The sequence below is a fragment of the Agelaius tricolor genome, unplaced genomic scaffold (assembly GCF_023055355.1).
Source record: "Agelaius tricolor isolate 1412-34295 unplaced genomic scaffold, bAgeTri1.0.p SCAF_3, whole genome shotgun sequence".
Classification (NCBI taxonomy): domain Eukaryota; kingdom Metazoa; phylum Chordata; class Aves; order Passeriformes; family Icteridae; genus Agelaius; species Agelaius tricolor.
The window spans coordinates 14,218,503-14,339,916 of record NW_027269263.1 but is presented as its reverse complement, the minus strand read 5'-3'; the positions used below and the strand labels follow the sequence as shown (position 1 = coordinate 14,339,916).

At 45.2% G+C, this 121,414-nt stretch overlaps 2 protein-coding genes across 16 annotated transcripts; both read left to right on the top strand.

The window, feature by feature from the left end:
- Positions 1-15,666: 15,666 nt before the first annotated feature.
- Positions 15,667-117,723, top strand: PPFIBP1 (PPFIA binding protein 1). Of its 15 annotated transcripts, none has more exons than XM_071422573.1 (31): positions 15,667-15,796; positions 44,686-44,761; positions 70,251-70,411; positions 72,294-72,499; positions 83,264-83,350; positions 84,521-84,634; positions 85,182-85,313; positions 89,813-89,905; positions 90,414-90,506; positions 92,283-92,397; positions 93,603-93,635; positions 94,951-95,012; positions 95,736-95,820; positions 96,940-97,094; positions 98,030-98,160; positions 99,461-99,514; positions 100,137-100,197; positions 101,265-101,294; positions 103,039-103,213; positions 104,648-104,680; positions 106,879-107,020; positions 107,298-107,426; positions 107,991-108,141; positions 109,383-109,494; positions 109,637-109,725; positions 111,498-111,620; positions 112,413-112,538; positions 113,330-113,518; positions 114,048-114,227; positions 114,851-114,916; positions 115,384-117,723. In XM_071422573.1, exons 3-31 carry the CDS (start codon positions 70,348-70,350, stop codon positions 115,468-115,470), a joined length of 3,117 nt encoding a protein of 1,038 aa, XP_071278674.1. In that variant the 5' UTR covers positions 15,667-15,796; positions 44,686-44,761; positions 70,251-70,347; the 3' UTR covers positions 115,471-117,723. The 15 variants fall into 15 exon arrangements, with proteins under 15 accessions (XP_071278674.1, XP_071278676.1, XP_071278673.1 ...); XM_071422572.1 differs by lacking the exons at positions 15,667-15,796; positions 44,686-44,761 and adding exons at positions 66,050-66,158; positions 66,342-66,431; XM_071422575.1 differs by lacking the exons at positions 15,667-15,796; positions 44,686-44,761 and adding an exon at positions 66,013-66,158.
- A 143-nt stretch (positions 117,724-117,866) lies between these two features.
- On the top strand, positions 117,867-120,601 carry REP15 (RAB15 effector protein). The gene has a single exon (XM_071422587.1). The coding sequence runs from the start codon at positions 118,494-118,496 to the stop codon at positions 119,232-119,234; it is 741 nt and encodes a 246-aa protein (XP_071278688.1). The 5' UTR covers positions 117,867-118,493; the 3' UTR covers positions 119,235-120,601.
- The last annotated feature ends 813 nt before the right edge of the window (positions 120,602-121,414 follow it).

Here is a 121,414-nt window from a genome sequence, read left to right as displayed (position 1 = left end):
CTTTTGTTTCTTCTGGAAGTTGAGTTTCACTGAGAATGAAGACCAGAATTTACAAGAGTTTCAGTATGTCCCAGGTGAACTTTCACGTTGTAATTGATTTATACTAACAAAAACTGAGTGTAAACTTGACCCCACTGCACTCAGGGAGAGTCTTTGCCTTCAGCATGGCCAAGATCAGTACTACGAATAATTGCAAGGTAGCTGTTGAAACTGAAGTTCAAGATAGAAAAATGGGCTGGGTGTAAATCCTCTCTGAAGACAGGCTGTATTTTTTTCCCTTGTTCTTCCACTGCAGTTATCATTGCACAGATTTTTGAGCATTTAGACATATAAATCAATATATGTTTATAATATATATTTAATTCACACAGGCTGCAGATGAGATTATTGTAACTTGCTTTGTCACTTATAGGCACAGTAATGCATCTCTTAATAATCCAAACTTTCTAAATGTTGAGCTTCTTAGGAACTGAGAGGTTAAAGTAATGTACAGCTGTTAATAATGAAGAAGCAAAAAAAAAATTGCAGCAATGCTCACATACTGCACTCAAGGTCAGTGCCACAGGTAATGGCTCAGAGAACAAGTCAGACTCAAAAACAGCATTTGGACAAGAAGTTTGTGTCAAAGCAATGAAATTGGTTCACATTTCACGTGGTTTATTTCGTAGAGCTGGAAATGCTATAACCAATATTTTTTATAAACAAGCACCTTAAAAATTACCTACTGTGAATGGAAGGATGTTGTTTATTTTTTAAATGATGGAGCATTTTCTTGCAGAAAAGATCCCTGCTTTCCTGATGCCACTAATGATGTGATAATGCCTTGCAGCACTGTCTTGAGAAAGGCCAGGACTGGTTCAAACCAGGCTCTTTGTGTCTGGCACAGTACAGGACCATCAGCACACCAGGAATAATCCAGTTACAGGAGCAAAGCCCACCAGACCAGCCTAACTGGCTTCTCTCCCACCATCTACCTCCAGATCCAGCTTGGGATTCTCCACACAGCACTCTCAGGATGGTGTAAACATTGCCTAGAAGCTTAATCTGGCAGATATTTCAACGTAAGTAGCTTTTATTCTGGACTAGCTCTGTTAGAGTTATCCCCACGTTTAAATAAATATTTATACTTGGAGTGTACATGGTAAAATTAAACTCCACAATTAAATTGCTGCATTAGTTGGTGGTTAAGTGGAGACTCGTGGCAGCACAGTAATTCTGCACTGAAAGTTAAAAAAAGAGACGAAATAAGAAAAACAGGTGGAGCCACAGGCAAAAAAAAAATATTTAGCAAATGTTTACAGTGTCTTAACTATATTGAGATATTTGTAAAATTATAGAAAAATTAACTGTCAGTGATCAACTTCAAACTTACTTTGATTTTTAACACAACAATTTTAGTTGAAATATTTCTCCAAGAAGCACACAGGATCATTAACATTAGGAAAATATTAGTAACATTTTCTTAAGAATGTGTAAACACTAATGAATTGCTGAGTTCTTTCTGCATCAGAGACAGCACTTAGGAGTTCAAGGGCCTTTTGCTGAAATTCCAGGACAAATATTAATGGTGAACTGAGCAGAGCCTCTCCTATGGAAATAGGAAACTTGGCTGCAGAGCAAAGCCAGGATAAACATGTGGATTCAGCCATCGTTTAGCTTAAGTAAAGCCACACAAAAATAGCTGCAAACTTTACTGAGCAAATGTGCCTCCCCTTATGTCAACTTGGGATACCGCTTCCAGATTTTTAACTTTGCCTGTTGGTTCTCATTGTTACAGCCATTCTTATCCTTGCTGGGCATTTTTAGTGATGAATTTACTTTCCCAAAGCCCACAAACTGAAAAAAAATGTCTTCTAGTCTTGCCTGTTGAAAGTATCACGGTGTGTAGGAATGAAGGAAAGATTCCTGGGGCTAGAAGGAGACTGAGGAAGGCAGCACACTCCTGCTCACAAAGAGGAATGAGGTTCTCCACAGAATGGAAACTGATCACTGGCTGCTGAAGTTGGTGGATTTTCCAAATTGGTGACATCTCTATGTACATGTGAATTGTGAGGAAAATTCTGACTAATATATCTGCTCTCCAACCACTTGCACATACCTGTGTTATTCCACATGCAGCAAGTCTTGGTGTAACGATGAGTCCAAATGAAAACAGACACAAACTCAACAAGACTGACACTTTAGTGTTGAGTATTGTCCTGCCCCCAGCCTCACTGAGTGGTGTAGCAGTGGTAACTCAGTGTCTCACCTCATCTGCCTTCTGGAACAAGGAGGATTCCAATGGGTTTCTGCTTAGTCTTTATAATGAGAAACCTGGACTTAATCTGTAAAATCTCATTATCTGGCTTTTCTTTTGGGGTGATTTGACAGTGCTGTGGCAGAATTACATCACTTAAATGGATGTAATGCTGAGAACAGGAATTAGGCAATCAAATCTGAAACCCTGCTAAGATAGCATGGGTGTCACTGCTATTTGGAGCTCACTGAATCCCAGTGATGTGGGGTTCACCTAGAGTTTGGGAAAGGGAGGTCTTTGCTTCTTAATCTGTTACTAATGCTGAAATAATATATTAAATAATAGATAATGTATTAAAGATATAGGTATTCATATATATAAAATATGTATTCATATATAACATAATATATGAAATAGTAATAAATATTAATTCTGGTTTGGATCCTCACTTATGTAGCAGGTTGGTAGTCAATGGGTGCTGTGCAGAGGAGTAATTTGTAATTCTTGGTTCTGAGACTCTCCAGGTGAAGGGTAATCCTTTCCACTGGTGCTTCTGAGAGCAGGCAGGAAAGAAAAATGCTGAGCTGAGACAAAACAAGGTAGGAAAACTCAAATTTTTGTTTGAAAACCAGGACCCTGAAGCTAACATCAAGAACCTATTTGCTATTTTCATTGGCACGATAAGGCTGAAACCACCAACCATGCAAAGCTCTGTTTCTTATAAAGTCCCATGATTTTGGGTATGGGGCGTGAGTGAACTGTTCTGACTGCAGTAGCTTTGCTTCTTGGCAGTGGCTGGGGAGATGGATGAACTTCAGTGCTTTAACATCTGTGTCTACATCATCATTTGTCTCACAGTGGCTGCTGAGAGCTGTTCCTCGGCCTCACGAGGAGCTGGAGCAGGCTCCATGGGCACACTTTGCATTCAAGGATGGGTGTTGGTGCAGATGCTGTTGTAAACCCATGAAAGAAAAGGAAAATAGGAGGGAGCTTTTTCCACTGCTATTTTTATTCTGCCTTGCATCACATATACAGGGATACTGAGTTCAGCCATTGTGCATTTTAAACAATGAGCCTGGTGTTGGGATCTCTGTGTTTAGTCCTTCAGCTTTGCATCCTGGGTGACCTTTGGACTTCATACATTGTCTCTGTTTCCCACCTGTGAAAACACAACTTAAAGCACTCCACACTTCAAAGGCCTTTCCTTGAGAAGAATTGATTCACTGTTACAGTAAGAGCAATCATAAAATGCTCAAAGCTGAGGGAAGGCTTCTCCTACCTGGGAAGGCTGCACAGATGGAGAGTTAATAATTGCCAGATGTAATTAGTGTCAAGCTGAGGCTGCCTTTCTGAGCAATGTACAGGGAGGGCAGACAGCTAGTTAATGCCATAAGGAAATCAGCATCACAGCTTGTACTGTAGCTCAGGTATGGGATGGAAAGTTCTTGCCACTTTGTTAATGAATTGGTGTACCATTAGGATAAAACAATAACGAGGAGCATCACAGAACAGTGGAGTGGCTGGACTTCAAGGCCTGTAGAAGTCAGTTGTTTCCTGCTGCTGGCTCTCCTTGCCTGACAAGGAATGCTGCTGCAGCCTCATAGTGATGATTTTGTTGGTGGCTCTTCCTGAAAAGCAAAATAAGCACAATGAACCAAACTTGAGTCTGAGAAGCTGGACTTGCAAGCAGCACACCCTTTTTCAGCTTGATTAATTAAAATTTAATCACTAGCTGGGACACAGCTGCTGACTAGAAAACCAGCATATGGAACTGATCTGTGATCATCTGAAGAAAATAAGAAGTTGTGCACACATTGGCCCTGCGCTGCTGGTACATCAATCGCTGTTTATATTTAAAACTCATCAGATTGACAGAGAGTCTGAATTCTTACTGTGACTTGACTTTTGAAGGTTTTTGGAGAAAATGGCATGTGGAGATGAGCTTTGTGCTATCTATAGGATTTCCTGTCTCACAATAGCTCACCCAGCTGTCTTCTCTATAGCTGAATATTCATCCCCGAGTAATGATGCACAGAAGATGTAATTCTGCAATGCAGCAGAGTGCCAATGGCAGCTGTAGATTTGCTGTCCCTCCATGTCAGTACAGAACACAGAGGCTTCAGTGTCCCACTACAAAGAATTGTGTGGTCAAAGCACCCTTCTTGCAAGTGTACCTGGGTCATTGCTGAGCTTGTACTTGTAATTGTTCCCTCAAGTGATTTTAGCATATTCCCTGTGGTGTGCAAAGTGCAAATTGATGTAACAATCAATTCAAGCCTCTCTCAGGCTGAGAGAGGCTTGAAATCTCTTGGAGAAGGTCGTATATAGAAATACCTGATTCTGCACATTTCTCTCAGGGGGATGGAGCAAACCTCTGTTTTGCTCCTGGCCTTGATCACAGAACAGATGGAGCTGGAAGGGACCTCTGGAGATCACCCAGTCCAAGCCCCCTGCTCGAGCAGGTTCACTTGGAGCAGGTTGCACAGGATCACATCCAGATGAGTTTTGAATGTCTCTAGAGAAAGAGATTCCTCCACTCTCTGGGCAGCCTTTTCCAGTGCTCTGTCAACTGCAGAGTAAAAAATTTTTCCTCGCGTTCAAATGGAACTTTCTGTGTTCCAGTTTGTACCCATTGCCCTTTGTCTTACCACTGGGCACCACTGAAAAGAGCCTGCTCCCCTCTTTTTAGACACACACCCTCAAAATATGTGGACATATTGGTAATATCCCGTCTCGGTTGTCTCTTCTCCATTCTTCGTCATCAGCTATTACTGTCCAGACAGCTACTGTGAGATATATCTCAGATCAGGGATTCTTTTAAAAATCCCAGCCTTTACTAAAGGAGATTCCTGAACTGGAACTGGAACTGGACTGGCTGTAAACAAGGACTTCCAGTGCCTTGTTTACAGCCAGTCACTGGGCTGAGCAGTGCTGCCCTTGAAAGAGCCTTCCAGAATATATCCACCAGGCAGAGCTCAGATTACACCAGATGGTGGTCCTGATTACCAGAAAGTAAATGGGAACAGAAGATGTGTGTAGCATCTATGGTGTGTGTAGCAGAAACTGGGAATATGCAAGGAACCCAAATGTCTCAGAGGGAGATCCTCCCTGGTGCTGCACCTGCTCCCCAGGTCACAGAGCCAGAGAAATCACAGCAGTGGCATTGTCTTCCTCAGCATCTGGGCTGGCATTATCACCCAGGGAAACCTCTTGTTTAACTGACAGGCAGGGATGGCCACAGAGACAGGTGAATCCCCAGCGAGGGCACTGGTGCACACACAGGGAAATGTTATTCCAGAGTTTGTCCTAGCTCCAGTTCAGAAACATCCCCTGCAGATCTGCCTGCTCTGCTGGGTAATGCTTCTCTTTAAATATCATTCTGTGCTAGCTTGACATTTCCCCCTCCTGCCAGCTACAGAGCTGGTCTAGAAAGCTGGAGGAGCTTTTTTTTTTTTTTTTGTGAAGTGGGAGCATTCAAGCAGAGAGGCAGATCTGCTGCAGGGCACCAACAAATAAATGATACCAGTCCTCACCAAACAGAGTGCAGATGGAAATTTCAGCTGTCACAGAGATGTTCTTGTTCCTCCTGCACCAGCACAGTGTTTACCTCACCAAGACAGAGGCACTCTGCTGTCCTGCAGCTGTAGGATCTTGCCTTCAGAAGCTGCTTGTGGAGGTTTCAAATCTAAGACAAATACCTACAACAGGTTACAACAAGCGATGGAGGGGAAAGACAAGCATAATATGACTGGAGGTTGCCATTTTGTCTCTTGGCATCTCTTCTTGCTGTGATTTGCTTCTGGGTTTTGTTCAAAGATACATTATCTTTGTGTGCTCAACGCCCTCCTTATCCTGCCCTGCTGAAGGAGCTGCTGCCCAGGCCTTGTGGGGGACATCAGAACATGTAAACCAACTTTTCCCACAGTCTTGGCGTCCCTGGAAAGGGTGTGTGTCCATCTGAGGTGCACGTGAGCACAACCCCTCCCAGCCTGGAAGTGTGTTGTGCTTGTCCCCCCTGCTGGCTTCCTTCCAAGCTCCTTCCTCTCATTCTCATCCTCCCCACAGCAACAGCCCATGGAGTCTCATTCAGCCATTTCACAATAGCACTGTATTGATGCTGGAAGTTCAGATCATAATTTACAGAGATTGCTTCCCCTGTGACACTCCAAAAGTTGCTGGCAGGCCTGCACAGCACTTGTGCCAGCTGCTTTCCCAAGGAAAGCAAATTCCAGGTTGATCAGTCTGGAGACCTGGGGCAGAGAAGGGGATGTGAGCTCTGAGCAGAGCAAGATCTCACTTCTGCCACCCCTTTTTGGCAATGCCATGGCTGCTTTTGGGTTGGATGAGACAAATGTTTTGAAACTGCCTGTAACCCGTGTTCGTTGAAGTCACTTGGGGCCCGTGTCGGTCTCCCAGCTCTCCTTTGATGTGTGTCCCAGCTTGTTAATGCAGGAGCAATCAGCTGCATCATTTTCATGGGAAGCAGGAGGGCAGCTTGCCTTAATGTCTTCCTACATGCCAAATATGACATGTTGAATTTAAAAATGCCCCCACACATTTAATGCAGCTTTGGTAGCTCACTGTGGAGGCCCACACTGATTGCTGCAGCCCATGGGGATTCTGTGGGCTGAGTGACAATGGGGGACAGGAAAGACCTATGATTTTGAAGTCCTTTTCCCATCATACTTTATCATAAGAAATGCAACATAGTTTGTCCTGTGTTACTGGAACATTCCCATGATCTGCTGTGTTTGCAGGACAGGGGGAGTTCAGTTTGTCCCCTGCAGGGACATGCCCCTCTATCAATGTTTATTTATTAATTAACCTGACTAACCTGACAGACCATTAGAGGCCTGCTGTCCACAGAAGAACCCATGCAAAGCTCATCACTGTATCTTTTTCATAAAACATAGCTGGTTTAGACAGATCATTTACAGGTGGTGAATCAAAGTGCTTGCTGCTGGTTAGTACCCCTCAAAAACTAATCCTGAGGAGAGGCGGCACTTCCATTCCCTGCTTTTATTCACCATTCAGCCAGGAACATAAGATTTTCGTGGGTAGTCCCCAGTTAGTTTCTCAGCTTTGAATTTACTACTATTTCTGTTTCAGATTATTCAGCTTGTTCAGCTCCAATATCCTTTCTGCACATGTAGAAAAATCCCTTTTATCAAAAGCTGGTTCACTTCAGCCAATTCTTCTTCCAGATGTTCAGATGGTAATTCCATCAGCTGGGCTGATTTTATGTTCTTTAAAACTTTAGTAGCAAATGTTCATTATTTTCACCTTGAATTTAATTTAATTTTAATATATATATATTAAACTTATCTTTTAATACTCAATGTAAAAATTTCACACTTTATTTTAAATAGGCTTATATGTTAAGTATGCTCTTGAATTATTAGTGAATCCAGCTTAAGTGTTTACCGCTGTATATATTAAAATATAGATACATGCTTTAAAAGAAGGCAAGATTTTAAAAAAATCATCCAGTCTAAACCCCTGATTCCCAAACATTAAAGGGGACTTTTGTGTTTGAAAAACACTTGCCAGAAGATAATGATTGCTTCTGACTTGTTTTATCTTAAAAGGGAAAATATCATTCCTCAGATGCCTGAGATGGACTGAAACATCTTTTAATGTCCCCTGCACGTGATTTGTGTATAAATTAAAGGCCTCATATTGTCAATTCCCGCTTTTTTCTTTCTTTAATTTTCAGGGGTTTGTGTACAAATATAGCAGTGCTGTATGAAAGTACATAACAATTAATCTGAGTAAGGGGAAGTGGAGACTTAATTATTTGGAAATGCTGAAATAGTTCTTTCCAGAACCCAGGATTAGAAAAAATACCCGCAGCACTGACTTTGATCACTTACATTTGAAACTTCTTTAAAGAACTTTTGTAAGAGAAAACTATTCTTTTAGGAACCAAAGTTGCTTTTCTAGAAGATGGACACAGCTGTTCTCTGAAACTGAAGCAGACCTGCTCTCGGAGGCCTTGGTGAAACCTGCTTGGTGCACTCTTACCACTGTCTCTTTAAAGAGTTCTCAGGAGCCTTTGGCACAAAGACAGAACATGACAGGACTGCTCATGCAGGATCCCTCGTGCCCGTGCATTAGCAAATTGGGCATTAATGAGCTGATAGGGCTTGTAAAGTTCAGCAGGAGGCATTTAGCCAAGCAGACCTGACCGCCGCAGGTATTGCCGTGAAGCCGAGCTGCCGGAGGAGGTGTGGCTCCCATCCTCAGCAAGGTCAGGCTTGGGATAGCATTAATCTCATCTGAGATGCATGTTTGCTTATCTGCCCTTACGTTGTGCTCACCTGCTTTCTGTGCCTTCCTTTTCCTGCTGCGCGTGTTTGACCTTTCATCACTCACAACGTGTGTTGCATCCAGGCTGTTCTTCTTGTCCCTGTGCGGGAGCTGCAGTGGCAGCAGGACACATTAAATGGATGCAGAAGGTACAGCTGAATGAGACAGAAGGACCCTGCAGCCTGGCAGAACTCCTGTGCTCTTTGTCCTAGCCTTCACCTCCTCACTTGGTCTCCAACACCTTTTCCAGGCTAATCCATGGATGAACATGGATTCCTATGAAATAGCTTGATGTTTACATTGTGATTTTAATATTATTTTGCTTAGCTGCTGTTCTTGGAATATTTGCTTTCATGAAAATGCTAAATATCCATCTCTTCATTCCAAATGCATTGCTCTTGTTTCTCTCAAAATGTTAAAATCAACTCTTTGTCAGGGGTGGTGTCACGATAGGACATGAAATAAAATGACACTCACGCTTTACCTCCAAGGTAAAAAGAAGGAAAGTTTATTTCTTGACTTCGTTATATATAGAATTTAAAAAGTGGCTTTGGATTGAATGATGAAATTGCCACTTCTCCAATGACACTGGTCAAATCAACAGTTTATCAAATTTCTCCTCCTCCAGAAAAGAATGGAAAACCAATTATTATTTACATAAAAGTGCATGAGAACTCCATTACATTTGTGTAATGGAGAACTACATTACAAAAATGTAAACGTTAGAAGGTTAGAAGAACTTAGAAGAACAGGGCGACAGGGTGGAAGTTAGAACATTTGACCAGCTTTAACAGGGACATTGTTGAATAAGTGCTATCTGAAAAAGCAGAAGAAATTCTTCACTGTGAGGGTGGTGAGGCCCTGACACAGTTTTCCTGGAGAAGTTGTGGATGCTCCATACCTGGAAGTGTGTCAGACTAGGCTGGATGGGGCTCTGAGCAACCTGGGATAGTGGAAGGTGTCCCTGCCCATGGCAGGGGGCTGGAACTGGATGAGCTTTAAGGTCCCTTCCAACCCAAACCATTCTGTGATTTGGTGACATCCAGATTTCAATTGTGTAATGACTTCAGTGAGATATTCAGGCATTTTTTGCAATGGGAAGGGGCAACTATTCCTCCAATTCACAGGCAGACAACTGAAATTCAGTCCATCCTGCACACCTTCTGGCAGGAATGCTGAAGGGGGATTTTAGTTTTTACCCCATTGTTTGTCTCATGGATGGTCCTCAAATAGTTTGTTTTAGGTATATAATGTAAATATTTTGACTTTATAGGCTTAGTGAAGTTCTAGTTATAAACTATTCCTATCAGCCATACTCAATCAGACATTACTTACTCCCCACTTAAACAAAATCCTTTTGTTTCTTCTTCTACTTAGCCTTAACACAAAAAGACAGGGCTCACAAGTGAAGTGGAGAATAAAGATAATTTTGATGTCTTTTCTAACCTAAAAAATAGTATCTTCCAATAATGAAAGCTTTATTCTCCACATCTGTGGAGAGGGAGGGAGAGAGAGAGAAAGACACAGGGAGATCAAAACCAATAGTACCTAAATCAATTGTCACCATTTCTTTGTGCTCCCTTGGAGCTGTATTTTCCATGTTTGTCTTTTCTTTCAGGACAAAATAATCTCTATTTTCTGGCTGTCTGTCACTTTGCTTGGAGCATGCCAAGCACCCTCCTGACTGATACAGTGAGACAGCTCAGTGATTACTCCAGTCAGCCCCTAAGACTTTCCTTATCACTTCTTGTCTCTCCAGAGCAGAAGATTCCAGTAATCTCAAGTGATTAAGTTGCTTGGGTCCTGCCACCTGATTGACTCAGCCAGGGAGCCTGGTTTGGCTTCCCACCTCAGTGAGTCACCAGCAAAAGGCATTTCCAGAGAGGTCAGTCCAGGAACAAACGATGTGAACCCATCTCTTGGAGATGGGAAGCAAACGCAGTTCCTGCTCCCGTCTGGGCAGGATGCTGTCGCCTTCCTCGGCGGCCTCTCAGCCCGAATATTTCAGGAATGTCTGAAGCTCGTTGTTTTCCCCTCCCCAAGGCCACTGAAAGCCTGAGCCCAGGACCCGGCTGGCCGAGCCGGCTCTGACACTGCCTCATTGTGCGAGCTGCGCAGGGTGGCTGCGGCTGTGGCAGTGTGCCGGGCAGCGACATCCGCGCTCAGCACGGCTGCTCCTGCACGGAATGCTCGGGGGGACGAACCCTTCGGCTGCTCTGCAGCATCACAGCCCCGCCGTGGTGTTTGAGATTCTCCTCAGAAAGGTGCTTCATGCTGTCCCGGTGCTGGAGCGATTTGGGGAGTGCCTGTCAGCCTGGCTCTGTCAGGACTGTGGAATGACTGCCTTGAGCAGCACTTCAGGCGGTTCTTCATTACCTGCTCGAAGTTGATGCCAAGAACCAACCAGGAGATGTGCTTGGGTATCTGAGAAACTTCAGGAAGATATTCACACAATTCCCCAGGCAATGGGGATGTAGAAAGACATTTTGAAAGGAATGAAAGCAATATGTGCTCAGAATTAGTGGGAAGTGAAAAGTGAGAGTTATGCTGGTGGCTGGAGAGCAAAGCTTAGGTGTAGGATGTCATCAGCAGCCAGGCATGAAGGGTGGCAGCAAGGTCAGCCGTGATTAACAGTGTGCGTTGTGCAAGGGATGAGTTTGGCTGTGGCTGGAAGGAAGGTCTCCTCCAAATTAGGCAGATGCTACAAAGGGAGTTTCTGTTATGTCCTGCTGCATCCAGCATGCCTGCTTTGCTCTGATAACACTTTGCTGTGCTTCACAGACTCGGGTATGTGCCTTGCTGTGCCAGCCACGTGTGTGCATTTCAGTGGAGAGGTGCTTATCTGGGACATTCCAGTGTGGGGGCTACCAGGAAAAGTTATTGCTGGCACCTCTGTGCCAGTTCCTGACTCCTCTGCTGAACATTTTGTCCTGTGTTTGAAGTTAAACACTTTGAGTACCCAAAGGGCTTCTCTTTAGCTCCATCAAGCACTGACTATACCAGAAATCCTCTCCTGAGTGTAAGCAACAATTATGTGCTGATACTGAAATTGAGAGAATGCTGTAACACGTACAGGTATGTGAACCAATGAGGTTTTCAGCCCAGTTAAAGTGCACTTATACCTAAATTAGTGAGTGGGAGACCTCCAGGGAAAGGAAAATAATGTTTGGTAGGCCTGCAGAAATTTAAGAATTTAAAACTTTCTCAAAGCATAACCTTTCCTGTCCTGCTTTTGAGGACAGCAATGATTCAGAGTAATGGGAAGACAATGGTCTGGAACACCCAGTCTTTTCAAGCAGTTGTGCTATTGCCATGGTATGGATTCCTCCAGCTGAGCCTGATGTGATTCCTACTCATGTCAGGAGGTTTTCTTTTGCTCACATTTTACATTAAATATGCAGCATCTTCTGATTTGTAACACTGCTCTTTGTGATTTCCAGATCCACACTGACACATCTCTGAGGTTCATGCTGGAGAAGTTTCTTCAGCTGATTACATTTTCACCCTCATGGGTATGTGAAATTTTATGGAAAGTTTCCTTGTCCACTGAAAAAAAAACCTGGAGTTTGCTTTTTCTTGATTTTCAGGGGTTAATTACACAAGGTTCCAGATCAAATACACAAAACTGATCCTCTGAAGCTGGGCACCCGAAACGGCCCCAAGCTCTGGGGCAGATTGGTCACTTCTTAAACAACCTTCTGCTTTTTGGGGGGTTGGAACCAGAAACTTCAGGACAGAGAAACTTTAGACCAGAAACTTCAGCAGAGCCAAGGACAGCACCTCTTCCATCAGTTCAGCAGCGGGTTCAGTGTGCAGGGCTTTTCCTCGTGTTTTCAAACACTGTGGGAAGAGCCAGGGATGGGACAGCCGAGGTCAGAAGTTTGACTGTTTTGGGGGTACAGTTTGGGAGCATTTTGTACTTCAGCTGCTCTGGATTATGAATCCTTTGGGCACCGAATCTCTCCTGTCCTTTTTAGGAAGGGATTGGAGGGGAATTTAAACATGAGGAGAAAGGTTCAGTTATGGATTTGACAGCTAGAAATTGTTTGTGCAGTGCTTTGTCCCGGGACTGAACATGGTGTCACACCGAAGCTCAGGGCCAAAACAGTTTGCTCTGCTGGGCATTTAACAATCAGGATACTTCAGGCAGGTGAAAACCAGGACAGCTTTGACAGCCCAGCTACAATAGCTGTTCAGAAGAGCAAATATTTTCAAGGTAATAGCTTCTAACAGTATAACTGTGCTGCTGCTGCTGAGAGAGTGAATTCCAGCTCCCTCATGTGAAAGAAGCTCACAGGACAAAAGCACCATTTTCTCTGCTTATACCTCCATCTGCGCAAGGTGCTTTTGCTGGCACAGCTCTGCCTTCAGAGGATCTTATCACAGCCCTGACTGACACAACTGTGCCAGGAGAGTCAGTGGTGGAGCCCTGACCTGAAAACACCCTGGCTCAGCTGCAGGGTTAATACTTGGCTGGAAATAAAGAGAGGGAGTCACTGAGTTCACTTTCTGAGCTGTCCTGAAGTGAAAGCCATGCACAGCCTGGGTGGGAAACCATTGTTCTTTGGGAAGGAGATCCCTCAGCTCTTTCAGCTATTGTATTTTGGGGAACAGGTTTGATCTTAAGGAAAACCTTTGGGGCCCAACAAAGTGATGAATTTATTTACAAGAAGTTCTTAAGAATTGGCTGTGATGTACATGGCTTGTTATTGTGTTTCAGTGCCTTCCTCATGAGCTAGCACTGATAGAATCACAGAATTATAGCATGGCTTGGATTGGAAGGGACCTCAGGGATCATCCAGTTCCCACCCCCTGCCATGGGCAAGAACACCTTCCACTATCCCAAGTTGCTCAGAGCCCTGTCCAGCCTGGCCTCAGGGATGGGGCAGCCACAGCTTCTCTGGGCACCCTGTGCCAGGGCCTCACCTGGCCCTGAATAGGGAAGAATTTTTTCTTAAAATCACCTGCTTTGTGATAGGGATTTTGGAGCTCATCTGCTCACCCCACTGATCCTGAAAATTAACTGCACTAGGACACTACTCCTGGCTGTACCACGCCGTGAGTGTGTGGGAGGTGGGATGTACTGCCCAAAGAAAATCCTGTTAGAAAGTGCACACTGCTCCTTCAAAATGCCTCTGACAGCTCTTGAAATACTGGGCTTAATGCCATTTATTGATTTGTAACCAGGGAGACAGTGCGTGCTCCCAGTGCAAAGTGATGGAAAAACTCTTTTCCTTCACCTCCTCATGGAATGAACAATGCTGGAAAATGCTCTTACTCCTTGTAACCTCCCCAAGCCTTCACAGGAGGGACCAGCAAGTTGTTTGCCTTCTCAGAGGTTGCTGCATTTTCACAAAGGTGGAGAAAATCAATCATTCCTTGCAAACCAGCCTGGAGCAAAAAGGGCTACGCTATTCTGGGAGATGAGAGATCAGCACACCAGAAAGCCTTATCAGAGATTTGTCTTAACTTGCAAAGGTATTTTCTTTGATGAAAGAATCCAAACAGTTGTTTGAAATGTTCTGTCTGCTGAGATTTGTTTTCAGAGAGATCTCTCTCATGCCATCCTGACAAATGAAGCCCTTCTGCATTAGGTTTTTTAATAAAGATCTTCACTTTCTGAATTAAAAATTCAAAGCGCAAAAAACACAATCAAGAGAAAATTCAGTTCAAAAACAAAGGCTGAAGAATAGCAGATCCATATTTGTTCTGAGTGCTTGTTCTTGGGCAAGTCCAAGCCCAGCCATTTCAGGAAGGATGGAGTGCTGGAGTGGGATCCCCGTGATTCAGCCTGGTGTGACCTGGAGTGTGATCAGCACTCACCCATCAGCTGACTGCAAACTGGTAACATTTGCTGGAGAACTGATGAAAATTTGAGGAAAATGGGTAAAAAGACCAACTGCAGAGCATCAAAACCATAGGTAGGCATCAAAGTTTTGAAACAGAGGTACTAGAAATAGAAGATAGCAAAGAAACCCAGGTATTTTAAAATTGCCTTTCTTTTCTCATAGTCTGAAACTTAGTCCTGCTGTTTAACCTGAAACACACTGGAGCTGTGTGGACAACGTGACGGGCTGGTGACTTGCCAGGAAAAAAAAGTGTTTTGGATCAACTTGTCCTCTTTGCAAACTGTGCTTAAAAAGCAAATGATACCTTCCCACTTTTGCTAGGAATTCAAAATGTTTGCTTTCAACATGTCACCAATACTTTTCCCATTTTGAATGTAAACTTCCACTTTGCATGTTATGGTCCGAAACAGAGCACAATCAAATTGTCTTTTCCATGAACAAAACATGAAAAGCTTTCTCTAACCCAGCTCTTGGAGAAGGGATGGGAAGAGCTTTGAGTCAACTCCAAACAAAACTGAGAGTTAGTTGGCTGAACCCCTTGGTCTGATACTTGTAAGGCTCCCCTGCTGAAAGAGCAGCATCTCAGGCATTTCTACCATGGAGCTGGTAAAGCCAAGGCTGGTTTTTGGCGTGGCTGCGAGGCTGTTGATGGAGTGCACCGAGTTCCTTACACTGTATAAATGAGAGTGTAACGCTCGTGCAAATATAGCAAGGATCGGTGCATTAAAACCTGCACCAATGCTCAGCACTGAGGCAAAGCGCTGGCATGGGTGCACTGCAGATTTAACCAGGGTGTCACTCGGTGCTGCCTCCTGCCAGCTGCAGCACCGGGCTCGCTGCTCCGGGGCCGCGGCCAGACCCCTTCCCTTGCCGAGGAGCGATTCGGGGGATCTCTGGCCGCTTCAGCACAGCAGACACTCGGGGACGTTCGTCGGGATCCCGAGGTGGGCAGGGAAGACCGGGTCCCGGGCAGAACACCCTGGGCTGCTCCCTGGGAGGTGGCGGAGTCGCGGTTCCTGGGGGTGTTCTAAGCCTGGACGTGTCGCTTGGTACCAGGGTGAGGTTCGCGCCGCGCTGTTCGGTCACGGGCTGCGCTCCGTGATCCCTGAGATCCCTTCCAGCCTCAGCGATGCTGGGATTGCCCGTGAGGGGCACTGGGAACTCGGCCGCTCGCACCACCCCACGCCGGCTCCCTCATGGCCGGCCCCAGCAGCGGCGGCGGGCGGTGCCTCGGCCGGGCGGGGCAGAGCGGCGGCTCGGGGCCGGTCCCGGGGCCGCGGGCGGAGCGGGGCGGAGCGGGGCGGGCACCGAGCGGAGCGGCGCGGGCGGGACGGCGGCGGGGGCTGCCCGGAGCCGGCGGAGGCGCGGCCGCCCCGGAGGGCTCTGCGCGGTTCGGCCGCAGGTAAGGGAAGTTCGCGGGACCCGCTCCGAGACCGCTCGGAGCCGACTGAGGCAACTTGGTGTCCCGGCGGGATGAGCCCCGCCGTGCCCTGCCCCGGCGGCTCCTTCTCTGCCGCCGCCAAGGCCCGGGGCCCCGGCAGCGGGGCCGGAGCCGGCCCGGGCCCGGGGACGGGAGCGCCGCGTGTGCCCGGAGCGGGGGGCAGCGGGGGGGCAGCGCCGCCACATCCCGCCAGCCTCTGTCCCCGTGCCGTGTCCCTGTCCCCGCGCCCCGCCACATCCCGCCAGCCTCTGTCCCCGCTTCGTGTCCCTGTCCCCGCTTCGTGTCCCTGTCCCCGTGCCGTGTCCCAGCCCCCTGCTCCCCCTGCGTGTCCGTGGTCCCCCCTGCATGTCCCTGTCCCCCCGCCGCCTCCCAGTGCTCTCAGCGCTCCCGACCTTCTGTGCCTTGTTTCTGTGCCGGACCTGAGGGAACTTTTCGGGAAGTTCTGGGGAGAGGTTGGCGTTCTCTGGTTTAATCTTTCAGGCTCTAGTAGGACGCTTCAGGCACTGGCGCTGTGAAAGTGCAGTTATGAGTTTTATCTAGAGTTAACAAATGTGGTTTGATTTAAGGCCTGGGGTTCTTACATCCTGTAATTATTTTTTCGAGGTCTGTTTCTGTTCGAGCCGTGACTTCTCCCGGCTGAAATCGCTGTGCTCGCTCGCACCGTGGCTGGGTGCAGCTGGAGCTGTAAAAAGCTGCTTTGCACCTCCGTGGCTGTTCCTGGGGGGGAGGGAGGCTTTGCTGTTGGACGCTCGGCTGTGCTGTAACACGTGTGTGCTCCCTCGTGTGAGTGAGGAGCGCAAGGAAGAGTTCCAGGCTGGGCTTGGCTGTGCCGAGCCTTCAGAGGCTCTGCAGGCTCTCCTCTCCTCACTGCGGCCCGGGCACGGCCGCTGCCAGCAGCACCGTGGGTCGGCTCTGTGCGACTGCACCGGCAGCGCGTTGAGCAATACAGGAGTCGCTGCATTCCGAAAAGTAAACAGCAGAAATGGGTCACGGAGTGGGAATATTCTCCATGCTTACACCGTGGAGCTTTGGGGAGGGAGATGTCCCAGAGTGTCAGCTCGGCATTTATTGCCTCTGTTAAAGGGAGCAGCTGTATCTGGAGGATTTACATTTGTGAAGGATGTAAGTAGAGGTTTCAGTAGAACTGGTGCTCTCAGTGAGGCAGCATGGCAGGTTGGTTTGGGAGGTGTTCTGGAAAGTAGGAAAGCAGAAATCTGCTTCAACTCTCTGTTCCAAGTGCAGCAAAGATTTTGGCCTCTGAACTTCTTCAGATCGCTAAGAAATGAAGAGCCAGAGCACTCCCTACTTTAGCTTAGTACCCATCCCAGTGGAGTTTTGGGTTTAGCCCAGCTTCTTGAAAAGCTGTATGAGAGATCAGCTGCTGGCAGTGACAGTGACTGTCAGTGCTGTGCTGTGGTGCTCACATATGAGGATTGATGTTCCCATGGCAGGAGGGCAAAGTTGGTGTTTCTCTGCTCCCTGAAGGCAGCGGGAGCCCCACCTGTTTGCCTGGCTGTGAGGAGCAGGTTCCCTCTTTGGCAGCCCATCTCCTGCCCTGAGCCCTGGGATTCCATCCCTTTGCTGCATCTGGGTGTAAGAGTTGTGCTGAGGAATGTTGAAGTTGCTTTGTCCTGTGCACTTGTGTCTGCAGCAGATCCAGGCTCTGCTTGTCCCTGACACTCAGGGTGGAGCACCTTGAAGCCAGGGCTGTCCCTTGGGGCAGGAACCGTGGTGAATTTCACCTTTTTTCCTCCTTCGATGCGAGTCCCGTTTCCTTTCTGGGTTGTGCTGCCAGGGCAGTGTGACACACACCGCAGGAAGGAGAGGGGAGCCGCTGGAAATGTCTGTGCAGGTGCAGGGGAGGCTTTGCCTGTGACCCGTGGCCACAGGAGGGTAATTGTTAACATTCCTGAAATGACAGCCATTCCCAGGAGACTGAGGTTGCCAGGTGGTGCTGCCGGCCTGGCTGGTCCCGTTGGTCCCTGGATGAGCAGGACAAAGTCTGGTCACTGCTCACTGGCCAGCTCAGGCTGGCCTGAGGACAGGCAGAGCTGTGAGTGAGGAGGTGCTCGTGCAGTGTCCTTTAGGAGGTTTAGTCTCCTGAATCCATCCAGGTGGGGCTTCTCTGATGTTTCTTTCCCCACCTAAAGGAACACTTTCAGGGAAGTGGAAATCCTTCCCCTGAAGAGCTTTGAAACCAGCGAAGGTTTAGTCACTTTCTTCTTGCTGCGATTGCATCAAACCGGGCCTTTGGCTTGCTGAGCACCAGGGAGTTGCTGTGAACTCCTTGGAGGAACTGACTGATTTTCTTTGTTGTGCTTTGTGTGTTTTTTTCTGGGAAGGTGGGGGGAACATGGAGAGGGGCCCGGATCCCAAATCCGGGACAGATGTTCCAAAAACACATCCCTGACTCCTGAGGTGGTTCAAAAGGAGTGCAAAACCCCCAAATGCCTCTGACTGGGGAGTCTGCTGTTTTGCAGTAGTTTTTAACAGAGAAAGTAGGAGCCAAATATTAGGCAGGATTTAGGTGGGTGATAAAACATCCTGTGGTTTTAGGGGTGGTCAGTAAAGCCCCTGTCCCACTGCTGAATTTGCATGCCCTTCCTCAAGGAGGTGCTGGTAACTTTTGCCTCAGCTGCTAGATGGTGATGTGCAAGTTAGGTTGGTGTATCTGAGACAGCTTCTTCTTGCACTTACCTTGGTGATTGTCAGGGTTTCAAAGCAGAACTGAAGTTATGTGGCTGCTTTCAAGTGTGCAATTATGAACTGACCCATTTCTGCCTGGCCAAACCACATCTCTAAACTTACAGAAGCAAGGAACAGGTTTATTGGAAGGTTCAGGCAAGTTTTGTTGTGTTCACTCCTCTTGAGTGGAATGTGTGCATGCAGCTGTGCATTAAGGATACAGAAAAACACTTAATACCTTCAGAAGTAAAATTACTAATACCTTCCTGTACTTAGGCTGAATAGTGAACCCCTTCCCCCATCAGGAATTGTGAGATCCTGTTAGTCATCCCATTAGTGACTTTGCTTTTGAATCCAGCCCAGGAGAGGTGAACTACTGTTTCCTTGCCTCGTGCTTACTGCTGGTGTTTATGCCCAAATGTTTATTTAACATTTACTATAAATTCCCAGCCTGGCTGAGTGAAGACAGGGTGATTATTTAATGACAGCTTCAGAAATCACAGATAGCCCCTTGTAGATGTCTGGCTTGCAAGCATTAACCTTTGCATCACACAGAAAAAGCTCTGTGCTATTCCCCAGAGATTGCACTTCTTTCTCTGTGTTTGGAAAAGTCAACATCTAATCCAGAATGAAAACTTGGTCCTCTTAGAGGTCAGTGTTGCTCTTGCCATGTGTTTGTTATCTGCACTTGTTGTGTGTTTCCATTTTGAAGTGACTTCAGCAGAGATCACGGTAAGTCCTGACATCTCTCAGTAGGTCTCTGGTGGGATCTTTGCTTTGGATCTTTCTCTCCCTAGGGAGGGTGCTTAGCTGGGAACCTACCTTGAGATGTAGGGAATGATGCATTTTTATATTCTCTCCCTTTTATTTCCTCTCCTCTCTCTCACAAATTGACCTGTGTATTGACTCAGCTCATACTGAAGACAGTGGCTGTTTGTTACTTTTCTAGTAGTGCTTGCTGCCAAAACAGTACTTTATTTGTGCTTAAAGGATGGAATTTTCAATTAATAATCCAAGCATCACACTGGATTCACAGTGTGATGGATTCACAATTTGCTCAGGCTGTGTATTGCTCTTGCTATGGGCACATACAATTTCCTGGTGTCCTTTAGCTTCCAGAGCACTTTGTTCCTCTGTGACTCCTGCAGTACATGAGGAAAGTGTGCTGGGTTAAAGCTTTCTCCTTTTTCCATTGGCTGGCCTTCTGTTTCTGTTAAAAGGCTAAGATAAACCAATTGTGTAAAAAGCTGATTTCTTTCCTCAGTGGAACTATATTTAGATACAAGTTTTGCAGCCCATTGTAGCTGAAGCCTTTCTGTCTGCTGCCCCTGCCGGGTCATCTTTATCATTAATCACAGAATCACAGCATTTGTTAGGTTGGAAGAGACCTCCGAGGTCAATGAACCCAGCCTTTGACCAATCCCCACCTTGTTACCCAGCCCAGAGTACTGAGTGCCATGTCCAGTCCTTGCTTGGACACCTCCATGGATGGGGACTCCAAACTTCCCTGGGCAGCCCCTTCCATGCCTGACCACCCTTTCCATGATGAAATTCCTGCTGATGTCCAACCTGACCCTTCCCTGCACATCTTGAGGCCATTCCTCTTGTCCTGTCCCTTGTTCCCTGGGAGCAGAGCCTGACTTCCCCTGGCTGCCCCCTCCTGTCAGGGAGTTGTAGAGAGCCAGAAGATCCCCCCAAGCTTCCTTTTCTCCAGGCTGAGCCCCTTTCCCAAGTCCCTTGGCTTCCCTTCATCAGACTTGTGCTCCAGCCCCTTGCCCAGCTCCGTTCCCCCCTCTGGACACGCTCTGGCCCCTCAGTGTCCATCTTGCAGTGCCAGGCCCAGAACTGGACACAGCCCTTGGGGTGAGGCCTCCCCAGTGCCCACAGCAGGGGGACAGTCACTGGCCTGCTCCTGCTGGCCACACCATTGCTGGCCCAGCCCAGCAGCCATTGGCCTTCTCGCCCACCTGGGCAGGTGCTGGATGAGGTTCAGCTGCTGTTGACCAGCACCTCCAGGTCCTTTCTGCTGGGCACTTTGCAGCCACTGCCCCAGCCTGGAGCAATGCAATGAGGGAGGCAGGTGGAGAACTTGGGAAATGTTGGGCTGTGTAATCCAGCCTTGCCAAACCAATGTATCTGCTGGCTGTGAGTGCTGTGAGCTCCTGCTGTGGAGTGCTTGGTCCCTTCGTGCTGACAGAGCTGATATTTCTGGAGAGAGCTCCTCCCCAGAGCTGCTGGCTGGGGGGAGTTGTTTGTGGTAAGGTGAGGATGCTCCTGTTCCCTTCTGTGCCTCTGCCTCATTAAGCAGGCAAGTTGTGTCAAGGAACAGCACCAGAGGCCACTTCAGCAGTCTCTGGCTTGTGCTGTTTGAGAGGAGATAAAAATAACAAACCCAGTGACTTTAGCAGCCCTTGGCTTACATTTTGATGGTAATCCCTATTCCAGCAGGCACAGGGTTGTAATTCTTGCAGGAATAAAATCCCCTTGCCAAATGGTACCTGTACGCAAAAGTCTCTGAGGTCAGGTGTGCTGATGCAAAAGTTAGTTTGCACTTGCATCTCTCTTTATGGGCTTTTCCCCTAAATATTTATTAGTGGAGAACTGAAGGCTGAGACTGGAGCCGGCTGCTGCAGCATCTGAACTCCCAAGTGGAGAACCCTGTGCTGCCAGCCAGCTGTCAAATTGTGTCACAGATGGGAAAAATCTGATAACCACTAGTATGAATCAGCATCTTTGAAATCCAACAGTTCTCATGGCTCCAAATGTGATGGATTTGGGAGAAGAACTTTGCTTTCTTGCTTTGTTACAGACACATCAAAATAAGAGGAAAGTATAATGGTCTGGTCTTCCCTGCCTTGTCTCAGACTGATCAGTTCTGAAGCAAAAGCATGGGGGAAAACAGGGCATATTTTATATGTCAGTGTAGAACTTACCCCAGATAGTTCATGGGCACTGCTGTGGTTGTGAAGGGAGATACAACACACAGTTTATAGTTGGTAACAGAAAAATAACTGCAAAATAACTGTAAAAGCAAACAAACTGCCAACCAACCGTTCCCCCAACCTCCTCATTCTCAAATCTTTCCCTTGTTGTGCTCTGTTATGGAGGAGAGAAACAAGAACACACATGCATTTACCCAATCAGCACCAGGATCTGTTCTGGGGACAAGGGAGGGCAGTTCCTTTCCTTGGTGCTGTGGCAGCTGTGCACACAGCTGTCCATCTGCTCTGTCAGCAGGCATGGCCATGGGGGTCTAGTTATCTCCCAGCTTTGTGTTTCGTGGGCTGAGTCTGTCCAAAGAGTCAAGAGTAATCCAGAGAGGCTGTTTTGCTGAATCTTGGCTTCACATTTTCTCTCTAGAGTGTGTGTACTCATTAGCTACAGCCAGGTAAGAAGTTCTGACAGAACTACAGCCTTTGTGAAACATGGCAAAGGTGTGAGCACTTTTGAAGGAAATTAGCTATTTAGACTAGCCCGGGTCATGTAGAGTATAAGGGATGGGGAGAAGGACCTGCATCCTGTTTGGAGGCTGGTCTCCATGTTTTTGGGTGTCATGAGGTTGGCATGTGAAGATGTCTGTAGGATCAAATTAAGGTTCTGCACAGTGTAGTGCTGCTAATTAATGTCTGTCTTGAAGAGCAGGTGAGAGTACCTTTTTGTGAGAACACCCTGAGCTGTGGGTGTGTTTCGAAAAATAGTTATGATCTCACCTGGTTGTAGCCCTTGTGATCTCCGGTTCTGTGCAGCTCTGCCATGTCCTTACACAGCTTCCATGGGTTGGTAAAAAACCCTCCGGCCATATGGAGACTGTCAGAGTCTGTTCTCAGGCTTGGTTCAGGTGGGCTGCTCCTATGGTAGAAGTGCTGTGGAGACAGGGGAAGGGAGCAAATGCCTTGGGATCTTCTCAGTGCGAGGGTGAGTGTTGTAGTCGACGCCGCTTCAGGTGAGCAGGTATTCATAGATGTCAGCTGTGTGGTTGTGTTTTGCATGATTTTGGAACATTTCTCAGGTCTTGAAGCATCCATCTCCTCTGTTCTCCTGGTTTAGGTTTTAGACCTGTGCTAAAAGTAGGATCGATTCATCTTTGTCCATCCCCAGCCTCAGGGAGAGTGTGCTGTCTCTGAGAGCTGCTGTGTGCAGGATGCTGGGGCAGGCAGGGGTTGGGGTGTGGGTGAGGCTGTGGCTGTGTGGGAGCAAGGAACATTCCTGGTGCTGGAACCTGCATTCCAAGCTGGAAAACATGTGGGAGGTGGTGGTTTGATGGCCTTGATGCTCAACTTTTTTGCTCTTCCTCGTGCACTGGAAGCATCTCTGGTAGATTTTGTTCAGGGGTGGGGGAGGGATGGTACACAGAGCTTCCTTTGGAAGAACCAGACAGACATTTTATCCTCCCCAGGAAAAGCAAGGTGCTCCATCCCATAGCTGACAAATCCATTGTGTGATCTACACCCTGGGGACCTCTGTGTTGCGAGGGGGAACCCCCACATTGCAGCTGGAGGCTGAGGCAGCCATCCTTAGTGACTTCCCTCAAGAACCAAGTTCAAATGTCTGTTCTCCTGGACCTGGATGTTCATCATAGGCAGTGTCATGGCATTAGTGGCCTACAGTGAGGGAGGGAGGAGGTTGGAGCAGCCAGGGCACACTGAGTGTTCCCCACTGCTGCCCACAGCTGTTGGTACGGTGGAGCAAGGGTCTTGCTGAGGAAGAGGGGGGGTGTGTTGAGCAGCTGATCTCCAGGAAAGGCTTGTGGCAGCTGAGTAGCTCCTGGTGGATTCAGGTGCTGGCTTTGTTGTAGTATCCTCTGTCCTGCTTCCAAACCAGGATTAAGCCAAGGAAAATATTTCTTTACTCTTAATTTAAATCCCTGGGGAGTTGATTTTGCATCAGACTTGAAAAGGCTTGTCAGTTGGATCTTAGAGCCATCAGCATTTTTTTCCCCTCCACTTAACCAAAGCTGGTTTAATTTGTGACAGCACTTTTAATTTGTTATGTTTGTAAAAGGAAACATCACAGAGGAAAGTTCAGAAATGAATATTTATATTTCTTGCCTGAGCTTAAATTGGTTCTAAAAATTTGATTTGTATTTTTATAAAGAAAGGCTGGATTTTTTTTTTATATCACACAATTTTTGTTTGGTTTATTGTTTGTTTTCTTCTCCAGAAGGAGCATATACTGGCTTAACTTGGTGTCCATCTTCTCTTGGATGTGAAACATGTAACCAACAGGTCATAACCAAAAGCATCTTCTCAGAGGTTTCCACACTCATGGTGGAGCTGGTGTTGGACCTCCTAGGCTGTGCAGGGCCACTGCAATCTCTGATGGTGCTGGACAGAACTGGATTTTCTGGACTATCTTTAGGATGTGCAGTGGGACTTTGGATGCTGTGGGGGAGTTGCACCACTCCCTGCCCTCTCCTTGGGAGGACTGGAGCCTGTGCTGGTGGAAGATCCTAGGGAGGTGTGTGCCCTGCCCTGGGTGAGTGGGAGGCCTGTGGCTGGGTTTGGGGTGCAGATGTGCCTCCCTCCCTCCCCAGTGCCCTGGTGGGGGCATGCAGCCATCCAGCAGCAGTGGCTGAGGCTGGGACTGTGCCCCATGGTGTGGGGACACTGCAGTCTCATGGCTTGCTGCTGGTGGCTGGTGTGACCAGATTTGTGGTACTGCTCTAATGCTGGGATGCTGCTGGCAGTGTTGGGATGGTGGAAACATCTGGGAGCAGCTGGCTGTGAGATGGGCTGAGTCCTGGGGCTTCCCCGTGGCATTGCCTGTCCTTAGCCAGCTTCTTGGAGAGTTTAGAGGATGGTTAGTTCTTCCTCCCTTTCAGGCCTTCACAAGAGTCAAAAAAGCAGCATTGAAGATGTGGCTGCATTTCTGGATGGCCATTAGGTGGACAGGGCAGTCATGGGTTTGTTCTGCAGCAGCAGCATCTTGGTCTCTTTCCATTTGCAGAAGAGCTTGAGTGTCTTTTGGTGAGCAGTCATGAGGCTGTAAACAGCGTGGAGATGAGATTTATTTTCAGGGTGGTGCTGGTAAACTTCCTGCAGCTTGTGGTAGAGATAATTCTACAGGTTCTGGCTCCATTGTTGTGGCTGGGTCTAAGGTGAATTTAAGAAAAATGTTTTGGTTGAATAGGCTTTCCTTTCTGCTTCATCCAAAGGGAAGTATCTGTTCAGAGCCAGATCTGTTGTTCTCATTACTGAGGGAGTTTCTGAGCAAGACCTAAATCCATGATTATTTGCATGTCTTTATCTGTGTGACACAGGGTTTTCCAGGTCAAGTATCTCATATTTCAGACTTCTCTGTGTCTCCTCTTCTCATGGGGTGCAGTCTTCAATCTGCATATGCAGGAATGATTTCTCTTAAAGGGTTAGTAAGGTGAAAGGCATTTCTCTTGGCATCATTTTGGGCACAATCAGCTGCTGAGCTCACAGCATTGGGCTGTTGTTGGAAGGAGAGTGAAATGCAGAGCTGTCCATCACAAAGCTGTAATGCCTGCTGGGGGTGGAGAGGGGGCACTGATTACCTGCAAGGGGTGTCAGGGATGAGATTTCCATGTAATCTGCTCAGAGGGAGAGGGAAACATCTTGTAGCCCAGCATCACTATGAGGATGGAGGTCCTCCATGCCTCCAGAGAGATTTGTGGGTGAGCAAAACCACAGCCTGGCCTTGGGGAGGGCCTCCTTTTCTGCAGGGTGATGGCAGTGGTAGCTGGAAATGTTTTTCCTTTTGGAGTTTGTTGGAAGACAATCCCTGTGACATGTGTGTATGTTTACCTCCTTTTTTGCAGAAGTACCAAAGCAGGACCAGATTCGAGGCTATCTTTTGTGAGGAGCCTCTGGGCTGATGTCTCCATCTGAAATCTCTTCTGAAATTTTCTTCAGCTTGTTGCTCTCAGACCTCACAGTGCTTGAAACTCCTCCTCCCTTCCCCACTCTTCCAAGGAATTTTGCAAAGAAATCAATAGCTGTCTAGTTATGACAGCAAAATGAAAAAGGCTGTAACGTCTCCATAGCTACCTAAAAAGTACTTGTAAAATGCTAGTGGAAGAGAGTGCCCTGGAATTATCCCATGCATTCCTTGCACGCAGACTGAAAATCGTTTGCATTAATTAAGTAATCGCTGCAAGCTTGTCCGGTGAGCAATGTTTGGTTATTGCAATAAATTTTTGTTCCTTTAACCCTGTGAAGCTAAAAAAATGAATTTGTTTAACACAGAAAATGAACTGACCTGAACTCTCTGTAGATGAACTGATTGTAAATGGACAAGCTTAATCCAGCTTGGTTTTTTTCCTCGTGTTTCATGTAACATCTGAAAAGAGACAGCTTGTGGCAAATTAGCCAGGGTGAAACTACAAAAAGATTGAATTATTCCTGTTTGAACAGTTCCCAGCATGCGAGCACTTGCTGCTTGGCTTGCACATCATCTGGCTTGCCAGGGCTGCTGTGATGGAGGTGAAAGTAAATAACCTCCAACTGGAAATCTTGCTTTTGCTGTAAATGATGATTTATTCATTCACCAGTGAAAATACCACAGAGATATGATGAACAAAAACTGCAGTTGCTGTGTGTTTGGCTTTCTTGCAACAGATGTCTCTCCCTGTTGTGTTTCTGTGCAGAGAAGCTGTTTGACACTCTTTCCTGTGCTGTCCTAGGTAGTAATTTTGCTCGTGGTGGGACCTGGTGCTGTGTGGAAATGCAGTTGTCAGAACAGAGGTGTTTGCTTGGCATGTGTGTGTGCCTCACTCTGGGCCATGGCAGCAGTAAAACAGGTGGCAGAGTTGTGCCTGCCCTGTTCAGGCAGGGCTGAGCTGACTGTGGAGCACCTGGACGTGCAGAAGGAGTTGGAACAAGGGGATGTTTCTGTAGGGGCTTGCCTTGATATGCTGGTGTTTATCCGTGCCTCTTTTGGAGGGGAAGGACTCTGCAGTTTTGAGAGCCACAATAGAAGAAGGATTTGAAGCTCTCAGACAATGTCCAAATGAAAGTTTTGGAGATGGTGAAGGCCTTGGAAGAGAAGCCCCATGAGAAGCAGCTGAGGGCACTTGGTCTGTTCAGCTGGAGAAGAGCAGGCTGAGGTCAGAGCTCACAGCCGTTCTGCAGCTTCCTCACGAGGGGAAGAGGAGGGGCAGGCCCTGATCTGTGACCAGGGACAGGCCCAGGGGAATGGCTGGAGCTGTGTCAGGGCAGGGTCAGGGTGGGTATCAGGAAAAAGTTCTTCCCCCAGAGGGTGGTGGGACACTGAACAGTCTCTCCAGGGAATGGAGAGCCCCAAGGCTGCCAGAGCTCCAGGAACGTTTGGACAACAACCTCAGGTGTAGGGAGGCATTCTAGGTGCTGTCCTGTGCAGGCCAGGAATTGGACTTTGATGATCCTTGTGAGTCCCTCCCTACTCAGCTCATTCTATAACTAAAAAGGGTAGGGAAGCTACAGCACATGTGGTAGTTTGGGATCAGCCACCCATTTGTTTAGGACAGTGTATCCAGATGGACTGCTGATGCTAAATTGGAATTTGGCTGTGATATTGCAGTTAATTTCTGTTCTTACTAAAAATGTTCTATATAATTTTCCTATGGCTGTGGTAATTAGGCCTGGCTTTGCTGTTGCACATGGTGAGGGAACAACTTTTCCATTCCTCAGATCCAGCTATGTTCATGTAGCTCCTGCAGAGTGTGCATTTAGGAGCAAAACAGGGAGTCTGTCTCTGTTTGTCTGTTAAAAGGGAGGAATGAGGTCCTACCACCTTCCCTCTGAGCCTTACTTTGTGGTCTCTTTGCCCTAGGATGTGGATCCATTTGTTAGTGAGGTTACTTGCTGTAAGCAGAGTGAGAAATAGGAGTGCTTTCCATTAAAAACCTCCTAGAGCCAATGAAAGTACCATTTCTGCTTCTAGTCAGAGTTCCACCTTGCATTGTTTGACTTGCCACGTGTTTTTGGAAGAGAGAAGTGGTTGGGGATGGAGACCCAGTCTGGGCAAGCTGTTAGGGGTATGGCTGGGGAAGGGAGGAGGACACCCTGGTACCAAAGGGATGGTGGGGTTTCTGCTGCTCAGGTCCTTGGGCATGGAAGTGAGGGGCAGGGAAGCAGGGCCCCCAGGGAATGTAGGGGGACTGGACTGGGCTTGTTGGGTGGTGAGAGCCCCACCTGAGCTGCTGCAGAGCAGGACACCCTGCTGGCCTTTGAAGCTGGCAGTGCCGCCTGCCATGGGGTCCATCTTCTCAGCGCATGTCCCTGCCCTCCCACAGGCACACAGGGAAATTCAGAGTGCTGTAATTTGTGGTGTCCTTCCTTCAGTCCTGTCTGTCTTGCCTGTGCTGCAGAGTTTTGAGACAGATGTTTTCCTCTGGTATCAGGCCCTCATGCCTGGATTTTGTTGGTGTTTATACAGAAGTGTGAGGGCAGCCAGAGGTTCTGCCGGGTCTGATAAAAGCCATACGTGAAATTAATCCAAATTAAACTGTTAGTTGTTCCCTGATAAACAGGAGGTTACAGCACAGACTCAACATGTGGCATAGCTTTGAGACTATGAAAAATGAAGCATGAATCCTCCTCTGAAAGTTGGCTGTCCCTGCTTGAGGCCTGATGAGATTTTGAGACAAGCCAGTACGCCAAGCTCGCTGTGTAGGCGTTTGTGGGAAATGAGGCAGATTTTTGGGAGGGGACTATGGGTACAGGGAGGCAGAGGAGTGCTGGAGATGAACTAAAGTAACTAAAAATCTGTGGGGCTGCTCAAGGTGAATCTGTGGACCTGCAAGGTGAATCTGTGGACCTGCAAACTCCTCCCTGTGGAGGAGGGAGAAGTCAGGCTGTGTGTCCTGCTAGTGTGGGCCAAGCTGGAGCTGCTTTGCCTGCATGATGGGATTTTGTGTGCCAGTCTTTATACCAGCATCCTCCTGGTGCTCTGCAGCCATGGAGCATGTGGCAGGGATGTGGAAGGCAGGGGAGAGCAGTCTGGTCAGGGCAGCTTTCCAGTGAGTGGGTGACAGCCCTGTTCTTGTTGCTGAGCCTCTGGTGGGGCTCAGGAAATGCTGGAGATTGATTCATGGCCAGACTCCCAATGGGAAGCTTGGCATTCCCCAGGACAGTGTGAAAAACGTGTTGCTGGGACTGTCTCTGGCCCTAGCCCCCTTTTCCAAGCTCTGGGGTGAGGGTGTTTTGGACATCCCAGGTGTAGTGGCATTAAGGAGCCATTGTAGGCTGGAATGATTTTCCCTGGATGAAGCCAGAGACAGCTCCCAGAGTCATGGGGCTTTGCTGGCTTGTGTCTTTGGAGTGGACAGATTTCTCCCAATGAGGATTTTAGGCCTCTCAAAGAACAGAGTGTACAAAGATGTGCCTGGTCAGGAAGGTGTGCTGGGAGCAGTGGAGGCAAGAGATGGACCAGTGTAATTTTGCAGGTGAGTTTGTTCTGGCCTTGAACTGTGCTTCTCTGGAGGGTTTGCAGTGCCTCCTGGCACTTGGCACCTGCTTGGCACTTGGACCATATTAACTACTTGTGTTTGGAATTCCAGAGAGGAGGCTTCCCCTCTAGACTTCCTCTTGCAATTCACATCTGTGGAGCCAAATGCAGATGCTGCTGGCCAGGCTGTGGGGATTCCTGTCCAGCTGTGTATGTACAGGAGGGGAGAGATGTTGTTTCTGCAAAGGAAGCTTACTAAAAATAGGCTAAAGCCCATGAACCCAGGAGTGAAAGTAGTTGTCCCGTAAGTCTCACTTGATGCATCTTTGTTTTGCTTCTGCCCTGAGGAATATTTGTTTGGAGTATGCTTCATGTTTCAGAGTTTGCTGAAAAGCCACTTGTGCTCATGCTGGAGCTGCTGCTGTGTGGATGGGGCCAGACTGGGCTCTTAACTCCACCACTCATTGCCTTTGAGGCTGGGAGAGGTTGCCTTCCTTATTTTCACTGCTTTCCAGCTATCAGGGCTTTTTTCTGGCTTCTTGAAGCCTTTGTGCTGGATGAGGGCAGACAGAAGTCACGTCTGAGCCGAAGCAACACTTTTTGGGGAGGCACTGCCGGTCAAGTGGCATGTGAAGAGGTCAGTGTGTCACAGCAAGACCTTTCCTGTGGTTTGGGCTGCTGGCCCTGGCCATGTTCTATGGGTTTGGTAGGGGCATTTCCTCACACACTCGTAGCAGCCTTTCCCCCTGAGCTACTTTGTGGTTTCGAGTCCTTTCCGTACCTTGATGCTGTCTTTCCCTGCATCTCTTCCTCTCGTGTGTGCATCCTGTGAGCTGACCTGTGCTGAGGAGTCCCTGCCAAGACCTCGTGCAGGTTTTGGGAGTGGAACCACCAGGCTCCCTCCTACGCAAGGCTGGGGCCTCCGGCAGCGCAGAGCTGGCTTCGTTTTCAGGAAAACAGAATAAAGCAGGTCGGTGTTAACTTGTCTTCACAGAGCTGGTCCTGGCTGCAGCTTAGCTGGGCCATAGCTGGTAGAGAGACAGACTTCCAGATTTTAATGTCGTGAAGAGAGAGCCTGTGCTTGGCTGTGTCTGCATAGCTGTTTTCTGTCACTGCACGCCTGCAATAGTAGGAGGTAGTGTTACATTTCTGGACAAGGCTTTGAACAAGATCTGCTGTCAAAACAGCTTGATAAACTGCTTACTGTGATGCAGAATGCTGGTCTGTCATTTTACAAATTGAATTGCTGGAAAGCTCTTATGATTATTAAAAGATACTTTGTGTTAATTTAATTTTCTGTAAAAGACACAAGTTGCTTGATTTAAAGAAACAAAGCAAATACTTAATCAAGGTAAAAGCAAAATCTTCATATCTGTGCATATGCAGTGCTTAATTATTTCATACTTCTAATGACATCCTGTGCAGGGACAAAGTAAAAAATTACACATAAAACCCCTGTACTTTAAAATTTGTCAGTTTTGAAGAAAGCTGGAAAATGAGTAATGAAACCCAGGCAAAGCAGGAATGAAGAAAACATTGCTTTAATATCTTCTCTGAGTGATGAGAAGCAGGAATTTTTCCCCTCATTGTATTTTAAATGAGTTTAAAACTGTGTTCAAGACAGCTTGTGAACAATCAGAATTCAGGGGTGGTTTTGTGAGCAGAAGGGCTATTATTTGGGCTTTCTGGCTGGGTTCCAGCTCAAGGCGTCTCAGTTGGGGTGAAATGCCTCCTTGCTATAGGCAAGCACAACTGTTGCCTCCCCCTGCTATTCCTTGGGGACTGGCAGCCTCTCCTCCCATTTTTATCATGCTGATGTCCTTCAGAACTGAGTTAAGCTCTAGTGATCTCACCATATATATTGAACTTGACTCCTGCTGGCAGTGAAGGGCTTGTGTGCCCAAAATGCTGAATGATTGTCTGGCCACTCTTCCCATGGTGAGCGGCTGAGGTGTTCTCAGCTGTGTGTTCCAGTGGAGCTGATCCCTCTCAAATGAGTCAAACATGAACCATCTTGGGCATCCTTAGAAGGAAGAATGCTGCTCTGGATAGCAGTAGGTGTGCTTTTAAGGATGCCAAGGGGTCTGAAAGCTCTGTTGTAATTATATACCGCACTAAACTTTTAAAACAAACATATAAAAATATGTATATAAATGTTGCATTGCTTTCTGAGTTTGTCCACAGGTTATGATGGAATTGTGTTGAAAATATTGGGGGAATACTTGGAGAGTTTTGGGGTCCCTGAGTGTTGGTTGCCTGCAGTGATGCTTAGGCACTGCTTAAATGTGCTTAATCAAACATTTGCCTGTGTCTCCTGCCAATTGAAGTTAAGCGTTGTGTTCAAATTCAAGATGTAGATGGGAGGGCAAGTCAGGGAGAGTGCTAGAGTTAGTTCTAAAATGTAGACAAACTCTCTGGTAATCAGTCTGTTTATCTAAGTCCTGCAGCAGTTTAGCATTCCTGTTCTGTCGTTCCCTTTGCCCGTACTCTCCCCTCCTGCTGCACCGCTGTTCAAAGTCTGGCTTGCCTCAGAAGTGGCTCTGCCTGTCCATAATACATCAAGTGATGTTCCTGGGGCTGTGCTTTATGAAGTGTATTGTGTGGATAGCTGCTTGTATCATCTCCAAATGCTTTTTCCTTGCAAGAAGCCTGCTAATGCAGCGTGGTTCATCATGAACTGAATTATCATGTAGTGCTATTTCTCTTACAAATGCCCAACCCTGGGAGCGAGGTTGGTGTTTTATTTACTGGGTGTTGTTAAAGAGCTTTGCTGTCTCTTGCTGCTGCCTACTCTGCTCTAGAGGAATCACAGAATGGCCTGGGTTAGAAGGGATCTTAACACCCAGTTTCAACTCTCCTGCCAAGTGGACACCTTCCACTATCCCAGGTTGCTCAGAGCCCCATCCAACCTGGCCTTGGACACTGCCAGGGATCCAGGACCAGCCACAGCTTCTCTGCGCAACCTGTGCCAGGGCCTCACCACCCTCACAGGGAAGAATTTCTTCCTAATTTCTAATGTCACTCCATATTCTTTCAGTTTAAAGCCATTTCCCCTTGCCCTGTCAGTGCATGTCCTTGTAAAAAGTCGCTCTCTTGTAGCCCCAGAAGGTGCTTTAAGGTCTCCCTGGAGCTGCCTTTTCTAAGGGCTGAGCAGTCCCAGCTGTGAGTCCTGAGGGAATCCTCCTACCACGTGTGACTTGGGCAGGTCCCCTTTGCAGGACAGCTGGGAAGCTGCGTGGTTCCCTGCCCCTGCAGCCCAGGATGTCCCAGTTGGTGTGAGGGGCTCCTGTGCTGAGCTCTCTGTGTGTGCAGCGTGGCTGTACCGAGCTGTCCCCAGGCTGTGACCCTCCCAGTGTTCCCAAATTGAGCGCAGCAGGTCACAGGAAGTACAGCTGCATCGCTTGGAGTCTCCTCAATTCTTTAAAAGGATTTCCTGGGAACAAAGGCTCTTAGTGCTCTTGTTCTTCAATTTGGTTTGGTTTTTTTTTTTTTTCTTCTTCTGCCTGCTAATAATCTTGGCTTCTTGTTCACTGTTCTCTCCCTTTTTAAGGAGGCTGGGGATATAATGATTTCCTTGTTTTTTTAATTCTGAACTAAGTTTGCCGTGGTATCCATAAGGCAAATGAATCTCCTTTTTGCTGCTTCTTGGCTTAAGAATACCCTTAATTTAAGAGAAACTATAGATCTAAAACAAAAAATACAGTTTGACCTTTATTAGTTAGAAAAATAGTGATGTAATGAAATGGCTACTGAGAAGGATCAGTGGCAACAATCACATGGCCCTTTACTTGTCATTTTCCTGACTCCACTTTCCAGAAAGCCCTGTGCTTTGCCAAAATTCGTTCTTAGCCAGTGCAACTATAGTGCCACATGAGGCTTAAAGTCTGCTTTGATATCTGCCCTCACCCAAATGATCAGTTCCATCAAATTTAGATTGAGCAAAGGCAGAGGGGATGACTGGTGAGGGGTTGCAGCAGAGTTCCCTGCTGTCCCATCTATCACAGAGCAATCTCACCCCACTGGAGCTGCCTGCCAGACGTGCTTGCCTGCAGCACAGCCCTTCTCCCCCCCTGGCCAGGCAGTCTGGAGCAGGAGGGCAAAGGGCCATAGGGATAACCTCTCCTTGCAGCCCAGGTTAAGGGCAGCATCCTCAGGGAGGGCTCTCAGGTGGCCATACAGCCACCTTCCTTCCTTTTCCCACCTCACCCTGCCCCTTGACATCATCTTGGGGATAACTGCAGCTGTTCAGGGGAGCAGAGAGCTCCAGCTGATGAATCAGTGGGCACATGCATTTCTGGATCATTCTCCCTCGGGGTTTGGGACTAGACTGCATCTCCACAACACTGACTGTAAGGGATCTGTGACTGACATAAAAGGACTTGGAAAACATTAAAAATTGGTTTAGCCCTGCCCTGGCACCTTCTCCCTCTGCTTTCATGACATGCAAGTGTAAACATCAGAGCTTAGCTTTCTGGGACTAATCCAGCCTTGGCTGAAGGAAATTGATATTTAGGTGGTGCTCCATTAAGTCAGTGCTACGACTTTTTACAAAGTGCCCTTTGAATCAAACCTGGTTCCTTATGCTCGCACAGAGAGTGGCCTGGGTTAGCAGACTCCCCTGCCTATCTTTGTTCAATGCTCTCTTTGACTTTACAGTGCTGTTGGGTCATACCTCACTTGGCTCCTGTGGTTTGCATGGCTGCCATGTGGGAAATCAGCTGCAATCCTCAATCTGCTGCAAATCTGATGGAAAACTCTGTTGTTTGGCTTGAACAAGGAGTTGAGGAGACTTGTAGTGGCTCATTGACCCTTTGAAAACACACTGAGGATGGATTGGGTAAAGCTGAGTTTTCAAAACCATCTCCCATTCTCTGGTGCATTTGTTTGCTTTTGTCTGTACTAACAAACCTTATTTTGAATTCATATCAGCATCCTATGGAGGCTCCGGTATTACCTCTGGATTTATTACAGCCAACTTCACAGTGTTGGATTTGCATAAGCTTAACAAGGTTACAATGTACAAGTTTAATTAAAAGCAGTAGAGCCTTTGGATAGGAAGTCAAAATCTCTATTATTAATACAGTACAATTAAGTTTCTCAGTACCTAGCTAGTAATTACACAAAATTCATTGCAGTATGGAAAGACTGGAAACAGAAGCATAGAGGTGTGTAGAAGGAGGCTTTTGCAAATACCAGCTTCCTGAATTGTTCTACTTTTAAAAAACATTTTCTCCCTTTTGTCTTAAATAGTACTATTTTTGTTGTTTGGAGTTTGTAACTACAGCCTATTCCTTTGCTTGGCGTGGGTGGTTCTAAACAGCTAAAGCTTTGAGGTTTGTGTGTCATGAGGTGCTGCAATCCAGTCATTCATTTTCTCTTCCTTGGTGAGCGTTTAGGGAAATTTTGAGGGCTCAGTGAGGACTTGGACTCATCCAGAAGCAAAATAATCTGTAGTGAACACTCTTGGATTACAGGGAAGGCTGGATACAAATCTGTATTCCCTGTTTTCAGCTAACTTGTAGGGAGTGGTAGTCAGTGCAAGATAGTGCACTATTTCAGAAGTATTTCAGCAGTGACCTTTTCAGCATCCAGCATATTTATTGTCCAAGAACTGCTGGAAAAGCTATAGTGAGATGGGTCTTTAAAGTCTGGATTGCATGCACAGGACTGGAGTCTGACACAGCATAGCAGCTCTGGGTTTAGGATGTCTTTTGTTGCTTTCCCTGAGGGAAGCCTGGAACAATGAGGTGAAGAGATGTGCTGGAGCCCTCGAGTGGGTTGGCAGCAGAGCCCTGAACATGAAGCCAGAAGCCAGAGCGTGCTGTAGTGTGATCACCAGGCAGTAATTCTGCAGCCACAGCTCTGGGCAGACACACAAGTGCTTTGCTCTCCTGTGGCATGTCGTGCTGGTGTGTGTCCTGCTGTCCTGTCCTCTGCTCATTCTGAGCATCAGGTAAACTCCATTTATCCTCCTCTGCCTGGTGAGTTCAATTCTTCAGTGCTGCAGTGCTGTTTTGGTTTTTTTTTTTTAAGATTTCTTTTATGGATTTCTTTTGGCAAGCAACTCAAAGTAAACTCAGAGATGTAAAGCTTCCTAAATTACTCATCTTTTCCACACAAAACTGGGTAAAAACATAGGGCTTGTCTCAGACATTTTCTAATGATCAAATGTGTCTTGCTTCAGACTGAACATCTGAAAGAAACTTCTGGGAAGGAGAGCCATGGAATAAACAGCAAATGAAATCACTTTACAGCCCTCTTTTGTATTACCAGAGGAGGAGGAGAGTGATTACTTCTTAGCAAATTAGGCTACATAAAAGAACTCTATATAAAGATTATAAGTGCCCTAATGAGTAATAATCAGTGATGAAAGCAGAAAAGGGAAATGCATTATCACCAGCTGCACTGCTGCCATGTCTCTGAGGATTACTGGGGTTTAACGAGGACCTGTGGGAAGCTCTTTCCGTAATTCCATCTTGCAGGCGGTGATCTCAGCCTGCAGGTCCTCAGCTTGCATGAAGAGCAGGGGGGGGAAATCCTGAATTAAAAAGCAATGTGGTGTTGCATGTTGGGAGCCCTGTGCTTGAGATGCCTTCTCTGCAGAAGAGAGGCAGCAGGCATCTCCATGAGGCAAGTTGTGCACTGCTGCACACACAGCTCATAGAGATCTTCCCAATTTGTCCTTCCCTTCCCTGCACTTCATTTCTTGTGTTCTCTTGGTTCATCTAGACCTGGTTCATCTGTAGACCACTGCGTTGATGTAGTCCTCTCTTAACGCTCGTCTTGACCTGCAGAGCCCCACATTTAGAAGAGGGTGCCAGTTCAGTGTCTCCTAGACCTTGTCTTTGCTGGGCTAGAGAGATGCTAGGTACCTACGGATGGTAAACAAGGAATGTGTGGGAAGTGAAGGTTGTGTTGCAGCTCAGCAGCTAAGGGGTTTCATAGAAATCAAAGTTGTTGCAGTGTTTTTGAGAGTGATGACTTGCCCTGTAGATAAAGCAGGAGCTGGATTTTACTATTTAGTCAGATATGAAAGGCTGTTTTCTCCCCTCATAAGTTTATAGGATTCTTAGAGGAAATTTCAGGATAAAAGGAACTGAGACAGAAGCCCAATCATTGACTCAGTCTCTCATGTTGTGTGTGAAGGGGTCTCTAATGAGACTAAATGACTGTGTACAGTAATGAGGGTGGGTTTGGATTGCAGGAGGTGAAAGATATGGTGGTGACTTGACCTGAAAAGACCTCTTGGAAAGACCTTGTCCTGTCTCCATTGCTTCCACCATCCCCTCCATGGGACAGCAGCACGTGCTCCTGGGTATGGCTCAAAGGGACAGACCCTGCAGCCTTCCAGTGAGAAGGGTCTGTCCCTTTGAGCCATACCCAGGCTGGTTTCACCCAGCTCTTCTGCACAGGGAATGATCTCCCTGTGCTCCACTGCCTCTCCTGACGATGGTCCCTTCCCCAGTTTCTTTGTTGGAAAATAATCAGTTTAAGTGATACTGAAGTCTTTTCTGCTGTCTCCCAAATTTTACACAGCAGTTAAAAATCTGTTTGGGTGAACTGTTGGATTCCAGGAACATCTGTTTGTAGGATGTTTAATAGAAGCATCCTCATGTGGGATGTATCCTGCTTCTAATATTAGCTCTTCCCTGTGGGAAAGATGGTTATTAGGTGATTTCTAAATGAAGATATAACACAACAAATACTTAATGGTGCAGCATCTTCTAAGTAGTTCTTTCACATCTGACCTTTCATTTTGGAGTCTAAACAAAGTTCACCTCTTTCCTTAAAGAAACAAACAACTGCTGTTCCACAAAACAAACCAAACAGTTAAGTATGAAATACTTATTTATTCACATTTCATGTGAAATATGAAAGTGGCTCTCACTGAGCTGGTTTCTGCTTGGCTGCTATGGTGGCTAGGGCTTGTTCTTCCATGAGAGTGAAAAACTGGGTGGGTGAAGTAGGAGAGTTTATTGGACTAAGCTGAGTGGAAAGCTCTTAGGTGAGGATGCTGCTTTCTGGGGTCAGATATAGTATGATTTGTATGGGTTTGGGTTTGAGGAGGCCTCAAAGATCATCCAGTTCCAGCCCCCTACTGTGGGCAGGGACACCTCTCACTATCCCAGGTTGCTCAGAGCCCCATCTAGCCTGGCCTTGATATCCCCATCTGACTGTTTCAGGTTGTGGTACAGTGAATTTAGTTAGTTGAAATTCATTGTGATTTAAGGCTTATTGTTTTTGTGGGGTAACTTTACTTTTGTGCCCAGACTCTGTCTTGTTCCCAGGCCCAGTGTTTGGAAGCTCTTTTCCATAAGTCTCACCACCTTGCTCCTGACACACTGCAGTGCTTGGCTCAGAGCCCTGGGCTTTGGATGCCAGCACCTGCTATTAATAAGTGGAGCCAGACTATCCCAACTGGAGAGAGATCCTCTCATCACAGGACACATCTGTGCTCCTGGCAGGACCAGCATTTTCTCCATGCTGCTGTCAGGACGTGTGTTGCTGTTGACCTGGGGTGTTTGCAGGAGCAGTGGAGCTGTTGTGGCTGTCTTCCTGTCTGGAGGCTGGCTGAAGTGCTCTCTGACAAGTGGGGGATGTGGTTTTGCATATTATGACCCTGGAAAGCTTGGGGGGAAGCTGCTGCTGGTGACTTTTTAACTTGCTGTGTAATTGGTATGCACTTGGAGTGGTGGTCTAGAAGTGGAAAATGACTTTGCAACTTGTTTAGCCCCTGAGTCTTGTACTCTGCCTGCATCTTTCTTTTCTGTCTCATGAACTGCCTCCTTGCTATTTTTTCGAGCAAAAAGCTGCTTTTTCTGTTGTTGCAAGACACTGACCACTTTAAAAAAGGGCAGACTGAAAGCTAATGAAGTGTTTCCTCTGAGAATAATGCTCTCTAATTGTTAGTGAAATAGTTTTTTACATTGGTGGCAACATCCTTGTTTGTTCCTTAACTAAAGTGCTCTAATAGGTTAGTTATAAAGCAGATTCCTGAATAAAATTAGTAAGTGGGACTAAGTATATTTGCCACTGGTGGCCCTGGGACTTGCCCTGAGGTTGCTGATGGAGCAGCTGCTGGACCAGACAAAAGAGGGAATTGCTGAGTTCCTGCAGCAGAATCTGATCTTGTGAGAGGCTGATTTGGATGTGTCTTCTCTACCTGCACAATAATTTCCCCTGAAGGTGTAGGAATGTGACATCTGTTTGGATCTCTTTGCTTTCTGCCAAATGTGGTCAAAACTGACAAGCAAGTTGAAAATTTAATAGGGTGAGGACTGACAAACAACACTACCACATAAGCTTAATTTCCTTAAGATTCCAGGCCAGAAATATGTGCTGAGAGTTTTATTCTGCAGTCATGTGCTTTAAAACTGTGTGGAACAATGTGATTAGTAGAAATGTTATTTTCAGGATCATTTGCAGTGCATGTGAAAGCACAACAGCTGAATCCTGTTGTGTGCATGCGTATTAGCATGTAACCAACTTAAAAGGGCTGAAACAACCCAAGTGTCTGCATTGAAAGAAAGCAAAATACAGGTATAAAACTTATTTGTGAAGCTGGCAAAACATCTAGTTAAGTTGATCCTAATTTCTAGGGTTTTTAACTCTAATCCTTTGGCTGCCTCCTCTTGACAGCAGCAAAAGGATGTTATTTTGTTCTTTTTCTTGGTAAGTGCTTTTGTGTTTTGCTTCTTGCAACGCTTCCTCCTCATTTCCCAGCTCTGGAAACACAGAGTTGGGCTGTGTGTGCTTCAATAGCAGGATTCTGTAAGCTTGTGGTGATTGGAGCTGTGTAAGTTCCTTTGAGGAATGTCAAAGTATTGCTTCGAATGTGAAGGATGCCCAGAACAATTAGGGGCAATTGAAGGGTGGGCATGTTCCTGGAAAGTGGTATGGAGAACCTTATGTGAGAGCCTGATGCCTTTTTGTCAAGGAATATATTGTGCTTATTTTGAGCAGAGTTGGGAAGGAAGACAGAAAGCAGAGTATGGTAACACCAGTGAGGTTTAGGAGATGAACACCACTGATATGGCAGTGCCTTTTGCATTTGATGGAGTGTGCCAGGGTTGAAGGGATCAGGGACATGGAGGCTTTTCCTGGCTCTTTTGCATATGTAGTAGAATAAAACCAAATTGGTGCCTGAGAGAGAAAACACTTCAATAATCTTTCTGTGTTCATTTAGTGATAGCAGTGCTTCACTGTGGAATCTTGCCCTAAAGAAAAATCAGTCTCCTCTCACAGAGCTCTTGCAGCCTCTGCTGCTTTGGGCTGCTGTCTGATTAACAGTCCTTAGTCACCTCGCTGCCAGCAAACGTGACACAACTATGAGGGGAGAACTCTGACAGCACCAGCACTTGGTGCTCTCAGATCTGTCATTCTCTCATATCTGATTCCACAGACTTAACATCACCCTGCTTCAATAGCATGGGTTTTGGGGCATGAGATCTTCAGTTAAATGAATGAAGTAATCTTCCGTGTTTTTCAGATAGTTCTGCATCTTCCATCAACTAACATCTGCACTTTCACAGCTGACAGAAACTGCATGCAGTGGCACTCCAGTTCATAGATGGACACAGTGATTAATATAAAATTAGTCATAGATTAGTCATATTTTTTCTTTGTGTAAATCATGTCTAGTTTCACTTAATATCTGATAAGTCAGTGATTTGAAAGCTTTTATTTAAACCTTCTGCAGTTTGTTCTTGCTGCTGGTCTTACAAGTACTTCATTGAATGGTCTATCTTGTGTTACTCATCTCTGACTCATGAGATTATTCAGACTATTTTATTATGCTTCCAGAAAGTGTTTCTTTGCTGTGGTGGTTGGCTATGTTGTCTGTATCCCTCCAGTGCTGCTGTGTGGATTCAGTGACTTCTGTGCATGTACATTGTTCAAATGTGCTGTTTTGTGGTAGGAAATGTTGTGTGAGCTATCAGCTGTTGGGTCACTGGAGTTAATGATGTGGTTAGTTTTGTTCAGTTGTGCCAGACCCCCTGGGTTTGGATCAAAACTTGTTTTTTAAGCTCAGGGCTGGCACTTGTAAATGCACAAGTTTTAGGTTTCAGCTGTGGGTGCAGTAAAACCCCAAACCAGACTGCCTTGTTACCGTGGATGCTGTGTGATTTTTGTCTGTGTCAAAATGTCTGCGGCCTTCCAGAAACCAAAAATAAAGATAAGGGCTCAAACATCTGTGTTTCCTGTTCTTGTCTAATTTGTCTGAGTGCAGCTAGCCTGTCCCAGCATAAATAAGGTATCTGCTACATGGTCTGCAGGGACTGAAAAATGCATCCTGGGACAGGGTGACTTAAAGGTGAAGTAGACTGTGTTGGTGGGTGATATTTGGCATGGATGGATGGTGTATACAGATGTGAGGAAATCATTCAAGCTGCAGTCCTGATTGCTTCCATTCAGATTCAAACCAGCCTTTGCCCAAAGGCCTTTTACAAAAAATCGTGCCATTAGTGTAAGACACGCGTCAATGGCTTTTTCCACGGAAAACCATTAACTCTTCAGATCATTCGGACTGTTAGTGTTTTTTGCTTCCTTTGCTTCTTTGGCTTTAAATCCTCTTCCCACCTTTCCAAGGCAAGATAGCTGGACACAAATCAGCTTGCATCAGTGACTTCCTTTGAATTGTATATGTTAATAATTTTTCCTTAGTAATTTTGAATCCTGTTGCTTGTGGAAATTTCTTTTTAAAACGTAGGAAGAATGTCACAGTAGCTTTTTAATTGAAACACAAACAGACAGACATGAGGCAAGTGTGTGGGAGGGGGCAGTAATTGGAATTGTGCTGTGACTAGCCGGGTCCCATGTTAGAGTAATTTTTTAGCTTTTAGTAAAGAGCAGGAGCTCTTTCAGATCTTGTATCTCAAAGCCTTGCTTTTCTTGATCAGAAATGATCAGGCAAAACAGATCTTTATTTTTATCTTGTAAAGAACAGACATGAGTCAGACTATTTGCATGCAGTGCTCTTGCATTCTTCTGGAAATATTTCTGAAACAAAGCTCCTAGGAGTCACAAAGCAAAGAAATAGTGCTGCACCTTTCTTCTTAAGCTGTGCCCCTAAACAGAGTGCAACATGTGATTTTTTTCAGGTCTTTGAGCACAGGGCTGTGTTCTGTTCAAATTCACACAGTGTGTAATTAATTGCATGCAGTTGTGCATCTTGGATTCGAAAAAGAAATGGGTGGCTATTGCAGAAAACATTTGATTGGCAAGGCAAAGTATTACTGCTGAACATGTAAAATTGTGGGATTAGGATTTGCATTTTCTTCCTGGTTAAGAAATTAGAGTCTGGAAAAGAAAAAGAAAACCATATCGTGCACCTTTCTTTCCTGGGGATACTGGTAGGTTCCCCCAGGGTGTTTATACTTTGTGATGTTCTCTCTATGAAAGCAAAAACCCAATTAACTCTCACCTGATTTGCCTAGCCCTGCTCTTGTTAAATGATCATTCCTAACAACTGGCTCTTGGTTATGAGTGTGGTTTTCTGGGAGGTTGTTTTCTTCATGCTGGAAGTGAACTTGGATTGAACTCGGTGGCGGGCTTTGCTCTTGTTGTCAAGGCTGGAGAGCCCCCGGCCACCAGTGTGCCCTCAGGTCAGGCTGTGTGTGACATGGGAACAGCTATTTGCTCAGCTCCTGTTCTTGGATGATAATTGACCCTTCCAGTTAAACCAGAAAAGCCCCACCCTTTCCCAGAAGTCCCAACAAGTCCCAGGTTTCACTCTTTGTTCTGAACTCCAGACTTTCCCTAGGGGCTGTCAGCCTTCCTGGCATCCCAATGCAGGGCACAGGGTGAAGCCCCCTGGATCTCTGTGTCCTGTGCCCTGTTCAGGCTGGAGAAGTGCTGGGATGAACATCACAGCCAGTCCTATAGGAAATACTACTGTAAACACTCTTCAGAGGTGAGGGTATGCAAGAGGGATTTCTTTAGCTTAGGGTTAGAGGGTGTCTGCTAGAGTAGTGTTGGGGTTTAACCAAAACCAGCCACTAAACCCCAAAAAGCCACTTATTCACTCTTTTCCTGGTGAGATCAGGGGGAGAATTGGAAGGGTAGAAGTGACAAAGCTTATGGGTTGGGATAAACAGAGAAAAAGCTGTGCACACAAGCAAAGCAAGGAATTCATTGTCCACTTTCCATGGGCAGGCAGGAGTTCAGCCATCCCCAGAAGAGCAGGGCCCCATCACAGGTAGCAGTAACTTGAAAAGGCAAATGTCAGCACTCTGAACACCATCCCTGAGCTTTATATACTGAGCATGATGCCATAAGGTCTGGAGTGTCCCTTTGGTCCCCAGGGTCAGCTGTCCTGGCTGTGTCCCCTCCCAACTCCCTGTGCACCCCCAGCCCCTCACTGGGATGGGCTGAGAGGCAGAAAAGGCCTTGGCTCTGTTCAAGCCCTTCTCAGCAAGAACTAAGCCATCTCTGTGTTATCCCCACTGTTTGCAGCACAATCCAAAATTTAGCCCATGCTACTTGCCTTGAAGAAAATTAACTCTATCCCAGCCAGAACCAGCCCCGGAAGTTCATTAGTCAAAATTAAATTGAGTTTGAGGAAGGAAGGACATGGGGGAGTGGGAAATGAAGCCCACTTCCCTAGCAGCCTTGGGAACAAACTGAATCCTTGTGTTGCCAGGGTCTGAGGCAGTTTGTTCCCTTTTGAGGAATGCAGGGACACGTTCCCTTCCTCATCAGCCAGCCAGTGGCCGTACAGCTTGCCCAAGGTGTGGGCTGAGTGTGTAGCTCTGACTGTGTCGAGAAGGAAATGACTAAACTTGCTGTCAAGGCACAGTAACAAAGAACATCTTTGATTTACCAAAATAGTGGTGGTGCAGAGGCTTGGGAATAGCTGCGGTGCTGCCACCCGTGCTGGGAGTAGCAAGTCAGTCTGGAGAACAGCCCTCGTGGGGAGCGTGAGTCTCCTGCAGTGTGGTGGGAGACAGACCTGGCTGGGAGCTTGGTTCTGAACAGCTGCTGGGGCTTCCCTGTGCTGCACAGGACTCTGAGGGAGTTGGGGCAGCACTGGTGGCTGCAGCAGGAGGGCCAGGCCAGCTGTGACAGGCAGAGGTGGCCAGTCCCTCGCAGCAAAGGTGCAGCTGCAGAATCCTACAGCAGCTCTGCTCCACGTCTCCTTCCCCCTGCCCAACTGCTGCCTGCGTGTCCTGGCAGCCCAGGCAACAGCAATCCCAAAGGTCCTGTCAATCTGGGAGCCTCAGCTCCAGTCAGATATTTGTAATGAGGGGGAGAAGCTCCATCTAATTATAGGTTTTCCATTTCGGCCCTTCATATTACTTTAGGCAGGCTTAAAATAACACCGTTAACTAACTTCTTTTCCCTGGCTTTGCAGTTTCATACATGACATTCTGCAGTGCCCTTTATAGAAACCTCAAATATTTTTTTTGCCCCGCCTACCACATTTTGTGTCTTTTTCCATCTGGCAGATGTTTTTTCCCTGTGTTGCACAGGGCTCAGTACGTAATTAGTCTGTTGCAATAGCCTGGAGCCCCAGTCCTGTGACGGAGTCTGCTTGCACAGGCTTCTATGTCCTGCTCAGTTCTTTGTCATTTTTTTTCCCCTGGTGGTTTTGTTCAATGTACTCTAAAAACTGTTCTGAGAAGTAACAAGCACCCAATAATTTGTGTGCCTTGAGATCATCTATTATAGCTTTTTACTGTACCTGAAAATATTAGGGGATTTTTCCTCCCAGTCATACAAGGGCTGAATTCTCTCTCTTCCAGTTTATAACCTCTGGATATTTGCAGTTTGTTGCCACAAGTCGACAACTAGTTAGTCAGTGTGCCTTTACTTTATTCCTACATTTTTGAGCTGATTCTTTGCTTTCCAGTCATGTTACTTGCTTGTCTTAAACTCCTGCTCTTGCTCTTGTCATGATTTTTGTTTGGAGAGCAGTGTCTCAGTGTGCCAGTGAAGTGTCTCAGGTGGGGGTACACTGCTTGTTTCTATCCTTCTACTAACCATATTTCACTGAGCATTTGTATTTGAGTCACTTATTCTTATGCCTCTTCTAATGGGAGCTCATGTAACTGCATAGGTTTGGAAGTTTTTAGTTATTAGCCTGAAGTTTTATTCCCCAAACTTCCCTTTTGCATTTCAGATTCAAAGCCTACCCAGAACCTTCTCTTGTAACAGTTCTGTCAGATTTCCCATACCAAATAGCTCCTCTTCTGTGCACAGTCTGTAGATGGGAGTATCCGAGATTAAAACTTCCTGTCAAACCACAGGAACAGAGAACATCTTTGATTTACCAAAATAGTCACAGTAAAGAGACTCAGGAATAGTTGTTGGGAGTGAATTGTGGGGTTGGTTCAGTGCTATGCACTGCTCTGACTTCCATTGGCTTTACTTCACACCCTGATTTTCAGATGTTCATCAACATTGGGTGCTTGTTTGGGTTGCAGTAGTGAGAAGGAAGCCTTGCCAGGTATTATTCACCTTTGTTTTGTGCTATATGCGTGTGATCAGCTGGGGAGGTCAAGGGCAGGCACAGGCCAACTGTGTAATGTAGAGATACTGAGAAATAATGTTACTGGGAATTATCTGGAATTAACAAGCTCATTTCCTTTTTGTACATCAGTTGTCATCCTTTAATCTCTTGGTATTAGCTTTTTTTAAATGCTGTTATGTACATCATCCACAGTGCTTCCTGTATCCTGTGTCACTTGATAATAAACTTTTACAAGATATTGCTGTTAAGTCATCTCAGGCTTTGAGTGATTAATCAAAATCTCTATTTTTCTTTTTCTCAGGGTTGGATGTTTATATGGATCAGTGGTACTTGCTCAAGAGTGACAGTGGAGATCAACTCTAAGTCTGTTCCTCTGAGTGAGTAATCTAAACCCACTGCATTGCTGATGTCTATTAACTACTATCTGCTGCTTTTTTTTTGCTTTTTAATATCTTACACAACAGCTCCTTTGGGCTTTCATTTCAAATATCATTAAAATGATGCTGTATATGATTTCCCGTAAGAGTTGTAGAAGAATGTCAGTCTCCTTCTGCAGATATCCATTGGTTTTGCATCTTTTAAAGGATGGTCCTTACTTAACACAGTCTAAGCTGTTGTTTAATATCAGAGAAATGTGGAAACTGTGTTTAATGACAGTAGATTTAGGGTATTGTGTGGACTGTGGCAGAGTAATGAAGTATGTTTGGATTATCCAAGAAGCAAAACTGAAATGAGCTGTTCTGTGGCATGTGGAGTGTTCAAGCAGTGTCAGTGCACCCCAGTTTGAGGGTTCAGCTCCAGCACAAGATCCCCCTGGACATGCTGTGACTGAGTGATGCAGCTGTGCATGTGCAGTGAGTCTGACTCAGCAGGTCTATGGCAATGTGCAGACAAACTGCCAAGGGCTTTCAGATTACTGGGGCAAGTTTATGAGAAAATGCATTCAGCAAAACAGAGTATGTGTTGTGAGATCCTTTGGAAATGTCCCAGTTCCGTTGGCTTCAAGGAGCAGCATTTTGCATTTGGTCTAGACTGATTTGATCCAAGCAGCCTAGTGCATGTCAGAGTTGGCAATCTTGTTTTGGGAATGGTTTTCCCTCATCTACTTTGTTTGGGATATTATGGTATGATTTAGCTTCCTAAATTCCAGCTGGAGAGCTGGGTCAGATTGCTGAGCGAGCACTTGATCTGTGCACTTCTTGGCTGGGATGTGCTCATCCCATAACTCCACAGCTGGGCTCCCAATCCTACAGGATGTGAGAACTGGTGTCTCATTTAAAATACCATTTCCCTTATTTTACTCCCTTACCCTCTTCCATAGCCTTTGGAGTGCTTCTTTGTGGCTCTCCAACCCTTCCCACACTAAATCACTGTGCATGAGCTCTCTCTGGGATTCACAGCTGCCCAAGGTCTTGCACCAGACTTGGAAAGAAGTGGGTGTTGTTGCTCCTTGTTTGTCAGAAGCCCTGAACTCCACAGCCAAAAGCTTTTATTCCCTAGTTTTTAATCAGAGGTCTGCTGGCACTGGAAGTGGTTGTCACCTATTGTCTCCCATCCTGGTCACATTCGTTCAGTTTTATCACCACTTATCAGGCTCAGGGGGATTACACTCCAGCTGGATTTGCATCCATCATGGCTGTAAAAACATGGTTAAAAGTCTGATGCTGGCTAGCAGCCACCTTCTGCTTGTGTGTTTGGAGACTTTCAATCTGCTGGCATCATCGTGCAAATGTCTTGCCTTTGCTGGAAGTCTCTCCCTCCTTGCTCCCCTTATGCTGTGCTGATTCCCCCTGCCTGGGACATAAATCTGCCTGGTTTTCCCTGTCACTGGTGCTGCTGCTCCCGGGGAGGGAATGTGTGTGTCCATCTCCATCCAGGACTGAAGTAGCAGGTGCTCAGTCCTTCCTTCTCTGTTCCTGTGGCTCCAGGACTGGCAGGTTTCTGGCATTTGGAGGAGTCAGACCTGTTGCCCTCAGCAATCAGTCTGAAAAGCCTGACTTCTCCAGCTGCTGCTTGCTTTCCCCAATAAACAGATAAATAAGAGCCTCTCCTAATGAGGTGGCAGGAAATTCCTGTGCCTGACTCAGCACTGACAGGGCAGGGGACTGTGTTTGGGGCTGCTGGCTGCTTCTCACAGATGGAGAGGAACATGGGCTTCTTTGCTGGGTTACCACAAGTTCAGCACACGTCTGACCTCCAGTCTCACCCCACAGAATACACCAAAGTGTTCAGAGTGGAGTTTCAGTGCCTCTGCCCATGGCCTCTATTTATCCATAAAAGCATGGATTTTCATCTTCCCTCCTTGGCTAGCTTCATGTTAAACATACTGCTGCCAGTTCAGCCTTGCCCCACAGTAAGGCCACATGTATAAATAATCCAGAAAAGCTAAATAAGGCTTTTAAAATAAGCCTTAGCAGAAGCAGCTGCTTCAGTGTGGTGACATGAAGACACAGAAACCTGGCTAAGTCCGTGTAGCCAGAGTCAGTCGTACTCCCTGCAGCTCCTGCTCTTTCCTAGCAAAGCCCTGCAGGTTTGCAGGTGTGTCTTCACCCTCCACCACCAGCTCTGAGTTAGGTCTGTGCTCAGTGGCAGCAGGTTTTTGGTGTGTCTAAAGCTGAGACAGAGCACCACTGCAGCACTGAAATGACATCCAGTCCACCCTCTTACAGTGCCTGTGTGCAAGAGGCAATAATCAGTATTTGCTGGGTTTTCCGCCCTCAATGTCACATTGAATACAGGAGGGAAAGAAGCACAAGGCTACTTCTATGTGTTCCATTTATTGGCACTTGATGGCTTGTCCTGCAGGGCCCAGCCCACACACAGCTTTTCTTGGGCTTTTAATAGTTGTGCTAAACTAAATTGTACTCAAAATAATAATAATTTCAAGCATTTCCCCAGAGCCTGTGGCTGCTCTGCATGTTTATGGGAGGTGGAGCACTGCCTATGGTTGGGGCAGGGGAGGGTCCGCAGGCAGGCTGGGATGGGATTTTTCTGGTGTCTTTTTCCTCCCCTTCTTTTGAGAGGAAATACTACTGCTTGCAGAAAATAAGTATTTTCTTGTGCTTTTGCTCCTCACACTTTATGTGATGTGGTTTGAACTTAAAGTGGTTGAACACTTCTGGTCACCCACAGTTCTGATGGTGGCTCTGTAATACACATGAATCACTGCAGAGAGGGGGGATGTATCTGTCTGTAAACACTGAGCAGCCTGCCCTGTTTGTCCAGCATGTGACCCCTCTGCTGCACACAGCGTTTTCCTGCCTCCCACCCATCCGGTTCTTCTTATTTTATTGACTTTCCCAGTCCTAGAAATTGCTTTGTATTCAAAAAACATAAATTCATCCCTCACAAAGCTTGCAAACCTGATTTCAGTTCTTCCCTTATTCTTTGAAAAACTCTTTTTGCTCTAAGACCGAAAATGTACATTTTCCCTGTTTATTTAGACAAGCTTATTTTGTTCTGCAGAAATCTTGTCAAAAGCTAAGTTTCTTTGCTTGCATTTATAATCCTCTGAGGTTTATGTATTGGGAATAATCTTTGTGAGCTGGAAAAAGATTGTCCAATCTGTTTCAAGATGCCCCACTTTTTGAGTATTGCATCTCATTAGGAATACAGTTGGCTGTTTGCATGGCTTTTTTCTTCCTCTGTATAGCTTGGGGGAGAAAATACATCATTTCTTCATCTAGTAATAATACTTGGCACTTTGCATCTTCAAAGAACTCTGTGGCTACGAATTGAATAATTCCTATAACACTGTGTAGTAGCTTCTCATTATCATTTCCTGTGTTCTACAGATGGGCAAAGTGAACAAGAAGTCAAGTGAGCTTAGGCCATGGAAAGAGAAACGAGGTCAATTTGAGTTCCCACCTTCCTGACTTCTAATAGAGCAAAAGAAAGTTTGATTCAGGTTGACACAAAGGGATCTTTCCTAGCCTTCTTCACTACTTACTTAAGTGTATTTTCTGGTGGTGTTTTTTGATGGTTTATTATTGTATCCCTAAATAAGTTTTCTCACTGACTGATGTGGTTGGAGGAGTGTGAGGAATTGACTGAAGTTTTATAAAGGTGAAGTAGCATGTTAATAGGATTAGATTTGTGGGGTGTCACTCACTGCTGTCTGGGGGGAGCTCTCTGCTTCTTCCCTCCTCTTTCCTCTCAAAGCAGAGGCAGAGGAGACTGTTCCTGTATTATTTGGGAATATTTTTTCCCCATCTTGTTTTCCATCTCAGACTAAGATGGGAAAAGTGAGCCTCAAAATGAGAACTGTGTCAATACATAGAAGCTGATCTTTGTTGTTTCATCCACCACATGCCATGCTAAGATTTTTTTTTCCCTCCTAGGGACTGTAGTGGAAGTTGTTGGCTCAGAGTGGTGTCTGGAATGATGTCATTTGCAGAAAGAATTTCATACAACTGCACTAGGCTATAGACCTTGATTTAAAGCTGCTTAATTCCCAAATGCATTGCATGGCATATAGAATATGTGAGTGCTGTAGGCAGTAAACCGTGGAATTATGCAGTCTTTTACAGAGGAAGTCATGGTAACAATTTTGTTCCCTACTTGGTAGAAGTTAGTTAAACTTTTTTTCAGGAATTCTGTCTTTTTACAAAGTTGCTTTGGAGCACTGGAGAGTGTTCGGGCAGTTTAGTCCTCTTGGGGAGAATGGATAATCTGCTAGGTGCAGAGGAGCATGGAAATCACATGAAGAATTCCTTCATCTTCTTAGGAAAATCTCGTGGCTGCTTCTCTGCAGGCTCTCAGAGGTTCCCTGGCCACCTTCTGACTGGCTTCAGATGCCTTGCTTGATAAACTTCCAGGCAAAAAGCCTTGCTTGGCTTAGCACAGCTTTATTCTGGGCATGCCATGCTAGTGAAGGCGGTGGAGAAAGCAGCTGTCTCTGGCCATGTGCCCTTTTTGGGGATGCAGAACTTTGCAGAGACTTTTTTAGGGGCTCAAGATTTAGTTCCAAGATTATATTTAGTTTTCTGTTTCTGATGGGTGGGACAGATATCCTGATGCCTTAGATGAGACCTTCAGTGATGGGCAGCAGCACCAAGGTATCACAGCCGGTATTTTTATTTTCATTTTTCTTTGACTTTCTTATATAGGGAATGAATACCTCATTTGTGCATGCTCCTTCCCAGTGCTGGGTAGAGCTGTCCTGAACCACTCTGTGCTCCCAGGGCTCTGGTTTCATCCTCTGCTTCTCATGACACCCAAATTGCTGATTACTTGTCTGCTGACTTTTTAAGGATCTGAATGTGGCTTTTCATGAATCTGGATGTTTTTCCTTTATTGGGCTTGGGAAGCTCTCAGGGCTGAGTTGGGACCTGGAATTCGCAGCAGTGCTGCAGACCAACTGGTGAAGGCTTCCATGCCTTGCTTGCAGGATATGAGTACTTGTGGTGAGGTCTTGGTGTCTCTCCTTTGTAATCCGGTAGCTTCTTTCAGTAGATTTTGATTTCAGCTGCTTAGGAAAAATGTCAGCAACTCAGCATGTAAGGAGCTGCATGTGCATCTGGGGTTGTTCTGTTGTGTTTGTTTTAATTTTGTGTTCTGTAATTTTTTTGAGGTATTGCATCCAAAAGTGGTGAGTGCCTCCAAGAATGTGCCCAGGGGAAAATTGTCTGAATCATACTGATACCCGAGGAATTTTGTTGAGATCTTTTAGGACCTCTGGGTGTTCCTTAGGTATTTGAAATTAAGAGGAAGGGACCCACTGGCTGGAAGGTGATTGCACAGGGAGGGTTGGATGGGGCTGCTTTTTTTTTTTTTCCCCTGGGGCATCAAACCACTGTCAGAAAGCACTAAGGTCTTCAGTGGAAAACCAGCTGTTGTCATTTTTCAGCTCTCCTCACTGCAAATTGGCGAGCTCCCCATTTCTCCTGTGTTTGAGAGGCTGAGGTGGTGTGGCCCAAGTCTGACAAGTGATAACCAAGAGCCTGGCCGTGTTCTCTGGGGGGATTCCAGCTGTAAGCTGGCGCTCTAAAATGAGCAAGGAAGGGGCTTCCAGGCTGAGCTATCTGGAAAATATCAAGCGGTAGGTGATAAGGTGTGAAAGGCAAGGGCCACTCCGAGCAGTGAGACGCTCCAGAAACCTGGCACTGACAGCAGTGGGAGAGGTACTAGATGCAGCTGGAGATGGGCTGGAGCAGGAACTCTGTGTCCAGTCTTTCCCCTCTTTCTAAGGGAGGCTCAGACCCACTCTGCATTAAATTGGTGTTTGTCTCAGCCTGCTTATCTGCTGGCCATCCCACACACTCACTCCAGATGTTCTTATCTCAAAACTGGAGATGCACCTGAAATTGTCCTTCCAGGATTTGGAAGCTTTTTTGTTAAAGCTGCCTGTCTGCCAGTGTTTCCAAGGACACATCACATTTTGAAATCGTGGTATTAAAATAATTGCTTTTGAAATGGAGGGAGGGTCATGTGCTCTACATCAGAAATTCCTCTTAGTGCTTATTAATCCGGTATATAAATGTCATGGCTTACATCCACAGGGTGTTTATATTGAATTTTTAGCTGCATCAGTATCTCTTGCTCCTCAGAATAAATGCCATATAATCTGGTAATGAGCAATATTCTTAATTTAGAAACCAAAAATAGGACATAGACAAATCTGAGTAACTGGAAGAAAGTAGGAAATAGCCTTACCTCATGAGGGGAGAGGAAGTTCAGTTGAATCGTCTAGTGTTTAGTGTAATTGTAAGGCCAGAGAATTCTGTCTGTTTCCCTAGGATGGCACAACAATTGCCATATTCCAAAGGCCTGATCCTCCTGTGGTACACCTCTTCTGAGGTGTGTAATGGGGTATTTGGGAAACACCCTTCTTTCCACACCCTCAGGAGGTCAGTGCCCACCAATTGGAGGTACATTAAGCAGTAGGGATTTTGGCTGATGCCCTCTAACACCCTGTTTGAAGGAGATAAAGTTGTTCCTCTGAAACCTACAGTGAGCAGCACTGGCTGGGACAAGATGAGAAGTTGGGAGTGGAATCATCCTTGCTGTGGCAGGTGGGCATCATCCAAGATCTCTAATGTCTGGAGCACCTTCCAAGCTGACAGTCCTACACCTGAAGGAGGTGCAGTGGAACCAATAGTCATATAAGCATCAGTGGCTAATAAAGTCAGTCCCTGATACACTAAGGGTGGTAATACTGCAGGATGTCTCCATGGAGTGATGACTCAGTGGCCAGTGCTTGTTTTCTCTACACCATGAGGCTCTTAATTTTAGCTCAGGTGCTGTCTGAGTGCTGGGCAGATGGGTGAACTTAGTTCAGTGGAGGCTTTCTGTGACTCATTGCTTTTCCCAGACACAGCCTGCTCTCCCACCCTGTGAACTCCCTCAGTGCAACAGAGCAGCACTTGTTTGCCCTGATTCACTGAGTGATTTTTGGTTTGTGTTCTGTATGCAGTAACAGTGGCTCTGTGTAACCCTAAGTAAAATGTGCCGTGAAATATCTTGGTAAAGAAGTTACCTTTCTATGTGATGGTGGTGTCACACTGAACCAAAGTGATGTGGAGCAAGATCCAATAGGAAGTGAACATGTCTTTGTTGCAGACTTGGTGTGAGTTTTGGAACTTCAGTGTTTCCTGTGGTCCCAAACATACACACACCCCCACACCCAGAGCTGTGCTCTGGTGGTGCCTCTAAGTGGAGAAGGAAGGCAGATTGTCGCAACAATGATCAGGATCTTTGTGAAGATTTGCTCATGTTGTATTTGTGGCAGAGGCCATGTCTGGCAGGTGGTCTGAGGTCCGTCAAGGTGAGGAGAGAGCTGCTATTTATTACTGATAGCACCCACAGATTGCACAAAGCTGCCAGGATCTGTATTTTGAGGTCCTCTTTTGGTCACTTGGTCAAACAGGAATCCAGTGTTAAGCATGTTCTCAGCAGCATTGACTTCAGTGGCATTAGAAACATGCTTGACATCAATGTGGGCTTGTGCAACTTGCTGATCTCAGGCTGGGTGGGTCTTGCTGAAAAGCTCCTGTGCCGACAGAGAGACTGTCGCTATTTCAGGCTGTGGTTCTGCTCGGCTGTCAATCCAATTTAAGGGGACCAGATTATAAACACTGTGAAGTGCTGAGCTGGTGCAAAGCTGCTTTGCTGATAAGGAGCTGTTCAAAATATTTGGAAAGTTCAACTCTGCTGCGGGACTGGCCAACCATTCCTGGCTCCACTCCCAGGGCTCAGTGCCGGGGGTGTTTTGGCTGGTTTGCCTGCTTGGCTGGATGCCGAGTGGCCGAGGCTTGACGTGCCCTCAGTGTCACTGTGCCTGAGGGACACTGGGGGATGGCAGCAGTAAAGCAGCCATCCTGGTTCTGCCATCTGGGCAGTGAACAGCTGTCTGTTCCTGTGAGGACAGAAAATAGTGTGGTGCATCCCATCAGGTGCTGCAGCATTGCCAAGAATACCAAAACTGAGCTTATGGCAGCTCGGTGTCCTTGTATCTGTTCCCAGCTCCCAACAGGAGATGAAGCTCTGATAGGTGGGAATGCTGCATCCCTGTCTGAGGAAGAGCTTTGTTGACTGTCAGTGTTTCAGCCCCAGAACAGTCTGGCAACAAAGCAAATTGGCAGCTTGCAAGTGCTTGCAGGAGTCTCTTTGTGCATTTGGTTGTATTTTGCTCCAAGACCTCAGCAGAGATTTCCACAGTTCCTCCCTTGCCCTTGTCCTGACTGTTGCCCTTTCTCACCCTGTCCTTCACAGTGCAACAATGTGCTAGTGTTTTATTGTTTCCCTTTAAGATTTTGGGCACTAATGGAATTTATAGAATCATAGAATGGTTTGGGTTCGAAAGGACATCAAAGCCCATCCAGTTCCAACCCCCTGCCATGGGCAGGGACATCTTCCACTATCCCAGGTTGCTCAGAGCCCCATCCAGCCTGGTCGTGGGCACTTCCAGGGATCCAGGGGCAGTCACAGCTTCTCTGGGCAACTTGTGCCAGGGCCTCACCACCCTCACAGGGAAGAATTTTTTATTAATATCTAATCTAAACCTCTTCTCTCAGTGTGAAGCCATTCCCCCTTTTCTGTCACTTCAGTTCCTAATGAAGACTCCCTCTCCAGCTTCCTTGTAGGCCCCCTTCAAATACTGGAAGGCTGCTATGAGATCTGTATGAAACCTTCTCTTCTCAAATTTTTTTGATCAAGGAGTGTGTTGTGTATAAACTTAACACCTTTGCGTTCTGTGAGTATCTAGAGTAGCTACACTTGAATGTTCCCACTCCTCTGTAGCCTATCTCATAATTTCCCTTAGGAGCCTTCTTTGCAGCTGTGCTGCCATTCACAGAATCTCTGCCAGCTGTGCTGCAGTGCTCTGGGCAGGGAATTGGGAGTGATGTGCACAGTCCAGCACAAATGTGGTATTGTGTCCTCCGGATAGTTCCTGCAAGTGCTCACCTGGATCAGATGCCTGATGCCAAAGGGTTTCCTGGTGCCTGAGTGCAGTGTTAAGGTGTGCTTTCCTGTTAGCAGGACATTGTCAGCCACTGATTATCCCCCTGTCGCTAAAGGTAGGGGCAGCAGTGCTTTGAGCAACTGAAATAGCTGCCTGTTGAGAGGATGGGAAAGGGAAGCCCAACAACATTGCTACATCAGGAGAAACTACGAGTGCAGTCAGTTCTGACAGCAAGAAACTGTGTAGGTACACAACAAACAGCAGTAATGGGCTGCGTCTGTCTCCTCTAATGCTTCCCCTATCTGATCAGTTGTCAACATGTGTTAATCTCTGCTGCCACAGAACATGGAGACAGCTCTGAGGTTTGTGCTGTTAAGGGTGTGTGCTGTGTATAATTCACAGAGTGTTGTGACAGCCTTAGCAAATGCCATGATCCACGTCAGGGAGCCCTGGGATCTGTCTTCGTTATCTCCTGTGTTACCCAGGAGGAGTTTGGAGCCTTGCTGGTGTTACGGCAGGAGAAGGAACGTGTGTGGTCATGTTACCCTCAGTAGACATTTGCGTGTGGCTCTTTGGAGCACCAGGTTGCTGGCCCACAGCCACACCGGCATCTTGGGATCTTGTCAGATCTTGCAAGCAAAGGAGCACCAGGCTGGGTCACAGTTCTTGGACAAGAAGTTTCCAGGGAACAAGCTGCTGATGCAGAGTTACCACTGACGTCCTTGTGGTGCCCTGTGCGTTCTGACATGCATGCTGGGTGTGTTCCTCTTTTTCTGTTGTTACTTGGTATTTTCTGACTTCACAAGAACACTACTACAATTCTAGTGTCAGTGAGAAATCAGTTGACTCTTCTCTCCCCCGTACCATCGCCAGTTGTAAAGGATTTGAAATGAGTGTTTTGAAATCTGCAGAGGGGTATAGCATTGATTGTTTATGAGATAAAAATTGCTCAGTCACAAATTGAATATCTACTTGCACTGAGCTTGGCTTTAGCAGCAGTGTGAAGCCATGCTTCAGATTCCTGGATGCTGTTGCTACATGGAGTGCTGTCTTTTTTTCCTCACTGGTGCAAAGTTCCCAGAAGTGAGAAGTTCCCACTGATAAGAATTTTGCACTGTTGAATGTGTGCTCTACCTGGGTAGGCTCACCCCTTAAAATAGCCATGAAGACCAGAGTAACAGGAGCCTCAGCTCAGGTGAGCAACTTTTAACCTAAGCCCTTCAGGGTGACTGGTTTAGCTAAGCTGTTTGTTTTGATTTAATGCCCAGTTTACTTCACCTTCATGTCTGTCTTCAGTCAGGTTAGCTCTCTTGTGTTTGGCAGCTGGAATTGGGAAAATAATGGCTGTTTTACAGCATATTATTGGTACACTGCTGTGTACAAGTTAAAAATTGTTGACTAAGATGGAAGTTTTCTGCCTTGGCCCACAGTGCTGCAGTACCAGGGGAGCCTCTTGGGCAGGGTTACCACAGGTTAAGGTGCTGTGTCAGTACAGAGCAGGTGGTCTCAGCTGCCAGAGCCACTGCTGAGTACAGCTGAGTTCCCATGCCACAGACACTGAGGAGTGCCTGTGGCATGGGAACTCGCCAGCAACCCTGTGGAATTGTTTCCTCTGGCAGGAAGGAGGATTGCAGCTGTCTGGCCATGGTCTGGCATCTCAGTATTGGTTTCAGGCCTGAAGAAGTCCCCTGTCCCATGATCTGTTGGTTTTCCTCCTTGTCCCTGCAAGCTCCCTGGGCAGCCCAGGAAGCCAGAGCACTGCCCTCTGGTCACAAGTCACTGGTCACTCACTGTCAGGCTGGTGGTAAATGTCTCCTCCTCAAGCCCTCAGGTGCATGGTCAGGTCAGGTTGGCTTCATTACCTGTGTACTCAATGTTTGAAGACATCCCAGGTCCCTTACTCACACCTCTTTCTTCCCTGCCAAGTGCACGCTTGTGCTAAATCTCTTCCTTCCACTCTTCATCAATCGTTACGAGTGTGACTGGACATCAGCTCTTGTTTCATCTACACTGAGACTTAGTTTAGAAACAACAGGATACTATGGAAGTAATTGTCTTGTTCATGTTGCTTTCCTATGTCTTGGTTTTTTTAGACAAAATACTGCAACAGGGAATTAAACCCCTACTTTTTGGAAGGTTTTTAATTAGCTGAAAATATGGATTAAGATCTTGCAATCTGTAAAATACTGCACATCATGCTGCTACATCTTGGGCAACACTCCATTTTCTTTTTAAGGACAATTTAAATAGAATATTAGGGGAGAGGAAAAAAAAATCCACCGCAAACCAGAGCACAGAAATGGCAATTTAGAATTCTTGACATTTCTCAGAAAGCTGCTTACGATTATCTCCTTAAAATGGCAGATTTTGCCTGCAAGTCAAGTAGAGGAGCAAGAACTGATATTCCATAAAATACTAGGAGAGGCCTAAATGCATTTATGATCATTGAGACTTTTGCAGGAAACAGAAACTCATAACTGCCAAAAGTTTTAATAAAGGGCAAAAAGCAAATCCCAAAATCCAACAGCATGACTTAGATACTTCCTCTGCCAGAGATATCTCCTTGTTACCATGCTGAGATACCTGTTCTGACATTTTTTCCCCTTCTTTTTCTGTGTGTACTTGTAAAAGCCCCAGTCTAAACTTCCTAACACAGGTCTGTACTACTCCCTCAGGTCCTGTCCCTGCTCACCAGAGAGAAGAGATCATTGTCTGAAACACACTAAATAACATTTCAGTAGTGCAGGATTTCCAAGGTATTTCAGTACTTCCAAAGCTGTAGTGTACCTGGAGGGAGCACACTGGTGTTAAGGGATGCATCCTGGGCTGCACCCAGGGCAGCAGGGGTGCCCCTCTGCCCTGCTCTGCTGAGCCCCCCCTGCAGGGCTGCATCCAGCCCTGGGCCCAGCACAGGAAGCACAGGGAGCACAAGGAGCCAGGCCAGAGCAGGGACACCAAAGGGATCAGAGGGATGGAGCAGCTCTGCTGGGAGGAAAGGCTGAGGGAATTGGGATTGTTCAGCCTGGAGAAGAGAAGGCTTTGGAGTGACCTCATTGTGGCCTTGCAGTGCCTGAAGGGAGCCCACAGGAAAGATGGAGAGAGACTCTTGGCAAGGGCCTGGAGTGACAGGACAAGGGGCAATGGCTTCACACTGGCAGAGAGAGGTTTAGATTGGATATTATGAAAAAGCTCTTCCCTGAGAGGGTGGTGAGGCCCTGGCACAGGGTGCCCAGAGCAGCTGTGGCTGCCCCAACCCTGGCAGTGTCCAGCGCCACATTGGATGGGGTTCTGCGCAACCTGGGATAATTGAAGGTGTCCCTGCCCATGGCAGGGGGTTGGAACAAGATGATCTTTAACATCCCTTCCAACCCAAACTATTCTCTGATTCTATGATAGGAATTTAATTGCAAAAATAACAGAGTTTATCAACAAGACCTGAACCTCTCTGAGGTAAACCACCATGGTGTGTGGTTTTGCTGTGTCTTATCAGCAAAATCTCGAAGTAGATAAATCCATGTAGCTAAGTGGCAGTTTTGTACTGTAAGGAGGGTGGTAACTGAAGGGGGTTTGTAGCACTGCTGGAGTGGTGGGTGCAGCAATGGATTTTTGTATGAGCAGTTCAATGTGCTTGTGATTTGGAGCTGTCCCCATTTCTGTCCAGTGACTGAAGCGGCAGCCATGCAGAGCTGCCAAAATGCCCCTGCTGCAGGGTGTTTCCATGGAGTGGTAAATCAACATTGAGCTGTCCCTGAGAGGAGCTGTACTGACACAAGCCCTGTGTGAAGATGTGTGACAATTCCACCCTGAAATTCTTTTCCTAAACAGGGATGAAACTGTAGTTCTGTTGTATATGTAAAGCAAACAATTGTGCCAGTTTTGGATTTACTTTTCCCATTTCAAGCAGCAGGACAATCATGGCTGAGGCCTTGGCATCACTAGTGTCTTCTGCAAGCCCAAACTAGACTTGTTTCAGTGCTTTTTTTGTGTTCAGCAGAGTAAGATCCTCCTCTAAGGGAGGATCCCTTCCTAACTTTAGCCAGGGAAAAAAGGGTCTTTAGTCCTTCAGAGCTAAATATAACCTCCCTGAAACTGTCCCTCTAGTGATGGCTCAGTAAACACATGGAAAAATACTCAGCCCCAAAACAGGATGCTCAGGAGGCAATAGTTTTAAATAGTTATTTGTATAGATCTGTTATATATGAAGCAAGACTAACATTTTAAAACTCATTTAGTGCTTGAGAACATGCAGGATTATCTCCAGGTAATTCCAGTGTCTCCTCATATACCACAAAGGATTTGGCCCCAGATGTTGGTGTGGTTGCTGAGGAAGCTGCTATTCATGATGAGAAAATGTAATGATTTGTGTACTTCTGTTCTTTGGGGTGGGGTTTTGCATTCCTCTGGTTGGCTTGTTTCCTGTGGGGTTTTTTGGCATGGTAGTAGAGGACAGTTCTAGGATCATTCTTTAATTCCAATGGTTCCAAAAGGTCTTCGATGGAAGCACAAAACCTGGTGCATCTTGCCAGTCACCCCCTATCAGTTTCCATGGCAACTTTCACTGTGTTTGGGAGTTGAGTTGAGTTTTTCCCTTTGCATTCTTAAGAAAACCATTGAAGATGATCAGCTCACCCCAGTTAAGCTATATAAGGGCTTTGCCAATGCTGGTGTACCTTGGTTTTGTTCCAGCCTCCTCCCTCCTGTTGCCTTCCTGCACTGGGCACTTCTATTAATCACAAATTCCCACTTGATGGCAGCAAGTGAGTTTGAGTCCTACAGGTTAAACTTGTGTTGTTCTTTGGAACCAGGATCTTCAGCCACAGGTGGGGGCTGGAGTGTACCCTGGTTCTGTTAGACCTTTGATACATGAGGAACTCCTCCTTGGCCAGCTGGTGTAGTGAAAATCAGCCTATGGTTAATATAGTCCTTTCTATGAGACTGAGTCTTGCCCCAGCCCCCCCAAAAGTTGGGAAAGTGTGAAACACTTCTAGTGTCTGCTTCTTTTAGCATCAGATGTCTAATTTAATTTGTATGTAAGTAGGAAAACTTTGAAGTGTGGTCAAAATACAAAGGGAAAAGGACTTCAAAGAAATGTAACATTATAAGTGTATCTGATCCCTCAAGGTTTTTGAAGCTTTATCTTGAGATTATGTATTCAGAGGAAGATTTGTATGGAAATACTGAGGGTCATTAATACATCCAGGCCTTTATGAATGTTGGCCTTGAACTATTCTGTGCTAGTTTTGCTTTCACATGGTGGCAGGCAAGTTGTCCTTCACCCATCTGTCTGCACTGCCAGTGTCCCTGACGCAACAAAAGTTAATATGGTTTTTGAGGGGGAAACCAAAGCAAAACTGTTATGAGTGAGACTTGTTCAGCACTGTTATCCCATGATCAGCAGAGATCTCTGGTATGGCTGAACAAAACCACGGTGTGTAAACTCTCCAAACTTCTGATTTGCATTGGTTGCTCTACTGGAGTCCAAGGTGGTCTGTGGTGCTGGATTACAGATTTCTAATACATACTTTGAACTTTGTGAGAGTTCAGATCTTGGAGCTGAGCTTTGTTTTAGGGTTGGGCATCCACTCCTGTACAAACATGCCCAGCTGTGCTGGAGGAGAGTGGTTGTTGTTTTTCCTTTTGGCAGACAAGGATTCTGGCATTGAAGGTTTTAATTGCAGGAATTATATTAGCAGTTCCCAGTGCTCAAGAGGGGGTATCTGTGTATGTGTGCAGGAGGAGCTAATTAAATTTGTATAAATAATGGGCTTGGGAGCTTTTAATCCTAGATGTATTTTTCCATCCTTGCTATCATTTCTTACACTGAAACTGTTGAAAGTTAGAAAAATATGAAGTTGCACAAGAGCCACTTTCTCACAATACAACTTTGAAACAACAGTGAAGTTGCTTTTGGTCTTTCTATGTCGTAAAAACATTTTTTGAATTTATTCAGTGTTTTAATAAAAACATCTTAAAATATTATTAATTTTTTAATATTTTTGAAGGTTTATTTTAATTAAATCTGTAGGTCAAGGGAATGGAAACAGTTAAACAGTCAGGATTTTTTTTCTCTATTACAGACTTTTAAAAAGTCAGGTGATCTTGCTTCCCCATGCCTTCCTTCCCTTCTATGCTTTACTATATTTCATGTCAAATAAGAGCCTTTCCGTGTTCAAACTTTCAGGATATTCATAGATCACAAAGCTTCCTTCAGCAACCATGTGCCTCAATAATGCTGTTCTTTCTTTATGAAAACTAATATCCTGCTGGAATGACTCCTCTGGAAGACCTTGAGTTTTGAGAGAGTTTGAGGGTTTACCCTCAAACTGGCTTTCCAGAAGAGTCTGTAAACCTGACTGGCTTAAACATGTGGCAGATATTTAATAATGGAGAAGGGGCAGTTCAGGTCTTGCATGTGATGGTATTTCTGCATTATTGTTGTCGTGGGATTTAGCCACACCTAAGTTTGCTTCAGACTTGTTGACTTGGATCGTGGCCCCACTTGTGCTGTGTGCTAACCCATCCACTGCTGATCCTGTGCCTACAAGGAAGGTTTTGTAGCCCCTTGCTTCAATTAGACTGCTCTGGATACCAGGTGATTTATAGGTGTATTCACATTGAACTGCTGCAATTGGGCTGTAAATTTTCTTGTAAGCTGCTCTTGCAAGTTATTTTCTTCTCCATTTTAATGTGCTACAGCCCTGTCTGCTAAAGGCAGCCCGCTATTCGTAAGGTCAGTAATAAACCACAGTTCATTGCTGTATCTAAAGAAAAAGGCATTTTTCATAGTTCTATATAATTAAAAACATTGTTTGACGCTTAGAATGCCTGTAGTAAATAACTCTAGTCTCAGTACCTTGTTATCCCAGAGAAGTCTATGTAGGTTTGCAGCAGCTGCAGTTCTGCCCCAGCTGGGTATCACACATCTCTTGATGCAAGCACGACTTAATTTTTTGAGTGCTAGGATTTATCTTCATCCCATGGACTGCATCTTCCTCAGGTGCAAAGCCAGCACTTTCTGCTCATCTTGCTGATGGGGTGAGGGGTGGGATATTCCCCCCTCCTACATATGCCCAGAGGCCTGGCCATGGGATGGAGAGTGGTTGCTCCCTTCCATCCCCAGACCTTTCTCTCTTACAGGGGAAGCAGCAGAAAGAGGACACTTTGTTCTCTTCCAGCCTTCCCCTCCCCCCCAGTTTCTCTCTTCTTCTGCTGCAGGAGAAAGAGGAGAGTGTAGGGCTGGGCCCAGTAGTGTTTAAAGCTCTGCTCCTGCAGAGGCCACAGCTCTGGCTTGCTGCTGATCTGCTGCCTCCCTCTGCCTTGCTGGTGAAGGCCTCCTACCCTTCAGTATCAACCACGAATGTATAATCCTCACCCATGTAGCCCTCCAGCCCACCCCACCATTCCTCTAGCACCGATGTCTTTGTCTTGTGAACTCTGAGCCCCAAGCACAGCTCAGCCCCTGCTTCACTGAGATTTTTTGCCTTGGGTGATGCTGGAAGCTGCAGGGCACCAAGACTGAAACCATCTTTCTGCAAGAGATGGTGAGGAGGTGTCAGTTGTGCAAGAGGAGGATGGAGAGGACAGCATCTCTACCCCTAAGAGCCATCTGTAGGCTTTCAGGAGAAAGGAATGAGCAGCAGAAGAGCTGTTTCCTGTGTCCTGGGTGCTAAATTGCTTCTGTGCTGAGGAGCAAAGCTGGCACAAGGGTAGGCAGGACACAGGGCTCCCCAGCCAAGCAATGGTGTGGGCAGCATATGGTTCCTTAAAGCTGCACTGTAGTGGTCGTGGGGGTTTGGGGATTTGTTTGCTTGCTACTCACCAGTGCAGCATTCAGAAGAGGAAGGCCCCCTCTTGGAGCTGAGAGCACACAGCTTTTGTCCTTCATCTCTTGGCACTGGGGCTTTGGTGTTGAAAAAGCAAGACAAAATCAACAGTGCTCTGCTCCCTGGCTGAAAATAAAAAGGAATAAAAAACTTTGCTTACTCCAGCGTTACTGAAATCCCTGGAGCTGTGCTTTCCCTAGGGATTGGAGAAGGGATGTGGGGAAGAGAAGTAGTTGAGAGAAAGTGTGGGAAGGGCAGCGCTGGGAAAATGCCCTGTCTGTGTGTGCCTCTTCTTCACCCTAACATCTAGTGACTCTGGAGCTGGGCAGTCAGCACAGGCTGTGCCCCAGAGCAAGGAGAGGATGGTCCTGAGGGGATGAGGGAGTGCATCCCCACAGAGCCACACTGCCTGAGCAAGAGGCATCGCATTGTTGTGCAGCCAGGAGTGCCTTGCTCTGCAGGGTCTGTGGCACCTCTGGCTGGCAGTGGGATAGCACACTCTGCAGTTACCAAACATCAGAGGTCACTGTCTGAGGAGAACAAACACACTTTTCTGAGTGTTTTGCTCGTGAACCACTTGTCCCTTTTTGAAGCTGAGAACTTATGCAAAATTTGAAGTCTGTGTTTCGAACCCACTTTGAGTATTTCAGGAATGTCAAAGGTGTAATGTCCATTTTTAATAGTGATTAAAGTCCATGCACTGCCTAAAGCAGCTTGTCTGGATGTGGACTCTCTCAGATTCCAATTGTGCTACCTAAACAAAGGCTGTTGGCAAAGCTCCAGTGTGAGTTATTGGCAAAGGGCTCCAGTTTAGGAGAAGATGAAGAGGTCCACAAGTTTTTGAGGAGAAAAAGAGAAAATCCAAGGGAAAGTTAGCCTGCAATTTATTGTTTTTCACTTCTCCCCCATTTTTTACTCATTAAAATTCAGTCCCATTCTATTACAATTCTATTTTAAAAAAATATGCCTTAACCAAGTTGAATTTTACCCTGCATCATTCTTAAAATGCCAGGAGAGTTGAGATGGTAAATTGTGTGGTGGCAGTGGTGGGACCGGCAGCCTCAAGTTCTCAGAGATCATGAATCTTTGAAAAACAAAAGTATCCTCACACACAAACATGTGCTTCAGATATCACACTCTTGTTTTGCATATCATTCCTGAAAGGTAAATTTTAACACAGCATAATCAGAGGCAGATAGAAGGGGAAAGATGCAATACATACACAGATTTTCCATTTGTAACAGTTGATGCTGCAAAATTAAAAGGCATTGGATTTTTTTTTTTTTGTTTTCTGCAGACACTTTTTAAAACACTGTTCGGGCTAATTGTATTTTATTTATCTATGGACTTTTTATGGGTGGTGCCCTCTACCTCTACTTTGTGGGGTGTCAGCTCTGAAAGTGTGCATCTGGAAACTCTTGGACATGAAGGTCCAAATCTAGAGCCAAATCCTTTCAAATCTGGAGGCTTGTGAATTTTACCTTTGGATGCAGCTCATTGAAAGAAAGTGGCACAAGCAATGAAATGGGATCTAAATGTGGGTCAGTGCTCAGGACTAGGTGGGTTTTAAGGTATTTTTGAGAACTACCTTTTGGCCTGTCACCCAACAGTGCCTCTTTTGTTTAGTAGTAGTTAGTGTGGCCACAGTGTGTCAGTAACATATTGCTGGGGAATGTGAGGCATTTCCTTGCTTGAATTAGCAATCTTGGAGTCAGGGATGAAAATCTCATTTGTTTTTCTAATCAGTGGACCCAAGCAAAACAGGTGAGAAAACAATGTACTGGTTCTCAGGCTTTCTGAGGTGAGAAGTTGAAGACTATTAAACAGTTAACCAGTAAAACAGGAACAGCTTGAAGTGGTCTGTGAGGAGTGGTTTTTGTTTTGTTTCGGTTTGTTTTTTAACCAGGCTTCAGTTGACCTTGGATTGCTTGTGTGAAAAGAGTGAAAGTGAGTCTGAAGGGGGTGTGCAGACAGGTATTAGCATCACACAGCTGCTGTGCAGGTAAGGAGCTGCCTCCCTGTCACAGCGCTCAGAGCCCACAAAACAACATCACCTGCCAGTGTAAAACCCAGGGCTTCTAAATTTCCTTTCAATTGCAACAACAGCAACAAAAGAGCTGCTGGAGTAGGGTAGCAGAGATAAGCAACGGGAGTGATTTCAGTGCTGCAGACCCAAATAAAGGGTTTGTTTTGTAAGTGGATATGAATCTAAGCCATAAACCTTGACTCAGAGACTTTGAGTGTTTACATAAGCTGTTTGCTGTGTATGCATCTCTGTCAAAGGATCTCAAGGATGCTCATCTTGTCGAGGCTGAGCTTCTGATTTACGACCAGAGTGTTTAACAAATGTTAAGGCAAAGTGCAGAATGCAACTCAGCTGGTTTGTAGTAAAAGTTGTGTGATTTGAGGTACATTTTTCCCAGGTATTAACATTTATATTTTGGAAAGACTTCTGTGTTTTGTGCTCTTAAAGTACTTTAAAGTAATTTCTACAGCTTGAAACCTTTTATCTTGACATGTTTCTTGCGTACTTATGGGATGGGCTTTTGTCGCCAGTGTGCTTCCATTCATTTTTATCAGTTAAAGGAAATAAATAGCCTTTGTTGTATAATAAAGAAATAATGAAATTCAAGGAACAAAGAAAGGATCTAGACTTAGGGAACAAAGGGACATTTGTTGCTTTGTTTGTAGTCCTGCGTAATAGGAGAGCAGTATTGCTTTGATGTCATTGACTACAGCTCAGCAAATTCAAAAATAATTTTAGTTACAAAAATAAATAGACATAATCAGTTTAAAGTAAGCCTTTGCCAACATTTGGGTTGTTTTTATCCATAATAATGTTATGGATACACCTGGCTCCACATGATGACCTTGGGTAAGGGGGACAATGTCTGAATTACTTGGCTAAAAGCATATCTGGGACCTTACTAGATTCCTATCCCTGCCTCAAACAAAGATATTTCTCTATATTATTCCCATTGAGGTATTTCTAGCATTTCCTAACTTGACTTTTAAAATTCAGTTTGTTCTTTTCTTTCAAAACACCAGAGCAATGTATTCAGCTAGCATCCATTTTCTTTTTTAGTTTTCTCTACCAGGCCTGGAAGGAATGAAATGGAGTCATCATTTACATTAGAAGAAATGTTAATGACTCGTAGTGTAAATTACCCAAATACATTCATTAGTAAACTGCTACTGACTGGTGGCACTGTAGTTGAGCATCTTCAAAACATCCCATGAGAAACTGTGCCAGGGATTTGGATTGAATTCATTTGAAACTGTTTGCAATTGTGATTGAAATGTATTTTGTAAATAAGTCTCCATGTGTTTGTGCTTCTCTTCTGGCCTGCCAGAAAAAGCAGAAATAGATGTGTCTAAAATGGCATTTGTCTTCATGAAACAGAGCTTTATTTTGTAAAAGTTAATTGCTAAGGATGTGTTGTTTTAGTGTCATGAGGCAAGAGAGATGAATTCAGAAGTTGCTTTAGACCTCTCGTGCAGTCATCTGGTCCATGTAGCACTGAGAAGGCAGGACGTGGATTTTGACAGCATTTAGGGTCTTACTTTTGCTGTGGAACAGGTTCTTTCCCTCCACTCTCGCCAGAAAAGATGACTGCAGCTTCTTAGCTTTTTTATTTTACTTTCGTGGTAGGCTGCTCTGGGGTGACAGCCAGTTCTTGGGGGTCCTCTTTTACTCTCAACAGCCCTCAGAAACAGGCCCTAATCAAGGGTTTTAATTTCTGTGTATCAAAATTTCCTGGCTTAAGGAGTGTTATGTGTGAATGGGAGAGCTGGGGAACTTAAGTCATCCATCTTACTGCATCATGTCTTAAAAATAATCTGTAGCTGATGCTTTATTTCCCAACGCTGAGCATTTGCAGCCCATATGCACAAAGAGGAAGACAAGTGGGACAAAAGGCCAGCCCTCCCTTCCTCAGGGCGGTGACATCCAGGGCACGGTGTGTCCTCTGGGTCTTCCGACCTGCCAGCAGGCAGCTGATTCCCTTTAACTCTGAGAACCTCTGGGCTTTAAAGTGTGGTGTGTTTTGCAGGTGGAGATCCAGGATGAGACCACCCCCAAAATAACAAACAAATGGGCTCCAAGATGTTGGCCCTCGATGCCTCTGTGTGTGCCGTTTGATCTAGGAAAGAGGCAGCCTCTGGGTGGGAAAACTACCATTTCCTACATATGTAAAATGCTGAAGCACTTTTTTTTCCTTCTTTTTGAAGTCTGCCATCTTAATTAAATATCAGATTTTGAAATCCATATCCAGGCAGCTTTCCAGTTTGCATCCAGCAGACTGCAATTCCATGCACAGAGCCTCTTGTTGGTTTTTTTTTCCTTCAGCTTTCCTTGTGTTTATTTGCAGGGCAGCGTTTTGTTTTCTCTGTAAGCCGTTTGGAATACGTCTTCACCAGCGCTGTAGCCAGAGGGTTTGTATGTCATTCAAAAATAAAAATAAAAAAATCTCCACCTACTGAAAAGTGAACAGCACAGCCCTAGCAACCGGCTGGTGCGTTTGAACCAGAGGAAGGGACATTAAACAAGTAAGACCACATTATGTCTTCCCTGTTACAGCCAGGGATGAGGTAGAAATGCCAGCTAGTAATAAGATTAATCATAAATGATAGTGGAGAGAGCTGCATTTGTATTTTATTTTTGGTTTTTTTAATGGTGGCTTGTAAATACAGGCTTGATGAAGCAATGCTTGTTCTTGTCGGCATGAGCAGGGTATTCAGCTGGGAGCTCTAAAAGGGGGATCTGCCTCTGTACAAACAGCCCCCCACACCCCACCTGGCACTGGTTGTGCACACAGGAAGGTAAGTGTTGTCATTTTCTTGGAAAGCAAGAGAAAACTTATTTTAAATTGTCTGTCAGTCAGGGCACTGTCAGTACTTTCCTCTCAGGTGTGTTGTCAGTGACGTTATACCACGGGTGGATCTCATGCATCTGCCTCTCTGTCTCCTGTGTGCACCTTGATATCTCATTTATCTGCCATGCCATAGATCAATCTGTGTTAAAATTATGCTTTTTCCCCTTCCTGCTTTTATGGATAATGGGAAGTTAAACTGCTTGTCATCATTAGCTATGCATTATTTTCCTAAGGAGCTCCACTGCACTCCTCCAGGATGGAATTTTTTTCATGTTACCTGTGTAGTTTTCCTTAATCCCTGCCACAAAAAAAGCCCCAAAGCCTTGAGTTTTCTGTTAGGTTTTATTTGTATTAGACCAAAGCCATAAAGAGGAAAGAGTGGAACATACATATTGGAAAAGCTCTGCTGCCTCAGTGGCCAGCTGGGGCTTTTCTCAAAGTTTGTGAAGTCAGAGGATGCCCTTCAGGAGGCACAGGGATTAATCTGCTGGTGTTTTATTGTTGTTCCCTTTCCTGTAGCCCACAGAGGGCTGTTGATTGCTGATATGTGTATCTTTGGCTCCCTCTGCATCTCCCCTTTCCACCCCTTCCTCCTGGGGTTTGTTGTCTTTTCTGGTTCCATGCAGTTTGGTCCTTTGCTCCCCTGGTGTATGGGGCCCTCTTTGCCCTCTGCCCACCCCCTCCCTGCATGCTGGTGATAGCTGTGCAAAGACCAAAAATAATTCTATGCCTTTGCTAGGGAAGGATACTTCCAATATTATTTTTCTATCACAGTAATTTTCTTCCTGACTGCTAGATGTGCTGCAGTGTGCTGGGAAGATGGCCAGAGCAGGATGTGCTGTTCCAGGCTAGTTTTCAATGGCCACTTTTAGGACCAAATAACCAGGGAAATGGGATTTTGTTGCATCATCCCCAGCTGTTCGGCTTGGGGGCTTTTTGTTCTTTTTGATTTCACCTCTCCAAGTTTCTCAGCTGTGGGCTTGGTCAGGCTGCTAACAGATGCTCTGTGAATGGTGGAAGAGTTTTTGGAGGTCTGTGTGTTTGCAGGGTCTTGCTTCAGTAAGTTTTATCTTAAAATTTCTCCCTGCTGCTCTCAGCAGTGCAGCTCCTTCGGGAGCAGCAGTGGAGGAAGCTCTGTGCAAACCAATGTGTCTTTCCTTGGAGGCAGAAGTCTCTTGGGTGCTGTTGGTACCACTGTCTGCTCCCATTAGTAGGGCTGCCTTAGGGATTTCTGAGAACCATGGACAAACCCCTTATTTAGGAAAGGAAGGAGTGCTTTTGGCAAACATCAGGGAATGTTGTACCTGGATGAAGTGCAAGGTTAGTGATTTTTCTGTGCCTACAAGCCATAGCTATATTCTGCAAGTACAAATTAGCCGTTGTAGTTGTACAAATTATCAGAACTTGTCCCCAGTTCATGCATTTCCTAGCCAGAAGGTGAGAATCAAGGGGTGCACTGTGAACAAATATGGTTAGACTCTGTTCCTTTGTGTGTATTTAGCCTACATAGGCTTTTCCTTCCAGCCTCCAGGACTGTGTTTAATGCTTGATCATGAGCTGCACTGAGCTCACTGATGCTGAGGTGGGAAGGCACCACTGAAGATCTCCAGCCCAGCCCCTGCCCAAAGCAGGGATGCCCAGGACAGGCTGTGCCATGTAGGGTCCAGTTGGGCTGTGAGTAGCTCCAAGGTTGGACACCCCAAAAGGGCAACTCTATCTATTACTTGCTATCCTCATAGTAAAAATGCTTTTTAAAATGGTTGCTTTTTATTTAGGCTTTTTTTTTTCCTCTCCCCTTTTTAATTATGAGGTGAACTTCCCTGTGTTTTGACATGTGCCTATTGCCTCTTGCCACGTCACTGGCACCTCTGAGAAGAGCCTGGCTCTGTATTCTTCACTCACCCCATGAGGTGTTTATGCACTTTGAAAAGCGCATGTGCACTTCTGATTGCCAAACATTGATTGGCTTCTGTGGGTTTGTGGTTGCTTTGTGCTGTTGGTCTTTTCCCACTTAGAGCTGTGAGGAATCAGTGTTTTGCCTGGGGCTGTAGAAGCCCCAGGCTTTCTCTGTGTTCTTTGCCCTTGGAGGGAAATCCAGAGCAGATTGTTCACACTCTGCCTTCATAGACTCCCATATTTGAGCAGGACCTGGTATCAGAGCCAGGAAATCTTAAGCAGATTAAAAAAGAGACTGTCTTCAGTGTTGTCCAAGTGAATGTGTGTGCAAAAGCTGCATTTTCTGCTCATTTTTATCAGATGTGGAGGCACCGAACCAGTTGTCTTGTAGGATCTGAATATTCTGGCAGGTCTTATACTGATTGAAGCTGAATGTTTACGTTGTGTTTAAAACTGGGGGCTTCCTCCTTGAAGGCTGAAAGTCTTCAGTTACAGTGCTACTGCAGTTTTTAAGATTTGCAACATCTTCACTTCCAGGTATTTGACTGTTTAAAGTTCTCTTGGTTTTTCTGACTCTGACAACCACATAATAAAACCAGGCATTTGCCAAAAGCGCAGCCTTTGTGCTGTTGTTCAAAGGTTACCTTAGGGTTTGGACCTACTTCATGTAATAAAAATGTTGTTGTGGAAGATGAAATGTTTGTTGGCATTTTAAGGATAACGTTTCAGCAAAGCTGGCTGGCAGCCTCCAATAAGAGCCACCTCCCAGCTGGGTCAGACCAATAAGGTAACTCCTAGGAGGGAAAAATCAGGTTATAACGAGGATTTTTGTTTAGATTTGTTTTTTAGTTGACTCTTCTCCAGAACTTATGCCAGAGATACTGTGAATGACTTTCTTAATTGCTCATGTTGGGGCAAATGTCAGCAGTGGTGTGGCCTAATACAAAAACCAAATGGCAGGGCATGCAAAGGTTAAAGCGAGTTTTCCTTCCTGGTGTTCGTTTAGCTTTGTTCCCTTGCTGTATTTATAGCAGAAGCAGTCTCATGTGTATCAGATTAAAGCCAAGGCAATCTGGGCCGTGTTGGTGGTTTGTGTGTCTGTTGTGGTGGGCTGGAGGGATTGGGAATGCCTCTGACCCCTGCAGCTCCACTTCAGCCAAGTTCCTAAGCACCTGCTTAAATTAACTTGTAGCCCATCAGGATTTCTGGTTTACTAGCTCACCTACAGGCAGCATGTTAGGCAGGCTTGCTTTTCCAGCCTGCTGGAAATACTCCTTTGGGGACCACTTCTGGCTTGTAGAAGTTTGAGAGTGAGATCAGGTTGCATTGTTGCAATGTGAATCTGCTAAACTCAGAGCAAGGATAGTCCATGCACACACACTACATCCAGTGAGTGAGCTGTGGGCACCTGAGAGGTCCTGCCTGTAGGCAGACAGTTCCATGCCAGGAACTTCTGGATTGTCAGACATCCAGAAAACTCAGACAAGTGGTCAGACTTCTCTTTTTCTATTTCTTGTGGAGAAAATTACAGCAGACACACATATGGTTTGTTGCTGAGTTGCAGCTCCCTTTTAGTGATAGAAGGCCTGTGTCTTCTCTGTGAGCTTCCTGGAAGTGCCATGTGGGATTTCTGAGGTGTTCTGTGGGATGCCCTGTGAGTGGCATGGACCTGTGGGCCGAGTAGGCCGTGGGCCACTAGAAACTGGGTCATCAGGTTGGTGCTTCGATTCCTCGATCTCAGTCCATGCCTCGTGGTGAATACCTCTGGGTTTTGTTGTGGCCAGCAAATGATCCCAGTCTTCTTTCTGATCTGACAACAGAGATGCCTGAATTCAGAGAACACACAGTGAAATTAAATTCTCTTTTGCAGATTAAATTACAGACTTGAGGCTCTGGACCAGCTCACAGCATCGACGTTTTAGTGCTCCTAATGGTGTAGCTGGTGATTGTTCCTGAGAAGAGAGAAGATGATGAGTGATGCAAGTGACATGCTCGCTGCAGCCCTGGAGCAGATGGATGGCATTATAGCAGGTGAACACCTGGGGCAGGTGTTTATTTTGCTTTTTTGGGTCCTCCTTTCTCCCACTGGAGGACAGAGTTCCAGACAGAGAAGGGAGTATGCTGGGAATTGCTTTTGGTGCCTTCCATTCTAGCTTAGAGTTAACAAATAACCAGAGTGGAGGGATTGCACAGGCTCTCACAGGCTCCATGGATTGGGTTTTCTCCTACCCTCTCTCAAAGGGCTGCTGGAAATGGCTGAGTGATGCAGTTCAGCTCCTGCATGGAGCACCAGGAGAGTGCTCCAAGGACATGTGGCTACAATAGTGGCTACTCTGAACTTCCCTCAACTCAGAAGAGTTAAAACATTAATTGCTTTTTCTTTTTTTTTTTCTATTTCTTTTCAAAATTGGAATGCTTTGGGTTCAAACTTTGGAACTGCCTTGAACATTAGAAATTTTTATAAGTACCTGTAAATTGTAAGTTGCCCAGGGAGAGGCATTACAAAGAACACAACCTCTGCTTTTAAGTTGAGTCTAGTGAGTTAGAAAATAATATAAATACCCAACACATAGGAGGGAAAGATCAAGAAGTCAACAGTCAAAAATGCTCTTGCAAGTGTAGCAGCACAGTTATAAAATTTTTAGTAGTTCCACTTAAGCAATTTTCCTTAGGGAAAAAATAATTATACAATGTGTGCTGTGTTTGAACAATGACTCTTCTCTGCCTAAAGATATTAAGGACACATAGCAGGAACAAATGCAAAGGGGATTCAGTTTGATCATGATGATCTCTAAAAATACATGTAAGCTGTGACTTCAGTAATTTCCATAAGTAGACACTGGTATTTGGATCCAATCATGTATTTGTTTTTCCAAGAGTCCAAGTTGGTTATGGCAGGATGAGGTTTAATATAAAAACAAAATGTGATGTTGGAAGATTTAAGTCACCACAGACTTCATTTACCCCTGTCTGTGAATAGATCTATAAAGGAATATTATAACAAGGCGATATCAGCTCATGTGCTGTTGAGGTTATTTTTCTCTTTATTGTTTTCAGTGGGAATTTAGCAGAATACTTGGATTTTTGTGGCTTGTCAGATGGGGTGAATGAAAGTTCATGGAAGTGCATATATGGCATATCCTTGTAGTTTCTGAAAGTTGACAGCACAAATGAAGGTCTGTCATGAACACGTCTCATTGTGCCGAGGTATTACAGAATTAAGGTCACAAATCAGTGTACTGGAATTACAGTTGGAATTAGCTAGGTTGACTTACATCAACCTTAATCCTAAATTCATAGTTTCCTTTCTTACTTAATATATAGCAATTTCTAATGTAGGTCAAATATGCATCCTGTGAGTTTATGCAAATGAGAGATTTCTCTCTTTATTAACATGCAAATGTCAGTGCTACTGTGTCAAATTGCTGGTTTTAAAATTTATTCCTGTGCAGAAGTGATTTGGTCTTTTAATTTATCTTCATCTTTTTTATTATTTTGAAAAATTTCCAGTGCCTTGGAGCAGCATAATGTATTCCTGCATGGAAAATGCAGGGCATGGTTTCCTCTGGACACCATCAGTGGAATGTGACTTGGATCATTCAGTGCCTGCAGGGTGACTCAGGGCATTGGCAGAGGATGTTCCATCCTTGGCAGCACCTTCTGCCTTGGGAATTCATTTCGGGGAGCAGGAGCCCAGCCCATGCCTCAGCCCCATGGGCAGGTGTGGCATTCCCATTCCCTGAGGACCAGCTCATTTTGTTCCTGCTGGAGCTTCCCTCCCCAGGCACTAGTGCTGAGTTTGCTTGGGAGAAACCCTGCCAGGAACACCCCCCGCCCTTCCCCAGCCTCGGGGTGCACCCAACCCTCGTCCTGTGCCCCTGTGCCTGACCCCGTGTGATTTTGCTCCCTGCAGGTTCCAAGGCTCTGGAATACTCCAATGGCATTTTTGACTGCCAGTCCCCCACTTCCCCATTCATGGGGGGCCTGCGGGCGCTGCACCTCGTGGAGGACTTGCGGGGCTTGCTGGAGGTGATGGAGGCGGACGAGAGGGAGGGGCTGCGCTGCCAGGTCCCAGACTCCACGGCAGAGGCTCTCATCGAATGGCTCCAAAGTCAAATGGTACAGTCTCACCTTGTTCTACCTCTACCAGGCTCATTTTGGGTGTTGGGTAGACTGGCTCTGTTTCACACAGCTGTTTATAAAGCTTAGAGTGGGTATCAGGGAAGAGATTTTGTTTTGGAGATACTCCTGTGGAGTCTTGGAAAAGCTGTTGGTCAAATGCCTCGTGCAGTGGGTTGGTCTTTGCTGTCTTTGATGTACCACTGTACCTCAATCTAGGGAGCAAACAATACTTGGTAACTGCAGTTTCATCTCAGAGGACTGAGGAAAGACTTTTTTTTAAGAATCAGATGCTTAGGTGGGAGAAAAGAAGCTGTTTTGAATACTTTTCAGTAAAAAGCATTTTTGGCAGTGTTTTTTTTTTCATGGGAATCGGTGTTATTACTGAGCTTCCTCACCTGATTTATAACATAAGGGAATGGTGTAAGCTCTGCATCCCTTCAATCTGAATACCAAACCAAACTTTTATTTTCTGTGTTTGTGAATCAGCCAGTTTTTGTCACCTTACTTTAAAAATACACAGAAATATAACTGAGAAGGCAGTTCTTTCGCCAAGACTTAGTTTTCCCAAAAAAATCAACAATTGTAGGTTACCCAAAGACTGCCCTGGGAAATAAAATGTTGTACTTAGCAAAAGGTGAGTTAAAACAGCATCATTTTTGAAGAAACTGCTGGTTTTGCCTCCAGATGCCCTGTGACTGGTGACTTCCAAGCAGGGCCAAGGAAGAGTCCTTGTGCTCGTGGTGTGTGGCAGGGTTTGTGTTGCAGAGGTCCAGGTGTGTGCAGGTTTTGGAGAAGCTCCAGCAGTGGAAGTCAGGAGTTGCTCCCAGAGACCACACTTTGGTTTTTGAGCCAGGCTCACCGCAGCTGTCACAGTGACAGCTGTGGGTGGGCACTGCCACACATCCTGTCAAATCCATCCTGCAGCTGTGGCCAGGTCCTGCTGTGTCACACTTTGGGTGTTGGCCAAGGTGACACTGTGCTGCTGAAATGGGGGTGCCAGCCCTGGTGGAGGCTGGGGCTGCTCCAGGACTGTGCTGGCTCTGTGTTCCTTGTGCCACTGCTGTGGGGACAGACGGCCACCATCACCTGCTCCCTTGCCAGGATGGGCACTGCACCCCCTGGGAAGGACTCAATCTCCCTGGAGTCATGGCTGATCTTGCAGAAGGCATTTTTATCTCAACAAATGGATTGATCTGAGCACTCAGTTGCAGCCCAGAGGACTGCCGGGTGCAGGGCTGTGTTTGCTGCGGCTGGCACTGGGCAACCCTTTGTGCCATCTGCTGTCATGGGGGCTGAGCACAGCAATGCAGGGACAGATGGGCACCTTGGACTTGCTTCTGTAGCCCTTGCAGAAAGATCTGAAGGAAGAGCCTTCTTTTTCCTTTTTTAAATCTTTGCTTTGAACTACGCATTTGGAAATGCTTGAAACTTAATGAAGCACGTGGGAGCTCTCCCACTGCCTCCAGTGGGATTTGGATCTCGCCCCCACTGTCAAAGTGTGGCAGCCAACGCTGAGATCAGGAGGAGGAAACAGGAGTGACATTGAAGTCAGATCTTTAAAACAGGCAGAGTTCCTGCTAACATCAGCATTCCCTGCCTGTGTGACTTACAGCCCTGAACATTGCTGTAACTGCTCACTGCTCTCAGTGGGCATCACAGGTTTCATGCAACTATGGCCTTGATAAACAAAAAATATGCCAAATAAACAGTCTTGGAAACTGCACTCTCCCATGGTGTTCACAGTCATCTCTAGGCCATGTTTAGTGGTGCTGATTCCCTGCAGGTTATTCTGGAGTAAAGGGGCCTGGCAGCATGGCTGAGGCTGCAGTGCCTGCTGAGATTAATGAGGTGGAGACCAATCATTGTCCCTTGTGATGGCAGATGTGTGATTTAGGGGTGCCTGGCTGGTGGGGTTTGGAATGGGGCCCTTCAGACCTGCAAATTGGGGATCACCTCATGGCAGTGAGACAGCAGTGGGTTTTTACTGCACCCATGGGCTCAGTGGGAGACGAAGGGCTCTGTTGTACCATTCAGTTTAGTGCCTCCCAACCACTGGAAAATATGTGCAGGAGTTCTGAGTACCTAAGATTGCAGAAAATTGCTATTCCATCTATGCCTCAATTATTCCTTATTCTGCCTCAAATTAGTACCCTGTATTCTCTGTCATCCTTAAAGCCCCTTGTAGGAAAAACTTAACATTGCACTTACAGTGTGCTACAGCTGCAGGATTTGCAGGTGTCACCAGTCCCTGTCTGAGCAGGGAGGTGTCAGATGAAGTGCCTGGATGATTTGCAGGAAGGTTTTTTGCAGCTATGCCCCTCCTTAGAGAGGAAGGGCAGACACCTTCTTTGTTTGAAACTAGTTTAATCCTCCATGCATGAAGTTGCATCCCCTAGGACGCTGGAACTGGTGTGTGACATCCCATGTGGGGCTGTAAGCAAGCCTCTTGTGTCTCAGAGGAAAACAAAAATAGTGTTTGCTGCTGCCAGACAGTGTGTCACAGGAGAAAAATCCTCCCCCGGCTCCTGCAGCCAAACCACTGGTGCTCACATTGGCAAAAGGGCATGACAGCAGTTACCCAAAGTTTCTGTAAAATAGGGCAGAGCATTCAGTCCTTCCAGAATGGGTTGCCATGTGTCCTTGATCCTCTTCCTTTCTGCTCCTCTCAGTGTGTGTGCGTGTGCGTGTGCAAAGACTCAAAAAAGGGCCAGTGGGTTGAAACACCTCGTGCTGCTTTTTGTTTTTTAACGGGCGCGTGCCAGATGGCCACGTGACACCAGAGCGCACATACAGTGCCCGGACATCTGGCACTTCCAACAGAAGCTCTTCCAACAGAATCCATCATGTGGCCCCCAAGGGGAGCTGGGAAAAGTTGTACATGCGCTCTCTGCTGCACAGAGAAGTCAGTTTCACTGTAACATGTCATTGCAGCTCAAACTGATCTCTGCTGCTGAAACCCTGCTCACGTCTCCATGTGCAAATGGTGAATGTCATGGGTGAAAGTACAAACCAGGCCATTTGTTCCAAGTCTGGAAAGGGACTGAGACCTTTCTGAGCTCAAACATGTTTGGGCTCCTTGCTTTCACTAGGAACCAGGCCTGAAATCCGTGGCCAGATCATAACAATTCCAAAGTTCTGGAGTTTTTTCAGGATACTCTTGGTCAGCAGAAATATTTGGTGTATTTCAATGTGCGCCTTAATAAGGCATGTGCTGTAGTCTGTGAAAATGGAGCTTCTGGCTTCAGTACAGGCAGTGTGTGAGTAATCTCTAACATCAGCACCAGTAGCAAAACCATTTTAAACAAAACTCCACATTTTCCAAGACCAAGGCAACCTTGTTGTGTCCAGCTGGAAGCTGATAGATCCATCTCTTGAAGAGTAATTCTCGCAAACCTTGCTCCCAACCATGACCATTGCTCCAGTTTTTCTTCAGTTGAAACAAACAAGAGACAGTTTTCCTTCTGGTTATTACTTTTCTGGAAAGTGGTTGGGAGATTTTTTGCATTTTTTTAAAAATACGTCTTATGCAATTTCTTTCCCAGAAAGCGGAAACCAACTGTGTCTTGTTAAAAAGAAGAGTGAAGGGTAGGAGTGGGTGGACAGTGCCTTCCCACACCTCAGAGCCATTTTCCCCATGCTTCTGATCTGAACTTGTGTATGTGGGTCCTGGTGTGTGCCTTCTCCTCTTTAAAGGATGTGCCCCTGAAGTGAAAGAGCCAGGATAACATAATATTTTTTCTTTAAAACCCACAGCAAGTGCAGCTTTGGAAGTGACTTTCTGAATTTAAAGATATATATTATACAGCATATTTTAGTAATTATTTTCACTCCATAGGTGAATTTCTAAAATTGACTTTAGGGTCAAGCAAAACTTTATGGCCTCCAAAGGTTTCTTGAATCATATAGAATTATTAAGGTTGGAAAAGACCTTTAAGATCACCATCAAGTCCAGCCACAGAACATTTTCAGCTCATCTGAGGATGATGATTGAGCTGAGGTATCCATTGTGGCTCATTCAATCCAATGTGTTGCTGCTGCCTCACAGACCAGCTTCAGATTTTGACATTTCTCCTTTAAGTTGGTTCTTCCAGAGAGTAGCTGGGAGTAATGAGAGTTAATATGAGGGGATATTAGCTTTCAGAGAGGAATTTACCTTGCTGGATAGACGTAGCTTTGTAATCTTACAGAGATATACTGACCTATTTGGACAAGAGTAATTCCCAAGTGGAAGAAGCAGTTTGGTTAGCCAGAAATCATCTCTTATTCATGGGGAAAAAAATAAATCTTGTCTTCAAACACAGATTTGTTGTTTGATTATCCTGGTGTGGGTGTGCAGTGCAGTCATTTGATTCAGCTTCTGCTTATGTTGAGTTTGTGTATCAAAGGGTCCTATGCTAATGCGTGGCACCAGGGTGTTTGTTACCACCAAACAGTTTGGGATCTCTCCTCAAGTTGCAGTATGAAAGGAGTCTTGTGATACCATGTCAGCCTGTCATCATCCACTCCCTGCTGGCAATGCATTTTGTCCCTGAGAGATTCACCTCCCAAGGTTCTGGAAACACAGGACTCTGCTTCTTGCTAAAGGTGATCATCCAGATTGCTGTGTTTTTAACCCTGGAAGATAATATGGCCTCATTTATGGTATGCCTTGCTGTCACATCTTCATGCATCAGGGATGAGTTCTTTGGCAGTTAGAACAACCCATCAAAAATCACCATTTCCCATCCAAAATGAATCAGTTTGGCTTAAAAAGCACAGCTTCTGCTTGTCCTTTGCGCTCCTGGTATCTCCTGAGTTTTCAGCATTTATGGTTTTGAGATTTTTCTCTATCAATGGCAGTTGCAGACGTTTCATTATAATAATAAAACAGGTTTTTGAGATAATCAGAGGACTCTCAGAGCTGGGCTCTGTGGTCAAAAATACTAAGAATTTGTCATGCTGCTGCTGGTAGTGGGTCAATTGAAACCTGAACCCGAGGACAGAGGTTGGTTGTTATTGTTGCTTCTTACATCACTCTGAAGTATGACATAAACTTGGGACAAGCCACTTGTGAGACCTGGCACAGCTGAGTCAACTTCTTCCATTTTTCTTGGCGTCTATACGTGAATTAATTGCATGTGTTCCTGTAGCTTTTACAATTACTAGGAAAGCCCCTCCTGCTGTTTACTTTGTGCTCAGGTGAAGGGGTGGGAATTGCTCTTTTCTCCTGTGCTCTTGGGTCGGATGCTTTCCGGGAGGGTCCGGAGGAGGGAGCTGCGCTGGTGACAAGAGCCAGGGTGGAGGTGGCCGGGTGCCACCTGCGTGCGGCTCTCCTTGCTGCCGGTCGGGTTTGTGCTGCTCTGCACCTCCCTGCCTGCATCCCCCTCCCGTGTGTGCCGGGCTGGAGGAGTTTCGTGCCGGGCTTTGATGTGTTAATTCCCCAGAGCCGCTCGCTCCGCTCCGCCTGAGGAGCGCTGCTGCTGCTGCTGCTGCTTCCCACGTCTCCCACTCCGCTCGCCTCCATCCTCGGCTGGGCAAGGGGACCCGCTGTCACTTAACCTCGGCTCCGAGGAGCCCCGAGCCCTCGGCCGCGGCTTCTGGCGTCCGTGAATGCATGAAAGCAGTCATGACCAGCATGGAGTATAGCTGGGACATTCACGGGCACTGCGTCTGGCTAAATAAGGTAAGGAGATCTCTGCCTGTGCTGGCTCCTGCGTTTCTCCCAGTGACAAGCCATAGCTGGGCAACGCTGGGAATGAGCCTCTCATCCTTCTCCTGCACCAGGCACCAGCTGGGCTGCTCTTGAGGAGACGGAATATTGTGGAAAGGTTGCAGCTTCCCTGCTCAGCAGCGTGTTATTTATGCTTACAAAATGTTTCAGGTAAATGCCTCAGAGTGAAGGGCTGTGTTCAGCTGCTTTTCTTTCAGAATTCACTTTTATTTTTTAAAATATCATGTGGGGGGTTTTGAGTGGGTGTGTGGTTGTTTTTATTTTTCCCCTTCTTATTCTCTGGGGAGGAAGTAACCTGCAAACTTTAGGAAAAGCTTTGCAGTAGCTCTGCTGCTGGAGTATGTGGAAAAGGCTGCAAATATTCTGAGCAGGGAAGCGGGAAATGCAGGAGAGGCTGGTTTGGGAGGGCAGAGGTGGGCTCCCACATGAACTGGTTACACACCAGCTCAGACAGTATGAGCAGTATGAATTTGGGATGGGATTGATGCTGACAGAGAGGAAAGCTGTCACGGGTCTGTATCACCGGTAGTGGGTACTTGGCTTGGGAAACCAGGAGGCTCTGCCCAGTTGGTGCTGAGGTAGCTGAGACTGGAGGAGCCCTCTTGCAAGGGGCTCCAAAGCTGAGGGAACAAGCAGAACAGCAGCAGCTTTGTTTAACTGAGCATAGGTAATGTGTATTGTAATGATCTGAAGCACGTAAGCATGTTGATGAGCTCTAATTTTACTCCAGATGGTCAGGAAAGAGGTGTTGGGAAAGGCTCACTTGCCCAACTGTTGACTTGACTGTGGTGGTCAAAACAGTCAGTGCAATCTGCTGTGCAGGGAAATGATGCTGTGGAGTTGCAGCTCCTTCTATACAAACCAAACTGCACATACAGCAAGAGCAGTGTGATTTGTGCTGCTTATTTCATCTCCAAAGCAGAAGAGAAAATGAAGGAAAATGAGGGTATCAGCTGTGGTAAGCTAAAAATTAGGTTTATTTTTGAAAGGAGAATTCAGCAACTGAGAGGAAATGGTTTTTTTAATTTATTTTTTTATTATTAGGTTTAAACCAGCAGCCACTAGAAACGTTCCTGTGGTTTGGAATTCTAACTCAGCTCCAGGGAAAAGGGATTAAAGACTGAAGCCAGGCAAGCTGTGAAAGTTTGGTGATGCTTCTACTTGCTACAGGAATAATTCCCTCCAGAGCAGCGTGGATTTTTTACACTTAGATGATTACAGACAAAGCTTTACACACGTGTTTAACAGATTAGCAGTGGATTGATCTTGTAGAGTTTATAAGTGTACTGGGTCTGATCTTACAAGGCATTTTAAGTAAATGCTTGACCTCAAACTTCTGTGAAGCCTCAGTGGCATTGTGACAACTGTTACTTTGTTTTTAGGATTAAAATCAGTATTGGTAAATCTGCATTCTCTTCCCATATAGTGTTTTGCAATTAATCACTAACATTGAAAACACAAGCAAAATCTTAACTGAAGATAGATTTTAAGTTACTGATGAAAAGAGCCTTCTTTGGGAAATGGAAAGCCTTTCTTACACAGCTACTAAAGTATGTTAATCCTTTATAGACTTAAATGATACCAATTTGACCCAGAACTACCAAGCGCCCTAAATATGCTTGCAGTTGCTGTCAGTTGCTGTTCAATCAAATATTTGCTTTTCTTTTTTGCTTCTCTTACTGTTTTATTTCTTTTCTTCCCCCCCCCCCCCGCCCCCCCCCCCCCCCAAAGAGGAGCTGTTGCTCTGCAGGGTGAGTGCTGGGCTCAGTTGTAGGGGAGGATGCAGATTCCCTGGTGGAGAAATGCTCCTCAGAGACACACTTGAGTGTTGCTCACCCAGGTTTTGCACACACCAGATCTCCTGGCATTTTTCACACCTCTCTGCAGCCCATTCCTTCCCACTGGGCCTCCCTCCACTCCATCTCCTAATGCACTGCTTTCCTAAATCCAGTGTTTGAGCATATTCCTGCTCAATTTCTCTTCAGTCCTGCTCACTACCATTATTGCTCTGTTCTTCTCATATGTTTTATCTCCCCTCTTCCTTCCTTATCTCTCTGGGAAGAATATCATGTCAGGAATCTGCTTTTTACCTGTGAAGACAGTCCAGAGCGAAGATCTGTGAAGGTGTCGTGTGTCCAGTGCCTGCAGGTCCTGGGTCTGTGCACCACTCTAAGCAGTGCTCAGGCTGCTGCTCTTGGAAATAGCTGCCATGGTCTTTCTCTATCATCCATTCTCCAACTATCATTGTTTTCTCCACTGAAACCAAAATCAGAAGCTTTCTTGCCTTTTCATACCTCAACTTAAGAGTCAGTCACAGGTATTATATAGAAGTTACAACACTTCAGGCAAAAAGCAAACAATTCTTGTGTTGTACACAGAATTTTCTGGGTTTGGTGTGCTACAGGAGGTCTGGTTTTATGCAGATTTTAGAAAATATTACTGGCAATACCCAGAAAAGAGATCTTTTGCACCCAAAACCCAGATCTTGGTTTTGCACAGCTTGCAAAACCAAGACATCTCTGCAACGTTTCTCCCAAAGAATAGATGAACTGCCCTAAGTGTTTGATGGGATGAGAGGAAATGGCCTCAAGTTGTGCCGGGGTGGGATTAGGTCAGATATTATGAAAAGTTTCTTTCCTGAAGGAGTTATTAAAAATTAGAACAGACTGTCCAGGGATGTGGCGGATTCACCCTCCCTGGAAGGGTTTAAAAAATGTGTGGATATGGCATTTGAGAACAAGGTTTAGTGGTGAACATGGTGGTGGTTGATGGCTGGGATGATGATTCTAGAGGTTTCCAGCCTTAAGGAGTCTGTGATTCTATTAGCACTAATTTTTGTTTTGTGGGAGAAGAGCCTTTTCACTTGTCCTGTTTGGGATTCCCATCACCTCTCTCTAACGGCAGGGTGCAGCTGCCGCCTGAACTCTCCCTCTCCCAACACTCCTGCTTTAAAGCCAAAGCTGGTGTGCTGAGCCAAACAGATTTTTCCTGAGAAATGTGAGCGGAGTTTAACAACAAAGGTGTCTTGGCAAGATGCTGTGCACAATGACTAACGTTCTGCTTTCACACCTCGTTGGTTTTCACAGACATTTTAATCGTGCTGTGAAACCAAGACCTCCCTCCCTACATTTTCTTCCTGCAGTCTTTGGTTTTAGTTCATTTGTGTCTGGTCACACTGACTGGAGCTATCAGGAGGGTCAGTGGTTCAGGTGTTGATGTGGTGGTGAGAGGCAGGGAGTCAAGTCTGTGCTTTGGCAAGGAATTCCATGTTAGCCCCAGCAGCATGGAAAAGTGTCTTTGCAGCTCTGCTGCCTGTAGAGAGGGATGGATACCACTTTTCCACATCAGACACATGCACTGGACTGATAAATGTGTTGTGTATTACAAAATACAGATTCTGTTCTTATACAGGCTGGGTAAGTGCTTGAGATGTACTGGAGCTCTTAAAGGACAATGGAGCTGCAGAGCAGCAGAAGTAGATAAAACCCTCAGTTCTGTTTTCACAAACAACTCAGGTCACAAAATCTGAATCATAGTCTACTGGTTGAACAGCTGAAAGGTTTATTTCATTTTGAATTCTTTCACCTAAATTGAAGTGTTACAAAATGGAAGATCTCACTGATCTTGAATGGCATGAGCTAAATTCTGGTAGAGGTCAGAGGGAAGATATGGCAAACTCAGAAGTTTAGAGGAATTTTGCTCTGGGATTTAGTGTCTGCATGGTCAGGTGGCTTAGTATTGTGCTGCTAAAAATTCGGATACAGGGTCATAAGTTAGATCATTGTGATGAGGTACTGGTACAAAGTACTAAAGAGCATCCTTTCTTAGTCTGCTGGAGCAAATTTTGGGGGAGATATTATGGTCACCAAGTGAAATTCCATGCTCGTGAGACACTTTTGGTACTGTTCAGCAGTACTGCCAGGACACAGCCTGATTTCTTGAGAACACTGAGGTGAGACACTTTTACCTTCTCCTGTTTGCTTTATGTCAGATCTTTAAGTGATGCTGGAGGGACTTGCATTGTTTCAGGCTCAAACAAGGCAGTTTCTACCACTCCCCAAGGCCAGACATGTAATTTAGAAAAGGAGTTTTAGCCAGGAGGTTTCCTGAGGTATCTTCTGTAATCAGGAGAGATTCAAAGCAGGAGCTGGAGGCTTGGAGCTCCTGAGTGGTGGTGGCCTCTCAAGGCAGGGTTGTGCTGCAGGCTCACGGGAGCACAAGGATCAGTCACACAATTTCTTTTCATCACACATTCAGGAGGAAATCAGGGCCCCTCAGCGTTGTTGGGTGTCTCTGCTGAATACCCTGGATTTCAGAGCAGCTTCTCAGCCTCCTCTAAGCAATTTGTGCCATGATGGGAACAAGACTTCCTTTTCTGAGCCAAGATCTGATTGTGGCCTGGATCATGAAGTGCTTTGAGACAGCTTTGAATATGGATAGAACAAAATCCTTCCCGCTGCTCAAGAGCATTGAAGTTATTATGAAGAAAGTTGCTGATTCCTCTGAACTCTCTGATAGCATTAACATGTATTCTTGTTTCTCTCTAGCCTCAGGCAGCTTTACAAAGAGATGTGTTTAGAGTGCAGACATTCACCCATACCCAGTAGAATGTGCCTGATGTAAAAGGATGTCTCTGACTGTGTGTATGACTTGCAAGAAGCATAATACACATTTTGTAGATTGTATGTTTGGCTTTTTTCACTTGCTGAATGTCTCAGGGTATTTGTCTCTTTGCAAGTATGGCTTAGCATTGTGTAGCAATGAGTCCAAGTTTTGTTAGCAAAATGCTGAATGCACAGTAAGTGAATTTTGTAGAACTGGGTCACCAGAAGGTTCTTCCTTTCTCATCTTTAAGCCCCTGAAGAATTCTCTCCTGAATCGTGGTCATGTGTCCTTTGTGGACAGTTTATTTGAGAATAATATTTCTGGAGAATATTTCAAACATGTTCTTAAACTGTGTAGACTAAAAATGCTCTCATTAAGTGTTTTGATAATGTTGGATGATACTGTGGCACAATAGCTGACTATACAATATTTGTTGTCTTTTCCAGACTAATGGACACATATCCGGGAATGGAGATGTTTATCAAGAAAGGCTGGCTCGTCTGGAAAATGATAAGGAATCTCTTGTTCTGCAAGTGAGTTGTCACCCAAATAATTTTTTTCTGCTCTTGCATTCATGAGACTGTCTGAAAGTATGTGATAAAACCTCTGAGAATTTATTTGGAGTTGTGATGTCTTAGACAGTGTTCAGAAGACTTGCTGGTATGTGAGAATTAACCCAGATTAGAGAAAGGTGTGAATTTAGATTGCAGGAAAAATCTAAAGGTCTTTCTGTCTGTGTATCTGTTCTCTTTGAATTTGGTTAGCAGAGCAGCCACCTGCTTACATCCATGTGTATCCTTAAGATCACCATTTCCCAGGGCCATTCACATGGTGTCTGCATCAGGAGACAGTTGTCCTGTCCTTAGGAAAGGTAACAAAAGCTGCAGGACTGGCCAGCCAGCAGAAGGAGACAAGCAGCTCCTTGGTGGTCCTGCTCACCTGCTGCTGGGCTGGATGGGGTCAGCCCTGGCTGCTCTGACTGCTGGCTTCCTCCTGCTGTTGGAGCCAGGAGTACCTGACACCCCTTGGACTGCACAGGCATCCCCTGATATGGACCCAGCCTAGGGGCTGTGACAGCACTGAGCTCACTCTCCTTCCCAGCAGTACTGCAGGAAGAGCCTGTTGAAAATGAAAAAATTCATTCAGAAAAGGCAAAATGAGACTCTGTCTGCTGTCTTAAAAATGTTGTCTCGGTCTTATCCAGCCTCTGGCTGTGTGTTTTAACCTTCTCTGCTTTTATTGTTCTGAAAAGGGGAAAGTGCTTGTTATGGTACACTGTGTGCAATCACTTGGGAAGGAGAATAAACTATAAGCAGTGAGGTTTATGTGGTGGTTAAGGCAGGAGCTAATGGGTTGAGTTAATGTATTGTCACAGCAAAGGCATAATTATTGGCAGTAAAATGCAGCAGGCGCCCCTTGTGAAAACCTCCAGTGAGGAGTGGAGTTGCAGAATTGCAATGTGTCTGCCAGAACTTTGGCTGAAATTCTAGTAAGTGTGAGGGGAGAGCCTTCCCTCCTCTCCTGTTTTCTTTGCCAAGTGGTGTGTCCACTGCAGAGCTCTGCTCCTCCTCCTCTTTCTCCCTGCATGGTCCCAGTTAATCTTTGGCCCAACCAGCAGTGTTGCTCACCTGCAGTTCTTCAGCTGACACATATGGCCCGGGTGCAAGGTGTTAAACATGCATCCCTTTTTTCCTGCTCTCCAGGTAAGTGTGCTTACAGACCAGGTGGAGGCCCAAGGAGAGAAGATCCGGGATCTGGAGTTCTGCCTGGAGGAGCACAGGGAGAAGCTGAATGCCACAGAGGAGATGCTGCAGCAGGTGTGTCACAGCTCCATGTCTGTCCTGCTGTCTTGTCTTCCTTCTGTTTTAACAAGCTTTGGTGAGAGCAGTGCCCTTCAAGGTGTTGCAGCCCTTGATGTCTCTTAACTAAGGGATCATTTTCTGCCATACTGGCTTTAAAGTCTTTGCACTTAGTAATGTCAGTGCTGCTTTATGCTGCAGGAATCCAGTTCTGCCCTCCTTTGAGTCCTTCCCCACTGAACTTCCAAGAGCCTTAGATTAAAGCCTCTGGCAGGATGGGTGGATTCCCCTCACAACTCCTTGCTGCCCAGAGCGACTGTGATGACAGACAGGCTTTTTTCTTGTGCTGGCAGCCAGCCCATGATAGTGCTCCTGTGATCCCAGATGCATCCTAGGTGCCTGGAATCTGTCAGATGGATAATAGCTGTGTCTCAGGGCTTCACATAGTGCAAGGATGGGGGTGATGCTATTCCCCATGAAAGAGACCTTTAGCTGTCAAAATAAATTACTGATTTCTTCCCCTTGGGTAAATAATTCCATTCTCTTCCTCTTTATCTTGAATCAGGAGCTTTTAAGCAGAACAACCCTTGAAACTCAGAAGCTGGATCTTATGGCAGAGATTTCCACTCTGAAATTAAAGCTTACATCTGTAGAGAAGGATAGATTGGACTATGAGGACAGATTCAGAGACACAGAGGTGAGTAAACCCCAACAGGATAAACTGTGAAAGCTGTGTGTGTCTTCACCTTACCTGAACGTTTTCTGGGATTTTTTTTTTTTGTCAGGCAAGAAGGGGAACTCATCTTTAAGGTTAGAACATGTTCCTTTTAAAATAAAAAGTGTCCTCTTTGTTAAATTCTGGTTTTACAAAGAAAGACTTCCAAAGGCAATTTTTGATTCTGGCTGTCAGGTCTCAGGAGGGGTGGATTTAGGTTAGATTTTAATAAAATCATGAACATACTGCACTCTCCTGACCCACATAAAACTGTCACCTGCTGAGTAAGGCATGTCTAAGGCAAGTACCAAAAGCATCCATGTACAGGGACGCTGCACAGGAGCAGAACTTTTGGGGTTGCCAACAGAGCTGACTCACTGTGAGGCTCTTGGGAAGCCTGGCTTCAGACCCCAGCCTTATGGGAGCCCAGGACCAGAGGCTGGGGGAACAGAGCCAGGTGGAGCTGCCATCCTTGGCAGCACTCTCCTGAGGCATTTCACTCTGTGCTGCAGGTCTGTGTAGCTGAACCTTGCTCATGTTACAAGCCAGAAAGGCTCAAAGCAGGTGGGCAAACCCAGGAAACTCCAAGTATCAGCTCAGCTGTCCTGACAGGATGATAGAGCCCATATCAGAAATACCTCAGAGCCTGCCTGTGAAGCAGAACAAAATTTCCAGTTCTGGATTTATAAATGAGCTGAAATGTTAGGTGTTTGTTATGATTGTGGATGTTCCAGGTGTCATTTGTTTCTAGAAGGAAAGAGCCATATTGTCATGACAGGACACAAAATTGCCTTTTGCACTTCTGCCAGTGGTTTCCCAATTGCTCAGTTTCCAGTAAAGCACCATTCCTCATTGTATTGCAAGCACAAAAACAGAAGTCAGTCTTACTTTTGGATTGCTCTTTGTGCCTCTCTGAAGTAATCTGCAGACCCAAAGAAAGCCACAGGTTGAAAACTAATGACTTATATCACTTTCAGGTTTGGAAGTGATTCTTTAGGTAGTGACAGTATTGTTCATTCCTGCAGTGCAGCACATCTCCTTGGGCACTGCCAAGCTCTGGAATGGATTCCTGTTGCTTCCTGTTACCTTTGCCTCTAGTTGGTAACAGGTGTTATGTGACAGGATCACAGCACTGCCTTCAAAGCAGCTGATTTTGTAGAGCAGACAAGCTCTGTGCATGAGAAATTGGCAGGGGAAAGGGTGGAGGGAATCACTGAAGGTCTCCTGCACCCGTGGGAGGTGTGTGTAAGAGCTGGCTGCTCTCACAGCTCTCCTGGGACTCTGCCCACACAGAGCTCAGCTCTTTCATGAATCACAGCACACAGCAAATAACTCTCTGTGGGCTGACACTTACTCTAAGCAGCCCAAATGAGGGATAAACGAGCTGGCACCAGCAGTAAATGACTGTGGGGAGGCAAGGTTTGGTCCAGATGACCACAGGGAGCAGGTCCTTTCTGACCTGGGTTCTGTGCTATCTTCATTTGCAAACACCCCATGGTTTCTTCTGCTTTCCAGAACTGCTAACAAACGTGACTGGGCTTTGAGTGATTTGCTTCCTCTATTTCTACCCTTATTTTTACCGAATATTGTAGAATTCTCCTGGACTCTCTCTTTCTTTGTTTCCCCCCTGAGCTGCAGAGCCCATATCAGAAATAACTTCTCATATGGGCTCTGTCCATAACTTCCTAGCACAGCTCAGCTTACCAAGAAGGTGGACATGGAGCTACAGGTTCCCAGAAAAATGGTTCCAGTGTGGGGAGTACACCACAAACTGCAAATCTGTAATCTCTGTGCAAGAGAAATCTGTAATCTCTGTGCATATCTTCTATGAAGACCTTTCTCTTTGAAATACTTTGAAATACACTAAATGCCTTTGATAAAAATAACCTAAATTTTATTTAGTAGTTACTGTAATTAGGGACTATATGGATTTATATCAAGCATATTTATGCCAGAACTAATGAACTATTACTAAAATATTTCTCCCTCTATTTGAAATCCAGAATGATATCATTTAGTGTGATATATGTTATTATATTGTTTCTTCTTTATTTCAACACTTTATAGCTGTAAAAACACTTAGGCTTAAATGTTGGAAGGGATATTATGTCTTAATTTCCATTTGGTTCAGTGAAAATATGAATGTCTAATTAGTTGGAGGGTCTTCACCCTTAAAAAATCTCTTAAGAGATATTTTGGAGGCAGTACTTATTCAGAAGTATGCAGTATTTTATTCAGTGTTGATCTAATTATATTGCTGTTTATCAATTATTTTAGAAGAGCTGAGTATTTAAATGAATATTTAAAACATTTGACCCTAAAACACATTATGGCATTTATGTGGAGTGATTGAAATGGAAAAAGATTCATACCCAGACTAGGAAAGCAAAACTGTGAATATTGCTTCTGGTTTTATTTAGGGAAAAGAGAAAATTTGATGTCTGACAACTTGTGCAGCTACTGTCTCCTAGAGAATTACCATTCTGATTAAATCCTTCATATTATCCATTTGTTACTTATGTCTGTCATTGCAACTTCCCATTCCAGCTTGGTTGGTTACTCATATTCCCCATTCTTTGTCTAAACAGATGCCTCGCTAGATCTTTGTGCTCTAGGATTTGCTGTCTAGATGTTCACAAACACCCAGCTTTTTCAAAGCTAATTGTGTACTTAATAGAGATTCATAATTGTTCTGTTCTTTGAATTATTCCAGTATTTCCACCTTCTCAGCAGACACCAGCATTATTTTCCTTGAGGAACACGGGTGGTCTGAGTTGGGCTGAGTTTATGTAAGAAAATACCCTGCGAGGGAGTTTATTTGGGAAGGAGTCCATAGCCAGACTAGGCCTTTGAAGCAGCAGCCAGAGGCTAAAACTGGCTCACTCACAGGGAATTCTTTGTGATTTATCCACCATCACCTCCAGTCTGGTTGCAAGATTGTTCTGTTTTCTGTGTCACACTGAGTATTTTAAAGTCATGTAGTTCAAGTGACAAATATGTGGAGAACAGCCTCAGCAGTGAGTTCCACACAACATATTTAGACATTGGATCATGCTGCAGGAGAGAAAAGCCCCAAACAAATCAATTGTCGAGGAATTTCAGGTGTACCTGAAGTAGAAAGTCATAGATTAAAAGCAGTAATTACTAAAAGCATTAAAATGTTCACTATTTTCACTTTCCTTGTAGTTCTGAGAACTGAACTTGGATCTTTCTGGAGAAATATAGATGCTGCTCTCTTAGCATCAGGTTCATTAAGCACAAAATAATAACCAGAGGCTTGTAAGCTTAGGAAGTGTGGTGTGGGGCTGAAAGGCAGGTGTTATCAGGGACCCCTGAATACCCTCTAAATGTCAGCTGCTGGCTTGTTAATTTATAAATATAAATCTCTGTTAATTATAGTATTAGCTGTGAGAAATTGTGCTTAGAGCTGTTAGCTCAATGTACAGCATTGCTTCTCATGGATAGGATTTGCCTCAGATGTAGGAAGGAAAGCAAACATAATGACCAGAAAAATTCCTTACTTGAGGGTGCTGAGGTCCTGGCACAAGTTCTTCAGAGAAGCTGTGACTGCCTCATCTCTGGCAGTGTCCAAGGCCACGTTGGACAGGGCTCTGAGCAACCTGGGATAGTGGAAGCTGTCCCTGCCCATGGCAGGGGGTGGAACTGGATGGGCTTTAAGGTCCCTCTCAACCCAAACCATTCTCTGACCTAGAGGATGAGGAGGCTTGGTGGAGCAGTCACACTCAGGGTTTGTTTGACCAAGGGGGCTGGGGGCACTCAGGTCTGACCCCAAACCTGGCAGGATCCATCAGGATGGCCAGAAGGTCGAGCTGGTCTCCTAAAGAGCTCAGATGTGAGTTTGTGATGGCTCTGAGTTTCTTCCAAGCCAGGCTGAATTTGGAAAGCCCAGTTGTAGTGGTGCCATTGATGCTTAAATGCAGGTGCCTTTGCTTGTAGAAACCTGTGATGGCCCCTCTGTTCAGCCTTCAGTGAGAGGGCTCTTTTAAATGGTGGAAACACAGATTTTTTACAGTGTGATCACTTCATATTTTGAAAAAGCAGGTGATGGCTGGTGAGCCTGGGGCAGGAGGGACTGCAGCGGGGAGGAGGTGACTGCTGCATGTTGAAGGACGTCTGCCACTGTTTTCCATTGACCATCCTTAGTACTGGGCTCCAGGCAGCTGAACAGAGAAGCAGGAGGCCTTTCCTGGCCCTCAGCACAGGGAACACAACTTCAATTTATGTCTCCCTTTGTCCTCTGCCCTCTTACATTCGGTGCAGTAACACAGAAACTGAGAAATTCAGTCCCTGGATAGTTAGGGAGCTCTGAGTTGCTTGATTTAGTGCTGGATTTGGGTAGTGTGGTTTTGTACTGAGTTCCTTTTATGTCTGCTTTTCTTGTTGTTACAGTCATAGCTATTCTTCTGTTTTGTTTACTGAAGTTCTTTGTTGTTTCTGGTTGTCTTTTTCCCTCCACTCAGGATTTGATCCAGGAAATAAACGAATTGCGGTTGAGGGTGGGAGAAATGGACAATGAAAGACTCCAGTATGAGAAAAAGCTGAAAACAACCAAAGTAAGTGAGGCTGAGGGGAGGAGGCAGAGAGAGGTGTAAATTAGGCTTTAGGAATTCACTCTTTTCCCTGATCCATGCCTGCACCCTGCAAAATCCTGAGCACTCTCAGGTCCTGGTGTTTCGTGGCTCTCACTTAGCAGCAGTGGCTATTCCTAAATGTCATGCTGTGGTTTTCAGTTGGAGCATTGTTTTTTATGAAGGGTAACATACCATGCTGTTAACAATAAATTTATTACCTGTTTAGACCTTTGTTTTGCATGTGTGTCAAGAAATACCAGTTGCAGTATGTAAGGTGTATGCCTTAGGTTAAAAACAGGTTTTAAAAACAGGTTAAAAACAGCATTTATTTTCTCCTAAATGTACTAAAAACAAACCACTTCTGAAGCAGAAGCATTCACCTAAGTACTTCTAGCAGCCTGTTTCTCTAAGTGTCTAACTTCTCTTTGCCATTTAGCCTTGTCTCTTTTCTACCTTTAGTTTCCTCTCACTCCTCTGTCTCTGTTACCAGTCTTTAATGGCCAAACTTTCTAGCATGAAAATCAAAGTGGGTCAGATGCAGTATGAAAAGCAGCGGATGGAGCAAAAAAGCCAGATGCTAAAGGTGTGGTAGTTTCTGGGTAATGCTGGGCCTGTTTTGAATCCTTCATGTTCCACCCTTTACTGGTCCGTCCTGCATGGTGCTGTCATGCTCTGTTCTTCATTAATTGCTGTGTGTTGATATGCAGTGTGCCCTTCCTCCTTAGATGTGGAAAGCTCTTTATGTAGGTATTCTTGTAAACAGCTTTTATATTGCAGAGGAGAGGATTTTCCTGCTCTGAACCTTGCATAGGTTACACATAATGGCATTAGAGTTGGGTTAAAATCACTCCCCGTCCAAGGAAAGACTGCCTTGTCTGTGGCTTACATCCATTATTCAAACAGAACTTTTTATCACCCTTTTAGAGAAAATATATTCATGAAAACTATCTGGGAAATAGTGATTCTTTTATACTGTCCCCTCTCCCACATGTAAATTTGCATATCATACTTCTAATTCAGGAAAAGAAATGCACATTGACAACCACATGCAGCTCTAGTTGTGTGTAGATATAACAGCAGCTTCTCAAGTGTCCAAGAAATGATCTTGTTTTGGAGCAGCATGGAGCCTGCACTAGCAGAAATCCCATCATAATCAGTGCCAACTTGGAGCACTGGAGAATTGTAGTTATTCCCCAGCCACTGTTGTGGAAAAAGCTTTGATTTCTTGACAGTTTTAAGATTGATCTATTTTTTTAAAATGATGTTTTAGAGCAAACAGGAACCAATTTCAGGAAATTCTGTAGCTGGGCCATAGTTTGGGTTGCAAACATCACTATGTATTTGCAACAGATCATCCGAGGGTAGCTCAGGAAAATACCTAAGCCACAGTATTCTAGTTTGGTTTATTCCATTAAGGATTTGAAATGTCATTTAGAAGCTGTAAGTGCCAAAATGATGAGTCTTGCCTTGTTTTGCTTTGTTTACAAACTGAACAAATTAAATTTTCAGTGTTGGGTACAGTTGCAGTAAGGGTCCTGTCTTGATGATGCTGTTGCACAGGATATCCTCGGACATCAAAGAAACATGTTGCTAAACTGGGTAGGATTCAAATTTTAAAAAGTTAAATGCATGGATCTGTGCCAGTCACTTGCTAGTGCAGATGGTTAGATCTAAGTTAAAACTTGACAGCATTTTTCTAATACACCCCAACTCCCCCAAACACCATCTGTCTTATTCCCAAGAATCTCAGCTCCAAGCTTTCTTTCCTCATGCTTGATCAGCAAACCCAAACTGTGGCAGAGGTACCACGTTTTTGTCTGAACTGCTTTCCAGTACATGTCCATGTGCTTGCTGGTGTTGTGATTGATTTTTCTTCCATAGAATCAGTGGTGATTTCTGAAACTGTCCTCAGCCTGGTATAAGCACAGTTTTGGAATAGCTCAGCTTTGAACATGCAACATGCCCTATAAATACAAAAAAAAAATGTATGGAAATGTTAGCATTCAGCCTTTTTACCTGCATTTTTTCTATCTGCAAGGTTTAACAAATAAGAAAACTGTTTGTTTTTTTCCCCCTTTTGCTCTTTCATCTTTAAATTTTGATGTGAAGTTTCTTTCCAATTATACACGAGACCACCAATTTCAGACCACAGACCCCCTGATTTGCTCTGTTGTGAGCTCAGAAGTCTGTTGGGAAGTTCAGAGTCACTTTGGTGCACCCTCAGGCAGTGTTATATGTCAGGGGCCCTCAGTCACTTCCACCAGCTGAGGACCTGTCCACTGTGCTTCCTAGGAGGGGATTGTGGAAACATCTCAGCTGCCTGTGGAAGCTGTCACTGAGTGGCTCTGTGTCCTTACAGGATGAGCTGTCAGCTCTGAAAGACAAACTGGAGCAGAAGGAAGCTGAGGTGAAAAGGTTGCACGAAAAATTGGTTTCCAAGCTGAAAGGAGAAGGGATTGAAATACTGGACAGAGGTAAGAAAAAGGGAGACTGTCACCTTGTCCTCCTCAGTCACTTCATCTGAGGTCACATTTCCTTGTGCAGGAAATAAGTGATAAAAGCCTGAATTTTCCTGAACTTTGTCTTGATGTTTACCTCTTGAAACATATTTAGAGGGTGTTGATGATGCAAGTGCTAAACTTTCTGTCACAGCAAGGTCTTGGTCAAATTTAAACAAGACCAAAAAAAATCCCTAATTAGCTCCTTACATGGCTTGCGTGGGGCCTCAAAATATAGAGTTTCTACTGGCTGAGAAATTTTAAAACTAATTCCTACAAATGCTCCAAAAGCATTGTGTTGAAAAGGAAACTCCTTGGTAAGGAAGGGGAAAAGCCATACTGCAGACCAAAGTATGATGTGGACCTAGCTGTAAGTAGGTGAAATCAAGGATTGATTCTGGATTTGTGTGCTCATTAAGTCTAAACCTTAATTAGGCTTGAATAAGCACAAAAAATTTACATGCTAGATAATTCTTTTATTGGCTTGTAAACAAGAAACTATTAGTATTTATTTGTGGAAATCTTAGATTGAGGATTTAAAACCAGAAACTTTTAATTAACACACCACAGAAATTTTCCACAGACTTTTTTGACCTGATGCAGTTTCAATTCTAAATATATCTTACTGATAGTTGTTGCTGATTTTAAAATTGTGCTTTTAAAGTATGTTTTATAGAAAAAGAAATGCACAAGAGATTAGTCTCCTCCCCTGACCTGAGGAGGAATATGCTGTGTGTGGATTGTCACATTTTATTTCATGAAATGGTGTTTTCAAAACCACTGCCTAAGATCACTAAAAGTGATCACAATGAACTGTGATTCCATTTTTTTTAAAAGAACATTTAAATGTGAACAGGGTCTGACTTCATTGCATTCATGACTACTTATATAGGGCTTTTTTTCCCCTGGGGAACTACTTGAACTCTCATTACCCTCTGGTCCTCAGCTTTATGGTTTTCAGTGTAGCTCAGCAGAAGATCTTTTGCTGTGATGAAACATGTTTTATCTGCCTTGGACTGATATTAAGAAATGCTGTTTCCAGATAACAAATTATCTGCCTCATTAGCTGAATGAAGTGAGGAAGAGTTGACTCGTAAAGTATCAGTAATGTCTTGAAAGTTATTTCATGTCATAATTAACCTTCATGCTAATTTCCAATCCAATGGGTTTTCCCCACACAGATGAAAATTGTAAAAAGAAGCTCAAAGATAAAAGTAAGGTTGCTGGTGTCTTTCCATGAGCATTTGCATTCCAGAAGTGCTTTCCAGCTTTCTGCATGTGTTTGCAAAACTGCTTTAACAAACATAGTTAGGTTGCATCATCTATAACCCTTAGTTACACTTACAGTAAAACTGGAGAACAAGGGTGAGTGCATCACACTTGAAACACAACGTTTTCTGAAGAAAAGCTTACAGATAAAGGAAGATTGGGTCTCATGGATAGGAAGGCTCACAAGGCAATTGCCTCTCGTGAAATGCAGTTGCAATCCAGCAGAGCAGATTTTCAGCCAGCATAACTGAGGGAAAATCACTGGAACTGGATCAGGTGCTGGTTTAGCCCGATGTGTCTAAATGTCTTTCATCTAGAAAGCCAGCCAGGCTGCCTCTTTTTTTCTTGTATTTCATTAAGGAGGAGAATGTTTTTCCTGCTCTGTTTGCTTTCCATGAATTTTTAGGAAGTTGAAACAGGGCTTTTTTGCCTGTGAGTTTGGCTACCTGACTACATTTGTAGTGAAATTTGACTTATACCTCATTCATGCAAGGTAAATCTTTAGGGAAAAAATGGAGATTATTTCCATTCTTTTTGAATTCCTAGCCCAGAACACCTGCAGAACATGTTCCCATGTATTTATATTTCTTGGTAAATAAGGATTATAGATGAAGCACTGTTGTCTGTGTTAGGAACCTTTCCCAGGCCTGAACTGCCATGTAATATTCCAGCATGACTGCTCATCACAGCAAACACTTGTGTCATTCCACTGTGCCCTCCTCATTGCTCCATCCATGCTGGATGAGGGCTGAGCATCTCTGCACGATGCTTCCTTCCTTCATCACATCCATTCATCACCTGCCTTTGTTGAGTGGATTTGAGAGATGCTGGTTGGGGTGGTCATTGACTGTTGTACTGAGGATGTGTTTTATTGCATTCCAAATGTAGTATCTTGTTTATTTTGAACTTCTTGTTTTGAAGGTATTTGGTTATTTTAAAGATTGACACAGTAAAAGTCAAGAAGTAGTTTTACTCTTGAGTTTTCCATTCTTGTAAGGCTTGGAGAGGGGTGGGGGGAGGAAGGAAATTTCTTGGATTTCATAATTTCCTTGATAAAAATGTCAGAGCAGAGGTTTTGAAGAAAACTACTTTCCTTCTTTGTGTTTGCATCTAAAAAAGAATTTAAGTGGCTTATGTTTTGTCTGTAACTATGTCAGTCTACTTTCAGATATTACTGAGTTGCTTCTAGATTTTTTGTTTTTCTTACTTCCTTACACTGTCTTATTTAAATTGACTTGGAGAACTGTATTGTGTTTTTAGATATAGAGGTACAGAAAATGAAGAAGGCGGTAGAATCTCTAATGGCAGCAAATGAAGAGAAGGTAGCAAAGTCATTATTTTTTCAGTAATCATTCATCAGGTTGATTTAAATCTCTAAGAAAACCTTCACATGTGAGCTTTTCACTATTCAACTAAAAAACAGATTTGTAAGAATCAATGATTTTTTGCAGTCAAAAAAATCAGATTTGTACAAAAGTCGATGATTTTCTGCAGTCAGAAGCACTGTGGTGCCTTTCAGGGGCTATGAGCATTTATGAGCTCTGTGCCTGTGCACAGGATCTGTTCAGAGTCCTTACACTGTTGAGTTCAGTGTGGTTAATTTGCACTGTGTTCTGCAAATGTAAGGATCTCCATATAAGTGCCAGATCACAGGCTGCATTTCCAAAACAGCTTTTCTGTGAAGTATGAATTATTTTCATGCATGGTTTTTATGCTTTCATGTGCATGTGCATTTTGTAGGATGTTTTCTTTTGATCACCAAAGCTCTAAATCCTTTGTACATGGCAAATTTATTATGCTCTACCTTTGGCTTAATAAGGGAGCTGAAATCCACTTTCAAGGCTGGGACAGTTCTGGTGATTAACCAGATGATAGCTTTTGCTAAACACACCTTTTGATATTTCAAAGCCTCTCAGCAGTCTGAGTCCTGTCCCATCCACACTTCCCATTTCTTTTAGTCTCACAGCCAGTTAAACTAAAGGATCTAGTATTTGTACTTCTTATTTCTGGGGAGGAAGCACAGTCACAACTTCCTTTTATTTTAGGACCGGAAGATAGAAGAGCTTCGGCAATCTCTGAATAGGTACAAGAAAGTCCAAGATATGGTGATACTGGCTCAAGGTAAAAAAGGTATTGTACAACCAAAAAAACAACAACAAAACAATGCAACTCTGCTGTCATTTAAACTCCAGGTGTGTTGTGGTGGTGAGCCTAACTGTGTGACTGAAGCAGAAGCTATATATGTATTACAATATGTAATGGCCCATTCCATATATTCTAAGACTGGTGGGAGTTTCCAGACCCCTTCAGAGGGTGAAAATTGTCAACAGCCCAACAGGAGTGAGGAAGCAAAATATGTGGTTTTGTTGTGTTGGGTTCACACCATGCTCAGTGTTGGAGGGAGAGCAATTTTTAAATAAGTATAGCCCTTTCTTGAAATGCTGTGCCTTCAGGTACAGGAGGGTGTTAGAACAGACCTTGATTCTCTGGGAGCTCTGCTCCATGGTCACTTCATGGAGCATGGACAGAGATTCCACCCAGTGGCAAATGGGCAAGAGAGGTTTTTGCTGTGAACGGACTTTGGTTTGTGCTTGCCTCAGGTCTTTGGCAACAAACACTGGATTTCTGCTCACCGTTTAGAAAGTATTGGTTGTCTTTCACAACCAGTCCAAGCCTTTTGGTAGCACTGAGGCAGTTCAGGACCATCCAGGGTGGAAGGAGCAGAGGATGCCAACACTAATGTGGGCTTAAGCACTGCCTAAATGAGACATGCTCAGTTTGTGGCAGGCTGCAGACCTGATGTGGTCACTTCCAGGCTGGTGATAGACTCTGAGCAGTGGGCTGCATTTTTCCTCAGAGTACCTTGAAGATACCACAGAGACATCTTAAGTGTCAGGGAGACTGGACCTTCTTACTTTTCCTTAGTAAATAAGGGAAACAAAGTATTTAGAACAAAATTCCAGAACAGACAGGAATAAAGTACTCCAGTTTATTCAGCTTGTTGAAACTGATGCCACTAAATGCCCTGAGGGTGTTTGCTGGGCTTTTTGACCTCCCTCTGTTCCAACCCTGCTGTGTTGTGATGGTTGCACTGGGAAGTGACACTTGGCTGTGGCTCCCTTTCTAAAACCTAAAAAATCCCAGCAATGAAATCCTTCCAGTTTTGGCCCATAACTGAGCACGCTGGCTGCAGCTTGTGTGGGAGCAAGGGTTGGAAAACCAACAGGTTTCCGTGTTCTCTCCCTTCAGGCAAGGAAACTGAAAGTGAAGACTTGAATTCAGGGACTGTATCCGTGGGTTTATTGGACACACCAAGTCTGACTGACCCAGAGAAAAGCCCATCCCCAACCCCAGTAACAGCATCTCCAATCCACGATGAGTTCAATGTGAACATTCATGAAGAGGTAGGTTGGTTTTGGGTTTTTTTGCTTTATTTAATACCATCATTCCTTGAAAACACTGCTTGTGCTGGAATTCATCTTGCAGATGACAAAACTCAAATTTCTGAAAAGATTTATTTCTGGGTTTCACAGTTTTTTTGTAATGTCTCATATCCTTTTGGGGAAAGTACTTTTCTTGTGAAAGCTGCTGAGGAATTTCAATTAAACTTATTTTTCTTAATTCTCAAATGGGATCAGGAGACAGAAATAGCTGTATTTATCATGAGAACAGATCTAAATTACTTTTTCTATTAGTCATAGAAATTATTTTTCTTATCAAACATAGCTGTTTTAGGAGCTACATTTACTTTGGCACAAACCTGAAGTAAATATGTTGGGACTTACTAAATTTATCTTGTCATATTTAAGAGGATGTGATCATAATTGCATCCATTCAGTTAAATTACATGTAGGTTGTGGTTCAATCTCTGATTTTTACAATCAGATTTTCCAGTACAAAAACTATAGCTCTCTTCTCTAAACTCTGAGTCAGAGCATGGTCTTCACTTAAGCAGCAAGAACACACTATGAAGAAAATGAAATTAAATTAAATGTTTAGCAGCTTTTTTGTATTCTCTGAGTGTCTGAGGACAGGATTAAATCTGAAAAGTGGACTACCCTTCATGGTGTCTGTGGCAGAGACAGATTTAGCAGGCAGCCTTGGGAGACTTGTGAGATTTTTGTCTATGCTGTAGCTTAGCCGTGCAATGATTCATGTTTTGTCGGCAGTGCCATATTTCAAGGAGTAAATCATTCTATTAGAATAAGGGGAAAAAAAATCACTTTTGAAACCTTATTTCAGATCCTTTTCGTCATGGTTTATCTGTTACTCTTTTTTCATTTATGATTGCTTAATTTCAGCTCAGAAGATTGTAACACATATTCTTCCTTCTTTTCAGAATTCCTTACAGATCCACACCAGCATTTTACAGATTTCGATCCCTTCCTTTTCATCTGCATCCAAGAGCTCAGAAACTGTTGCAGAGAGACTGAAAACACACCCTAGGCCAGATCCCGCAAGTGAAATGAGGTATTATGGGTTCCATGTATTTTTCAATTGTAAATCCAATATTCTGTGACATTTAAGGAGAGCAATAATGTGTCAGTCACTGAATTATCAAGTCATTTGCCAGGTAAACAAGGCTAGGAGTCCCTCGGTGAGCTGCAGCAAACCAAGCTAATGTTCCTGAAGTGCATTGATTAAATCCTGAGTAAGCAAGGGCTGGTTTGGTTGCTGTTGTAGCAGCCCTCATGGTCTGTACCAGCTGCTTCACAAGGAATGAACAGAAGGAGAGGGAAGCTGATCTAATGTATGAAGGCCACAGAATCATTTTTTTTGTCTATGTTTGCATCATGGAAGTCTGGCTGGCTCTGCCAACCCTAGTGATTTGTGCTCAGACATTTTACACAGCTGCTAAAGGTGTTGTGAGGAACTGCCAGAACAAAAGGGCTTCCAGCTCTAACCTGAGGAGGGGAGGAAACCCAAGGGATGTGTGGCTGCAGCCTGGGGCTGTGGCTGAGCTGTGGCACCCAGGGGTCCTTGAGCTTGGAACCTGTGGCAGCTGCTGGGTGAAGAGTGGCTGTCACTTTTCATCAGCATTTCTAATCCTGCACCCTCCTTGTCCTGGGAGGAAACCCAATCCCTGCAGACCTGCACCGGCACTGCAGGGGTACAGAAAAGCACTCACAGCTCAACACAGACTGTGCTTGGGTTTTTTCTTCTGGGTCCAAATCCCTGGCTTTATCTTGAGAAGTATCACAAACACTAAGAATGCAGAGGCAAGGAGACGTTGTTGACTTGAAACAATCATCAATCTCAATGTGAAGCATCAGTGCAAACTCAATTTGATGTGTGATTTTTCCAGTTCCAGTTGAGGAAAGGATCCTCTCCAGAAGCCCAGCTTTGCTCAGTTTGTGCTGTGCATGTTCCTCATGCAGCTCGAGCCATCACCAGCAGGGATTTCACCTGTGTCTCCTCTTGGCAAAATCCAAAGCAAGCACTAAACTGCAGCAAAGTGCCCCCTGCTGTGGGTGGTGACCAGGAGATGGTGACCTCCACTCCTTGTGCTGCTGCAGACCCTGCTGGAACCTCTGTGTTTATTGAAGCTGAATAGTTCAGTATTGTCGTCATTTTACAGTGAGAGTTGTCTTACCTGGGGCTCTTGAGCTTACTTACCTTTGTCCTTTATCTTTTACAGGACTTGAGACCATAGCAGGGAAAATTTGCTGTGTGTTAGTACCATGAGAGCTGAAGTGAAAACAGAATTAGAGCAGGCTGAGATCATAGGATTTCTGTCTCAGCCTTTTTTCATATCTTTTTTGCTTTACAGTGAAGGAAGATCAACAGGTTCCTCCCCTGAAACTCATCTGTGTGATAGTCCAGTGTAAGTGCCATAATCAAATCAGTATGTTCAGGGGACATATTTAAATGTGATGGTCTTAAACTCCCACAAAGCACCCCCTTATTTTACATACATATGTAAATAGATCAGTTAATTTTAGCCAAGATGATATTTGGTGATGGTAGATTTCTGCTTATGTCCCATGCTTTCATGATCATTATTTTCCCATGCTTTATCTGGGCACATGGTACTTCTGTTACACTGTGAAGCATCTCTAATTTGGTGGTAGACTGTCAATATACTTTGAAGTTTATAGTTTTCCATAGTGCATGCACACATGATTTGTTTTTTTCTTTTGGTAGCAGGGGGAAGGTGATCAGCTGACTACAATGAGAAAATAATTTTCATTTCTGCCACATATCCATATTCCCTAAAGCAGTAGTTATTCCAGTGTGGAAGTTCTTACAGTATCTCATTAAATTGCATGGGCTCTGATTACTGAATTTACTGCACTGATTACTGCATCTTAATTCAAAATACCATTTGGTTTAGTATATCTCATCATGTATTATAATGCTGTCTTTAAAGCTGATTTCTTTGAGTGTCTTTATCTTAGCAAGTTTCATTCTAATAACTGAGCTTGGTTTTTATGTTATTGTTTCAGGATTTCCACACTGCAGAAGTCTAGCAGTCTGAGCAGTTTGAGGAAAGAGGCATCTGATGTGGTAGGTTTGGTCTCTTACTTCCTCCCATCTCCTTGCACATAGGTGTGACATCTCTGTTGTGACCCTCTGGGTGTTGTGTTGCCTTATGAGAAATTTTGAGTCAGGGCTCCTTGTGGCATATGTTGGCAGTGGTCACACATATGTGACATCTTCCATATTCTATTAAAGAAGAAAAGCTGTCCTTGAAAACACAGATGCTTTTTTTTTCCCTCTTTGTATGAGGCTTTTACCTGAGACTCTCCTGCTGTGTTTCTGCCCAGAGAATGAGGTGGGATTTTTTTACTGGATATGCCTTTCTGATTTAAGACAAGAAAAAAATAACTCCCACCACCACTTCATACCTGTGTTTAAGGTGAATAATTTTGGCAGGCCATGTAGTTAATGCACTGTAAAATACAATCTGGATTGACTGTATGTTTTAGGTAGGCAAAAACAAAATACTGAGCTGTTGGATGTCTGGGGAGAGCTTCAGTTTAGGTTTCTGTGGAAGTTACCAAAAGCAGCTAATCTCTAGCAATGCCATCAAATCAGTGCAATTTAGGTACTCTTTTGTGACAGCCTGAACTCCAGGAGGCTCCTGAATTCCCTGATAGCTCCTGTGCCTTGTAGTGTAGGGGGGAGGCTGACAGGACTGAAAATGTCCCCAGAATCTGATAAGAGCTGGAGTTCATGGGTTGGGGCTCTTTGGTTTTTGTTTGTTTGGACAGACAGGAGTAGAGGCTGTGGATGTTTTATCTACTTGGCTTCTACCCTGTCTGGTTCCTGCTCTGGGTCGCCTCAGGCAGCTCTGCCCGTGAGTGCCTTAATATTCTGTGTGTCACTAATCATGTGCACAGCTAATCCTTCACAAACTGAACCAAAGCAACTCTATTTCCATGTCAACTCACTGACCCCAAAGCAAGCAAGGCTTAATCTGTGTGAAATACAGCTCTGAAGAGATTTATTTTGGGGAAAAGGAACAGTCAGGGAAGGGTATTTCTGTCAGAACTTAACTGGGGGTAATCATAGTGAATTGACTACCAGCTATAAACCATGACTTTTTAAATGCCTTAATCTTTCCCAAACAGGACAGAGACTGTGCACAGAAGCCAGCAGAGGTAATGTGTGTGTGTGGTGATGTGTGTCCTTGGAGGAGGTGCTGACAGGCTGGGAGGTGTGGAATTGCCACACACAGTTCCAGAGGGGGAATGAAAGTCCTGCAGACAGGACAGGGAGGAGTCTCTGGTGGCTGTCACCATCAGTGGCACTGCTCAGTGCTCAGCACCTCCTTGCCTCCTGACACATGGATTGTCTTCCAGTCTGATTGTGCATAAGGTTACCAGCTAAGCTAATGTTTTTCCCCCGCTAGATAATTAGCAAAGCTAACCATTAAGCATTTTACTGACTCTGTAATTATCTTTGATTAGTGTATCTTTAAAAACCTTTGGGTTTCTTAGTTGTTTTTTGTGAGTAGCAAGTGTGTTTCTGAAAAGCGTGTCATTGCAGAACAGTCACCCTGTGGTGCCTTAAGGCCACATCTTGCAGTTCTTACCTCTAGGAACACCTGAGCAGAGGTGACAGACTTCAGACACCACTCATGGGATGAATGCTGTATTGATTCAGCAAAAGCCTAAGGATTGTATCTGGGCTGTGGATGCTTTTGCTTCCTTCTTTCAAAGAGATAGTGAAACAGCTGGCAAGGTTAACATACTGCTTTAAATTGGCTGACTGGAGTGTCTGATATCTCTCTTGGCATTTATACTCCTTGCTTGATCTGAAATTTCCTCTTTGCTTTGGCAGTGGACATGGTCAATTAATCAATTAATTAAGAAATTGCAGAGCAGTGACAGACAGAAAGAGCTCTCTGACACTTGGCAGACAACCAAAGTACTGTGTCTCTCTGCTTCCCATTTACTGCCCTACAGCTGCCAGTGGGGAGACAGAGACCCTGGAAAGCTGGAGAAGTTCAAAGCCTTGCAGGACTCTATTTTTACCTTTTCCACACTTTTAAGTCAGCCTTACAAAAATAGAGGAACATCTTAAAGAACACAATTTATTCTTAGCAGGTAGTGATAATAATCCTGAACAAATGTCAGGGTTTAATCCCAGTTGACAGCAAAGTACCCTACAGCTGGTCCCCCTCCCTGCCCCAGAGGGATGGGGAGGAGAATCAACAAAAAAAAGATAGAACTTAGGGGTTGAGATACAAACAGTTTAATAATGGAAACAAGGTAAAATCATCATAATAATATTATTATAATAATAATAAAACTAATAATAAAAGGGAGAGGAAGAGAGAGAGAAAATCCAAAGAAGACAATTGATGCACCACAATACTGTTGCTCATCCCCCACTGGCCAATATCCAGCCCATCTCCAAAATTTGATTGGCTCCCCTTCCCCATAACCCCCCCCCCAGTTTATATACTGGGCATGGAATTCTGTGGTGTGGAATATTCCTTTGGTGGTTCAGGTCAGCTGTCCTGGACATGCTGCATCCTAGCTTCTTGTGCACTTCCTTGCTGACAGAGCATGGGAAAATGGAAAGTCCTTGACTCAGGGCTCAGCCACAACCCAAACACCCCAGTGTTACTCACATTACTCCCTACTAAATCCAAAACACAGCACTGAACCTATACACAGTATTGAACTAAGAAAAAGTTAACTCCATCCCAGCCCAAACCAGGACAACACATTCAAAGGAAGATCTTGTTTATGTTTTTCATTATGCTTTTTACATTCTGTATTCTTGTAGTGACAGATGAGAAGGACCTCCCAGATTACCTGCCAGCAGTCACTTTGCAGCCTCTCAAAAGGCTTTCTGCAATTCCCTTATATTGACTCTTTATTTCCCTAATTCAAGCAGGTTAAACCTCCTGTGGAAGGCAATAATTTTGCAACCCTCCCTCCCAAGTCTCCTTCTCACGGTGGCACAGGTGACGAGGACAGTTTTGGCACCCGCAAAGCCAGATCTTCCTTTGGCCGGGGCTTTTTCAAGATAAAAAATAACAAGAGGACTGCAAGTGCCCCCAATCTGGGTAGGTACCCTGCCTCTGCATTCAGATTCTGTGCATTTTGAAGCATCTTAACAACAGCTGTAACTGCCTTAAGCAGGAAAGCCAGCCTTAGTCTCACTGTGACTTAGTGGCACTTCTGATAGAATGTTTGAAAATATCAAACAGCAAGAGAAGAAAATCACTGATGTCAAGAAATATTTGATGTGGTTCAGACTCTGCTTGTGGTATGTCCCCTGGGACCTTGTAGGGGCTTGCTGCTGTATGAAATGCTGTCTGGCAGTAGTTCACATGGGATTTGTGGGCTTTTTTTCCCCTGGGTCCATCCTTGGTTTATCTTTCACAAGATTTTCAGATATACAGAAATAGGACAGCAGCACTCAGTGTTTCTCTTTTTTGTTTTTTTGTACTTAAGCAGCCTTGCAAAAGAGGTGGTGACAACAGGAACAGGATTGCAACAGGAACAAGTCATTCAAGCTCATGTTGATTTTTTACCTGTAGTGTTGGTGGGGGCGTTATTTTGGTATTGTCATTTGGTGACATTTGCATATGATGAAGAAATAAACAAAATGTTCTGCTTAATGCAGAAGTCGCTGTTGCCAGTAGTTAGAATTCTACTTACATTTACTGCTCTGCTCTAGCAGTCTTTCCAGTGATCCTGTTCAAGCATCCAGTGAATCCCTGTATCAGATCTACTGCCAGACATCTGAGGTTTTTGTTTTTCTCTTGCACGAGATTCAGGAATTTAGCTCTCTATTTCAGAAGCCTGAAGGGGGATAGCTTCTGCTTTGTTACTTACTCCAAGAGAATTTTAAATTTTTGTTCAAAATAAGTAACATACCTACACATTGTTGATGTGCTGTCCATATTTGCCTGTGACATACAGCCTGGGAAGTTGCTAGCTTACTTGGAATAGATGTACAGTCTATTCTGAGGGTTAGACTCTTCGCTTTGGTTTATTTCATCTTTGCTTTTGTGTAATCCCGTGTTGTCCTGAAATTGATTTGTCTAACAAAGCGCAGTGGTTGTGGCTGTCATAGAGGAGTGAAAGATGGGCCATGTAAATCAGGGTGCTGTGACTCTGAGTAAGTTATTTATGTTATCCAGATTTCAGTGCCCCCATCTGTAAAGCTGCTGTCCAGGAATTTGCCACTTCACAGGAGCAGTGGGTCCTGGAGCAGATGACCTCCTTGCACCGAAGTGACTGCAGTGCCATTTTTTCCTCCCCACCACAGAGCTCTTCTCCACTCCTTTGCTGGGAAAGGGAATTTCCCAGTGACTTGGTGCTCCTAATCCCATGTGAATTCAGCACTTGTGTGGCGCTTGTGTCTCCCGTCCCTCCCTCCTTTTGTCCGTACTGTGTCACTGTGAGTTTTGAATTGTGTTTGACCTTGTGCCTCTGCGTGTTCTCTCCCGTTGTGCTGCGTGTGGGTTTGTGCCTTGTGTGGAAATCTGAAGATCGCAGTCGAAGTGCCAGTGCACCTACCTTAGGTACAGTAATCCTGCATGTCTGCCAAGCCAGCCCTGTGCCCTGACTGCTGCTAACAGCTTCCTGTGGCCACACACTTCCCAAACCAGGCACCAGAGCTCTGCATCGGAGCTTCTGCCCATCACTAAAAGGAGTTTTCACATAACATCTGCCCTCTGCTAAAAGTCAGCTGTGCTGTTCCTGAGTAGCTGCTACTAATGAGAGATTGCGGGTCAATTTGCAGAGACTTTTTTGTACCTTTGAGCACAAAGGTACCACAGATTGATGTACCAGGTGAGAACTGGTCATGCTTAGTAGTTACGTTTGTGCTGCCACCTGTCCTGGATCCACTGGAAGAGTTTAAAGGGTGGTGAAGTAGGGAATGAGCTGTATTTCCCAGGTATTCATGTAAGGGAGTTCTGAGGGAAAGCATGTGTAATTCATCTTCTAGATGTAGTTGTGTTTATGGTACAGTAAAACAAATGAGAAATAATTGGGGTAGATGGGGAAGGAGCCATTCACACAGTAAATAAGAACCAGTATTGTGATGTGAGGATTCCCTGGGTGGTTCTGGCAAGGACAGGTGAGACCTGCCTTAGGAAGCAGAGCTGTGTCAGTGGGGTGGTGGTACAGCCACATGTGGTGGCAAAGAGACCAAGTGCTCTGGACCTTCTCCATTTCTCACATGGCCCCCTAAACGTTACCTGTTCCACAGAGTTGTGTCAGTGCATGAGAAGGAGCCAGGTCTGAGGAGCAAACAGCACAATTCCCGCAAATCTCTGCTACTAATGCACCCAACCTTGTCCTGATTTCCATGGTTTTGGATTTTTTCACTTTACCTTCTACAAGTAAAGCAAAACCCATGAATGCCACAGCCTTGTTGGATGTTAGTGCTGTCTCTGTCAGTGGCAGGATCCCTGTGTGGGTTAGTGGCCGAACCAAAGTGCCTGGAAATGATCTTTTGTGTGACCTTGTTGTTTCACTGCAAGGTTTGACAAGGTGGAAAATGGGCCATGTTCATAAGTGTTCTGGCTGAACCATCGTAAGTTTGGCCAGCAGAAGGATACACTGGCAAAGCCTACGGTTTGCTGCTGGTCATGGCCCTTTTGTGGCCATCTCAGCATCAACTCTGTGGCCTGAGACGACATGTCCCAGCAATATGAGCTCTGCCTTGATACATTGTTTACTTTTCTCCTGGAAGTCTGAAAGTCGATTTCAAACACAAGTGATGGGAATTTAATTACAGAGCTATATTAAAAGATGCTGCAAGTCATTCCAGGCCTGACTGCCTTGCCACAGCTGCTTCAGCTGAACAAGCTCATGCTCTCACTCTTCCCCAGCAAGCAACTGGCATAAACTCCACATGGTAGTTTTATTCAGCTATCTAGCACTTGCTAGCACATCTCTGCTTATGTAGTCTAGTAGATACTGCAATTCTATTAGTTTTCTTTTTAAATGATGTTTAAATTGTCTTTTCCTTAATAGTTTAGCTTTTGTGGCAACTTCCCCTTTGGGAACAAGAGCTCTCAGGTTTGTTGTCATGGAAAAGAGCTACAGATCAAGGATTAAATGCTTTTAGAGTGGGTGGTCATGTTGAGGGTCTCTGATCAGAAATGTTTTGTTCACCCAGAAGATATGGTTCAGACAGAGCCTAAACTCCATGGTGTTCCTCTGAGGATGATCAAAATATTCCTCAGTTTGAAGAAGTGGGGGGAAGACGGCCCTCCTTCTGGGGCAGGAGTTTTGTTGCTGGAATTTCCTGGCCAGGGAATGAAATACTACAGGTTATTGAGAAGGATATCTGCAGGGAAGTTACTTGGCTTTCTGTGCCTTGGGGACTCCTGGTTTAGTTCCCTGCCACTGCACTGAATTGTTCCTGGGCACCCACGTGCCTTGGCTCTGTCTGTGAAAGCACTGTAGGAGCACTCCCTGAGGAAGAGTAAATTTGGGATTTAATTCCCTGCTTGATTCACGAGGTGGATTTTCCCACCTTGGGTGCAAAAGGCACTTAACTGAAGCAGAGCATTGCCTTGGAGCATTACCAGCCAGACCCATGAAGGAGGAACATGTGGCATTTCTCATGGATCTTCCCATCCCTCTTTGCCCCATTTTCTTGACATGGTGGCTGTCAGTAATTTAGCAGGAGTCATTCCCAAGGTCATGAGCATGTCTGTACAGTCCTGCACAAGAAGGTCTTGACAAAACTTTTGTTTTCTAACAGCTGAAACGGAGAAGGGATCTGCAGACCACTTGGATCTGGCTGGCTTGCCCCCTCGCCCAAAGGAAGCAGATAGTTTGCTGATGACACCACCTTCTCCAGATTCCAGGAAAAAGGCCAGGGGAATCAAGAAGTTGTTTGGAAGGTAAGTAAAAGATGAGAGATGGTCATTCTCCAGAGCTGGAGCTTGGGCAGGGGTTTGCTGGGGACACACCTTCCTTTCTCCCCTGCCAGCGCATGGCTCCATGGTTTAACATCCCAAGAGCAGGAGCCCGTGTGGTATTTGGGAGGGATGGCAGTGTGCTGGGGGCAGGTAGAAGAGGGGCTGCCAGCCCTGGGGGAGATCTTGCCTCTGTTGGTTGCAGTGGCAGCAGTGACGTGCCTTTTCCCTAGCCAGATGTGAATGTGCTTGCTTCCTTTAGGCTTAAAAGGAGTCAGTCCACCACATTCAACCCAGACGACATGTCCGAGACAGAGTTCAAGAGAGGAGGGACGAGAGCAACCGCGGGGCCCAGGCTGGGCTGGTCTCGGGACCTGGGCCAGTCCCACAGGTGACACCAGCGCGGCCACCGTCAGTGCCTGGATCACGGGGCCAGAGCAGGAGGGCAGTGCCAAAATGAAACATCCCCTCTCCTGACTGGCCAAAACCAGGCAGATCCAGGCTGCCTCCTCCTCTGAGAGAGGGTCCCTGCAGGGCTGAGGTGGGCTGGGTGCTGGGGTCCTGCTGCTGAGCTCTTGCCTTCGCAGGATGGGGCCGAGAGGCAGCGTGTGAGCCCTCATGGGCAGTGACTGATACTCCTTCTGTGCCTTTCCTGCTGCACTTCCAGGGATTAAAGGAGAAAGTGAAACATCCAGTCTCACTCCTGAGCTGTAGCCATGCTAGGCAGCAGGGGTGGCTCTTTTCAGAAGCATTATAGGAGGCTGTGTTTATTGTGGCAGTGGCAACAGATCAGCAGCACCCAGCACTTCATCGTGCTGATGGTTCCCCCTCAGAGCTTGTCCCAGATCCCACAAGATGTGAATTAGGCTTAGCTTTTGGCTTTCTCATTATTTATGAGAACAGGAGATTGGAAGCACAGGATTTATCAGTCTTTTTTGGGTCACATCTCCCGCAGTGAGCTGGACATGCCATTTGCAAAGTGGACCAAGGAGCAGGTTTGCAACTGGCTCCAGGACCAAGGGCTTGGCTCCTACATCAATAATGGCAGGCACTGGATATTGTCTGGGCAAACACTTCTGCAGGCTTCTCAGCAGGATCTGGAAAAGGTGAGGAATACCAGAAATAAACAAAGGTACAAAAAAAAAAAAGGTACAAATAAAAGTACAAAAAAAAATTACCATTTCTGTGGATGTAAATCAGGTCTGTAAAGTGCACCTGGTAAAAAAAATAAACTAGATGAGTTTTCAAAATACTGTCACCTGCAGTGATGCCAAATCCATTTCTTTTTAGCTGAAGTTTTGTAGAAATTTAATGCTCTGTAATGAAGCTAATAATTACAAATACATGATTTAACTTCATTAAGCGTGGACACATCAATTGACTATAGCACCCTCTAAAAATATGCATGTGAGACTGCCTCATTATCATATGGGTTTGTAGCCCTGCTTCATTAGCACCCATATATGCTTCAGTTATTTTATGCCTACGTGAGAAGGGTGTTAAAAGGTGCTGTTTTGTTCTGATTGTGTTTTCTGTCTATTTTATACAAAGAGGAATGAGGATTTGTTACACACAGGTTGATCAGTCTGTCTTTAATTGTTGCAGAATTGCTTGTCTATTTTTAAAAATGAGAAACACAGGAGAAATTGATTCAATTTACATGTTTAATCCATAGTATTTGATAAAGTTTGAATTTTCAGCTTTTAAAAAATCACTCTCTTCACCAAATAGTAAGCCTGTTTTCTCAGTTGGGTAGTTACTTCTCTTATTCCAGTTGTAGTGTTGTGTATTATGAACATAATGGCTTGTAATAGTGTTGTCAGAGGTAACATTAACCAGCAGGCACTCCTGAAAGTGAAATGATATTAAAGAGATCCTAGAATAGCTGTACTTGCAACTAAACTGGGAAATAATGTTACACATTTGAAAGCATTAATGAATTTCAGTAATTTCTGGAACATTCCTATGCTATTAACTAAATGATTATTTTAACTTTACCTGCCTAAGTGGGAGAGGATTATTTACTCCCAGCAAGTATTTTATGAATGCTAACATTTTTATTATATTGTGGGATTTTTTTTAACCTGGTATGAGAATATTGTGGCCAACATTTTAATGCAGTTTAGAATCCACCACTCCTTGAAATTAATCTGCCACAGTGTAAGTGGGCCTTTCCCTAGTGCTGAATGTCTGCTAAAACAACACTGAAATTCAGCAAAAAGAAAATGCACCTGCCATGTCCCCAGCAATGCTGTGAAAGTGTGACTCTCAGAAACCCTTTGTCACTTGCAGAGGGAGGAATAAAACAGTATTGTCTCTAGATTTACTGCTTTGCTTCCTTTCACAGGAGCTTGGGATAAAGCACCCTTTGCATAGGAAGAAGCTCCAGCTTGCTCTGCAGGCACTGGGATCTGAAGAGGAGAACAACCATGGAAAACTGGATTACCACTGGGTTACCAGTAAGATTTTACTGCATGCTGAAGCAGTGGCTTTGGATAGGGCTCCTTAACCGTGGCTGATTTGGGGTGCTGAGGATAGGAGCAGTGAGTGCTGCTGGGTGATGTGGCTGCCACTCTGACAGGAGTGTCTGTCCTGCCCTAGGGTGGCTGGATGACATTGGCCTGCCCCAGTATAAGACCCAGTTTGATGAGGGGAAGGTGGATGGCCGCATGCTCCATTACATGACTGTGGTGAGTAAACGGTTTCTGCCTTTCCTGACATCCTTTCCATGTTCTTGGCTTCTCAGTGTTCAAAGGACCCCTTTAAACTCTAGTGAATGTCCTGTGTTCATGCCAATAGCTGTAGCCTGTAGAAATCAGATACTACTGCTCACCTGCAAGCATTTCCTAAGTTCTTTTCATCTCCAGACCTACTAGATTCAGGTGGAAGAGCAAACACAGTAGGCAAGAATTTGGACTCATGCATGAGAAATGGGCAATCCTGAGCTCAACAGCTGTGTGAGACACCTGGTGTGCTGAGGCAGGGCTTTTGTACACAAAGATGTGCAAATTCTGTGCTTGCCATTCATGCTTTTGCTGTTCATATTGTTATTAATTAATAGAAGCAGGTGGAATCTTTTTCTTCAGTGAGCAAGCATTCTATCAGCTTGCTTACTTACTTGGATGCTTAGGTGAAGAAAACCCAAGCAATTTCCTTTGAAGAAAATTGCAGTTCTGAGAGCCAGCTTGTTTGAAAGCAGGCTACACTTAACAGCTTTTGCATTTCAAAGTGCTTAGCACAGGCATCACCTCCCCACTTCACTGCCAGTCAGGTTTCCTTTGTGTAAGGGCTCAGGTAAGATGAGATGTCCCCTTCCTTCTCTGGGGACACAAATGCAAATTGAACATCCCTAATATTAATTCTTTCTGCACAACAAAGAAGAAATCAATCACAGCCCTGCTCTCTCATGAGTTACCTTTTCATGCCACACTGGCATGTGTTTTGCATAGGTTTTATGTCATGGTTTGCAATTTTATTTATTATAAGATTGTTTTTTCTCCTTCTTAACCCTGGGAGGTGTGATGCCAGCAGCCTCCATGAAGTTTGATGTTGTGTTGGGAGACTTTACTAACATTGTCACTGCCCTTTAACTGCCCTAGATCACTAGGGATATTTTTAGAGCAAGTTTAATCATCAAATTATGACAACAGATTGTTGGTAAACAACCAACAAAATATGCAAAGTATTAAACTAATACTTGTTATGATCTTTTGAAGTTACTCCAACTCAAAATAATTAATAAGGAACATTTATTATTTTATAATAAATGAAATAGCAAACCATGACATAATAACCTACTGTCAGTTTCATCACAAACTGAGCTGAACGCAGTGGGATGTTTGGGTAAGCAAAGAATCTTGTCTTAAATATCTGACAAAATAGATTCTAGTGCTCATAACATACAAGTAAAACTGAAAGATTAAGCTAGGCTAACCCTGGAGCAAGGGTGCATAAATTTATTTAAGTTAGCCAAACTGCACTTGGACTTTGAGACACTTTCTTCTTCCCTCTTTTTTATTATTCTAACCATAGAGAATGTCCCAATTTTCAGGGTAATTTATTTTTTCAGTTAAACTTCTAGCTGTACATTTGAGGTAACTTCTGGCAGGATTAAATGCCTGGTGAGTCTAGTGTAGTGTGTTGGTGCTGCCTTGGCTCTTATCCTGTCACTGAGGATGTGTCATCTCACTCTTTTTCCTTCCTTGTTACCCCATGTTTCTTGTACTAAGCTCTGTACCCTGTGTGAAAAACATCCCCCAAGAGCTAGTACAGCGCAACACAGAAAGTTTTTATTTTGGCACAATGGTTTGATATGAACCACCTGTCTGACATATTAAAATCTTCCCCTAGATGTGTCAAACGTGCCTTTTTAGGCCAGGGCTAAAGCAGTCCTCTCCAGGAGGATGCTGCTCCCATGAATAAGCATGTCTGTGTTTGTTAACTCCCTCTTGCTCTTTGACAGGATGATCTGCTCTCCTTGAAGGTCATCAGTGTCCTTCACCACCTCAGCATCAAAAGAGCCATTCAGGTTTTGAGAATAAACAACTTTGAGCCCAACTGCCTGCGCCGGAGGCCATCTGATGAGGTACTGCTTTACAAGGAAGCTGTGAAGAGGAATCCTCTAGGGCTTTATCCCTGGTGTTTGATTATTCCTGCTCTGCTCTCTCCTCCTGTCTCCTCATTCTCCTTCATTTTTAGTTTCCTGTTCCTCATGTTGTTCTTTTAACCTCAAGCTCTGACATCACTTAATTTCTTCTACCTGCCATGACCCCAAACTCATGTCCCCCTTTCCAAGTCTCCTGCTTCTCCTCCAAGCCAACAGCTGGCTGTTTTGGCCCAGTCTCTGATGTGCTGTCTGGAAAACAAATCATCTTGAATTCAGTGCACTGTTGCCACAAGTCTTGTGCAACTCTCTGGAAAACTGATGGCTGTGTCAAAATTTTCTGTGTAAAAGGAGCTTGGCCCCATTACCAGGCAGGAGACTGCCATCATTGTGTTTTGGAAGCAGCAAATGCTGGACAGGGCAATGGATGACAGAACAACCCAGACTCTTGGATTTAGAACCACAGTGTGTATCTGCAAGAACAGCACAGCAGCTCATGGAACAGCTGAATTTTCAGCTCTACTGGTAGAAATGGCAAATAACCCTAGAGCACAGCACAATAATCAAATGACCTGACACAGCCCTGCCCCCTGCCCAGACCCATCCCCATGCTGCTCTTGCAATAAGGTAGCAACCCAGAAAGAGATTCTTCTCTCAAGTGCAAAGTAGGATTGTATTCCTTAAGGGCAGGAGAAGTATGTTTCAGTAAAGACTGGGGCTGGGATTCACCTGCTTTGGGACGTCTCCTTACCTGCCTGTCCCTCCTGTTGGCAGAATAATGTGACACCCTCTGAGGTCACCCAGTGGACCAACCACCGCGTGATGGAGTGGCTGCGCTCCGTGGATCTGGCAGAGTACGCGCCCAACCTGCGGGGCAGCGGAGTGCACGGGGGGCTGATGGTGAGCTTTTGGGGTGCCTTCTTCCATTTTAGGAAAGAAAAGATGTCTGGCAACCTCTAGGTCAATGTTCTGACATTGTCTTTGCTGCACACACCTATTCTGCTCAGTAAGAAGTTTCTTACCTTATGGTTTAAAGGATATGAATGTCTTGAGGGGAAGTTGTGTGGTTTAATACTCTGTATTCCCCTCACAATTCTGTTTTGGTATAGCATTCTCCACCTCCTGCCCTACAGTGCTGCCATGCTGTTGAACAGCCACTTTCTGCCTTCCTGACCTGGATATGGTTTTCTTTTGTGGGGGAAGCTTGTTACCTTTACAAAATTTGGGATTACACTGTCAAACCAGGATTGTTTTTATGAGCATCACATACTCCAGACAAGAGACCTATATCTGCAGAGGTTTGTTGTGATGATTAGGAGTTATATCCCTGCTCCAGAGGTTTTGTGTCCGTTTATTTTCCATGATTCCTCTGGCTACCTTTTCCAGAATTGGAAGATGATACTGGGTAAACATTTTGTGGCAGCTTCACACAGTACTTCAGTTAAGGATAGATTTATCTGTTCACTTCTTCTTACCTGCCAATTTGTTCCTATTTATAACTCCAGAAGGAAAGCCTAGGAATCCTTTAATTAGCTAACTCTCTTCCCTCCTTCTTTGTTGTATATTTCCTCTAAAATACAAACAAAAATCCCAAAGCGGCCGTAGGGAGTGACCAAGATAGGCCTGGATGTTCTTGACATCTCATCAGACAGTACTGGCTTCAGCTGGGTTCTCTTTGATTGGATTCCCAGGTTTTGGAGCCCCGTTTCAATGTAGAAACCATGGCCCAGCTGCTGAACATCCCCCCCAACAAGACGCTGCTGAGGCGGCACTTGGCCACTCATTTCAACCTCCTGGTGGGGCAGGAGGCCCAGCAGCAGAAGCGTGAGGCCATGGAGTCCCCAGACTACGTCCTTCTGACAGCAACTGCCAAAGTCAAGGTAGGCCACTTGTTCTGGGAGGGGTGGGAGGTTCCAGGGAAGCTTTTGGATCTCTGGTTTTATCCATGCTGGGAGGGTGCAGCATCAGTAAGGTCTGAGAAAAGGGGTTGGTTTCTAAGGAAAGAAGCATGAGAGCAGGACCTGGCAGATCTGGGGCTGACACTTGTGTCTACCATGAACAGGCCACTTCTCAGCCTCTCTGACATGCAGAGACAAGAGGTAGCACTCGTGTTGTCCTTCTGTCTGTACTGGGAGATGTTTGGGAGGGAGACTGTCCCTTACTGTTAACAGACTCATGGTTTAATGTGGAATTTTCACCTCATTTGGGATCTGTTAAATGGTAGTGTCTTAACAGTGGTAGAATGAGAGGACACATTGTCCTTTCAGTTGCCACTGTCATGAAATTCAGAAGATCTGTGTAGGAGAGCACTGGGGTTTTGACCTTTGTCATGGAAGCACAAGAGGGCACGAGTAGGCCTGTTCTTTGCTGATTCTCTAACTCCTAGACAAATTTCTCTTCGCTTTTAAGCCAAAGAAACTTACCTTCAGCAATTTTGGGAACCTGAGGAAGAAGAAGCAGGATGATGTGGAAGAGTATGTGTGTCCTATGGAGCTGGGGAGGGCATCTGGGAGCGCATCGAAGAAGGGCTTTAAGCCTGGCCTGGATATGCGAGTATATGATGATGATGATTTGGACAGGCTGGAGCAGGTAAGCCAGTTCTAACAATTCTGAGTCTTTGAGCTGTCAGGTTTGGTGGGAAAACCTTCCATTTCCCAGGAAAGTCTTCCTTTTGCTTTGGCCCATGAAGGCCCTGAGTTCTTACTGTCACAGCATTAGTGACAAAAGGCTCTGCTCCCAAGGAGGCTGAAGCTGTGAATGCAGAACCTTTAGGGCCTGCTCTGGAGTAACTCTCTTCTCCTGGCAGGCCATGCTTCCCCCTTGGTCTGAACATCTCAGGTGTAGTCAGTAAATTGTGTGCTGCACTTCAATGTCACTCTGTCCTAGCAGGACAAGGGGGAATGGCTTCACACTGACAAAGAGTGGGTTTAGATCTCAGGAGGTTTAGAAATATGTTCTTCCCTGTGAGGGTGCTGAGGCCCTGGCACAGGTTGCCCAGAGAAGCTGTGGCTGCCCCTGCATCCCTGGCAGTGCCCAAGGACAAGTTGGACAGAGCTTGGAGCAACCTGGGATAGTGGAAGCTGTCCCTGCCCATGGCAGGGGATTGGACTGAGATGATTTTTAAGGTCTCTTCCAATCCAATGCATTCTGTGATTCCACTCTATGATACAAATAAGTTGTTATTAATTCATGATTCATTCTGGTTTTTATAGATGGAAGATTCAGAAGGGACGGTGAGGCAAATAGGAGCATTTTCTGAAGGCATCAACAACCTGACAGTGAGTCTGTGAACGGGGTCTGTGCAGTAAGGTCTCTGTTTCTGTGGGATGGGTGTGAGGCCCTTGGCAGTCACTCATGTTAAACAGTGTCAGTGAGGTCCTTTGGGTCTCCTGCAGGGACAGAGGGCACAAAAACCCAAGTGGTTCAGGAAGGTACCCACCCATCCTGGTGGGGAGCTTTGGTGGCCTGTGCTGGCTCCCCACACACCAGGGAGGGCAGGGGACACAGCCCCCATTGCCCATGGTCGGTGGGTCTCCAGCTGGGAGTCAGGCTGCATTTTCTGGGTGGAAGCCCTGAGGCACTGGGGCCAGCAGACAGCAGTGAGCTGGTTTTGGGGCAGGGTGGGTGCAAACCTCCCTCAGCAGAACAAAACAGTGGCTGGCGGGCAGTGTTTGCTGCCCAGCACAGGACAGGTGACTGACTCCAGTTGTGAGAAACCTTGACTCTTCCCTCCTTTCCTTTGCAGCACATGCTGAAGGAAGATGAAATGTTCAAAGACTTTGCCACTCGCTCTCCTAGCACCAGTATAACAGATGAGGACTCCAACGTGTGACAGTCACCACCAGGCACTGACAAAGGCTCGTTCTCCTGCGTGCAAGGACATCCCTGTTCCACATGACAGATCATGTACTTTACATTGCTCTTGCTTCTGTTTGTTAGAAGTGACACTGAGGGGTGGAGAATTTTAAATAGAAAAGGAGAAAAAACAAGGTGCCTACTTAAGTTGCCATAAAAACCACCCAGACACTGGTGAATGGTAATGGTTTTAACTCTATTTAATGTACAAACTGGTGATATGTTTCAGAGTGTTGCGTTGAAATTGATGTGGTATGCTAGTGCTCCTTTTGCTTATTCCTGGCCTCAGATAATGCTCTCTGCTGTTTGAAAAGAACAGAAGGTGTTAGGTGAAAGTGTTGCGTCTGTAGATAGCGTGCATCAGCTCTCTCTGAGCTCCCAGCTGAAAAATAGAAGTTACTGCTCTTCCCTAAGTGCTTTTCTTTGGCACAAACACCAGTTCAGTCCGATCCAATGTAGGATTTTAGTCATCTGTGCCCTGTGTAAGCTCCCCAGTAGCTCTTGACTGTTGCTCCTATTTTTATACTGTTTTATAAAAAAAAAAGAAAAAAAAGAAAAAATAAGTATATGAAGTACATATAAAAGCAAAAATTTAAATTTTGTGAGATAGAGTGATGGAAAGTTGAAGGTGTGTGAGGGAAGGGGAGAAGGTTGTAAAAAAATTATGCCAGTTTGCAGACCAGCTGGTTACTGGGAAAGGCAGGCTGACCTTTGGAACTGTTTGCTTTCGTTGCTTTTTACTGAGTGCACAGTTTAATGATCTTCCATTTGAGATGAAACTATTTCTAAAGCATGTTTCTTCTAGCAGTGACTCATCCAGAAACTGCACATTTTAAAATGTCTTCTTTATCGTCCCCAGCAGCAGTAGTTAGTGCATTCAACAAGGTTATTAACACTTCCATGACTGAAAAAATTTCTTTAAAGTTGAGAGTACTCCCTGCATATGGAAGGGATGTTTCTGTGCTGTAACTAACATGAAGATGGTGTAGTTGCTAAAAAAATAAAGTTATATAGAGAAATGTATAGGAAATATATTATTTCATATTATTAAGCCTAAGGTGGGACTTTTCCTCCAAAATTCAGATATCAAATGTGTTGCTCATCATTTTACCTTCTTAAAGCAGCTCCTCTGCTCTTGAGGATCATCAGGTTTTAAAATTCCTGACTAGCCAGTGGGAATCTTGTGTCAGACTTCCAGTTTTGTGAGGTGTCCTAGCCAAAAGCAAGCAAACAAACAAATAAAAGTAACTTTTTATTCCAGTGGTCATTTGTATGGTGTTGAACGTTGCATGTATTTTAGCACAATGGCATGAAGCTGCTTTGCTCTGTAAAAGGCAAACAAAAGTCCAGCTGGAATTGTTCCTTGTGGTGGTGTTGCTTTGCCAAGCGTTTGTCACTCGTTTTGTCGCTCTCCTTGCTGGAAGTGAGATCATTCCTGGTGTTGTGCAGGGGATTTGGGGTTTGTGCTGACTTTGGGGGTGTTTCTGAAACACTGTTAAAAAAGCTAGGAAAGGAAGAAAGGTTCTTCCCAGGTTTTTCAGGGAGCTCCCCTCAGATCAGAAGCATATTCCAGCATTAGAATTATGTGAGCTGGTAACCTGGACCTTTGAAGGATGTGCAGTGTAGGTGATTATTGATGTACCAAGATGCAAAATTTAACGTGGGCAGGTTTAGGGTGCAGATGCTTGGGATGTGGATTCAGGCTTCCCTTTCTGTGAATACTCTGCAATATTGTTGTTATTTACATGGAAGTTGAACATAAAACCCTGTGGAAGCATTGGGAAATGTGGTGCAGGCTTCCAAACAAAAGTGTTCCTCTGGATGGCTCTCACTAGTCACTGGCCACTGGACAGAACTGGGGGGAAAAGGGGAGGGGGAAAAGGGAGCTAGTGACACAATACTGTGTGCTGAAATAGCCACAAACACTCTCCAGTGTCTCTGGAGTGTTATCAGTGAGGGCAGTGATGGTTTACTGAAGTGCAGTGTGAGCAGCATTCTGCTCCAAACAGCCCTTTCCTGGCAGCCAGGCCATCCCCTCGAGCTGCCATCTGAGCCCTGTTTCTCTTACAGGGCAGGGGCACGAGAGAGGCGATGGAGTCAGGAGGTTTTAGGTGCGTGTGTGCACACTGTCCATCCTGTCAGAGTGTTTAATTGGTGCCTCTTTGGAGAGGGCAACGTAACTGCTGTGTATTGCCATGTGAAATCCAATAAAGTCTGTGGAAAATGCCAAGTGTTTCTGGAAGCTGGTTCCCTTTTTCACGTCCTCTTTTTTTTTCCTTTTAATTTTCCATGGAAGCTTGTTCTGTTCTGTTCAGAAAACAAAGAAGGGAAAAGGGGCAAAATCACACATTTTTTGTTGACTCATTCATTAATTTGTCAGTAGTGCCTGCAGCAGGGCTCAACTAACAGCTAAAAAATCAACTGTATCAAGACTTTTTAGTTATTTCTGGGATACAGATTTTAACCATCTTGGGTTGTTTGGTGTGGTGAGAAGTGACATGATCATTGCTCAGTGTGTGCTCTCCAGAGGAAGCCTTCCCAGGGTGCACTGTCCCTCTCTCTGGTCCCAAGTGTTAATCTCCCTTCTCTGGGAGATTAAAAGAAAAAGGTGGTTTCATCTCCAGGCAACACCCTGTACCAAAAAACTGGTTTCTGTGCAATAGTCCTAGAAAGGAGATCCAAGGAGATAAGATCAGACTGGAATGAGATAACATCAGCCAAAGAAATGGTGCCGGAATTAACAATAAGGAAAACAAGCAGAGATGAATTCAGTAAGTGTGAAAGCTACAGGGCCTGCTGGGCTGGTCCCTGCTCAGTCAGCTGCGGAGAAACACACCCAGGAGAAAGCCCAGCTGCCCTGCAGGCACGCAGAGCTCAGTTCTGCCATCACCTTCACCGGGAAGGCTGCAGGTGTCCATGTGCAGCTGAATAGGTCTGGCTGAGCCCAGCACCTGCACAGCCTTTGCTGGAAAATAAAGGTTTGTCCCTGAGGCAGTCTGCATGTGGAAACAACCTCCTCCAGCAGAGAAAATGGGCCAGAAGGTCTCCCAGGAGGACAACCATGAGAACAAGGCTGAAACGCTGGTCATGTGTGAAGTCTTCAGCCAGGGTGTGCTCCATGCATCTCAAAGGCTGAAGGACTACCTGGGTTTTGTGGATCCTCAAAGCAAATTCCAGCCAGCCACGAACACGCTGAGCGAGATCTTCCTGGTCAACTTCATCGGCTTCTGCGTGGGAAAGGGCATGGAGGAGCGGATCATGACCAGCAAAATGACCAAGCAGCAATCCTCCCTGTTCGGAGTGGACTGGATCTGGACTCTGTGTGGGTCTGACAAGCAGATCAAGCTACAGATCGCCGTGCAGGCTCTGCAGCCGGCCGAGCTCTTCCACGGCGAGGGCGCTGCCGAGGATTGCTGCCGGGAGGCTGCGCTGGCCGACGAGTGCTTCCAGAACATGAGCAGGTTTGAGAAGCTGGCCCAGTTCTGCCGCCTGGTGGGACGGGACTGCCTGGGCTTGTTCGTGGTGTTCGGCGTGCCAGGGAAGCCCAAGGACATCCGAGGAGTCCTGCTGGACAGCGTTGCCAAGGAGGAGCAAAAATACCGCCTGTCGGGCAGGAATGCGCTGCGGCAATTTGTCACCAGCACTGACAGCTCCCTGCCCACAAAAGACATGCTGGAAAATTGCCTGGGCACCAAAAACAGGCTGAAGGATGTGGGCAATGTGTACATAAACTTTGTGTGAGCAGCTGGGCAGGAGCAGCGGCTCCGTGCAGCACCGGGGGCCGTGCGGGGCTCACTCTGCCCCTCTCTTTCTCTCCTCCCCACACTCCATTCCCTCCACCTTCCCCTGGACCCATCGTGTTCCCTTAGCTCCTGCAGAAGCCAGGCTGAGTCAGCCTCTCCAGGTTTTAAAACAACAGGACGGATCTGCCAGAAAAAAGTGTTTATAGAAGGCACGACGTTTTTCCAGAACATTTTGTTCGCCAGACATTAAGTCTTGGCTGGAGCTGCTGAGAGCTTTATCAGCCAGAGCTCTGGGGAGGTCCCGGTGGATTTGACTCAGAGCCTTTGTTTGCAGTGTGGCAGATTTTTTTTTCTGTCCTAGGAGGGTGAGTCTGTAATAATGGAAATGTGCTGGTGCTGGTCAGAAGAGTTGCAGTGAGTGTGAAGGACAATACCAGGCCTTAAAATGACTGATTTGAAGGAGTGAGCTGGTTTCAGTTAAGAGGAAAATCCCTTCCCAGTGCCAGAAATGGGCTCTGAGAGAGACTTATTAATTATCTGCTCCCTAATTGGTGCCAGGCTCCACAGGGCCTTGGAGCTGTGAACAAAAGGCAGGGCTGGAGCCAACTTTAAAGCTTTTCTCACTGAGTGGCTCTGTCAGGGCAAGGTGTGGCAAAAGTTAGGGGCAGGTGTTCAAGAACACTTGGGAAAAATTGAGCAATGGCAACAAAAAACAGGCCTGATGTAGGTGGGACCTTTTCGTAGCAACAGAGGCAGCCCCTGACCATTCACAGCAGAGAGCAAATCTGGAGGATGCAAGATTATGTCACTTGGAATTTTTTTTCAGTAGCTTAGCAGCTGATGGTATTTATGGGCTTGATTTATTCTATTTCCCTCAGCTTTTACTGGACTAAGGCTTTTGGGTTATACATTTATAATTACTTGCTTTAACCAGTGAAGGATGACCTCATCCATATTTAAACTGGTAAACTCACTTTGGTTATAGCTGTCTGAATAGTCTTGTCAGTGCAAAATTCATCTCCCTCTAATTTTCATATAAATTCAGTCATTTAACAGAATAAAAATAATATTGAAAACACATTAATCTTTCACTATTTACTATTCCAGCTGTAAGATGGGGGAAGCAGTGAGAGCTGTTACTAAAACTGCCATTAAAAAAGAGCCTAAAGAGGCTGAGGCATCAGTGCCACGAGTGTTTGAAGCATTCCATGGCAGAAGCAGGGAGTCTGAAAGGGGAACTGAAATAAAAACAAACACAGAGAACTATGTTTCTACCATTTTTGCTGAGTCACAAACGTAGCTGGGTTTGGAGGAGGGTGACATTTCAGTCCTGAAACAGTTCATTGAGATAGAATTGATTTTAAAGAGCTGCTGTCACTGTGTTCGGTGTATGTGGCTGGGTTTGGTGGGACAGAGGAGACAGTTCTGTTGTGTTGCATTGAGAACCTGCATACCTGTGGGGGATAGGGGTTTTTTGCCTATTTAAACTAACAGAAGAATCAACACTGCAGCAGGATTGATACTGGTTTATAAAAGACCCACAGAAAGCTTTAATTTTGCATTAAATTGATATAGTATAACTAGTGTGACTTCACCTATCCAGTTCTTTAGAAAGGCTGGCTCACTTGAAAACTGGGCTTTTTTTCCTTTGCATGCTTTCACAATAATAGAAAGGGAAGGGAAAAATCAAAATGTCTTGACTTGTATAGAGTTTGAACCATGAGAGTTACACACTGGGGCAGTTGTTGATTTGATTTGTGTCCCTCAGAGGGCTCTGGTACCCCAGAGATGTCACAGAGGCTTGGTACATTATTCTGGGAGCTGGGTTATGTTGCCCAGACTGCACCACACTCTGGCCCTTTCCCTTGTGGGCTTTAGCTCAGGCCCCTGGGCCCTCAGCCAGGGTGGGAATTGGCCAAGGCTCTGGATTCTGGCTAACAGTGAACAGTGTTTAACCATGTCACTCTGATTATGTTCATCCACTCAGCCGAGCTGGAGCCTCAGCTCAGGTGACTCAGAGCCTTCCCCAGGCCTCTGTGACTGCACGTGCTGATGGACCAGGTGAGGTGCAGCTCCCAGGCCCTGAAACCCCAGGCAGTTTGTGTAGTAACAGTGCTGGTCCTGGGTTCTGAAGAACCTGGAATCCACACCTTTGTCCCTTGGCAGTTTTTTCTGTTC

Bases quoted from the DNA above. Each gene is read 5' to 3' on its own strand.
- PPFIBP1 (XM_071422573.1), top strand. From the start codon at position 70,348: ATGATGAGTGATGCAAGTGACATGCTCGCTGCAGCCCTGGAGCAGATG. The intron at 70,412-72,293 runs GTGAACACCTGG...TGCTCCCTGCAG, and splicing joins GATGGATGGCATTATAGCAG to GTTCCAAGGCTCTGGAATAC. The intron at 95,821-96,939 runs GTATTGTACAAC...CTCTCCCTTCAG, and splicing joins ACTGGCTCAAGGTAAAAAAG to GCAAGGAAACTGAAAGTGAA.
- REP15 (XM_071422587.1), top strand. From the start codon at position 118,494: ATGTGGAAACAACCTCCTCCAGCAGAGAAAATGGGCCAGAAGGTCTCC.